Source organism: Phalacrocorax carbo, chromosome 28 (assembly GCF_963921805.1).
Source record: "Phalacrocorax carbo chromosome 28, bPhaCar2.1, whole genome shotgun sequence".
Lineage (NCBI taxonomy): Eukaryota > Metazoa > Chordata > Aves > Suliformes > Phalacrocoracidae > Phalacrocorax > Phalacrocorax carbo.
The window spans coordinates 5,376-126,656 of record NC_087540.1 but is presented as its reverse complement, the minus strand read 5'-3'; the positions used below and the strand labels follow the sequence as shown (position 1 = coordinate 126,656).

At 57.8% G+C, this 121,281-nt stretch overlaps 8 protein-coding genes and 2 non-coding genes across 23 annotated transcripts; 6 read left to right on the top strand and 4 right to left on the bottom strand.

Annotated features, from left to right (window-relative positions):
* Positions 1-996: 996 nt before the first annotated feature.
* On the bottom strand, positions 997-9,186 carry LOC135317954 (voltage-dependent L-type calcium channel subunit alpha-1S-like). Its single transcript, XM_064474689.1, is given in 15 exon segments — positions 997-1,147; positions 1,398-1,450; positions 2,298-2,405; positions 2,669-2,756; positions 3,188-3,294; positions 3,915-3,942; positions 3,944-3,972; positions 4,717-4,846; positions 5,120-5,252; positions 5,490-5,552; positions 6,322-6,425; positions 6,551-6,665; positions 7,156-7,224; positions 7,227-7,277; positions 9,018-9,186. Coding segments are annotated over 15 exon segments (1,398 nt in total).
* LOC135318008 (sperm-associated antigen 4 protein-like) lies at positions 9,047-19,810 on the top strand. Of its 2 annotated transcripts, XM_064474796.1 has the most exons (12): positions 9,047-9,460; positions 11,205-11,311; positions 11,558-11,642; positions 12,391-12,458; positions 13,042-13,103; positions 13,270-13,310; positions 13,567-13,660; positions 14,247-14,331; positions 14,904-15,016; positions 15,610-15,777; positions 16,138-16,227; positions 16,890-19,810. In XM_064474796.1, the coding sequence occupies exons 4-12, from the start codon at positions 12,398-12,400 to the stop codon at positions 17,019-17,021; spliced, it is 846 nt and encodes a 281-aa protein (XP_064330866.1). In that variant the 5' UTR covers positions 9,047-9,460; positions 11,205-11,311; positions 11,558-11,642; positions 12,391-12,397; the 3' UTR covers positions 17,022-19,810. The 2 variants fall into 2 exon arrangements, with proteins under 2 accessions (XP_064330866.1, XP_064330865.1); XM_064474795.1 differs by lacking the exons at positions 9,047-9,460; positions 11,205-11,311; positions 11,558-11,642 and having other exon boundaries at positions 12,435-12,592.
* A 6,418-nt stretch (positions 19,811-26,228) lies between these two features.
* Positions 26,229-36,984, bottom strand: LOC135318019 (SUN domain-containing protein 5-like). 2 transcript variants are annotated; one of them, XM_064474824.1, is made up of 12 exons: positions 36,579-36,984; positions 34,728-34,834; positions 34,397-34,481; positions 33,581-33,648; positions 32,936-32,997; positions 32,729-32,769; positions 32,379-32,472; positions 31,708-31,792; positions 31,023-31,135; positions 30,262-30,429; positions 29,812-29,901; positions 26,229-29,149 (listed from the first exon to the last, which is right to left on the bottom strand). In XM_064474824.1, exons 4-12 carry the CDS (start codon positions 33,639-33,641, stop codon positions 29,018-29,020), a joined length of 846 nt encoding a protein of 281 aa, XP_064330894.1. In that variant the 5' UTR covers positions 33,642-33,648; positions 34,397-34,481; positions 34,728-34,834; positions 36,579-36,984; the 3' UTR covers positions 26,229-29,017. The 2 variants fall into 2 exon arrangements, with proteins under 2 accessions (XP_064330894.1, XP_064330893.1); XM_064474823.1 differs by lacking the exons at positions 34,397-34,481; positions 34,728-34,834; positions 36,579-36,984 and having other exon boundaries at positions 33,447-33,589.
* A 1,197-nt stretch (positions 36,985-38,181) lies between these two features.
* LOC135317963 (voltage-dependent L-type calcium channel subunit alpha-1S-like) lies at positions 38,182-90,634 on the top strand. Its single transcript, XM_064474701.1, is given in 26 exon segments — positions 38,182-38,215; positions 38,762-38,812; positions 38,815-38,883; positions 39,374-39,488; positions 39,614-39,717; positions 40,487-40,549; positions 40,787-40,919; positions 41,193-41,322; positions 42,068-42,096; positions 42,098-42,125; positions 42,746-42,852; positions 43,284-43,371; positions 43,635-43,742; positions 44,590-44,642; positions 44,893-45,039; positions 46,627-46,733; positions 46,980-47,064; positions 83,214-83,281; positions 83,865-83,926; positions 84,093-84,133; positions 84,390-84,483; positions 85,070-85,154; positions 85,727-85,839; positions 86,433-86,600; positions 86,961-87,050; positions 87,713-90,634. Coding segments are annotated over 26 exon segments (2,304 nt in total). The 3' UTR covers positions 87,845-90,634.
* LOC135318238 (sperm-associated antigen 4 protein-like) lies at positions 48,753-53,505 on the top strand. Its single transcript, XM_064475356.1, has 6 exons — positions 48,753-49,082; positions 49,669-49,753; positions 50,325-50,437; positions 51,031-51,198; positions 51,559-51,648; positions 52,311-53,505. Exons 1-6 carry the CDS (start codon positions 48,948-48,950, stop codon positions 52,440-52,442), a joined length of 723 nt encoding a protein of 240 aa, XP_064331426.1. The 5' UTR covers positions 48,753-48,947; the 3' UTR covers positions 52,443-53,505.
* Positions 61,638-71,407, bottom strand: LOC135318033 (SUN domain-containing protein 5-like). Its single transcript, XM_064474852.1, has 12 exons — positions 70,925-71,407; positions 70,134-70,240; positions 69,807-69,891; positions 68,991-69,058; positions 68,346-68,407; positions 68,139-68,179; positions 67,789-67,882; positions 67,118-67,202; positions 66,433-66,545; positions 65,672-65,839; positions 65,222-65,311; positions 61,638-64,559 (listed from the first exon to the last, which is right to left on the bottom strand). The coding sequence occupies exons 1-12, from the start codon at positions 71,044-71,046 to the stop codon at positions 64,428-64,430; spliced, it is 1,167 nt and encodes a 388-aa protein (XP_064330922.1). The 5' UTR covers positions 71,047-71,407; the 3' UTR covers positions 61,638-64,427.
* LOC135318173 (voltage-dependent L-type calcium channel subunit alpha-1S-like) lies at positions 71,830-80,014 on the bottom strand. The gene is given in 15 exon segments (XM_064475069.1): positions 71,830-71,980; positions 72,231-72,283; positions 73,131-73,238; positions 73,502-73,589; positions 74,021-74,127; positions 74,744-74,771; positions 74,773-74,801; positions 75,546-75,675; positions 75,949-76,081; positions 76,319-76,381; positions 77,151-77,254; positions 77,380-77,494; positions 77,985-78,053; positions 78,056-78,106; positions 79,846-80,014. Coding segments are annotated over 15 exon segments (1,398 nt in total).
* A 15,602-nt stretch (positions 90,635-106,236) lies between the features above and the next one.
* Positions 106,237-119,520, top strand: LOC135317953 (SUN domain-containing protein 5-like). Of its 12 annotated transcripts, XM_064474682.1 has the most exons (15): positions 106,298-107,571; positions 108,444-108,515; positions 109,410-109,655; positions 110,423-110,624; positions 112,502-112,608; positions 112,851-112,935; positions 113,684-113,751; positions 114,335-114,396; positions 114,563-114,603; positions 114,860-114,953; positions 115,540-115,624; positions 116,197-116,309; positions 116,903-117,070; positions 117,431-117,520; positions 118,181-119,520. In XM_064474682.1, exons 7-15 carry the CDS (start codon positions 113,691-113,693, stop codon positions 118,310-118,312), a joined length of 846 nt encoding a protein of 281 aa, XP_064330752.1. In that variant the 5' UTR covers positions 106,298-107,571; positions 108,444-108,515; positions 109,410-109,655; positions 110,423-110,624; positions 112,502-112,608; positions 112,851-112,935; positions 113,684-113,690; the 3' UTR covers positions 118,313-119,520. The 12 variants fall into 12 exon arrangements, with proteins under 12 accessions (XP_064330748.1, XP_064330755.1, XP_064330758.1 ...); XM_064474678.1 differs by lacking the exons at positions 108,444-108,515; positions 109,410-109,655 and adding an exon at positions 106,237-106,291 and having other exon boundaries at positions 107,376-107,571; XM_064474680.1 differs by lacking the exons at positions 108,444-108,515; positions 109,410-109,655 and adding an exon at positions 106,265-106,291 and having other exon boundaries at positions 107,426-107,571.
* Positions 106,443-106,525, top strand: LOC135318252 (small nucleolar RNA SNORD45). Its single transcript, XR_010376571.1, has one exon. It is a non-coding gene; the product is annotated as a small nucleolar RNA SNORD45 (small nucleolar RNA).
* Positions 108,515-108,599, top strand: LOC135318251 (small nucleolar RNA SNORD45). Its single transcript, XR_010376570.1, has one exon. It is a non-coding gene; the product is annotated as a small nucleolar RNA SNORD45 (small nucleolar RNA).
* Positions 119,521-121,281: the final 1,761 nt, after the last annotated feature.

Genomic DNA, 121,281 nt, shown 5'->3' with positions numbered 1-121,281 from the left:
CATGCTGCTCCACACCCCAGTGACCGTGTTAGGCCATGTCCTTGCTACCCCCCGAACCTGACGCCCCAGGCAGGAGCAGCCCACTTCGTACCCGCTGGCCTGGCAGCAGCTCGGCCCCGCTGCCTCCCCTGCCAGCTCTTGTCTGGCATTAATCCCAACGGAGCCTTTGGAGGCCCCTTGGTGTCTTCCCTGGGGGGCCTTTCTCCTCGCCATCTCTGGGCCAAGGCAGGCTCCCCGCTCAGCTCTTCCCCCTCAGCCCCAGCAAGCGTGGCCTGCCCAGGCAAAACCAGCTCCAGCAGCAGCCACGCGCCGCCTCTCAGCAGGAGCGCACCTGCCCGGGCAACAGCCACACGCATCTGTGGGCTCCTGCCCCACGCGCCACAGGGCTGTGCGGGTGGCCAGCTCTGAGCTCACAGTGGCGGCTCTGACGTCACACTGGGGCTCCCCAGGGCTGAGCCGGGAGGGGCAGAGCGGCTGCTGCCGTCCCAGGCGCTGGGAGCCCGTGCCTGCGGGCGCGCTGAACCCTGCCACGCTCCCGTGCCAGGCGGCTGCCTGGCCTGGCCTGGCCTGCCGGGCAGGGTTCCATCTCTCCTGGGCACCCCCGGGAAACCAGGAAGGGTGCTGGAAAGGGGGCTTTGCTCTTGCCCCACGAGACAGCCGCTTCCAGCAGCGGTTCTCCTCTCGGAACCCTTTTGTGGGCCAAGAAGAAAAAGGGCCAGTAGACCAGAATGTGCTGTCAGGCGCCCAGCGGTACATCTGGTTAACAAGGGCTGTTTGTTTCCTTGCCCCTGCTGGTTCTGCCTGGGACATCCCAAATCCAACAAAAGTGGGACAAGGCTGCTGATGACCTTGTCAGCTCCACAGCCACTGCCAGGATGTCTAGCCCTGCTCCTCAGCCATGGGCAGCTCTTCCGTCTTTACCATGGTAAAGGCCTGTGGCAGTGACCTGCTCCCAGCACTGACCAGTCCCTCAGCAGGCCCCGTGCTCCACCAGACTCACTCTGGCCAGCCCTCGAAGGTGGAGACGGTGAAAAGCCACATCATGGCTGAGAAGACGTTGTCAAAGTGGAAGTTGCTGTGCAACCAGACACGCTTCTCTAGCTCAATCCGTGTGGGGTCCCCGTCCACGTAGTTGACGAAATAACCCCTGCGGCAGAAGGGTTGCAGCGGTCACCAGGCAGGGCCACTGTCAGCCCACCCGCTGCAGCACTGGCCCAGGGCTCCTTGGTCCCTGGGAGTGGGAGATTGCCCTGTGCTTGTTTCTGATTTGGTGAGGGAGAACAGCATGAGGCCTCAGCTCCACTTTTTGGATGCAGCATCCCCATGCAGGAACACAAATGGCCCCCTCCCATCCCTGGCCCCTGCTCTGCTGGGGCTGAGCTGCAGACAGCTCTTACCTGCACTCCTTCTCCGTCACCTTGGATGGATCTGTGCATCTATAGAACTTGCCCTGCATTTTCCAGAGATCAGAAGAGGCTACGATTTTGCTGTGACTTGAGAAGCCCTGGGGAGTTCTGACTTTTTCACAGCCCACAGTCAGTCCCTACGCTGCCTCTGTGCTAACTCTGGCCCCTGCCTCTCACCACCGCTGGCTTCCCTGCTTTGCATGCCAATGCAACCCAGTTCACAGGGTGTTGCAGGAGCCATGGCAGACCTTGGGGTCAATCCCAGGCTGAGACAAGTAAATGTTGCCTAGTGTTGGGAACAAATCTTCCAGAGCCCTGAGCTGAGACCTACCTAGTTCATCCTATCTGGGAGCCAACTATTTGGAAAATAGGGAAGAAAGCGGTAACCCTAGAATTAACTAAAAATTAAGGTATGCTGACAAGTCTGCTCAGCCTGCAGGGTGTCCTGAAAGCTCTCCCCATGCCAGCCGGGAATTTAAGCTCAATTATTAGAACAAAGCTGAGCTCAGCCAGAGCCAGCTCTGCCTTGGAACAGCCAAGGCCCCGAGAGCAAGAGCGGTGCTGTGAAAAAAGGAAACAGTTTGCATCCAAAGCGCAGGGGAAGTCAGAAGCACTTGCTGCCTTCAAAAGGGGAAACTGAGGCACTAAGTGGGCTGAGGCAGCCAGACCCCTTACATGTGCTGTCTGGACCTGACAGTATCCTGGGTGTTTCCGGCCCTCCTCCCACTGCAGGGTCTTCTGCCAGGAGGTCTAGTGCAGGCAGGTCTTCTTGCGGAGCACAGATAGTACAGCCTGTGCTGACCTCAACACTGGGAGACACCATCCCCAAGGGCTATGTCTAGGATACACCTGAGCAGAACATCTCTCCTGCCCTCCTTAGACACGTCTCACCTTGAAGAGCTGGACCCCGATGCAGGCAAACATGAACTGCAGCAACGTTGTGATGACCACAACGTTACCGATAGTCTTGATGGCCACGAACACGCACTGGACCACGTGCTGCAGGGGTCGATGATAGTGCACACATGAGCATGCCTGCTGCAAGCCCCTGCTGCGTGTCCCACACCCTATCACCGCACAGATGGGCCCCAGGAAGAGCGGAAGCCTGCTGCGAGCAGTGGGATGGGGCGGACCCCTTCCACGGATGGGGAGTGGGAACTGGTTTCCTGGCACCGCAAACCCCACAGGGCATGATTCATGCCACATAACCTCTCATGAGGACTCCCACGGACCAAGCACCCCAGCCTCAGGCTCCCTCTTACCTTCAGCCCCTTTGCCCTGTTAATGGCTCGCAGAGGCCTCAGTACCCTCAGCACCCGGAGAATCTTCACCACTGAGATGGCACTGGACCTGAGGAGGAAGGCAGAGCTGCGATGGGGCGATCCCCCTGCCCAGGCCAGCCTGGCACAGCCCCACCAAGCAGCCATGGAGGCCAGGCTGGGACCGGGGGTGAGGCGCAAGGGATGGCCGAGACACGCATAAATCACTAAGCCACCACCCCACATAAGGCCAAGAGACACAGGCAGCTGGAGAAAGCAGCTCCAAGTTGAATTCCTACCCAGATCTTCCCTTTTGACACTCAAGAAGTTTGCCTCCCTGCCTCCCAGTTGTCTGTGCCCTGTCCCCCTAAGCATGACTTCATGGACACTAACACATGGGCTAATGTCCAGCCCGTGGGCTGGCTGCTCCTTCTCTATCCAGCACAGAGAGCTGCAGCACCCCATCTGCCCTGCCAGGCTAAACAGACCAGTGCCCACCCTGCGAAGTGTGGAGGTGCTTACTCGATTCCCATGGAGATGAGGGAGACAGCGACCACCAGTAAATCAAGGATATTGAAAGAGTTCCTGCAGAAGGAGCCTTTGTGCAGGAAAGCACCATAGGCTGTCATCTGGGGAGCAGAAGGAGTTAGGAGAGAGGCCAGGCAGGGCTTTGGGGACATGGTCCCTCCACAGCCCTGGGGCAGACAAGGCATGAGGGGCTTCTCACAGCTCCATGGCCTGAGCACCCTATCCTGCTCAGGCCTCTGCCTCTGCGGCCAGGCAGGAAGCTGAATCCTCTATACCGTACTGGCTGGAGACAAAACACTTCCCAGTCATTCAGAGTCATTCATAAAGAGGAGAAGAGTAAAGAGCCTTGGAGTGGGAGCAACATGCAGCAGCTGCTTGAATTACTGTTTTACTCCACAGACTTCCATTGCTTCCTCTTTCTCAAAGTTTTTGTTAAGGGCATGTCAGAACTGAAATGCTGGTGCCATGGCCCATCTGTCCCTGTGCCACAGCACAGCTGACTTGGCTGCCTGACCTCACTGGAGGGGACACGTGGCCGCTGGGGCAGGTGATGCACCACCTAGACTGCATGAACTCTGGGGACACGAGGATCAGCCAGCACGTTCGCCTCACTGGGACCTCAAGCTTGTGCTGAAAGAGCATGAATGCCCATGGCCAGACCAGTCTATACCCATGTGCTGGGTCACGCACACAGCCAGGACCACGGGGCAGAGGGACTCACCTTCAAGATTATTTCAACTGTGAAGACAGGTGAAACCAATGTCAAAGTATCCAAGAATCTGGGGACAGAAGCACCAGAGCCAGATGAGATTTGGGTGACATGAAATGCTCCAGTGTGTTCAAACAACCTGGCACTGTGGTTTTGCCCCCCACTCTGTGGACTGGGGAGCCCATCTAGCTCAACAGAGCCTGCAAACCCAGTGCCAAGAAGAATCCTGAACTTTCCTCAGCTTTGCTGATTCTCCCCAGTGCCTGACCCAGCCTGCAGCCTGGGACCACGCTCTCCGTTTCCAAGTGAGCGAGGTTTGACCTGATTCACTCGAAAGCATCTGATGCCCCAAAACACTGAGTGCCCTGGGAAGACCCCCCAGTCCCTGCCAGACACTGCACGGGTGCAGAACCATTTGTGCCTTGTGTGGCTAGACCTGTGGCTCCCACTGCTCCATGCCAGCAGCATTTCAGGGTGCTGCACACACCAGCGGTCCAGACTGGAGTCTCACAGGACATCGCTATCCCCAGTAAGCCTTGAACCAAGGTAATCTCGCACTCCCTGTCAGGTGGATCTCTTCACCCAGAAGTAAACTGAGACATGGAGGAGTAAAAACTTGTCCCAGCTGTGCCCTGAACGGACAACAGAACCAGGCTCTCCTCCCAGAGTGTATTGCCCTTGCAGAGACAGGCATGAAATCACAGCTACCTGCCTAGGCAAGACATCTGGCAAGCGGATCTCTGCCTACCTGGGAGCTGGGTGTCTCCATGAGGTCTCCCCCACCCATCCCAACCCTTCACAGCTACTTGGTCACCTGGTTGCGGAAGGACTCGGCCCGGATGGGATCCTCAGCTGCCAGCGAGATGCTGCTGAGCAGAATGAAGAGCAGAATGAAGTTGGTGAACCAGGTGGCATTGACAATTCTGTGGCACAGCATCCGAAACCTGCCAGGGACAGAAATGGCATGAGAGGCTGTGAGGGGCCAGAGGGCCATGGTAGCCTGCAAGAGGGTTATGGCTAAACCTTGAGGACAGGAAGGCCCAAGGCATGAAGGGATGTCTGTGCCAGCCCTTCCACAGAGAAGACCTTTCCCAGTGAGCTGGCTCCCTTCAGAGCCAGCTGTTACACACCAGCAGGACCCCACTGGGAAGGGTCAGTGCCAGAAGTACCTGGGCCAGGCCTGGCTCCACAAGGCAGGGAGAAGGGTCAGTGCCTACTTATTGGTTGGGCTGAAGATGAAGAAGGAGCTGGCTTCAGGCATGGGCACGGCCTTCTCTTTCAGCTGTAGTTCTGCGAGTGGATGTGGCCGAGGACTCAGGGGGATTTCAGGCTCATCTTCCTCATCATCACCTGCAGGGTGGCCACGAGGAGGGAAAAGGAAAGAATCCCCCAGAGACAGAGAGGGAATGTGACCTTATGGACAATCCTCTGATCCTGTGATCCTTATTTGGCATCTGTGCCAGAAGGACCTCAGTACTCCAAGGCAGGCAGAGGGTCACCACATCCTTTGCTCCTCACACAGCCAGGGTGCTGGAACCGTCCCTCCCTAGTGCCTCCCCAGCTTTCCCTGACAGGGACATGTCTTACCTGGGAAGTCTGCAGAAGGGTAGGGGTCTTTGATCTCATTGACATGGGATTCAAATTCGTCCACTTTCAAATGAAACAAGGGAGAGACGGAGAGGAGGACATGCAACCGCCTGTGCCAGTATTGCTGCCAAATGTTGCATGTTGGCCAGACCCTGTCATCTTGGAATTCCGTCATGTGGGCAAGCAGCGTCTCTGCATTTGCCCTGTACAGCACCCAGCACATGGAGTCCTGGCAGGGTGAGGGGAAACACCTCAGGGATGCTGCAGTCTGAGCAAAGAGCAATACCGAGAGGATGGGACAGGGGAACGTGTGCTGGCCAAGAACCTGGGGCCAGGCACCTATACCATGGGTGGAATAAGACATGGGGTGACTCCTGGGTGAGTTCCCATGGGCATCTCTGGAAAATGAACAGGGAAGTAGCTGCTGGCCAGATGCTTATAAGAGGCAGCTCGGCACACAGTCAGCACAGCTGTATAGAGGGTTTTGCATTCAGGGGCTGCTGGTGTGGACGTAACGGAGGTATGGAGTGCTGCTGACCTGCTCTGCTCCCCTCCACACTGGTGTGCACCAGTGCCCATCTCAACCACTGACAACTGGCTGTGGCAAAGGAAATGAATCAGAGGAAGAGAATCCCCAGCAATGGACCTTTTTCACCAGGCAACATGTCCTGCCTGGGCCCAGAGAACCCCCATCACCAGAGGATGCTACAGTGAGGAGCGATTCTGGCCCAGAAGAGTCCAGATGCAGGCTGGCTCCAGGACTTTGTCAGTTCTGGATAGTGGGAGGAGAAGCCTGGTCCCCCACCAGGAGCTCCCCAAGGCTCAGCCCCACCAGCACTGACCTTGGCTGTTGTGGGAATCCCTTCTCCCTTCATTTTCTGCTCAAGCTTCTTTGCCAGCATCTGCTTGCCATCTTCAGATTTCTCTGGGTAACCTCTGAATGGAGAAGAGGGGAGAGCAGGAACTGAACTCTGGGCAGGGTCACGGGTAATGCTGTTCTGTGCCCTTGCACCAAAGCACCTGATCTGGGAGCTCCTGCTGCCAGGGATGGCAGCACTCACCTGGACATCTTCCGCCGCTTGCGTTCCTCTGCTTTGGCCTTCTGGGCTAAGGTCAGGCTCTCGGCCTCAGCCAGGTTATCAACTGCAATGGCCAGGAAGACATTGAGGAGGATATCTGGAGGGACAGCGCTAAGGGCATTAACTCGGTTCATGTTTGGAGGATGTGGCCAGAGCTGCCCATGGTCTCCAGGGTGCCCTGAGAAACCTTCCTGGAGTTGAGCCCTTGAGACAACCCTGGCTGGTGATCCCTAACCCTGCACCCATCCTTGCGAGTACTGAGCTCTGGGCTGGCCGCCCTCTCTCTGCCTTAGCTCAGTCCATCCAGCTCAGTCCCGTTACTGCATCGACCGATGGCTGAATCTATGCCTGCCGGTCATCCAGACCTGCCCCGTGGGGTGCTTTCCTCCAGACCCCGGACCTCAGCCACTACCAGTGCCAGCCCTGAAGCCTGTGGTATGTTCCCCTGCTGTTCAGGACTGAAAAGCTTAAGGCAAGCACTGAAAAGCTTAAGGAGGCTCCCCTTCCCCCCCTGCATAGCCCCGTTTAGCTGATGCTATGGGGCTGGGTACAGGGAGCCTGGGCCTGGCTTCGCAGGCAGAGGATACAGTTCCCACAAACAAAGAGGATGATAAAGTAGATGCAGACCAGCATGCCAGGAAAGGATGGGCCCCACAGCCCATGGTCCCATCGTACATGATTGAATTCCAGTCCTCTCCAGACAGGATCTCTGAGCAGAGCACAAACAGGACTCCAGACCCAGAGCGGGTACTGTGACTGCATGTATAAATACGTGTGGCTGTACTGCGTGAGTGCAGGCAATGTGCGTTTGTGTGTACTATGCACGTACAGGTGTAAATGTACACGCTTGTGCTGGTTCTGGCTGAGAAGGGGTTAATTCTCCTCACCGGGGGGGGCGGCTGCCTTTCCGGCTTCCCGCGCTCTGCCGCGTAGGGGGGGGCTGGGAGGGGCGGGGCCGTGGTGGGGGCGGCTGACCCCGACTGGCCAATGGCAGGTTCATTCCATACCATGTGACACCATGACCAATATATTGAGGTGGGGGCAGTTGCAGCGCCAGCGCGGAGGCGGCGCGGCGTCGGGTCGGCGGGCGGCGCGCGGCTGCGGCGCGGGCAGTTTGTTCTGGCGGTTCGTTCCCCCTCTCCCCTCCCTTTCCCCCCCCTCCCCCGGGGCTTTGTGCCTCTCGTTGTTCTCCTTTACATTGCATTTCTGTTGTTGTTTCTTTTAATTTTAATTGTTAAACTGTTCTTATCCCAACCCTCGAGCGTTACCCTTGTGATTCTCTGCCCCATCTACCGGTGGGGGAGTGAGCGAGCGACTGTGTGGGGCTGAGCTGCCGCTAAACCACGACAGACTTGAATTTTAGCTGGCGACTGTAAGATTCCAGCTGACTGTAGGGACGGAAAGTTAAAGTTGTTAGCGTTTTTCAGGGTTGGCCCGAGAATATTCCTTCATTTCAGCTGTTTCTTCTATTATGCTCTTTATAATAAATTCTCAGCTCCTGTTTTTACAGGTGACATGAGCTAGGAGTCAAAACATAAAGCCAGCTGGGGCCCAAGACCAGCACTGTTGTGTTCATATGACATTGTGTCCCAGGAGCGAACTGGCTCACGTCAGTGCTACCTCAGAAATCTTTGTATTCGCTACTCAGACCTCGGTTTTTCCTCACTGTGCAGTTTGCGTCTAATCGCAGAATGTCCTGAGCTGGAAGAGACCCACAAGGACCGTCAAGTCCAGCTCCCGTCCCGGCACAGGACAAGCCCAAATTCGCACCGTGCCTCTGAGGGCGTTGTCCAAGTGCTGCTTGAATATCGCCAGGCTTGGTGCCGTGACGGCCTCCCTGGGCAGCCTGTTCCAGGGCTCCACCACCCTCTGGGGGAAGAACCAGTTCTTCTCCTTACCTATACACTTTATTGCCCAGTTCTCAGCGGCTTCTGAGGTGGGATGTTTGCTTTGATCAGTCTCTCAGCTCTCCTCAAGGAAATAGTGGTAAAACAAGTGCTTCTCTATCTCTCAGTTCCCGACTCTGGCCATCAAATTCTGTTTTGCCAAGCTCACGTAGTTCGTTCTTGTGGCTCAGCGGAGAATTCCAAAAGGAGCATTTTCTTCAGGATATCACTGCATTGATGTTAAGGAGTTTTGTTCCTGATTTCGGTGACACTGCGGCAGCCGGGCAGATGGCAGGCCCGGGTTGCGGGTCGAGCAACAAGCCTTGGGCCAGCTCTTCGGGGCTCCCAGGCTTCGGAGCTCCTCCCTTACTGTCCCGGTAGTGGGGCCGCAGGGGCGGAGGGAACAATTTGGCCTAGCACCTTCCCGGCACCCAGGCTGTTGCCAAGTTTCTGTCGAACGGGTGTCGAGAGCCTGTCGGAAACCCCGTTCCTCCGCCCGTGCGCGTCCCCGTTCTAGATCTCGCTGCTCTCTGTTGGGGGTCCTTCTGTGTCACATCGGTTACTGTCGGCGGGGAATTTTTGAGCGTTTCGCCCCTGGTTGTTCTGTTCTGCCCTTGCCAATTTGAGCTCCCTGACCCGTGTTCCCTTCTGACGGACCACCGCCTCTGGGCTTCCCAGAAAGGCTGTCTGGTTCCACAGCCCTTGGGGTGCTGCCGTCATGGGCTCCACCATCTAACGCTAAGGCCAGGCTCTTCGCTCCCACAGGCGCTGCATTTTGCAAGCCTTTGTTTCTCCGTCCTGCAGTTGCTGTCATGGACATGGCGTCCTGGGGTATAGCGCCTTCTCCATCAAGGACGTCCCAGGCAGCCACGTTCTCTGTTGACTCGGAAAGCCCGTCTGGAGCATTCCAGGGACAGGAACCGCTCCCACAGGAACCCCCTTCCAGAGCTGGATGAGGGAAGCCCGTCCCTACCCAGAGGATCACGCCCAAATGCCGCCCTGACCCGTGAGTGCGAGAGCTGCCCAGCCTGCCGCAAGCCCCTCAGGCACCCTTTGCTGCCAGGGCCCTCCTGCCATCAACGGCACTGGCAGCTCTGCTGCCTGGACGGCCCGCTGCGCTGGCGGGTCCATGGGCCCAGGCAAGCCTGGGGCTGCCCAGGGGGAAGCGGGCGCCTTGTGCTCCCCTGCTAAAGCGGCTGGCATGGCTGTGTAGCTGGAGCCCCGCACTGCCCCAGCACGGCTTGGCCCTGCACCGGCGTGGGGCTCCCAGCGGGCAGTGAGGAGGGACTTGGCGGGGCCGTGCTCCGTACAGCCTGTGACCCCGTGCTGCCAGGCTGGGAGCCTGGTAGGGGCCGTGCTGCCCAGAGCCCTCAGCGCAGCCTGTGCCCCCCTGCTCCTGGGCCCTCCAGGCCACTGCAAGACAAGGAAGGAGCACGCTCACGCTGCCATTTCAAATGAGGGATGTCCCAGGCAGAACCAGCAGGGGCAAGGAAACAAACAGCCCTTGTTAACCAGATGTACCGCTGGGCGCCTGACAGCACATTCTGGTCTACTGGCCCTTTTTCTTCTTGGCCCACAAAAGGGTTCCGAGAGGAGAACCGCTGCTGGAAGCGGCTGTCTCGTGGGGCAAGAGCAAAGCCCCCTTTCCAGCACCCTTCCTGGTTTCCCGGGGGTGCCCAGGAGAGATGGAACCCTGCCCGGCAGGCCAGGCCAGGCCAGGCAGCCGCCTGGCACGGGAGCGTGGCAGGGTTCAGCGCGCCCGCAGGCACGGGCTCCCAGCGCCTGGGACGGCAGCAGCCGCTCTGCCCCTCCCGGCTCAGCCCTGGGGAGCCCCAGTGTGACGTCAGAGCCACCACTGTGAGCTCAGAGCTGGCCACCCGCACAGCCCTGTGGCGCGTGGGGCAGGAGCCCACAGATGCGTGTGGCTGTTGCCCGGGCAGGTGCGCTCCTGCTGAGAGGCGGCGCGTGGCTGCTGCTGGAGCTGGTTTTGCCTGGGCAGGCCACGCTTGCTGGGGCTGAGGGGGAAGAGCTGAGCGGGGAGCCTGCCTTGGCCCAGAGATGGCGAGGAGAAAGGCCCCCCAGGGAAGACACCAAGGGGCCTCCAAAGGCTCCGTTGGGATTAATGCCAGACAAGAGCGGGCAGGGGAGGCAGCGGGGCCGAGCTGCTGCCAGGCCAGCGGGTACGAAGTGGGCTGCTCCTGCCTGGGGCGTCAGGTTGTGGGGGGTAGCAGGGCAGTGGCCCAATATAGTCAGTGGCGTCAGAAGCCAGTGTGCAGCAGGGGCCTTTGGGGAGGGGGTAGCCTTGTGCTGCAGGGGTCAGAGCCCACCCTGATGCGCAGGGAGATTTTGCTGCACAGGGAGACCATCCCCTGGGACCTGACACTGCCCCCTCTGGGGATGCTGAGGCGGGGTCCTGCCTAGCTGTGGTGGGGCAGCTGTGCGGGGAGGAGAGGGGTCGGGAGAACACCAGTGACCAGGGAGGAGGGGGGTGGCCCACGATGGGGGACAGCAGCCTGTGCCCCCATTGGCACAGGCTCTAGGTGGCCCAGACAGCCACCGAGAGGTGTCTGCGAAGGGGCAGTTGGTGGCAGGGAGCAGGGAGTGACGGGCTCAGAATAGGGCTGTGCTGCCGGGTGGGCTGGGACAGCCTGTCCTCTGTCAAGGGCCTCTGCTCAGGCTGCTCCTGCCCGCCTCGGCTCCCGTGGCGTGGGGATGGTGGGCAACCGGCATTTGTCTTTTTCTTCCCACAGGAACCTATGCGTGGAGGTGGAGCTGGTGACGGTCCCTTCCACCTCGGCTCCCTGCTCTGCCACGCAAGGGCCTGCCAAGTGGCGCAGCAAGGCCACAGGAATTGCAAGTAAGCTCAGCACTGCTGCTTGCTGTGACGTCCCCTGGGGTGAACTTGGAGAGCTGCGCTGTGCCAGAGCTCTGGCCAAATGTCACGAGGGGCAGGACAAGTGCAGGCTGCCCCAGGGAGGGAGGGAGGGAGTGCGTAGGACTGGGTGCCCCCCTTCCCGCAGGGAGCTCAAACACGTGTGGCTGGGCATCCTAGAGAAGAGACCTCAAGAGACAGACCTAACTTTTCTCTGGCTTTTTTGCCCAGGGGCGGTCCTCAGCCTGGCTTGGCATCTGGCAGGTGCCCTTGTCTCCCTGTGGAGACATCTGCTGAGCACACGCGTCTTTGCCAGGTACGTACTACCTGTTTCTGCCGTGGTGGGGGGCGGGGGGAGAAGGGGGATGTCCCTTCCCCCAAGCAAGGGGGAGAGCAGAGGGTGTTCCCCAGCCAGCAGCCCGGGGCTCCCGCTCGTGCGCCAAAGCTTGTGCGGTGCCCGTTCTCGGGGAGAGCCAAGAGCAAAGCCCCTTGGCAGCCCCACTCCCACACATTTGGCGGCGCCCCAAAACCCTCCCGGAGATGTAGTAGGACAAACGGCCGTGTAGCCAGAAGCTCGGGAGCAGAGCCGAGCCTCCGCAGGGCAAGGGTCTTCCCCAGCTCTGGCAAGAGACCACACAGGTCTGGAAGGAAAGCCAGACAAGGCCCCTGCGCTTCCCAGCTGCGCGGAGAAACACCCCTAAGAGCAATCTGTGTGACTGCAAGTGAGAACCGGCCTGCTCTCTCAGCCAAAGAGAGGGAGCAAGGTCCACCCCAGAAGGACTACTGAAAAGCAGTCCTCATTTGCTCAACCTCTCTACTTCCCTGCATGATTTTCATTCCCTTTTGGAAGGTGCTCCTGGAGCCCTTCGTTTGGGGAAGATCTGCCGGCAGCGTTGAACGGCGTGGACAGAAATCGTGGTCGTGCTGGGCGCCAATCTGTCAGCTCTCTGTCAGCAGCAGGCTTGCGAAGCAATGGCTTTAGGGCCTGAAGAGGGAAATCCACGGGTGAGGGGGTTTGCCCAAGACTTGCAGCACTGACAGCCACAGGACTCCCTCTTTTCCAGGCAAAAGATGGCCCCGCGGAGCAAGAGGTTGCTGAAAGTCTTCTTCCTGTGCCTCCCAGTGGCTCTGGGTGAGTTTTCATGAGCAAACACAGCCTGGCTGTGCTGGATGCCAGCTTTCCTTTTGGGCCAGTATGTGTGAAACGCCCGTGGTGCGGGTGCGTCCTGAGGAGGTCCTTGACTGGCACTGGCGTTTGGACTACCGGTAAGACTGGTAGCCTCCCAGCCGTGCTGCTGCTCTGGCCACTGGGCCAAATGGCTTGCTTAGTCTGCAAGTCTGCGAGAGAAGGGCGTAGCTCTTTGCAAGCCTGAGCTGGGGATTCCCAGACGGGAGGGGCCGTGCAGGGGGACCCATGGAGAGGTACCTCTCCTAGCCCATGCAGCCCAGCCTCGGTGCTCACCGAAGCAGTGAGGGGAAATGGGGAGTAGCTCTGGGGCACCGAGCACACCTGAAGGCCACGGCTACGCAGTCCCCTCCAGCCTGGGCTGATGGCTCCCGGTCAGAGGCGCGTCCTCTCTCTGCACCCCACGTTCCCCACCTCCTCGGCTCACCTGCTGCCCAGCCCCAGGGCACCAGGCAGGCGACAACGCAGCTGCAGGGGGATGGCTAGCAACTCCGCTAAAATAGCCATCTCTCGGTGATGTGAATTGCAGCTGGTGCTTACTGCGCGACCTCGCTGCCGGTGTGGACAACGCAGGCAAAGGGACTGATAGAGGTCAGTGACGCGTTGCTGGCAGTGGCTGGAGGAATCACAGGCTGTGCTGCTGCCACGCAGGCTGACCCAAAGAAGCGGCAGCTTGTGCCTTCCTGGGGAAGCCTCTCCTGGGAAGCCCCGGCAACTCTGGTAGCGAATGCCGTAATGGAGCATTTTTCCCTCCCAGGAGCTGACACGCGTGTCGTCGGCAAACCTGAAGATGCTTTGGTAAGAGAGGTTTCCTGAGCTGGAACTGGTTCTGTGCAGAAGCATCAGCCGACCTCGTGCTACCTGCGCTCACTTTCCTAACAGCCAGGGCTCCCGTACTTCCCTCCTGCCTTTGCCTTTTGCTCAGCCTGGTGCGGAAGGGAAGCACTGGCAAAGCAGGGGAAGCACACGTGTCTCTCTCTCCTCTTGCTGAGCTCAGACGCTCCCCAGAGGCGATGGGCCGCTCTCTGACTGGATCGGCTTTCCTGTCGTGCAGGAACTTGCCCGTTTTGGTGGTGGAGGAGACCCAAAAGACACGCTTTCTGCTGGAGGAGGTGGCTCAGCTGAGGGCACAGATCCGCAGTTTGAAGGTGATCCTGCATTTTGGGGAAGGAGGCTTGGCTGGGCAGAACCCCTGAGAACATTTTCTTCAGGATTCTGGGTGGGGTCAGACTGCTGACTGCAGCAACCCAGCCTTTGCCCCAGGGGCTTGCTGGGTGAGCTTCTGCACTGCACAGGCCCCTCTCCAGCCCCAGTGTAACAAGGCCGCTTCAGGCAGCAGAGGACTCCTGAGAGCCTTTCCTAGGCGCGCCGGTGCCTCTGGCTCCTCTGAGCAGGCTCCTGAGGCAGTGGTGGGACCCAGGCACACATACAGCGCCAGCCATGGCTTACAGGGCCTGAGCCTCTCTCCCAGCTGACATGGAGAGCACAGCGGGTGTGGACGGTGGTGTGGGGACCCACATCAACACGCCTTGGGGTCATGGCCATGGCCGTGGCCACAGATAAACTTCCTAGTCCTCACGGCTCATGCCGGCAGGAGAATCTTGCAGCTCTGTGGACAAGGCTTGCCTTGCCTTGCCTTCCTGACACTGACCCTTTGCCTCTGCGGGCGCTAGGAGCCACGCTGCACTGCCTGCTGACGTGGTCCTTTTCTGTGTTGATTTCTGGCGTTCCCAGGAAGCTCAGGAAGTGAACCAGGCAGCGTCCAAGAAGGCTTTGGGTGCCTACGTCGAGATGTCTGACTGGGCCCTGGAAAGCTCTGGTATGGACACAAGCCGCCCAGTCCTTGCCCTGCGCTTGCCCCTAGCACTCCCCAAAGGAGCCCGTGCTCCAGGCGCTGCTCTCCAAAATGGGGCAGCTTAAATCCTTCACGGGGTCCAAGAGCAAGGCTGTGGCAGAGTGGGTCGCTCAGGCTCCCTCCCAGTCAAGCCCTCGGCCTCCACACAGGTGCCCCTGGCGCTGCCCCCGCACGTCTTCCTGTGCTGATGGAGGGGCTCTGCTCCTCTGCGCTGCATTTGCAAAGGGAATGGCCGGGCCGTCCTTTGCTGCTCGTGCTCCGAGCCCTCAGCTTTGGTCTGCTGTCGTGCTCGTGGGCGCCTGCAGGCTCCCAGAGCCCTCAGACCTTCTCCTCGTGGTGCTGTGGGAGAAGCACTCACCAGGGATGGGGCTGCCGTCATTGCTCTGTGCAGCTGGGCACCCCCCCGCCCCCAGCGTGGTGATGAGGACAGGACTGACAGACGTGGAGCTGGACGGCGGCGTCACAAATACTGCCTGAGCACCAGCTCCCTCCTAGTCTGCGGCCTCTAGCAGTCATCTGCTCTCCCTTCCTTACAGGTGCCACCATTGACACGCAGAGAACTTCCGAGACCTACGACTGCCAAGAGAATTGGAGCTGCTGGGCTTTACGGTTCTTCCGCGCTGCCAAGCCTCCTGAGACTATTTTGCAGGTATCGTAGCAGAAATCTTCAGGGAAGGTGTCCTTCCTTCCCGAGAAGTTGGGGACTGACCTCAGGGGCTCTCCCCTCAGGCCAGTGGTACTGGTCAAGCCCACCGTGCTGCTCAGGTTCTGGAAACCAAAGCTCTCACACAGGGCTGGGCTTGCTAGAGATCCGTGGGTGCCCTGGGGAGGTGAACAGAGGTGAACTGCTGCATCTTGCCCACAGTCCTCTGCCACAGCTGGGTGAAAGCCTTCCTCCCTGGCGACCCTGGTTCCACACTCACCCCTAACGGTGCCTTTTTGCGGGCGGGAGGCAGGAGGTGGCGGGTGCCCTGCAGAGCCGCTGGGCAGGGACGTGTTTCTGCGAGGGCCTGACTAGGATGCTTTTGTAACCGCTCTTCTCCTCTGCTCCCTAATACCGAGACCCCCTTTGTCAGGCAGGGCAGGGGGCCTCCTGCTTCTGTGCACTTCCTCACAGGCGCCTCATTTTCAAGCTGAAATAGGCCCCACAGACACGCCGGCGCCTATGCTTCGAGCTACGCGGGCAGTGGTGTTGGCCCCAGTGCTCTCTCACACTTCATTGCTGTCGCGTTCTGGTTGCAGGCGGATGTTTCCCCAGGAAACTGCTGGCCTTTCCAAGGGCATCAGGGCCAGGTGGTCATCAGGTTGCCAGCACGAGTCCATCTGACTGCCATCACTGTGCAGCACATCTCCAAAGACGTGTCTCCATCTGGGACCGTCCTCAGCGCCCCCAGAGACGTCGCTGTCTTTGTAAGTCTCTGCTGGGCGCTTCTGGCGGGCATCTGGCCCTGGGGCAAAGCCAGGACAGGGCCCTGCTTGCTTTTGTGCATCTTCTGGGGCTTGTGTCCTGATCTCTCGCGAGCACTGCAGTGCCCTCGCGGGACGCTTCAGGGGCTCGAGAGGTTTCATCCCTCTTAAGGTTTGTTCTGGCCAAGCACCTCTGGGTTCTTGACCAAATCTCAAAGCGGAGACTGAGCTCCGCCATAGCCGGTGCTAGGCTGCTGCTCGAGCCCCAGGAGAGGGTGGGTGGATAACAGGGCTGAGCCAGCGCGTACCTTGCCTCTCTGTCGGGATGACTCTGAGCGGCTCTCCTTGTGCTTTGCCCCTGAGGGAGTGGATGCGGACGGAGAAGAGGAAACTCTCCTTGGGACGTTCACGTACAACGTGGCGAAAGAGTCTATTCAGACCTTCCCTCTGAAGGTACGCTCCACGCACGGGGACGAGATGCCGGGGAGCACAGCAGGTTTGCCTGCAAGTCCATGGAGGAAGGGCGCGCATGCTTTCTCCCTGGGCAGAGGGGCCCGGGCCACCGTCATGAGAGAGAGACCTGCGGGCTTGGGAGGGCTGAGGAGCACGCGGTGGTGGTAGCAAGAGGGTAGCAAGGGCAGGGTCAGGCCCGTAGGAGCACGAGTCCCGAGAGATCCCTGGCTGCGCCCGGTGCCTTCAGCAGAGGCAGCTGCACACGCGCCCACTCCACGCAAGCAGCGTCTTTGTGCCGTGGAGAAACAGGGCGGCCTGGTGGCGAGAGGCGTCGGGCAGCAGCGTCGCTCCATGCTGCGGCCTGCTGGCAGGCTGGACAGTGTCCTCTCCTCCCACCACAGCACGGCCCTTCTCCCGCGGCGCTCTCACGCCTGCCAGGGGGAGAGCAGGCACAGCAGGCAGCGGCAGCTCGGCGGGGTTGCACACCAGGTGCCCCACGCGCAGGGGCGCCTCCCCGGCCTCACTGTCAGCACAGAGCAAGGGGCAGCGGGAAGGGGCGGAGGGAAGGGAGACCGAGCCCCAGCCGGGCCGGCGTGCAAAGACGGGGTGATGGCACTGCCGCTCTTAACACCCCCGTTTCCTTTTCCCACTCTTCTTCACAGAACGCGCCGCTTCCCAGAGCCTTTCCGTCTGTCAAACTTCTTGTGGAGAGCAACTGGGGAAACCCAGCGTACACCTGCGTTTATCGAGTGCAGGTTCATGGGAAGATGGCGCAACCAGAGAGCCCCAGGTGAAACCAGAGAGGAAAAATGTCAAACGTGAGAAAGAAGAAGAAGGGGAGGAAGAACAAATAAATCTAAAAGATGTGGCAATTGAGATGGCTGTAGAACTGTAGAAGATTTGTCTCCAAAGCGGGGTGCTCAAGACGTTCCACACTGCGGGAGGGGAATTCGGGAGCGTGTGGAAAATGTTAGAGCTTGTATGCAATTTTTTTCTTAAAAACGAGGAAGATGGGAAGCATTGCCAAGACTGAACCTAGAGAGGGGAGGCCCAGCCTGTCAGCGCTCCTCCCGCCGCCCCCGGAGGCTCCGCAAGCGGCCCCAGCCCAGGGCAGGCCGAAGGGCCCGGCTTCAGTTCACAAGAGGGAGGCTGGCCCCGCCCGCCGGCCCGCGCGGGCTCTGCAGGAGCTCCCCCAGGCGCCCGCCCACCCTCTTCCCGGCTTCTCAGCCAATGGCGCCCGCCAGGCGGGGACAGGCAGGGCCCCCCGCCAACCACCGCAGCGCCCCTTCTCTGGCCCCGCCCCGCTGCGGCCGCGTGCCAGCGGACGAGCACGTTGCTACGGGCGCGCCCGGAGCGCCAGCCAGGGCCGCGGGTTCGAGTCCCACCGCTGGCTTCGAGGCCCGGCGAGGTCAAGGAATGAGGCGCTTGCTGGCGTGAATGCCTCACGTACCAGCCACAGGGCTGCCCGCGCAGGAGGGGAAAGGTGGTTTAATGGGAAATTGTAGTGATAATTGGGTTTGAAGTACGGGTGCTTGTCATAGCTCTTTTGGTCAGTTATTAAGAGAAAAAGAATTTTGCCAAGGATGTTTTCTTGTTGGGGGGGTCCGAGTCCCCTGCCCGGTTTGGAAAGGGCTTCGAGTCCCCGAAGTTGACCAGGCGGGTTAGAGTCCCACTGAATGGGGTTTGAGTCCCCAGTTTGGCCACTTGTCTTGACTGGTCTCTGAATTTTGGCGTGGTTGTCAGAATATGGATTTATTTTTGCATGTTCGGATCAGATAGTTGTTTTGGAAGTCACATTTAATATGGGTGGGGAATCGTCTAAAGACACCGTCTTAAAGAAGTCACCTCTAGGGCGTTGACTGAGGCATTGGAAGGGGGCTGGGGGTGGGTTCGATCCCCTCACAAGGAAGCAGTTAACTGAGCATTGTAATCATTGGTCGCCGATCTATACTTTGAAATATAATACTATAATACTACTATATTAAAATAATATGTATTATAATGCAATAATACCATAGTGCGGTTGATGATGTTTTGCAAAAGAGAAGGAAAATGGGATGAGATCCCATACGCGGGTTGGTTTTTCACGTTGCAGAGCAGCGGTTGGAAAAGGGGAAAAGATCACGGATCGATTACTAAGGATGCAAATGTTTTGGCCTTAGAACAATGTTGGGACAAACCACCCACCCGCGTGATGTTGTTCTGCATGTAGTATTGGTAAAAGGAGGTGTAAAATACAAGGAGCTGGTGGAAGAGGAAGATGATGTAGGATGACTAGTGGCTCCGGCACAGGGAAGTCTACAGGGAGGTAACGATCAGTGTGGAAACAGGGAAGTTGGACAAGTGGATATGGGGGTGTAAATGGTGGTGCTGAATCACAGAATCACTAAGGTTGGAAAAGACCTCTAGGATCATCAAGTCCAAGCCCCGACCCAACACCACCATGTCTCCTAAACCATGCCCTGAAGGGCCACATCTGCACGTCTTTTAAATACCTCCAGGGATGGTGACTCCACCACCTCTCTGAGCAGCCTGTTCCAATGCCTGGCCGCTCTTGCAGTAAAGAAGCAGTTCCTAATCTCCGATCTAAACCTCCCCCGATGCAGCGTGAAGCCATCTCCCCTCGTTCTATCGCTAGCAATAGAAAGTGAAGGGGGGCCGGAACGTCAGTGCTGTAGCAGGAAGAACTAGGAGACGGGGGGCAGTGCTACAAGCACCCTTAAGGCAGGCCGTGGGTCCGCCAGGAGGGTGGGTGCGGGTTCAAGTACCCTTCTCAGTAGCAGGCTTATGGGCTTGGAAGGAGATGGCTCGAATGTATGGGGAAGACGCGGCAAAGGTGGCGAAGGTATTGGAAACTGTTGTGGAGAATCATGACCCGGAGTGGAAGGAGATACAGGTGGTCTTGAATATGTTGTTGAGAGATGAGGAGCAGAGGCTGTTGCGGTTGAGGCTGGGGAAGAAGCAGAGAGGGTTCACGCTCAGGATGCACAGGCAGGAAGGCTGGAGGGTCATTCTTGCCACCACCGATCTGAATCGGCACCTGAGCAGTCAGGCACAAAGGTTATTGTGAACTGAATAGCAGAGGTTGATATTGTGAGGGGCCTCTAGGCAAGAATGCACTCAAGGACGTAATCTCTGCGAGCGTGACGGGGATGCAAACGACCTAGCAGCTGGCGCCAGTCGAAACCAAGGCAGAAGGAACTATGGACACCTCCATCTAGATAAGAGTCACAACACCCGGTGAAACCGACACACCTTGCCACACGCTGTGACAAGATTACTTGATGGGCCACCTCATGACCATATGTGGAAGAAGGACTCAGAGTTCATGGAAAGGACAGAAAAAACACCCTTCAGCAAAGCACTAGGGACCACCCGATACCTCTTGGGGGGCTTCTGAGGGACTTAAAACGCACGGGTAATTAGGAAGCAAGTGTTAGAATTAGTTCCAGGAAAGCTAATGCATATGTATATAACCGAGCAAGCTAAGCTTTGTCTATCCCGCCTTGCGGTATGCACGCTAGGAGGAATTATCCCCTGTGCGTCTGGCACCGTAATAAAGAATGCCCGCTTCGTAATACTACACTGGTGTTACGGAGTTTTATTCCCGATTTCGGTCACAGCACGGCAGCCGGGCAGACTGCAGGGCGGGTTGTGGGGCGAGCAATAAGCCCTGGGCCAGCTCTTCGGGGCTCCCAGGGCCAGGCCTTGGGAGCCCTGCTTTCCTGGAAGTGGCTAAGGGGAAGTAGTGTATTAATTCCTTGTTTTGCTTTGCCTGTGAGCACAGCTTTGGCCTTACCTGTTATGCTGTCTTGATCTCAACGCACAAGTTTTCTCACTCTTACTCTTCCAAGCCTCTTCCCCATCCCTCCAGGGCAGAGAGGTCGAGCAACTTAGCAGCCTACTGGTGTTAAACCACAACATCCATACGAGGTAACTACAGCCTTTGATCCATGAAGTATCCCTAACCTCAAACACCGAGCTGGTGATCGGCTCAAGATTTGGTAACTATGGTATCCTAAAATCGATGCATGTGTAGCCAAAGCCTCATTTAGAGCAGCCTGGGGTGGCCTCATTTCTTGCGATTACCCAGAAATGGCCCCTATAGCAAACCTACCCTCAAATCAGAGGAAGATTCTGAACTGCATCAACAGAATCAACCTAAGGCTGGTCCTAACCCATTGTGACGGATGTGCTCGACCCCTTGACCAGACTGGTGGTGTGTGGAATAATGGCTGGAGGTGACTTAGACACTGAGCTTATGTTTTTAGAGAAGGCACAGCGCTGAAGAAGCTTTCAGGGTGAAATGCAGCTGACGTGCGAGGAAGCCGTTCCGTGAAAGTTCCCTGGTAAGCTTAGATGTCAGCAATGCCAGGAGAACTTGGCGTACTGACTCTGAGAGGAGTTGTCCGGAGGGCGGAGTGGTGTGGGGGCATCGCGGCCGGGCTCTGTGATAAACGGGAACTCCAGGTACCATGGAGCTGGTACGCCGCACATTTGCGACCCTGGGCCAACGGTCCGTCACGCTTTTGACTAAATGCTGTCCTTTTGGTGAACTTTGCTCACTATAATATCATTCTAATACCAAAACACACCTCCATCCCAAAAGTTACCCGCCTCTAAGGTGCCCCCAGAGCAGGGGCACAGGGCCGCGTCCAGGCGGGGGGTGAATGTCCCCAGGGAAGGGACCCCACAGCCTCTCTGGGCAGCCTGTGCCCCTGCTCTGGCACCCGCACAGGGCAGGGGTTTGTCCTCATGTTCAGGTGGAACTTCCCATGTTCCAACTTGTGCCCGTTGCCCCTTGGCCTGTCGTTGGGCACCACTGAAAAGAGCCCGGCCCATCCCCCTGACACCCACCCTTCAGATATTCATAAGCATTGATGAGATCCCCCCTCAGCCTTCTCTTCTCCAGGCTGAACAAACCCCGGTCTCTCAGCCTTTCCTCACCAGGGAGATGCTCCAGCCCCTGATCATCTTGGTAGCCTTGACCCTTTCATCCCATGCTGAGGAGGGGGAGTGATAGAGCAGCTTGGTGGGCACCTGGTGGCCATCCAAGGTCAACCTACCACAGCTGTCCACCTGGCAAATCCTTCCACAGGTGTCTCTTGGGTGCCCAGAGTGATGCCTGTGACTGATGGGTGGGGAAAACTCCCCCTGGCACGGTCCCCATGACAGACCTTGATTCCCCATCATCCCACAGCCCTCCTGCCTTGGCACCCCTGCCAGCACATGGCCCCTTACCAGCCCTGGCTGTATCCCATGCAAGGCTTCACAGGGAGCCCTGCTCTGGGGTCTGCTGGGGTCTGGGCATGTGTAAGCCCAGACTGGCTTGGGGAGGGGGCCCATGTGAACCTCACAAAGTTCAACAAGGCCAAGTGCAAGGTCCTGCACCTGGATCAGGGCAATCCCCAGTATCGCCACTATCAATAAAAACTGAGACATGAACGGATGGAGAGAAGCCCTGAGACGAAGGACCTGGGGATATTGGTGGATGGAAAAAGTTGCTCTCCTGGGGAGCCCCCACCTCCTCCCAGGCCACCCTGGGGCGGCTGGGGGATCTCTCCAGCATCCTGCAAATGGAGGAGAGTGGAAGGGGACAGGGGGGCAGCTTAAGGGAAACGGCTCGGTGCCGCAGGGCTGCCAGGGGCAGCAGGGAGAGGCGTGGGCTGCGCTCGGGGCCTCCTCGCCAGCTCCGCTGTAATGGTTTTATCTGGGGTAATTTTCTTCACTGCAGCTGGCACAGTGCTGTGCTTTGGGCTCAGTATGAAAACAACGTTGATAACACACTGATGCTTTAGTTGTTGCCGGGTGCACGGGAAGCCGGGAGGGGAGGGGGCACAGCCAAGAGAGCAGATTCAAACTGGCCAAAGGGCTATTCCTTTTCACATAACATCATGCCCAGAGTGTTAACTGGGAGGAGCTGGCCGGGGGAGAGAGGCAGCAATAGCGGCTCAGAGTCGGGCAGCATCAGTTTATAGGTATTACATGAACGTATAGCCTTCCCTAAGGTGCAAGAAGACAAGTATCTGCGTCATCAGTGCTACAGGTTTCTTTGAGGCGCAGAGATAAACGCCCCGAATGAAAACTTCTGTCTGCTGGACCCAGGTGATTAAGACGGTTAAGCCACAGAAAAGAAGCCCTGTTATGACATAATAATGACAGTAATGTTAATATAATAAAAGGGAAAAGGAAGGAAAGGGAAAACAGGGAAAAAACGCAGAAACACGACCGATACAACCGCTCACCACCCGCCGACCGACGCTGCCCGTCCCCGAGCCGCGATTGCTCCCTCCCTCCCCCGGCCAGCCCCTCCCAGGTAGCATACTGGGCATGACGTTACATGAGATGGAATATCCCTTTGGTCAGTTTGAATCCGCTCCCTTAGCTGTGCCCCCTCCCCTCCCAGCTTCTTGTGCACCCAGCAGAGCATGGGAGGCTAGACATGTCCTTGACTAGTATCAGCGCTGCCCAGCAACAGCCTAAACATCTGTGTGTTATCTCAACAGGTTTTTTTCCATGCTAATTTCAAAGCACAGCACTACACCAGCTAGAGTGAAGAAAATTAACTCTATCCCAGCTGAAACCATGACAACTCCACACCCCCTCACTCCTCACCATTGGTGATCCGGAGGAAAGAGCTGCTGCTTCTGGAGTGATTTAGCAACCCTTGACACCGGCACTCGGGTCTTTGCCCTTGCAATTGACTCTCCAGCCATACCTGGAAAGGCAATACATGATGTCACTTCAGGAGTTAGAGAATGATTGAAATGGTTATAAACCCAAACTTGGTTAGTCTTTGAGAGCCCTGCGTGAAGAAAGCTGGGCACGAAAGAGACGGATCAATGACAATTCTGATGAGCTCGGTCTAGGGAGCTGTGGGAAGGGGAAGGAAACAAAGGGAGAGCTATGGGAGGGGAGGGGAATTTAGGGAGTTAGAGCAGGTGCTGGGAGCCAGGACTCCTCAGTTCTCCTTTCAGCTCTAGGACTGTGCTAAACTTTGCCAAATACAGTTCCTTACCCATTGTTCCCCACCTCTGTCAATAAGGACGTGGGCCAAAAGGCAAAGAGAGTTCCTAGAGGATGCCAGTACCTATTTCACCAGCCCTGCAAGGCTGGGGCACGTGCATGCCACAGACAATCCGGCAAACCCCAGCTCAATAGTCCAAAGGTCAGAAGTCAGGGACAGAGTTGCTGCAGGACAGAAATTTAGCAATAGCATGGAGATTGTGGTTATGGTGGCCATAGGACTTGAGCTGGGATTTGCGTATGAGTAAAGGCTGTAAAAACCCCAAGAGCCACATTTACGGTAACATAAAAGACTGAGTTTATAATTAAAAGAGAGTTACCTATGGGCGTTGTGAATGGAGTTTTTTAGATGGCTTAAAGAATCACCGTCAAAGGTATTAGCAAAATTGGTTTGAAGAAGATGTTGTAAAAGTGCGACGTCTCAAAGTTCGATGGCAAGTTCACTCTATTAATTACTGCATGGAAGAAACATATAAAGGAAACCTGAGTTACGCTGGAGTTAAAATGATTCACAGAGAGACCATGGCTGCAAAAGGGCAAGGAAGACCCTCCCATTGAGTCACGAGGTTCAGAGCAGAACCCCTTGCTGTCTAAACTCCTGATGGAGCTTAGGTGTGGCCTAGGTCCAATCTTAGTCTCAGACTTGGACAACGTTTTATGTCTAAGGGATTGTACATGCAAAGTTTACGTAACGTTTCATTAGCATCAATTCAACACACAATCAAAGTTACCAGGACAAAATCAAAGTCATCATACTACAAGGTTTTGTGCGATATCAGCTGCTTTCCAAATCTCTGCCCTTGGTGAAAGGTCTCTCTGCCTTGAGGGGCAACCCTGAGAGGTGTCCCAGCTCACGGGGAGATCACCACCACACAGCCACGCTGCCTAACCAGGAGAGCTCAAAGGCGGCTCACTCAGGCTGTCATATTCATGGGATAAAGTGGTTGGCTCGTAGCCAAATCGCGTGCGATGGACAAGGTATGCGTGAGGCTCCTTGTACCCACAGCTTTCTTCCTGATAAATGATAAATGATCCTTAGGCAAGGCACCTGCTCTTGATGTGTCAATGACGTGATGGCTGTTCCAAGCTCATTTGCACTGATGCCCTACGGTGGCAGTCTGCTGCTTCGTGGGTTTTTAGAGAACAGATTGAAACTAGAGGGGTTGGTGGGCCCGGCTACGGCTCAGGCCTTTACCTTCTCCGCAGCCTGCACCAAACCACCACTGTTGCATTAACAGTAGGAGCCTGAGGAGTGGCAGGGTTCAGACAGGACCCCCTTGCGTTCTAAACTCCTCCTGCGAGAGGAGTCTAGGTGCGGCTAGGTCCAGTCTTAGTCTCAGACGGTTTATTTTCTAAGGGTTGTAGAAGCAACCACTCATCAGAGTATTTGTTGTCAGTAACTAATCTGGCAGATGCCCGGCCTGCTCACGTTCAGTGAGAACCATCACGGCTAGATCAATGAATAGTGCGATTTATTAAAGCGGCAGATACACAGGTTCTTTGGGTCACCGGTGATAAGATTGCTGGTTACAAGACGCACATAAATGCCGAGGATATGAGTACACTGCTGGGCTACAAGTATGCTAAACAAATATGAAGCAACTCTACTATGAAGCAAAGCAACTCTAATACGTTAGAGATTTAAAGTGACTCTGCAGAGGTTTCCAATCTTACCCAAAGGCATCCCACCGCGGGCTAAGAGAGGCTCAGCCCATCGACTGGTCCCAGAAGTCAGAGTGGTACGCGATGGTATCTTCCCTGACACCCTCTTTCTCTTCACAAATTTCATACTATTCTTTATCTTTCAGGTGGAGCTTGAGTGACTCTAGTCATACATCCCTTTATTATGGCTGGCGTAAAATTTCCTCGCTTTGCTTTTAAAGATGTAGGCTAGAAAAATTCAAAGCGCGTGCCCAGTGAGGGGTGGCCGCACCTGAGAGGCGGGTAACTTTTGGGATGGAGGTGTGTTTTGGTATTAGAATGATATTATAGTGAGCAAAGTTCACCAAAAGGACAGCATTTAGTCAAAAGCGTGATGGACCGTTGGCCCAGGGTCGCAAATGTGCGGCGTACCAGCTCCATGGTACCTGGAGTTCCCGTTTATCACAGAGCCCGGCCGCGATGCCCCCACACCGCTCCGCCCTCCGGACAACTCCTCTCAGAGTCAGTACGCCAAGTTCTCCTGGCATTGCTGAACATCTAAGCTTACCAGGGAACTTTCACGGAACGGCTTCCTCGCACGTCAGCTGCATTTCACCCTGAAAGCTTCTTCAGCGCTGTGCCTTCTCTAAAAACATAAGCTCAGTGTCTAAGTCACCGCCAGCCATTATTCCACACACCACCAGTCTGGTCAAGGGGTCGAGCACATCCGTCACAATGGGTTAGGACCAGCCTTAGGCTGATTCTGTTGATGCAGTTCAGAATCTTCCTCTGATTTGAGGGTAGGTTTGCTATAGGGGCCATTTCTGGGTAATCGCAAGAAATGAGGCCACCCCAGGCTGCTCTAAATGAGGCTTTGGCTACACATGCATCGATTTTAGGATACCATAGTTACCAAATCTTGAGCCGATCACCAGCTCGGTGTTTGAGGTTAGGGATACTTCATGGATCAAAGGCTGTAGTTACCTCGTATGGATGTTGTGGTTTAACACCAGTAGGCTGCTAAGTTGCTCGACCTCTCTGCCCTGGAGGGATGGGGGAGAGGCTTGGAAGAGTAAGAGTGAGAAAACTTGTGCGTTGAGATCAAGACAGCATAACAGGTAAGGCCAAAGCTGTGCTCACAGGCAAAGCAAAACAAGGAATTAATACACTACTTCCCCTTAGCCACTTCCAGGAAAGCAGGGCTCCCAAGGCCTGGCCCTGGGAGCCCCGAAGAGCTGGCCCAGGGCTTATTGCTCGCCCCACAACCCGCCCTGCAGTCTGCCCGGCTGCCGTGCTGTGACCGAAATCGGGAATAAAACTCCGTAACACCAGTGTAGTATTACGAAGCGGGCATTCTTTATTACGGTGCCAGACGCACAGGGGATAATTCCTCCTAGCGTGCATACCGCAAGGCGGGATAGACAAAGCTTAGCTTGCTCGGTTATATACATATGCATTAGCTTTCCTGGAACTAATTCTAACACTTGCTTCCTAATTACCCGTGCGTTTTAAGCCCCTCAGAAGCCCCCCAAGAGGTATCGGGTGGTCCCTAGTGCTTTGCTGAAGGGGTGTTTTTTCTGTCCTTTCCATGAACTCTGAGTCCTTCTTCCACATATGGTCATGAGGTGGCCCATCAAGTAATCTTGTCACAGCGTGGGGCAAGGTGTGTCGGTTTCACCGGGTGTTGTGACTCTTATCTAGATGGAGGTGTCCATAGTTCCTTCTGCCTTGGTTTCGACTGGCGCCAGCTGCTAGGTCGTTTGCATCCCCGTCACGCTCGCAGAGATTACGTCCTTGAGTGCATTCTTGCCTAGAGGCCCCTCACAATATCAACCTCTGCTATTCAGTTCACAATAACCTTTGTGCCTGACTGATCAGGTGCCGATTCAGATCGGTGGTGGCAAGAATGACCCTCCAGCCTTCCTGCCTGTGCATCCTGAGCGTGAACCCTCTCTGCTTCTTCCCCAGCCTCAACCGCAACAGCCTCTGCTCCTCATCTCTCAACAACATATTCAAGACCACCTGTACCTCCTTCCACTCCGGGTCCTGATTCTCCACAACAGTTTCCAATACCTTCGCCACCTTTGCCGCGTCTTCCCCATACATTCGAGCCATCTCCTTCCAAGCCCATAAGCCTGCTACTGAGAAGGGTACTTGAACCCGCACCCACCCTCCTGGCGGACCCACGGCCTGCCTTAAGGGTGCTTGTAGCACTGCCCCCCGTCTCCTAGTTCTTCCTGCTACAGCACTGACGTTCCGGCCCCCCTTCACTTTCTATTGCTAGCGATAGAACGAGGGGAGATGGCTTCACGCTGCATCGGGGGAGGTTTAGATCGGAGATTAGGAACTGCTTCTTTACTGCAAGAGCGGCCAGGCATTGGAACAGGCTGCTCAGAGAGGTGGTGGAGTCACCATCCCTGGAGGTATTTAAAAGACGTGCAGATGTGGCCCTTCAGGGCATGGTTTAGGAGACATGGTGGTGTTGGGTCGGGGCTTGGACTTGATGATCCTAGAGGTCTTTTCCAACCTTAGTGATTCTGTGATTCAGCACCACCATTTACACCCCCATATCCACTTGTCCAACTTCCCTGTTTCCACACTGATCGTTACCTCCCTGTAGACTTCCCTGTGCCGGAGCCACTAGTCATCCTACATCATCTTCCTCTTCCACCAGCTCCTTGTATTTTACACCTCCTTTTACCAATACTACATGCAGAACAACATCACGCGGGTGGGTGGTTTGTCCCAACATTGTTCTAAGGCCAAAACATTTGCATCCTTACTAATCGATCCGTGATCTTTTCCCCTTTTCCAACCGCTGCTCTGCAACGTGAAAAACCAACCCGCGTATGGGATCTCATCCCATTTTCCTTCTCTTTTGCAAAACATCATCAACCGCACTATGGTATTATTGCATTATAATACATATTATTTTAATATAGTAGTATTATAGTATTATATTTCAAAGTATAGATCGGCGACCAATGATTACAATGCTCAGTTAACTGCTTCCTTGTGAGGGGATCGAACCCACCCCCAGCCCCCTTCCAATGCCTCAGTCAACGCCCTAGAGGTGACTTCTTTAAGACGGTGCCTTTAGACGATTCCCCACCCATATTAAATGTGACTTCCAAAACAACTATCTGATCCGAACATGCAAAAATAAATCCATATTCTGACAACCACGCCAAAATTCAGAGACCAGTCAAGACAAGTGGCCAAAGTGGGGACTCAAACCCCATTCAGTGGGACTCTAACCCGCTTGGTCAACTTCGGGGACTCGAAGCCCTTTCCAAACCGGGCAGGGGACTCGGACCCCCCCAACAAGAAAACATCCTTGGCAAAATTCTTTTTCTCTTAATAACTGACCAAAAGAGCTATGACAAGCACCCGTACTTCAAACCCAATTATCACTACAATTTCCCATTAAACCACCTTTCCCCTCCTGCGCGGGCAGCCCTGTGGCTGGTACGTGAGGCATTCACGCCAGCAAGCGCCTCATTCCTTGACCTCGCCGGGCCTCGAAGCCAGCGGCGGGACTCGAACCCGCGGCCCTGGCTGGCGCTCCGGGCGCGCCCGTAGCAACGTGCTCGTCCGCTGGCACGCGGCCGCAGCGGGGCGGGGCCAGAGAAGGGGCGCTGCGGTGGTTGGCGGGGGGCCCTGCCTGTCCCCGCCTGGCGGGCGCCATTGGCTGAGAAGCCGGGAAGAGGGTGGGCGGGCGCCTGGGGGAGCTCCTGCAGAGCCCGCGCGGGCCGGCGGGCGGGGCCAGCCTCCCTCTTGTGAACTGAAGCCGGGCCCTTCGGCCTGCCCTGGGCTGGGGCCGCTTGCGGAGCCTCCGGGGGCGGCGGGAGGAGCGCTGACAGGCTGGGCCTCCCCTCTCTAGGTTCAGTCTTGGCAATGCTTCCCATCTTCCTCGTTTTTAAGAAAAAAATTGCATACAAGCTCTAACATTTTCCACACGCTCCCGAATTCCCCTCCCGCAGTGTGGAACGTCTTGAGCACCCCGCTTTGGAGACAAATCTTCTACAGTTCTACAGCCATCTCAATTGCCACATCTTTTAGATTTATTTGTTCTTCCTCCCCTTCTTCTTCTTTCTCACGTTTGACATTTTCCTCTCTGGTTTCACCTGGGGCTCTCTGGTTGCGCCATCTTCCCATGAACCTGCACTCGATAAACGCAGGTGTACGCTGGGTTTCCCCAGTTGCTCTCCACAAGAAGTTTGACAGACGGAAAGGCTCTGGGAAGCGGCGCGTTCTGTGAAGAAGAGTGGGAAAAGGAAACGGGGGTGTTAAGAGCGGCAGTGCCATCACCCCGTCTTTGCACGCCGGCCCGGCTGGGGCTCGGTCTCCCTTCCCTCCGCCCCTTCCCGCTGCCCCTTGCTCTGTGCTGACAGTGAGGCCGGGGAGGCGCCCCTGCGCGTGGGGCACCTGGTGTGCAACCCCGCCGAGCTGCCGCTGCCTGCTGTGCCTGCTCTCCCCCTGGCAGGCGTGAGAGCGCCGCGGGAGAAGGGCCGTGCTGTGGTGGGAGGAGAGGACACTGTCCAGCCTGCCAGCAGGCCGCAGCATGGAGCGACGCTGCTGCCCGACGCCTCTCGCCACCAGGCCGCCCTGTTTCTCCACGGCACAAAGACCCTGCTTGCGTGGAGTGGGCGCGTGTGCAGCTGCCTCTGCTGAAGGCACCGGGCGCAGCCAGGGATCTCTCGGGACTCGTGCTCCTACGGGCCTGACCCTGCCCTTGCTACCCTCTTGCTACTACCACCGCGTGCTACTCAGCCCTCCCAAGCCCGCAGGTCTCTCTCTCGTGACGGTGGCCCGGGCCCCTCTGCCCAGGGAGAAAGCATGCGTGCCCTTCCTCCATGGACTTGCAGGCAAACCTGCTGTGCTCCCCGGCATCTCGTCCCCGTGCGTGGAGCGTACCTTCAGAGGGAAGGTCTGAATGGCCTCTTTCGCCACGTTGTACGTGAACGTCCCAAGGAGAGTTTCCTCTTCTCCGTCCGCATCCACTCCCTCAGGGGCAAAGCACAAGGAGAGCCGCTCAGAGTCATCCCGACAGAGAGGCAAGGTACGCGCTGGCTCAGCCCTGTTATCCACCCACCCTCTCCTGGGGCTCGAGCAGCAGCCTAGCACCGGCTATGGCGGAGCTCAGTCTCCGCTTTGAGATTTGGTCAAGAACCCAGAGGTGCTTGGCCAGAACAAACCTTAAGAGGGATGAAACCTCTCGAGCCCCTGAAGCGTCCCGCGAGGGCACTGCAGTGCTCGCGAGAGATCAGGACACAAGCCCCAGAAGATGCACAAAAGCAAGCAGGGCCCTGTCCTGGCTTTGCCCCAGGGCCAGATGCCCGCCAGAAGCGCCCAGCAGAGACTTACAAAGACAGCGACGTCTCTGGGGGCGCTGAGGACGGTCCCAGATGGAGACACGTCTTTGGAGATGTGCTGCACAGTGACGGCAGTCAGATGGACTCGTGCTGGCAACCTGATGACCACCTGGCCCTGATGCCCTTGGAAAGGCCAGCAGTTTCCTGGGGAAACATCCGCCTGCAACCAGAACGCGACAGCAATGAAGTGTGAGAGAGCACTGGGGCCAACACCACTGCCCGCGTAGCTCGAAGCACAGGCACCGGCGTGTCTGTGGGGCCTATTTCAGCTTGAAAATGAGGCGCCTGTGAGGAAGTGCACAGAAGCAGGAGGCCCCCTGCCCTGCCTGACAAAGGGGGTCTCGGTATTAGGGAGCAGAGGAGAAGAGCGGTTACGAAAGCATCCTAGTCAGGCCCTCGCAGAAACACGTCCCTGCCCAGCGGCTCTGCAGGGCACCCGCCACCTCCCGCCTCCCGCCCGCAAAAAGGCACCGTTAGGGGTGAGTGTGGAACCAGGGTCGCCAGGGAGGAAGGCTTTCACCCAGCTGTGGCAGAGGACTGTGGGCAAGATGCAGCAGTTCACCTCTGTTCACCTCCCCAGGGCACCCACGGATCTCTAGCAAGCCCAGCCCTGTGTGAGAGCTTTGGTTTCCAGAACCTGAGCAGCACGGTGGGCTTGACCAGTACCACTGGCCTGAGGGGAGAGCCCCTGAGGTCAGTCCCCAACTTCTCGGGAAGGAAGGACACCTTCCCTGAAGATTTCTGCTACGATACCTGCAAAATAGTCTCAGGAGGCTTGGCAGCGCGGAAGAACCGTAAAGCCCAGCAGCTCCAATTCTCTTGGCAGTCGTAGGTCTCGGAAGTTCTCTGCGTGTCAATGGTGGCACCTGTAAGGAAGGGAGAGCAGATGACTGCTAGAGGCCGCAGACTAGGAGGGAGCTGGTGCTCAGGCAGTATTTGTGACGCCGCCGTCCAGCTCCACGTCTGTCAGTCCTGTCCTCATCACCACGCTGGGGGCGGGGGGGTGCCCGGCTGCACAGAGCAATGACGGCAGCCCCATCCCTGGTGAGTGCTTCTCCCACAGCACCACGAGGAGAAGGTGGGAGGGCTCTGGGAGCCTGCAGGCGCCCACGAGCACGACAGCAGACCAAAGCTGAGGGCTTGGAGCACGAGCAGCAAAGGACGGCCCGGCCATTCCCTTTGCAAATGCAGCGCAGAGGAGCAGAGCCCCTCCATCAGCACAGGAAGACGTGCGGGGGCAGCGCCAGGGGCACCTGTGTGGAGGCCGAGGGCTTGACTGGGAGGGAGCCTGAGCGACCCACTCTGCCACAGCCTTGCTCTTGGACCCCGTGAAGGATTTAAGCTGCCCCATTTTGGAGAGCAGCGCCTGGAGCACGGGCTCCTTTGGGGAGTGCTAGGGGCAAGCGCAGGGCAAGGACTGGGCGGCTTGTGTCCATACCAGAGCTTTCCAGGGCCCAGTCAGACATCTCGACGTAGGCACCCAAAGCCTTCTTGGACGCTGCCTGGTTCACTTCCTGAGCTTCCTGGGAACGCCAGAAATCAACACAGAAAAGGACCACGTCAGCAGGCAGTGCAGCGTGGCTCCTAGCGCCCGCAGAGGCAAAGGGTCAGTGTCAGGAAGGCAAGGCAAGGCAAGCCTTGTCCACAGAGCTGCAAGATTCTCCTGCCGGCATGAGCCGTGAGGACTAGGAAGTTTATCTGTGGCCACGGCCATGGCCATGACCCCAAGGCGTGTTGATGTGGGTCCCCACACCACCGTCCACACCCGCTGTGCTCTCCATGTCAGCTGGGAGAGAGGCTCAGGCCCTGTAAGCCATGGCTGGCGCTGTATGTGTGCCTGGGTCCCACCACTGCCTCAGGAGCCTGCTCAGAGGAGCCAGAGGCACCGGCGCGCCTAGGAAAGGCTCTCAGGAGTCCTCTGCTGCCTGAAGCGGCCTTGTTACACTGGGGCTGGAGAGGGGCCTGTGCAGTGCAGAAGCTCACCCAGCAAGCCCCTGGGGCAAAGGCTGGGTTGCTGCAGTCAGCAGTCTGACCCCACCCAGAATCCTGAAGAAAATGTTCTCAGGGGTTCTGCCCAGCCAAGCCTCCCTCCCCAAAATGCAGGATCACCTTCAAACTGCGGATCTGTGCCCTCAGCTGAGCCACCTCCTCCAGCAGAAAGCGTGTCTTTTGGGTCTCCTCCACCACCAAAACGGGCAAGTTCCTGCACGACAGGAAAGCCGATCCAGTCAGAGAGCGGCCCATCGCCTCTGGGGAGCGTCTGAGCTCAGCAAGAGGAGAGAGAGACACGTGTGCTTCCCCTGCTTTGCCAGTGCTTCCCTTCCGCACCAGGCTGAGCAAAAGGCAAAGGCAGGAGGGAAGTACGGGAGCCCTGGCTGTTAGGAAAGCGAGCGCAGGTAGCACGAGGTCGGCTGACGCTTCTGCACAGAACCAGTTCCAGCTCAGGAAACCTCTCTTACCAAAGCATCTTCAGGTTTGCCGACGACACGCGTGTCAGCTCCTGGGAGGGAAAAATGCTCCATTACGGCATTCGCTACCAGAGTTGCCGGGGCTTCCCAGGAGAGGCTTCCCCAGGAAGGCACAAGCTGCCGCTTCTTTGGGTCAGCCTGCGTGGCAGCAGCACAGCCTGTGATTCCTCCAGCCACTGCCAGCAACGCGTCACTGACCTCTATCAGTCCCTTTGCCTGCGTTGTCCACACCGGCAGCGAGGTCGCGCAGTAAGCACCAGCTGCAATTCACATCACCGAGAGATGGCTATTTTAGCGGAGTTGCTAGCCATCCCCCTGCAGCTGCGTTGTCGCCTGCCTGGTGCCCTGGGGCTGGGCAGCAGGTGAGCCGAGGAGGTGGGGAACGTGGGGTGCAGAGAGAGGACGCGCCTCTGACCGGGAGCCATCAGCCCAGGCTGGAGGGGACTGCGTAGCCGTGGCCTTCAGGTGTGCTCGGTGCCCCAGAGCTACTCCCCATTTCCCCTCACTGCTTCGGTGAGCACCGAGGCTGGGCTGCATGGGCTAGGAGAGGTACCTCTCCATGGGTCCCCCTGCACGGCCCCTCCCGTCTGGGAATCCCCAGCTCAGGCTTGCAAAGAGCTACGCCCTTCTCTCGCAGACTTGCAGACTAAGCAAGCCATTTGGCCCAGTGGCCAGAGCAGCAGCACGGCTGGGAGGCTACCAGTCTTACCGGTAGTCCAAACGCCAGTGCCAGTCAAGGACCTCCTCAGGACGCACCCGCACCACGGGCGTTTCACACATACTGGCCCAAAAGGAAAGCTGGCATCCAGCACAGCCAGGCTGTGTTTGCTCATGAAAACTCACCCAGAGCCACTGGGAGGCACAGGAAGAAGACTTTCAGCAACCTCTTGCTCCGCGGGGCCATCTTTTGCCTGGAAAAGAGGGAGTCCTGTGGCTGTCAGTGCTGCAAGTCTTGGGCAAACCCCCTCACCCGTGGATTTCCCTCTTCAGGCCCTAAAGCCATTGCTTCGCAAGCCTGCTGCTGACAGAGAGCTGACAGATTGGCGCCCAGCACGACCACGATTTCTGTCCACGCCGTTCAACGCTGCCGGCAGATCTTCCCCAAACGAAGGGCTCCAGGAGCACCTTCCAAAAGGGAATGAAAATCATGCAGGGAAGTAGAGAGGTTGAGCAAATGAAGACTGCTTTTCAGTAGTCCTTCTGGGGTGGACCTTGCTCCCTCTCTTTGGCTGAGAGAGCAGGCCGGTTCTCACTTGCAGTCACACAGATTGCTCTTAGGGGTGTTTCTCCGCGCAGCTGGGAAGCGCAGGGGCCTTGTCTGGCTTTCCTTCCAGACCTGTGTGGTCTCTTGCCAGAGCTGGGGAAGACCCTTGCCCTGCGGAGGCTCGGCTCTGCTCCCGAGCTTCTGGCTACACGGCCGTTTGTCCTACTACATCTCCGGGAGGGTTTTGGGGCGCCGCCAAATGTGTGGGAGTGGGGCTGCCAAGGGGCTTTGCTCTTGGCTCTCCCCGAGAACGGGCACCGCACAAGCTTTGGCGCACGAGCGGGAGCCCCGGGCTGCTGGCTGGGGAACACCCTCTGCTCTCCCCCTTGCTTGGGGGAAGGGACATCCCCCTTCTCCCCCCGCCCCCCACCACGGCAGAAACAGGTAGTACGTACCTGGCAAAGACGCGTGTGCTCAGCAGATGTCTCCACAGGGAGACAAGGGCACCTGCCAGATGCCAAGCCAGGCTGAGGACCGCCCCTGGGCAAAAAAGCCAGAGAAAAGTTAGGTCTGTCTCTTGAGGTCTCTTCTCTAGGATGCCCAGCCACACGTGTTTGAGCTCCCTGCGGGAAGGCGGGCACCCAGTCCTACGCACTCCCTCCCTCCCTCCCTGGGGCAGCCTGCACTTGTCCTGCCCCTCGTGACATTTGGCCAGAGCTCTGGCACAGCGCAGCTCTCCAAGTTCACCCCAGGGGACGTCACAGCAAGCAGCAGTGCTGAGCTTACTTGCAATTCCTGTGGCCTTGCTGCGCCACTTGGCAGGCCCTTGCGTGGCAGAGCAGGGAGCCGAGGTGGAAGGGACCGTCACCAGCTCCACCTCCACGCATAGGTTCCTGTGGGAAGAAAAAGACAAATGCCGGTTGCCCACCATCCCCACGCCACGGGAGCCGAGGCGGGCAGGAGCAGCCTGAGCAGAGGCCCTTGACAGAGGACAGGCTGTCCCAGCCCACCCGGCAGCACAGCCCTATTCTGAGCCCGTCACTCCCTGCTCCCTGCCACCAACTGCCCCTTCGCAGACACCTCTCGGTGGCTGTCTGGGCCACCTAGAGCCTGTGCCAATGGGGGCACAGGCTGCTGTCCCCCATCGTGGGCCACCCCCCTCCTCCCTGGTCACTGGTGTTCTCCCGACCCCTCTCCTCCCCGCACAGCTGCCCCACCACAGCTAGGCAGGACCCCGCCTCAGCATCCCCAGAGGGGGCAGTGTCAGGTCCCAGGGGATGGTCTCCCTGTGCAGCAAAATCTCCCTGCGCATCAGGGTGGGCTCTGACCCCTGCAGCACAAGGCTACCCCCTCCCCAAAGGCCCCTGCTGCACACTGGCTTCTGACGCCACTGACTATATTGGGCCACTGCCCTGCTACCCCCCACAACCTGACGCCCCAGGCAGGAGCAGCCCACTTCGTACCCGCTGGCCTGGCAGCAGCTCGGCCCCGCTGCCTCCCCTGCCCGCTCTTGTCTGGCATTAATCCCAACGGAGCCTTTGGAGGCCCCTTGGTGTCTTCCCTGGGGGGCCTTTCTCCTCGCCATCTCTGGGCCAAGGCAGGCTCCCCGCTCAGCTCTTCCCCCTCAGCCCCAGCAAGCGTGGCCTGCCCAGGCAAAACCAGCTCCAGCAGCAGCCACGCGCCGCCTCTCAGCAGGAGCGCACCTGCCCGGGCAACAGCCACACGCATCTGTGGGCTCCTGCCCCACGCGCCACAGGGCTGTGCGGGTGGCCAGCTCTGAGCTCACAGTGGTGGCTCTGACGTCACACTGGGGCTCCCCAGGGCTGAGCCGGGAGGGGCAGAGCGGCTGCTGCCGTCCCAGGCGCTGGGAGCCCGTGCCTGCGGGCGCGCTGAACCCTGCCACGCTCCCGTGCCAGGCGGCTGCCTGGCCTGGCCTGGCCTGCCGGGCAGGGTTCCATCTCTCCTGGGCACCCCCGGGAAACCAGGAAGGGTGCTGGAAAGGGGGCTTTGCTCTTGCCCCACGAGACAGCCGCTTCCAGCAGCGGTTCTCCTCTTGGAACCCTTTTGTGGGCCAAGAAGAAAAAGGGCCAGTAGACCAGAATGTGCTGTCAGGCGCCCAGCGGTACATCTGGTTAACAAGGACTGTTTGTTTCCTTGCCCCTGCTGGTTCTGCCTGGGACATCCCTCATTTGAAATGGCAGCGTGAGCGTGCTCCTTCCTTGTCTTGCAGTGGCCTGGAGGGCGCAGGAGCAGGGGGGCACAGGCTGCGCTCAGGGCTCTGGGCAGCACGGCCCCTACCAGGCTCCCAGCCTGGCAGCACGGGGTCACAGGCTGTACGGAGCACGGCCCCGCCAAGTCCCTCCTCACTGCCCGCTGGGAGCCCCACGCCGGTGCAGGGCCAAGCCGTGCTGGGGCAGTGCGGGGCTCCAGCTACACAGCCATGCCAGCCGCTTTAGCAGGGGAGCACAAGGCGCCCGCTTCCCCCTGGGCAGCCCCAGGCTTGCCTGGGCCCATGGACCCGCCAGCGCAGCGGGCCGTCCAGGCAGCAGAGCTGCCAGTGCCGTTGATGGCAGGAGGGCCCTGGCAGCAAAGGGTGCCTGAGGGGCTTGCGGCAGGCTGGGCAGCTCTCGCACTCACGGGTCAGGGCGGCATTTGGGCGTGATCCTCTGGGTAGGGACGGGCTTCCCTCATCCAGCTCTGGAAGGGGGTTCCTGTGGGAGCGGTTCCTGTCCCTGGAATGCTCCAGACGGGCTTTCCGAGTCAACAGAGAACGTGGCTGCCTGGGACGTCCTTGATGGAGAAGGCGCTATACCCCAGGACGCCATGTCCATGACAGCAACTGCAGGACGGAGAAACAAAGGCTTGCAAAATGCAGCGCCTGTGGGAGCGAAGAGCCTGGCCTTAGCGTTAGATGGTGGAGCCCATGACGGCAGCACCCCAAGGGCTGTGGAACCAGACAGCCTTTCTGGGAAGCCCAGAGGCGGTGGTCCGTCAGAAGGGAACACGGGTCAGGGAGCTCAAATTGGCAAGGGCAGAACAGAACAACCAGGGGCGAAACGCTCAAAAATTCCCCGCCGACAGTAACCGATGTGACACAGAAGGACCCCCAACAGAGAGCAGCGAGATCTAGAACGGGGACGCGCACGGGCGGAGGAACGGGGTTTCCGACAGGCTCTCGACACCCGTTCGACAGAAACTTGGCAACAGCCTGGGTGCCGGGAAGGTGCTAGGCCAAATTGTTCCCTCCGCCCCTGCGGCCCCACTACCGGGACAGTAAGGGAGGAGCTCCGAAGCCTGGGAGCCCCGAAGAGCTGGCCCAAGGCTTGTTGCTCGACCCGCAACCCGGGCCTGCCATCTGCCCGGCTGCCGCAGTGTCACCGAAATCAGGAACAAAACTCCTTAACATCAATGCAGTGATATCCTGAAGAAAATGCTCCTTTTGGAATTCTCCGCTGAGCCACAAGAACGAACTACGTGAGCTTGGCAAAACAGAATTTGATGGCCAGAGTCGGGAACTGAGAGATAGAGAAGCACTTGTTTTACCACTATTTCCTTGAGGAGAGCTGAGAGACTGATCAAAGCAAACATCCCACCTCAGAAGCCGCTGAGAACTGGGCAATAAAGTGTATAGGTAAGGAGAAGAACTGGTTCTTCCCCCAGAGGGTGGTGGAGCCCTGGAACAGGCTGCCCAGGGAGGCCGTCACGGCACCAAGCCTGGCGATATTCAAGCAGCACTTGGACAACGCCCTCAGAGGCACGGTGCGAATTTGGGCTTGTCCTGTGCCGGGACGGGAGCTGGACTTGACGGTCCTTGTGGGTCTCTTCCAGCTCAGGACATTCTGCGATTAGACGCAAACTGCACAGTGAGGAAAAACCGAGGTCTGAGTAGCGAATACAAAGATTTCTGAGGTAGCACTGACGTGAGCCAGTTCGCTCCTGGGACACAATGTCATATGAACACAACAGTGCTGGTCTTGGGCCCCAGCTGGCTTTATGTTTTGACTCCTAGCTCATGTCACCTGTAAAAACAGGAGCTGAGAATTTATTATAAAGAGCATAATAGAAGAAACAGCTGAAATGAAGGAATATTCTCGGGCCAACCCTGAAAAACGCTAACAACTTTAACTTTCCGTCCCTACAGTCAGCTGGAATCTTACAGTCGCCAGCTAAAATTCAAGTCTGTCGTGGTTTAGCGGCAGCTCAGCCCCACACAGTCGCTCGCTCACTCCCCCACCGGTAGATGGGGCAGAGAATCACAAGGGTAACGCTCGAGGGTTGGGATAAGAACAGTTTAACAATTAAAATTAAAAGAAACAACAACAGAAATGCAATGTAAAGGAGAACAACGAGAGGCACAAAGCCCCGGGGGAGGGGGGGGAAAGGGAGGGGAGAGGGGGAACGAACCGCCAGAACAAACTGCCCGCGCCGCAGCCGCGCGCCGCCCGCCGACCCGACGCCGCGCCGCCTCCGCGCTGGCGCTGCAACTGCCCCCACCTCAATATATTGGTCATGGTGTCACATGGTATGGAATGAACCTGCCATTGGCCAGTCGGGGTCAGCCGCCCCCACCACGGCCCCGCCCCTCCCAGCCCCCCCCTACGCGGCAGAGCGCGGGAAGCCGGAAAGGCAGCCGCCCCCCCCGGTGAGGAGAATTAACCCCTTCTCAGCCAGAACCAGCACAAGCGTGTACATTTACACCTGTACGTGCATAGTACACACAAACGCACATTGCCTGCACTCACGCAGTACAGCCACACGTATTTATACATGCAGTCACAGTACCCGCTCTGGGTCTGGAGTCCTGTTTGTGCTCTGCTCAGAGATCCTGTCTGGAGAGGACTGGAATTCAATCATGTACGATGGGACCATGGGCTGTGGGGCCCATCCTTTCCTGGCATGCTGGTCTGCATCTACTTTATCATCCTCTTTGTTTGTGGGAACTGTATCCTCTGCCTGCGAAGCCAGGCCCAGGCTCCCTGTACCCAGCCCCATAGCATCAGCTAAACGGGGCTATGCAGGGGGGGAAGGGGAGCCTCCTTAAGCTTTTCAGTGCTTGCCTTAAGCTTTTCAGTCCTGAACAGCAGGGGAACATACCACAGGCTTCAGGGCTGGCACTGGTAGTGGCTGAGGTCCGGGGTCTGGAGGAAAGCACCCCACGGGGCAGGTCTGGATGACCGGCAGGCATAGATTCAGCCATCGGTCGATGCAGTAACGGGACTGAGCTGGATGGACTGAGCTAAGGCAGAGAGAGGGCGGCCAGCCCAGAGCTCAGTACTCGCAAGGATGGGTGCAGGGTTAGGGATCACCAGCCAGGGTTGTCTCAAGGGCTCAACTCCAGGAAGGTTTCTCAGGGCACCCTGGAGACCATGGGCAGCTCTGGCCACATCCTCCAAACATGAACCGAGTTAATGCCCTTAGCGCTGTCCCTCCAGATATCCTCCTCAATGTCTTCCTGGCCATTGCAGTTGATAACCTGGCTGAGGCCGAGAGCCTGACCTTAGCCCAGAAGGCCAAAGCAGAGGAACGCAAGCGGCGGAAGATGTCCAGGTGAGTGCTGCCATCCCTGGCAGCAGGAGCTCCCAGATCAGGTGCTTTGGTGCAAGGGCACAGAACAGCATTACCCGTGACCCTGCCCAGAGTTCAGTTCCTGCTCTCCCCTCTTCTCCATTCAGAGGTTACCCAGAGAAATCTGAAGATGGCAAGCAGATGCTGGCAAAGAAGCTTGAGCAGAAAATGAAGGGAGAAGGGATTCCCACAACAGCCAAGGTCAGTGCTGGTGGGGCTGAGCCTTGGGGAGCTCCTGGTGGGGGACCAGGCTTCTCCTCCCACTATCCAGAACTGACAAAGTCCTGGAGCCAGCCTGCATCTGGACTCTTCTGGGCCAGAATCGCTCCTCACTGTAGCATCCTCTGGTGATGGGGGTTCTCTGGGCCCAGGCAGGACATGTTGCCTGGTGAAAAAGGTCCATTGCTGGGGATTCTCTTCCTCTGATTCATTTCCTTTGCCACAGCCAGTTGTCAGTGGTTGAGATGGGCACTGGTGCACACCAGTGTGGAGGGGAGCAGAGCAGGTCAGCAGCACTCCATACCTCCGTTACGTCCACACCAGCAGCCCCTGAATGCAAAACCCTCTATACAGCTGTGCTGACTGTGTGCCGAGCTGCCTCTTATAAGCATCTGGCCAGCAGCTACTTCCCTGTTCATTTTCCAGAGATGCCCATGGGAACTCACCCAGGAGTCACCCCATGTCTTATTCCACCCATGGTATAGGTGCCTGGCCCCAGGTTCTTGGCCAGCACACGTTCCCCTGTCCCATCCTCTCGGTATTGCTCTTTGCTCAGACTGCAGCATCCCTGAGGTGTTTCCCCTCACCCTGCCAGGACTCCATGTGCTGGGTGCTGTACAGGGCAAATGCAGAGACGCTGCTTGCCCACATGACGGAATTCCAAGATGACAGGGTCTGGCCAACATGCAACATTTGGCAGCAATACTGGCACAGGCGGTTGCATGTCCTCCTCTCCGTCTCTCCCTTGTTTCATTTGAAAGTGGACGAATTTGAATCCCATGTCAATGAGATCAAAGACCCCTACCCTTCTGCAGACTTCCCAGGTAAGACATGTCCCTGTCAGGGAAAGCTGGGGAGGCACTAGGGAGGGACGGTTCCAGCACCCTGGCTGTGTGAGGAGCAAAGGATGTGGTGACCCTCTGCCTGCCTTGGAGTACTGAGGTCCTTCTGGCACAGATGCCAAATAAGGATCACAGGATCAGAGGATTGTCCATAAGGTCACATTCCCTCTCTGTCTCTGGGGGATTCTTTCCTTTTCCCTCCTCGTGGCCACCCTGCAGGTGATGATGAGGAAGATGAGCCTGAAATCCCCCTGAGTCCTCGGCCACATCCACTCGCAGAACTACAGCTGAAAGAGAAGGCCGTGCCCATGCCTGAAGCCAGCTCCTTCTTCATCTTCAGCCCAACCAATAAGTAGGCACTGACCCTTCTCCCTGCCTTGTGGAGCCAGGCCTGGCCCAGGTACTTCTGGCACTGACCCTTCCCAGTGGGGTCCTGCTGGTGTGTAACAGCTGGCTCTGAAGGGAGCCAGCTCACTGGGAAAGGTCTTCTCTGTGGAAGGGCTGGCACAGACATCCCTTCATGCCTTGGGCCTTCCTGTCCTCAAGGTTTAGCCATAACCCTCTTGCAGGCTACCATGGCCCTCTGGCCCCTCACAGCCTCTCATGCCATTTCTGTCCCTGGCAGGTTTCGGATGCTGTGCCACAGAATTGTCAATGCCACCTGGTTCACCAACTTCATTCTGCTCTTCATTCTGCTCAGCAGCATCTCGCTGGCAGCTGAGGATCCCATCCGGGCCGAGTCCTTCCGCAACCAGGTGACCAAGTAGCTGTGAAGGGTTGGGATGGGTGGGGGAGACCTCATGGAGACACCCAGCTCCCAGGTAGGCAGAGATCCGCTTGCCAGATGTCTTGCCTAGGCAGGTAGCTGTGATTTCATGCCTGTCTCTGCAAGGGCAATACACTCTGGGAGGAGAGCCTGGTTCTGTTGTCCGTTCAGGGCACAGCTGGGACAAGTTTTTACTCCTCCATGTCTCAGTTTACTTCTGGGTGAAGAGATCCACCTGACAGGGAGTGCGAGATTACCTTGGTTCAAGGCTTACTGGGGATAGCGATGTCCTGTGAGACTCCAGTCTGGACCGCTGGTGTGTGCAGCACCCTGAAATGCTGCTGGCATGGAGCAGTGGGAGCCACAGGTCTAGCCACACAAGGCACAAATGGTTCTGCACCCGTGCAGTGTCTGGCAGGGACTGGGGGGTCTTCCCAGGGCACTCAGTGTTCTTGGGGCATCAGATGCTTTCGAGTGAATCAGGTCAAACCTCGCTCACTTGGAAACGGAGAGCGTGGTCCCAGGCTGCAGGCTGGGTCAGGCACTGGGGAGAATCAGCAAAGCTGAGGAAAGTTCAGGATTCTTCTTGGCACTGGGTTTGCAGGCTCTGTTGAGCTAGATGGGCTCCCCAGTCCACAGAGTGGGGGGCAAAACCACAGTGCCAGGTTGTTTGAACACACTGGAGCATTTCATGTCACCCAAATCTCATCTGGCTCTGGTGCTTCTGTCCCCAGATTCTTGGATACTTTGACATTGGTTTCACCTGTCTTCACAGTTGAAATAATCTTGAAGGTGAGTCCCTCTGCCCCGTGGTCCTGGCTGTGTGCGTGACCCAGCACATGGGTATAGACTGGTCTGGCCATGGGCATTCATGCTCTTTCAGCACAAGCTTGAGGTCCCAGTGAGGCGAACGTGCTGGCTGATCCTCGTGTCCCCAGAGTTCATGCAGTCTAGGTGGTGCATCACCTGCCCCAGCGGCCACGTGTCCCCTCCAGTGAGGTCAGGCAGCCAAGTCAGCTGTGCTGTGGCACAGGGACAGATGGGCCATGGCACCAGCATTTCAGTTCTGACATGCCCTTAACAAAAACTTTGAGAAAGAGGAAGCAATGGAAGTCTGTGGAGTAAAACAGTAATTCAAGCAGCTGCTGCATGTTGCTCCCACTCCAAGGCTCTTTACTCTTCTCCTCTTTATGAATGACTCTGAATGACTGGGAAGTGTTTTGTCTCCAGCCAGTACGGTATAGAGGATTCAGCTTCCTGCCTGGCCGCAGAGGCAGAGGCCTGAGCAGGATAGGGTGCTCAGGCCATGGAGCTGTGAGAAGCCCCTCATGCCTTGTCTGCCCCAGGGCTGTGGAGGGACCATGTCCCCAAAGCCCTGCCTGGCCTCTCTCCTAACTCCTTCTGCTCCCCAGATGACAGCCTATGGTGCTTTCCTGCACAAAGGCTCCTTCTGCAGGAACTCTTTCAATATCCTTGATTTACTGGTGGTCGCTGTCTCCCTCATCTCCATGGGAATCGAGTAAGCACCTCCACACTTCGCAGGGTGGGCACTGGTCTGTTTAGCCTGGCAGGGCAGATGGGGTGCTGCAGCTCTCTGTGCTGGATAGAGAAGGAGCAGCCAGCCCACGGGCTGGACATTAGCCCATGTGTTAGTGTCCATGAAGTCATGCTTAGGGGGACAGGGCACAGACAACTGGGAGGCAGGGAGGCAAACTTCTTGAGTGTCAAAAGGGAAGATCTGGGTAGGAATTCAACTTGGAGCTGCTTTCTCCAGCTGCCTGTGTCTCTTGGCCTTATGTGGGGTGGTGGCTTAGTGATTTATGCGTGTCTCGGCCATCCCTTGCGCCTCACCCCCGGTCCCAGCCTGGCCTCCATGGCTGCTTGGTGGGGCTGTGCCAGGCTGGCCTGGGCAGGGGGATCGCCCCATCGCAGCTCTGCCTTCCTCCTCAGGTCCAGTGCCATCTCAGTGGTGAAGATTCTCCGGGTGCTGAGGGTACTGAGGCCTCTGCGAGCCATTAACAGGGCAAAGGGGCTGAAGGTAAGAGGGAGCCTGAGGCTGGGGTGCTTGGTCCGTGGGAGTCCTCATGAGAGGTTATGTGGCATGAATCATGCCCTGTGGGGTTTGCGGTGCCAGGAAACCAGTTCCCACTCCCCATCCGTGGAAGGGGTCCGCCCCATCCCACTGCTCGCAGCAGGCTTCCGCTCTTCCTGGGGCCCATCTGTGCGGTGATAGGGTGTGGGACACGCAGCAGGGGCTTGCAGCAGGCATGCTCATGTGTGCACTATCATCGACCCCTGCAGCACGTGGTCCAGTGCGTGTTCGTGGCCATCAAGACTATCGGTAACGTTGTGGTCATCACAACGTTGCTGCAGTTCATGTTTGCCTGCATCGGGGTCCAGCTCTTCAAGGTGAGACGTGTCTAAGGAGGGCAGGAGAGATGTTCTGCTCAGGTGTATCCTAGACATAGCCCTTGGGGATGGTGTCTCCCAGTGTTGAGGTCAGCACAGGCTGTACTATCTGTGCTCCGCAAGAAGACCTGCCTGCACTAGACCTCCTGGCAGAAGACCCTGCAGTGGGAGGAGGGCCGGAAACACCCAGGATACTGTCAGGTCCAGACAGCACATGTAAGGGGTCTGGCTGCCTCAGCCCACTTAGTGCCTCAGTTTCCCCTTTTGAAGGCAGCAAGTGCTTCTGACTTCCCCTGCGCTTTGGATGCAAACTGTTTCCTTTTTTCACAGCACCGCTCTTGCTCTCGGGGCCTTGGCTGTTCCAAGGCAGAGCTGGCTCTGGCTGAGCTCAGCTTTGTTCTAATAATTGAGCTTAAATTCCCGGCTGGCATGGGGAGAGCTTTCAGGACACCCTGCAGGCTGAGCAGACTTGTCAGCATACCTTAATTTTTAGTTAATTCTAGGGTTACCGCTTTCTTCCCTATTTTCCAAATAGTTGGCTCCCAGATAGGATGAACTAGGTAGGTCTCAGCTCAGGGCTCTGGAAGATTTGTTCCCAACACTAGGCAACATTTACTTGTCTCAGCCTGGGATTGACCCCAAGGTCTGCCATGGCTCCTGCAACACCCTGTGAACTGGGTTGCATTGGCATGCAAAGCAGGGAAGCCAGCGGTGGTGAGAGGCAGGGGCCAGAGTTAGCACAGAGGCAGCGTAGGGACTGACTGTGGGCTGTGAAAAAGTCAGAACTCCCCAGGGCTTCTCAAGTCACAGCAAAATCGTAGCCTCTTCTGATCTCTGGAAAATGCAGGGCAAGTTCTATAGATGCACAGATCCATCCAAGGTGACGGAGAAGGAGTGCAGGTAAGAGCTGTCTGCAGCTCAGCCCCAGCAGAGCAGGGGCCAGGGATGGGAGGGGGCCATTTGTGTTCCTGCATGGGGATGCTGCATCCAAAAAGTGGAGCTGAGGCCTCATGCTGTTCTCCCTCACCAAATCAGAAACAAGCACAGGGCAATCTCCCACTCCCAGGGACCAAGGAGCCCTGGGCCAGTGCTGCAGCGGGTGGGCTGACAGTGGCCCTGCCTGGTGACCGCTGCAACCCTTCTGCCGCAGGGGTTATTTCGTCAACTACGTGGACGGGGACCCCACACGGATTGAGCTAGAGAAGCGTGTCTGGTTGCACAGCAACTTCCACTTCGACAGCGTCTTCTCAGCCATGATGTCGCTTTTCACTGTCTCCACCTTCGAGGGCTGGCCAGAGTGAGTCTGGTGGAGCACGGGGCCTGCTGAGGGACTGGTCAGTGCTGGGAGCAGGTCACTGCCACAGGCCTTTACCATGGTAAAGACGGAAGAGCTGCCCATGGCTGAGGAGCAGGGCTAGACATCCTGGCAGTGGCTGTGGAGCTGACAAGGTCATCAGCAGCCTTGTCCCACTTTTGTTGGATTTGGGATGTCCCAGGCAGAACCAGCAGGGGCAAGGAAACAAACAGCCCTTGTTAACCAGATGTACCGCTGGGCGCCTGACAGCACATTCTGGTCTACTGGCCCTTTTTCTTCTTGGCCCACAAAAGGGTTCCGAGAGGAGAACCGCTGCTGGAAGCGGCTGTCTCGTGGGGCAAGAGCAAAGCCCCCTTTCCAGCACCCTTCCTGGTTTCCCGGGGGTGCCCAGGAGAGATGGAACCCTGCCCGGCAGGCCAGGCCAGGCAGCCGCCTGGCACGGGAGCGTGGCAGGGTTCAGCGCGCCCGCAGGCACGGGCTCCCAGCGCCTGGGACGGCAGCAGCCGCTCTGCCCCTCCCGGCTCAGCCCTGGGGAGCCCCAGTGTGACGTCAGAGCCGCCACTGTGAGCTCAGAGCTGGCCACCCGCACAGCCCTGTGGCGCGTGGGGCAGGAGCCCACAGATGCGTGTGGCTGTTGCCCGGGCAGGTGCGCTCCTGCTGAGAGGCGGCGCGTGGCTGCTGCTGGAGCTGGTTTTGCCTGGGCAGGCCACGCTTGCTGGGGCTGAGGGGGAAGAGCTGAGCGGGGAGCCTGCCTTGGCCCAGAGATGGCGAGGAGAAAGGCCCCCCAGGGAAGACACCAAGGGGCCTCCAAAGGCTCCGTTGGGATTAATGCCAGACAAGAGCTGGCAGGGGAGGCAGCGGGGCCGAGCTGCTGCCAGGCCAGCGGGTACGAAGTGGGCTGCTCCTGCCTGGGGCGTCAGGTTCGGGGGGTAGCAAGGACATGGCCTAACACGGTCACTGGGGTGTGGAGCAGCATGGGGACGCCGACAGAGGTTTTCTGAAGAGGAGCCCTGTGGCTTGCAAAGCCCCCCTCCTGCGGGGATGGGTCTTGGCTGAAAGGCTGGCTCTCCCTCCCGGCCAAAATCCAGTGTGCAGCAGGGGCCTTTGGGGAGGGGGTAGCCTCATGCTGCAGGGTCCAGAGCCCAGCCCTGCTGCGCAGGCAGATGTTGCTGCGCAGGCAGATGTTGCTGCGCAGGGAGGCCAAGGCCCTGGGACCTGACGCTGCTCCCCCTGGGGATGCTGAGGCGGGGTCCTGCGTGGCTGAGGTGGGGCAGCTGTGTGGGGAGGAGAGGGGTCGGGAGAACGCCAGTGACCAGGGAGGAGGTGGGGGTCCACAGTGGGGGGCAGCAGCCTGTGCCCTCTCCCCAAACGGCCACCGAGAGGTGTCTGCGAAGGGGCAGGTGGTGGCAGGGAGCAGGGAGTGACGGGCTCAGAATAGGGCTGTGCTGCCGGGTGGGCTGGGACAGCCTGTCCTCTGTCAAGGGCCTCTGCTCAGGCTGCTCCTGCCCGCCTCGGCTCCCGTGGCGTGGGGATGGTGGGCAACCGGCATTTGTCTTTTTCCTCCCACAGGAACCTATGCGTGGAGGTGGAGCTGGTGACGGTCCCTTCCACCTCGGCTCCCTGCTCTGCCACGCAAGGGCCTGCCAAGTGGCGCAGCAAGGCCACAGGAATTGCAAGTAAGCTCAGCACTGCTGCTTGCTGTGAAGTCCCCTGGGGTGAACTTGGAGAGCTGCGCTGTGCCAGAGCTCTGGCCAAATGTCACGAGGGGCAGGAGAAGTGCAGGCTGCCCCAGGGAGGGAGGGAGGGAGTGCGTAGGACTGGGTGCCCCCCTTCCCGCAGGGAGCTCAAACACGTGTGGCTGGGCATCCTAGAGAAGAGACCTCAAGAGACAGGCCTAACTTTTCCCTGGCTTTTTTGCCCAGGGGCGGTCCTCAGCCTGGCTTGGCATCTGGCAGGTGCCCTTGTCTCCCTGTGGAGACATCTGCTGAGCACACGCATCTTTGCCAGGTACGTACTACCTGTTTCTGCCGTGGTGGGGGGCGGGGGGAGAAGGGGGATGTCCCTTCCCCCAAGCAAGGGGGAGAGCAGAGGGTGTTCCCCAGCCAGCAGCCCGGGGCTCCCGCTCGTGCGCCAAAGCTTGTGCGGTGCCCGTTCTCGGGGAGAGCCAAGAGCAAAGCCCCTCGGCAGCCCCACTCCCACGCATTTGCCGGCGCCCCAAAACCCTCCCGGAGATGTAGTAGGACAAACGGCCGTGTAGCCAGAAGCTCAGGAGCAGAGCCGAGCCTCCGCAGGGCAAGGGTCTTCCCCAGCTCTGGCAAGAGACCACACAGGTCTGGAAGGAAAGCCAGACCAGGCCCCTGCGCTTCCCAGCTGCGCGGAGAAACACCCCTAAGAGCAATCTGTGTGCCTGCAAGTGAGAACAGGCCTGCTCTCTCAGCCAAAGAGAGGGAGCAAGGTCCACCCCAGAAGGACTACTGAAAAGCAGTCCTCATTTGCTCAACCTCTCTACTTCCCTGCATGATTTTCATTCCCTTTCGGAAGGTGCTCCTGGAGCCCTTCGTTTGGGGAAGATCTGCCGGCAGCGCTGAACGGCGTGGACAGAAATCGTGTTCGTGCTGGGCGCCAATCTGTCAGCTCTCTGTCAGCAGCAGGCTTGCGAAGCAATGGCTTTAGGGCCTGAAGAGGGAAATCCACGGGTGAGGGGGTTTGCCCAAGACTTGCAGCACTGACAGCCACAGGACTCCCTCTTTTCCAGGCAAAAGATGGCCCCGCGGAGCAAGAGGTTGCTGAAAGTCTTCTTCCTGTGCCTCCCAGTGGCTCTGGGTGAGTTTTCATGAGCAAACACAGCCTGGCTGTGCTGGATGCCAGCTTTCCTTTTGGGCCAGTATGTGTGAAACGCCCGTGGTGCGGGTGCGTCCTGAGGAGGTCCTTGACTGGCACTGGCGTTTGGACTACCGGTAAGACTGGTAGCCTCCCAGCCGTGCTGCTGCTCTGGCCACTGGGCCAAATGGCTTGCTTAGTCTGCAAGTCTGCGAGAGAAGGGCGTAGCTCTTTCCAAGCCTGAGCTGGGGATTCCCAGACGGGAGGGGCCGTGCAGGGGGACCCATGGAGAGGTACCTCTCCTAGCCCATGCAGCCCAGCCTCGGTGCTCACCGAAGCAGTGAGGGGAAATGGGGAGTAGCTCTGGGGCACCGAGCACACCTGAAGGCCACGGCTACGCAGCCCCCTCCAGCCTGGGCTGATGGCTCCCGGTCAGAGGCGCGTCCTCTCTCTGCACCCCACGTTCCCCACCTCCTCGGCTCACCTGCTGCCCAGCCCCAGGGCACCAGGCAGGCGACAACGCAGCTGCAGGGGGATGGCTAGCAACTCCGCTAAAATAGCTGTCTCTCGGTGATGTGAATTGCAGCTGGTGCTTACTGCGCGACCTCGCTGCCGGTGTGGACAACGCAGGCAAAGGGACTGATAGAGGTCAGTGACGCGTTGCTGGCAGTGGCTGGAGGAATCACAGGCTGTGCTGCTGCCACGCAGGCTGACCCAAAGAAGCGGCAGCTTGTGCCTTCCTGGGGAAGCCTCTCCTGGGAAGCCCCGGCAACTCTGGTAGTGAATGCCGTAACGGAGCATTTTTCCCTCCCAGGAGCTGACACGCGTGTCGTCGGCAAACCTGAAGATGCTTTGGTAAGAGAGGTTTCCTGAGCTGGAACTGGTTCTGTGCAGAAGCATCAGCCGACCTCGTGCTACCTGCGCTCACTTTCCTAACAGCCAGGGCTCCCGTACTTCCCTCCTGCCTTTGCCTTTTGCTCAGCCTGGTGCGGAAGGGAAGCACTGGCAAAGCAGGGGAAGCACACGTGTCTCTCTCTCCTCTTGCTGAGCTCAGACGCTCCCCAGAGGCGATGGGCCGCTCTCTGACCGGATCGGCTTTCCTGTCGTGCAGGAACTTGCCCGTTTTGGTGGTGGAGGAGACCCAAAAGACACGCTTTCTGCTGGAGGAGGTGGCTCAGCTGAGGGCACAGATCCGCAGTTTGAAGGTGATCCTGCATTTTGGGGAAGGAGGCTTGGCTGGGCAGAACCCCTGAGAACATTTTCTTCAGGATTCTTGGTGGGGTCAGACTGCTGACTGCAGCAACCCAGCCTTTGCCCCAGGGGCTTGCTGGGTGAGCTTCTGCACTGCACAGGCCCCTCTCCAGCCCCAGTGTAACAAGGTCGCTTCAGGCAGCAGAGGACTCCTGAGAGCCTTTCCTAGGCGCGCCGGTGCCTCTGGCTCCTCTGAGCAGGCTCCTGAGGCGGTGGTGGGACCCAGGCACACGTACAGCGCCAGCCATGGCTTACAGGGCCTGAGCCTCTCTCCCAGCTGACATGGAGAGCACAGCGGGTGTGGACGGTGGTGTGGGGACCCACATCAACACGCCTTGGGGTCATGGCCATGGCCATGGCCACAGATAAACTTCCTAGTCCTCACGGCTCATGCCGGCAGGAGAATCTTGCAGCTCTGTGGACAAGGCTTGCCTTGCCTTGCCTTCCTGACACTGACCCTTTGCCTCTGCGGGCGCTAGGAGCCACGCTGCACTGCCTGCTGACGTGGTCCTTTTCTGTGTTGATTTCTGGCGTTCCCAGGAAGCTCAGGAAGTGAACCAGGCAGCGTCCAAGAAGGCTTTGGGTGCCTACGTCGAGATGTCTGACTGGGCCCTGGAAAGCTCTGGTATGGACACAAGCCGCCCAGTCCTTGCCCTGCGCTTGCCCCTAGCACTCCCCAAAGGAGCCCGTGCTCCAGGCGCTGCTCTCCAAAATGGGGCAGCTTAAATCCTTCACGGGGTCCAAGAGCAAGGCTGTGGCAGAGTGGGTCGCTCAGGCTCCCTCCCAGTCAAGCCCTCGGCCTCCACACAGGTGCCCCTGGCGCTGCCCCCGCACGTCTTCCTGTGCTGATGGAGGGGCTCTGCTCCTCTGCGCTGCATTTGCAAAGGGAATGGCCGGGCCGTCCTTTGCTGCTCGTGCTCCAAGCCCTCAGCTTTGGTCTGCTGTCGTGCTCGTGGGCGCCTGCAGGCTCCCAGAGCCCTCCCACCTTCTCCTCGTGGTGCTGTGGGAGAAGCACTCACCAGGGATGGGGCTGCCGTCATTGCTCTGTGCAGCCGGGCACCCCCCCGCCCCCAGCGTGGTGATGAGGACAGGACTGACAGACGTGGAGCTGGACGGCGGCGTCACAAATACTGCCTGAGCACCAGCTCCCTCCTAGTCTGCGCCTCTAGCAGTCATCTGCTCTCCCTTCCTTACAGGTGCCACCATTGACACGCAGAGAACTTCCGAGACCTACGACTGCCAAGAGAATTGGAGCTGCTGGGCTTTACGGTTCTTCCGCGCTGCCAAGCCTCCTGAGACTATTTTGCAGGTATCGTAGCAGAAATCTTCAGGGAAGGTGTCCTTCCTTCCCGAGAAGTTGGGGACTGACCTCAGGGGCTCTCCCCTCAGGCCAGTGGTACTGGTCAAGCCCACCGTGCTGCTCAGGTTCTGGAAACCAAAGCTCTCACACAGGGCTGGGCTTGCTAGAGATCCGTGGGTGCCCTGGGGAGGTGAACAGAGGTGAACTGCTGCATCTTGCCCACAGTCCTCTGCCACAGCTGGGTGAAAGCCTTCCTCCCTGGCGACCCTGGTTCCACACTCACCCCTAACGGTGCCTTTTTGCGGGCGGGAGGCAGGAGGTGGCGGGTGCCCTGCAGAGCCGCTGGGCAGGGACGTGTTTCTGCGAGGGCCTGACTAGGATGCTTTTGTAACCGCTCTTCTCCTCTGCTCCCTAATACCGAGACCCCCTTTGTCAGGCAGGGCAGGGGGCCTCCTGCTTCTGTGCACTTCCTCACAGGCGCCTCATTTTCAAGCTGAAATAGGCCCCACAGACACGCCGGCGCCTATGCTTCGAGCTACGCGGGCAGTGGTGTTGGCCCCAGTGCTCTCTCACACTTCATTGCTGTCGCGTTCTGGTTGCAGGCGGATGTTTCCCCAGGAAACTGCTGGCCTTTCCAAGGGCATCAGGGCCAGGTGGTCATCAGGTTGCCAGCACGAGTCCATCTGACTGCCATCACTGTGCAGCACATCTCCAAAGACGTGTCTCCATCTGGGACCGTCCTCAGCGCCCCCAGAGACGTCGCTGTCTTTGTAAGTCTCTGCTGGGCGCTTCTGGCGGGCATCTGGCCCTGGGGCAAAGCCAGGACAGGGCCCTGCTTGCTTTTGTGCATCTTCTGGGGCTTGTGTCCTGATCTCTCGCGAGCACTGCAGTGCCCTCGCGGGACGCTTCAGGGGCTCGAGAGGTTTCATCCCTCTTAAGGTTTGTTCTGGCCAAGCACCTCTGGGTTCTTCACCAAATCTCAAAGCGGAGACTGAGCTCCGCCATAGCCGGTGCTAGGCTGCTGCTCGAGCCCCAGGAGAGGGTGGGTGGATAACAGGGCTGAGCCAGCGCGTACCTTGCCTCTCTGTCGGGATGACTCTGAGCGGCTCTCCTTGTGCTTTGCCCCTGAGGGAGTGGATGCGGACGGAGAAGAGGAAACTCTCCTTGGGACGTTCACGTACGACGTGGCAAAAGAGGCCATTCAGACCTTCCCTCTGAAGGTACGCTCCACGCACGGGGACGAGATGCCGGGGAGCACAGCAGGTTTGCCTGCAAGTCCATGGAGGAAGGGCGCGCATGCTTTCTCCCTGGGCAGAGGGGCCCGGGCCACCGTCATGAGAGAGAGACCTGCGGGCTTGGGAGGGCTGAGGAGCACGCGGTGGTGGTAGCAAGAGGGTAGCAAGGGCAGGGTCAGGCCCGTAGGAGCACGAGTCCCGAGAGATCCCTGGCTGCGCCCGGTGCCTTCAGCAGAGGCAGCTGCACACGCGCCCACTCCACGCAAGCAGCGTCTTTGTGCCGTGGAGAAACAGGGCGGCCTGGTGGCGAGAGGCGTCGGGCAGCAGCGTCGCTCCATGCTGCGGCCTGCTGGCAGGCTGGACAGTGTCCTCTCCTCCCACCACAGCACGGCCCTTCTCCCGCGGCGCTCTCACGCCTGCCAGGGGGAGAGCAGGCACAGCAGGCAGCGGCAGCTCGGCGGGGTTGCACACCAGGTGCCCCACGCGCAGGGGCGCCTCCCCGGCCTCACTGTCAGCACAGAGCAAGGGGCAGCGGGAAGGGGCAGAGGGAAGGGAGACCGAGCCCCAGCCGGGCCGGCGTGCAAAGACGGGGTGATGGCACTGCCGCTCTTAACACCCCCGTTTCCTTTTCCCACTCTTCTTCACAGAACGCGCCGCTTCCCAGAGCCTTTCCGTCTGTCAGACTTCTTGTGGAGAGCAACTGGGGAAACCCAGCGTACACCTGCATTTATCGAGTGCAGGTTCATGGGAAGATGGCGCAACCAGAGAGCCCCAGGTGAAACCAGAGAGGAAAATGTCAAACGTGAGAAAGAAGAAGAAGGGGAGGAAGAACAAATAAATCTAAAAGATGTGGCAATTGAGATGGCTGTAGAACTGTAGAAGATTTGTCTCCAAAGCGGGGTGCTCAAGACGTTCCACACTGCGGGAGGGGAATTCGGGAGCGTGTGGAAAATGTTAGAGCTTGTATGCAATTTTTTTCTTAAAAACGAGGAAGATGGGAAGCATTGCCAAGACTGAACCTAGAGAGGGGAGGCCCAGCCTGTCAGCGCTCCTCCCGCCGCCCCCGGAGGCTCCGCAAGCGGCCCCAGCCCAGGGCAGGCCGAAGGGCCCGGCTTCAGTTCACAAGAGGGAGGCTGGCCCCGCCCGCCGGCCCGCGCGGGCTCTGCAGGAGCTCCCCCAGGCTCCCGCCCACCCTCTTCCCAGCTTCTCAGCCAATGGCGCCCGCCAGGCGGGGACAGGCAGGGCCCCCCGCCAACCACCGCAGCGCCCCTTCTCTGGCCCCGCCCCGCTGCGGCCGCGTGCCAGCGGACGAGCACGTGGCTACGGGCGCGCCCGGAGCGCCAGCCAGGGCCGCGGGTTCGAGTCCCGCCACTGGCTTCGAGGCCCGGCGAGGTCAAGGAATGAGGCGCTTGCTGGCGTGAATGCCTCACGTACCAGCCACAGGGCTGCCTGCGCAGGAGGGGAAAGGTGGTTTAATGGGAAATTGTAGTGGTAATTGGGTTTGAAGTACGGGTGCTTGTCATAGCTCTTTTGGTCAGTTACTAAGAGAAAAAGAATTTTGCCAAGGATGTTTTCTTGTTGGGGGGTCCGAGTCCCCTGCCCGGTTTGGAAAGGGCTTCGAGTCCCCGAAGTTGACCAAGCGGGTTAGAGTCCCACTGAATGGGGTTTGAGTCCCCACTTTGGCCACTTGTCTTGACTGGTCTCTGAATTTTGGCGTGGTTATCAGAATATGGATTTATTTTTGCATGTTCGGATCAGATAGTTGTTTTGGAAGTCACATTTAATATGGGTGGGGAATCGCCTAAAGGCACCATCTTAAAGAAGTCACCTCTAGGGCGTTGACTGAGGCATTGGAAGGGGGCTGGGGGTGGGTTCGATCCCCTCACAAGGATGTAGTTAACTGAGTATTGTAATCATTGGTCGCCGATCTATACTTTGAAATATAATACTATAATACTACTATATTAAAATAATATGTATTATAATGCAATAATACCATAGTGCGGTTGATGATGTTTTGCAAAAGAGGAGGAAAATGGGATGAGATCCCATACGCGGGTTGGTTTTTCACGTTGCAGAGCAGCGGTTGGAAAAGGGGAAAAGATCGCGGATCGATTACTAAGGATGCAAATGTTTTGGCCTTAGAACAATGTTGGGACAAACCACCCACCCGCGTGATGTTGTTCTGCATGTAGTATTGGTAAAAGGAGGTGTAAAATACAAGGAGCTGGTGGAAGAGGAAGATGATGTAGGATGACTAGTGGCTCCGGCACAGGGAAGTCTACAGGGAGGTAACGATCAGTGTGGAAACAGGGAAGTTGGACAAGTGGATATGGGGGTGTAAATGGTGGTGCTGAATCACAGAATCACTAAGGTTGGAAAAGACCTCTAGGATCATCAAGTCCAAGCCCCGACCCAACACCACCATGTCTCCTAAACCATGCCCTGAAGGGCCACATCTGCACGTCTTTTAAATACCTCCAGGGATGGTGACTCCACCACCTCTCTGAGCAGCCTGTTCCAATGCCTGGCCGCTCTTGCAGTAAAGAAGCAGTTCCTAATCTCCGATCTAAACCTCCCCCGATGCAGCGTGAAGCCACCTCCCCTCGTTCTATCGCTAGCAATAGAAAGTGAAGGGGGGCCGGAACGTCAGTGCTGTAGCAGGAAGAACTAGGAGACGGGGGGCAGTGCTACAAGCACCCTTAAGGCAGGCCGTGGGTCCGCCAGGAGGGTGGGTGCGGGTTCAAGTACCCTTCTCAGTAGCAGGCTTATGGGCTTGGAAGGAGATGGCTCGAATGTATGGGGAAGACGCGGCAAAGGTGGCGAAGGTATTGGAAACTGTTGTGGAGAATCAGGACCCGGAGTGGAAGGAGATACAGGTGGTCTTGAATATGTTGTTGAGAGATGAGGAGCAGAGGCTGTTGCGGTTGAGGCTGGGGAAGAAGCAGAGAGGGTTCACGCTCAGGATGCACAGGCAGGAAGGCTGGAGGGTCATTCTTGCCACCACCGATCTGAATCGGCACCTGAGCAGTCAGGCACAAAGGTTATTGTGAACTGAATAGCAGAGGTTGATATTGTGAGGGGCCTCTAGGCAAGAATGCACTCAAGGACGTAATCTCTGCGAGCGTGACGGGGATGCAAACGACCTAGCAGCTGGCGCCAGTCGAAACCAAGGCAGAAGGAACTATGGACACCTCCATCTAGATAAGAGTCACAACACCCGGTGAAACCGACACACCTTGCCCCACGCTGTGACAAGATTACTTGATGGGCCACCTCATGACCATATGTGGAAGAAGGACTCAGAGTTCATGGAAAGGACAGAAAAAACACCCCTTCAGCAAAGCACTAGGGACCACCCGATACCTCTTGGGGGGCTTCTGAGGGGCTTAAAACGCACGGGTAATTAGGAAGCAAGTGTTAGAATTAGTTCCAGGAAAGCTAATGCATATGTATATAACCGAGCAAGCTAAGCTTTGTCTATCCCGCCTTGCGGTATGCACGCTAGGAGGAATTATCCCCTGTGCGTCTGGCACCGTAATAAAGAATGCCCGCTTCGTAATACTACACTGGTGTTACGGAGTTTTATTCCCGATTTCGGTCACAGCACGGCAGCCGGGCAGACTGCAGGGCAGGCTGTGGGGCGAGCAATAAGCCCTGGGCCAGCTCTTCGGGGCTCCCAGGGCCAGGCCTTGGGAGCCCTGCTTTCCTGGAAGTGGCTAAGGGGAAGTAGTGTATTAATTCCTTGTTTTGCTTTGCCTGTGAGCACAGCTTTGGCCTTACCTGTTATGCTGTCTTGATCTCAACGCACAAGTTTTCTCACTCTTACTCTTCCAAGCCTCTCCCCCATCCCTCCAGGGCAGAGAGGTCGAGCAACTTAGCAGCCTACTGGTGTTAAACCACAACATCCATACGAGGTAACTACAGCCTTTGATCCATGAAGTATCCCTAACCTCAAACACCGAGCTGGTGATCGGCTCAAGATTTGGTAACTATGGTATCCTAAAATCGATGCATGTGTAGCCAAAGCCTCATTTAGAGCAGCCTGGGGTGGCCTCATTTCTTGCGATTACCCAGAAATGGCCCCTATAGCAAACCTACCCTCAAATCAGAGGAAGATTCTGAACTGCATCAACAGAATCAGCCTAAGGCTGGTCCTAACCCATTGTGACGGATGTGCTCGACCCCTTGACCAGACTGGTGGTGTGTGGAATAATGGCTGGAGGTGACTTAGACACTGAGCTTATGTTTTTAGAGAAGGCACAGCGCTGAAGAAGCTTTCAGGGTGAAATGCAGCTGACGTGCGAGGAAGCCGTTCCGTGAAAGTTCCCTGGTAAGCTTAGATGTCAGCAATGCCAGGAGAACTTGGCGTACTGACTCTGAGAGGAGTTGTCCGGAGGGCGGAGCGGTGTGGGGGCATCGCGGCCGGGCTCTGTGATAAACGGGAACTCCAGGTACCATGGAGCTGGTACGCCGCACATTTGCGACCCTGGGCCAACGGTCCGTCACGCTTTTGACTAAATGCTGTCCTTTTGGTGAACTTTGCTCACTATAATATCATTCTAATACCAAAACACACCTCCATCCCAAAAGTTACCCGCCTCTCAGGTGCGGCCACCCCTCACTGGGCACGCGCTTTGAATTTTTCTAGCCTACATCTTTAAAAGCAAAGCGAGGAAATTTTACGCCAGCCATAATAAAGGGATGTATGACTAGAGTCACTCAAGCTCCACCTGAAAGATAAAGAATAGTATGAAATTTGTGAAGAGAAAGAGGGTGTCAGGGAAGATACCATCGCGTACCACTCTGACTTCTGGGACCAGTCGATGGGCTGAGCCTCTCTTAGCCCGCGGTGGGATGCCTTTGGGTAAGATTGGAAACCTCTGCAGAGTCACTTTAAATCTCTAACGTATTAGAGTTGCTTTGCTTCATAGTAGAGTTGCTTCATATTTGTTTAGCATACTTGTAGCCCAGCAGTGTACTCATATCCTCGGCATTTATGTGCGTCTTGTAACCAGCAATCTTATCACCGGTGACCCAAAGAACCTGTGTATCTGCCGCTTTAATAAATCGCACTATTCATTGATCTAGCCGTGACGGTTCTCACTGAACGTGAGCAGGCCGGGCATCTGCCAGATTAGTTACTGACAACAAATACTCTGATGAGTGGTTGCTTCTACAACCCTTAGAAAATAAACCGTCTGAGACTAAGACTGGACCTAGCCGCACCTAGACTCCTCTCGCAGGAGGAGTTTAGAACGCAAGGGGGCCCTGTCTGAACCCTGCCACTCCTCAGGCTCCTACTGTTAATGCAACAGTGGTGGTTTGGTGCAGGCTGCGGAGAAGGTAAAGGCCTGAGCCGTAGCCGGGCCCACCAACCCCTCTAGTTTCAATCTGTTCTCTAAAAACCCACGAAGCAGCAGACTGCCACCGTAGGGCATCAGTGCAAATGAGCTTGGAACAGCCATCACGTCACTGACACATCAAGAGCAGGTGCCTTGCCTAAGGATCATTTATCATTTATCAGGAAGAAAGCTGTGGGTACAAGGAGCCTCACGCATACCTTGTCCATCGCACGCGATTTGGCTACGAGCCAACCACTTTATCCCATGAATATGACAGCCTGAGTGAGCCGCCTTTGAGCTCTCCTGGTTAGGCAGCGTGGCTGTGTGGTGGTGATCTCCCCGTGAGCTGGGACACCTCTCAGGGTTGCCCCTCAAGGCAGAGAGACCTTTCACCAAGGGCAGAGATTTGGAAAGCAGCTGATATCGCACAAAACCTTGTAGTATGATGACTTTGATTTTGTCCTGGTAACTTTGACTGTGTGTTGAATTGATGCTAATGAAACGTTACGTAAACTTTGCATGTACAATCCCTTAGACATAAAACGTTGTCCAAGTCTGAGACTAAGATTGGACCTAGGCCACACCTAAGCTCCATCAGGAGTTTAGACAGCAAGGGGTTCTGCTCTGAACCTCGTGACTCAATGGGAGGGTCTTCCTTGCCCTTTTGCAGCCATGGTCTCTCTGTGAATCATTTTAACTCCAGCGTAACTCAGGTTTCCTTTATATGTTTCTTCCATGCAGTAATTAATAGAGTGAACTTGCCATCGAACTTTGAGAAGTCGCACTTTTACAACATCTTCTTCAAACCAATTTTGCTAATACCTTTGACGGTGATTCTTTAAGTCATCTAAAAACTCCATTCACAACGCCCATAGGGAACTCTCTTTTAATTATAAACTCAGTCTTTTATGTTACCGTAAATGTGGCTCTTGGGGTTTTTACAGCCTTTACTCATACGCAAATCCCAGCTCAAGTCCTATGGCCACCATAACCACAATCTCCATGCTATTGCTAAATTTCTGTCCTGCAGCAACTCTGTCCCTGACTTCTGACCTTTGGACTATTGAGCTGGGGTTTGCCGGATTGTCTGTGGCATGCACGTGCCCCAGCCTTGCAGGGCTGGTGAAATAGGTACTGGCATCCTCTAGGAACTCTCTTTGCCTTTTGGCCCACGGCCTTATTGACAGAGGTGGGGAACAATGGGTAAGGAACTGTATTTGGCAAAGTTTAGCACAGTCCTAGAGCTGAAAGGAGAACTGAGGAGTCCTGGCTCCCAGCACCTGCTCTAACTCCCTAAATTCCCCTCCCCTCCCATAGCTCTCCCTTTGTTTCCTTCCCCTTCCCACAGCTCCCCAGACCGAGCTCATCAGAATTGTCATTGATCCGTCTCTTTCGTGCCCAGCTTTCTTCACGCAGGGCTCTCAAAGACTAACCAAGTTTGGGTTTATAACCATTTCAATCATTCTCTAACTCCTGAAGCGACATCATGTATTGCCTTTCCAGGTATGGCTGGAGAGTCAATTGCAAGGGCAAAGACCCGAGTGCCGGTGTCAAGGGTTGCTAAATCACTCCAGAAGCAGCAGCTCTTTCCTCCGGATCACCAATGGTGAGGAGTGAGGGGGTGTGGAGTTGTCATGGTTTCAGCTGGGATAGAGTTAATTTTCTTCACTCTAGCTGGTATAGTGCTGTGCTTTGAAATTAGCATGGAAAAAAACCTGTTGAGATAACACACAGATGTTTAGGCTGTTGCTGGGCAGCGCTTATACTAGTCAAGGACATGTCTAGCCTCCCATGCTCTGCTGGGTGCAGAAGAAGCTGGGAGGGGAGGGGGCACAGCTAAGAGAGCGGATTCAAACTGACCAAAGGGATATTCCATCTCATGTAACGTCATGCCCAGTATGCTACCTGGGAGGGGCTGGCCAGGGGCGGGAGGGAGCAATCGCGGCTCGGGGACGGGCAGCGTCGGTCGGCGGGTGGTGAGCGGTTGTGTCGTTCGTGTTTCTGCGTTTTTTCCCTTTCCTTCCTTTTCCCTTTTATTATATTAACATTACTGTCATTATTATGTCATAACAGGGCTTCTTTTCTGTGGCTTAACCGTCTTAATCACCTGGGTCCAGCAGACAGAAGTTTTCATTCGGGGCATTTATCTCTGTGCCTCAAAGAAACCTGTAGCACTGATGACGCAGATACTTGTCTTCTTGCACCTTAGGGAAGGCTATACGTTCATGTAATACCTATAAACTGATGCTGCCCGACTCTGAGCCGCTATTGCTGCCTCTCTCCCCCGGCCAGCTCCTCCCAGTTAACACTCTGGGCATGATGTTGTGTGAAAAGGAATAGCCCTTTGGCCAGTTTGAATCTGCTCTCTTGGCTGTGCCCCCTCCCCTCCCGGCTTCCCGTGCACCCGGCAACAACTAAAGCATCAGTGTGTTATCAACGTTGTTTTCATACTGAGCCCAAAGCACAGCACTGTGCCAGCTGCAGTGAAGAAAATTACCCCAGATAAAACCATTACAGCGGAGCTGGCGAGGAGGCCCCGAGCGCAGCCCACGCCTCTCCCTGCTGCCCCTGGCAGCCCTGCGGCACCGAGCCGTTTCCCTTAAGCTGCCCCCCTGTCCCCTTCCACTCTCCTCCATTTGCAGGATGCTGGAGAGATCCCCCAGCCGCCCCAGGGTGGCCTGGGAGGAGGTGGGGGCTCCCCAGGAGAGCAACTTTTTCCATCCACCAATATCCCCAGGTCCTTCGTCTCAGGGCTTCTCTCCATCCGTTCATGTCTCAGTTTTTATTGATAGTGGGGATACTGGGGATTGCCCTGATCCAGGTGCAGGACCTTGCACTTGGCCTTGTTGAACTTTGTGAGGTTCACATGGGCCCCCTCCCCAAGCCAGTCTGGGCTTACACATGCCCAGACCCCAGCAGACCCCAGAGCAGGGCTCCCTGTGAAGCCTTGCATGGGATACAGCCAGGGCTGGTAAGGGGCCATGTGCTGGCAGGGGTGCCAAGGCAGGAGGGCTGTGGGATGATGGGGAATCAAGGTCTGTCATGGGGACCGTGCCAGGGGGAGTTTTCCCCACCCATCAGTCACAGGCATCACTCTGGGCACCCAAGAGACACCTGTGGAAGGATTTGCCAGGTGGACAGCTGTGGTAGGTTGACCTTGGATGGCCACCAGGTGCCCACCAAGCTGCTCTATCACTCCCCCTCCTCAGCATGGGATGAAAGGGTCAAGGCTACCAAGATGATCAGGGGCTGGAGCATCTCCCTTATGAGGAAAGGCTGAGAGACCGGGGTTTGTTCAGCCTGGAGAAGAGAAGGCTGAGGGGGGATCTCATCAATGCTTATGAATATCTGAAGGGTGGGTGTCAGGGGGATGGGCCGGGCTCTTTTCAGTGGTGCCCAACGACAGGCCAAGGGGCAACGGGCACAAGTTGGAACATGGGAAGTTCCACCTGAACATGAGGACAAACCCCTGCCCTGTGCGGGTGCCCGAGCAGGGGCACAGGCTGCCCAGAGAGGCTGTGGGGTCCCTTCCCTGGAGACATTCACCCCCCGCCTGGACGCGGCCCTGTGCCCCTGCTCTGGGGGCACCTTAGAGGCGGGTAACTTTTGGGATGGAGGTGTGTTTTGGTATTAGAATGATATTATAGTGAGCAAAGTTCACCAAAAGGACAGCATTTAGTCAAAAGCGTGACGGACCGTTGGCCCAGGGTCACAAATGTGCGGCGTACCAGCTCCATGGTACCTGGAGTTCCCGTTTATCACAGAGCCCGGCCGCGATGCCCCCACACCGCTCCGCCCTCCGGACAACTCCTCTCAGAGTCAGTACGCCAAGTTCTCCTGGCATTGCTGACATCTAAGCTTACCAGGGAACTTTCACGGAACGGCTTCCTCGCACGTCAGCTGCATTTCACCCTGAAAGCTTCTTCAGCGCTGTGCCTTCTCTAAAAACATAAGCTCAGTGTCTAAGTCACCTCCAGCCATTATTCCACACACCACCAGTCTGGTCAAGGGGTCGAGCACATCCGTCACAATGGGTTAGGACCAGCCTTAGGTTGATTCTGTTGATGCAGTTCAGAATCTTCCTATGATTTGAGGGTAGGTTTGCTATAGGGGCCATTTCTGGGTAATCGCAAGAAATGAGGCCACCCCAGGCTGCTCTAAATGAGGCTTTGGCTACACATGCATCGATTTTAGGATACCATAGTTACCAAATCTTGAGCCGATCACCAGCTCGGTGTTTGAGGTTAGGGATACTTCATGGATCAAAGGCTGTAGTTACCTCGTATGGATGTTGTGGTTTAACACCAGTAGGCTGCTAAGTTGCTCGACCTCTCTGCCCTGGAGGGATGGGGGAGAGGCTTGGAAGAGTAAGAGTGAGAAAACTTGTGCGTTGAGATCAAGACAGCATAACAGGTAAGGCCAAAGCTGTGCTCACAGGCAAAGCAAAACAAGGAATTAATACACTACTTCCCCTTAGCCACTTCCAGGAAAGCAGGGCTCCCAAGGCCTGGCCCTGGGAGCCCCGAAGAGCTGGCCCAGGGCTTATTGCTCGCCCCACAACCCGCCCTGCAGTCTGCCCGGCTGCCGTGGTGTGACCGAAATCGGGAATAAAACTCCGTAACACCAGTGTAGTATTACGAAGCGGGCATTCTTTATTACGGTGCCAGACGCACAGGGGATAATTCCTCCTAGCGTGCATACCGCAAGGCGGGATAGACAAAGCTTAGCTTGCTCGGTTATATACATATGCATTAGCTTTCCTGGAACTAATTCTAACACTTGCTTCCTAATTACCCGTGCGTTTTAAGCCCCTCAGAAGCCCCCCAAGAGGTATCGGGTGGTCCCTAGTGCTTTGCTGAAGGGGTGTTTTTTCTGTCCTTTCCATGAACTCTGAGTCCTTCTTCCACATATGGTCATGAGGTGGCCCATCAAGTAATCTTGTCACAGCGTGGGGCAAGGTGTGTCGGTTTCACCGGGTGTTGTGACTCTTATCTAGATGGAGGTGTCCATAGTTCCTTCTGCCTTGGTTTCGACTGGCGCCAGCTGCTAGGTCGTTTGCATCCCCGTCACGCTCGCAGAGATTACGTCCTTGAGTGCATTCTTGCCTAGAGGCCCCTCACAATATCAACCTCTGCTATTCAGTTCACAATAACCTTTGTGCCTGACTGCTCAGGTGCCGATTCAGATCGGTGGTGGCAAGAATGACCCTCCAGCCTTCCTGCCTGTGCATCCTGAGCGTGAACCCTCTCTGCTTCTTCCCCAGCCTCAACCGCAACAGCCTCTGCTCCTCATCTCTCAACAACATATTCAAGACCACCTGTATCTCCTTCCACTCCGGGTCATGATTCTCCACAACAGTTTCCAATACCTTCGCCACCTTTGCCGCGTCTTCCCCATACATTCGAGCCATCTCCTTCCAAGCCCATAAGCCTGCTACTGAGAAGGGTACTTGAACCCGCACCCACCCTCCTGGCGGACCCACGGCCTGCCTTAAGGGTGCTTGTAGCACTGCCCCCCGTCTCCTAGTTCTTCCTGCTACAGCACTGACGTTCCGGCCCCCCTTCACTTTCTATTGCTAGCGATAGAACGAGGGGAGATGGCTTCACGCTGCATCGGGGGAGGTTTAGATCGGAGATTAGGAACTGCTTCTTTACTGCAAGAGCGGCCAGGCATTGGAACAGGCTGCTCAGAGAGGTGGTGGAGTCACCATCCCTGGAGGTGTTTAAAAGACGTGCAGATGTGGCCCTTCAGGGCATGGTTTAGGAGACATGGTGGTGTTGGGTCGGGGCTTGGACTTGATGATCCTAGAGGTCTTTTCCAACCTTAGTGATTCTGTGATTCAGCACCACCATTTACACCCCCATATCCACTTGTCCAACTTCCCTGTTTCCACACTGATCGTTACCTCCCTGTAGACTTCCCTGTGCCGGAGCCACTAGTCATCCTACATCATCTTCCTCTTCCACCAGCTCCTTGTATTTTACACCTCCTTTTACCAATACTACATGCAGAACAACATCACGCGGGTGGGTGGTTTGTCCCAACATTGTTCTAAGGCCAAAACATTTGCATCCTTGGTAATCGATCCGCGATCTTTTCCCCTTTTCCAACCGCTGCTCTGCAACGTGAAAAACCAACCCGCGTATGGGATCTCATCCCATTTTCCTTCTCTTTTGCAAAACATCATCAACCGCACTATGGTATTATTGCATTATAATACATATTATTTTAATATAGTAGTATTATAGTATTATATTTCAAAGTATAGATCGGCGACCAATGATTACAATACTCAGTTAACTGCTTCCTTGTGAGGGGATCGAACCCACCCCCAGCCCCCTTCCAATGCCTCAGTCAACGCCCTAGAGGTGACTTCTTTAAGACGGTGCCTTTAGACGATTCCCCACCCATATTAAATGTGACTTCCAAAACAACTATCTGATCCGAACATGCAAAAATAAATCCATATTCTGATAACCACGCCAAAATTCAGAGACCAGTCAAGACAAGTGGCCAAAGTGGGGACTCAAACCCCATTCAGTGGGACTCTAACCCGCTTGGTCAACTTCGGGGACTCGAAGCTCTTTCCAAACCGGGCAGGGGACTCGGACCCCCCCAACAAGAAAACATCCTTGGCAAAATTCTTTTTCTCTTAATAACTGACCAAAACAGCTATTCCAAGCACCCGTACTTCAAACCCAATTATCACTACAATTTCCCATTAAACCACCTTTCCCCTCCTGCGCGGGCAGCCCTGTGGCTGGTACGTGAGGCATTCACGCCAGCAAGCGCCTCATTCCCTGACCTCGCCGGGCCTCGAAGCCAGCGGCGGGACTCGAACCCGCGGCCCTGGCTGGCGCTCCGGGCGCGCCCGTAGCAACGTGCTCGTCCGCTGGCACGCGGCCGCAGCGGGGCGGGGCCAGAGAAGGGGCGCTGCGGTGGTTGGCGGGGGGCCCTGCCTGTCCCCGCCTGGCGGGCGCCATTGGCTGAGAAGCCGGGAAGAGGGTGGGCGGGCGCCTGGGGGAGCTCCTGCAGAGCCCGCGCGGGCCGGCGGGCGGGGCCAGCCTCCCTCTTGTGAACTGAAGCCGGGCCCTTCGGCCTGCCCTGGGCTGGGGCCGCTTGCGGAGCCTCCGGGGGCGGCGGGAGGAGCGCTGACAGGCTGGGCCTCCCCTCTCTAGGTTCAGTCTTGGCAATGCTTCCCATCTTCCTCGTTTTTAAGAAAAAAATTGCATACAAGCTCTAACATTTTCCACACGCTCCCGAATTCCCCTCCCGCAGTGTGGAACGTCTTGAGCACCCCGCTTTGGAGACAAATCTTCTACAGTTCTACAGCCATCTCAATTGCCACATCTTTTAGATTTATTTGGTCTTCCTCCCCTTCTTCTTCTTTCTCACGTTTGACATTTTTCCTCTCTGGTTTCACCTGGGGCTCTCTGGTTGCGCCATCTTCCCATGAACCTGCACTCGATAAACGCAGGTGTACGCTGGGTTTCCCCAGTTGCTCTCCACAAGAAGTTTGACAGACGGAAAGGCTCTGGGAAGCGGCGCGTTCTGTGAAGAAGAGTGGGAAAAGGAAACGGGGGTGTTAAGAGCGGCAGTGCCATCACCCCGTCTTTGCACGCCGGCCCGGCTGGGGCTCGGTCTCCCTTCCCTCCGCCCCTTCCCGCTGCCCCTTGCTCTGTGCTGACAGTGAGGCCGGGGAGGCGCCCCTGCGCGTGGGGCACCTGGTGTGCAACCCCGCCGAGCTGCCGCTGCCTGCTGTGCCTGCTCTCCCCCTGGCAGGCGTGAGAGCGCCGCGGGAGAAGGGCCGTGCTGTGGTGGGAGGAGAGGACACTGTCCAGCCTGCCAGCAGGCCGCAGCATGGAGCGACGCTGCTGCCCGACGCCTCTCGCCACCAGGCCGCCCTGTTTCTCCACGGCACAAAGACCCTGTTTGCGTGGAGTGGGCGCGTGTGCAGCTGCCTCTGCTGAAGGCACCGGGCGCAGCCAGGGATCTCTCGGGACTCGTGCTCCTACGGGCCTGACCCTGCCCTTGCTACCCTCTTGCTACCACCACCGCGTGCTCCTCAGCCCTCCCAAGCCCGCAGGTCTCTCTATCGTTATGGTGGCCCGGGCCCCTCTGCCCAGGGAGAAAGCATGCGCGCCCTTCCTCCATGGACTTGCAGGCAAACCTGCTGTGCTCCCCGGCATCTCGTCCCCGTGCGTGGAGCGTACCTTCAGAGGGAAGGTCTGAATGGCCTCTTTCGCCACGTTGTACGTGAACGTCCCAAGGAGAGTTTCCTCTTCTCCGTCCGCATCCACTCCCTCAGGGGCAAAGCACAAGGAGAGCCGCTCAGAGTCATCCCGACAGAGAGGCAAGGTACGCGCTGGCTCAGCCCTGTTATCCACCCACCCTCTCCTGGGGCTCGAGCAGCAGCCTAGCACCGGCTATGGCGGAGCTCAGTCTCCGCTTTGAGATTTGGTCAAGAACCCAGAGGTGCTTGGCCAGAACAAACCTTAAGAGGGATGAAACCTCTTGAGCCCCTGAAGCGTCCCGCGAGGGCACTGCAGTGCTCGCGAGAGATCAGGACACAAGCCCCAGAAGATGCACAAAAGCAAGCAGGGCCCTGTCCTGGCTTTGCCCCAGGGCCAGATGCCCGCCAGAAGCGCCCAGCAGAGACTTACAAAGACAGCGACATCTCTGGGGGCGCTGATGACGGTCCCAGATGGAGACACGTCTTTGGAGATGTGCTGCACAGTGATGGCAGTCAGATGGACTCGTGCTGGCAACCTGATGACCACCTGGCCCTGATGCCCTTGGAAAGGCCAGCAGTTTCCTGGGGAAACATCCGCCTGCAACCAGAACGCGACAGCAATGAAGTGTGAGAGAGCACTGGGGCCAACACCACTGCCCGCGTAGCTCGAAGCATAGGCGCCGGCGTGTCTGTGGGGCCTATTTCAGCTTGAAAATGAGGCGCCTGTGAGGAAGTGCACAGAAGCAGGAGGCCCCCTGCCCTGCCTGACAAAGGGGGTCTCGGTATTAGGGAGCAGAGGAGAAGAGCGGTTACGAAAGCATCCTAGTCAGGCCCTCGCAGAAACACGTCCCTGCCCAGCGGCTCTGCAGGGCACCCGCCACCTCCCGCCTCCCGCCCGCAAAAAGGCACCGTTAGGGGTGAGTGTGGAACCAGGGTCGCCAGGGAGGAAGGCTTTCACCCAGCTGTGGCAGAGGACTGTGGGCAAGATGCAGCAGTTCACCGCTGTTCACCTCCCCAGGGCACCCACGGATCTCTAGCAAGCCCAGCCCTGTGTGAGAGCTTTGGTTTCCAGAACCTGAGCAGCACGGTGGGCTTGACCAGTACCACTGGCCTGAGGGGAGAGCCCCTGAGGTCAGTCCCCAACTTCTCGGGAAGGAAGGACACCTTCCCTGAAGATTTCTGCTACGATACCTGCAAAATAGTCTCAGGAGGCTTGGCAGCGCGGAAGAACCGTAAAGCCCAGCAGCTCCAATTCTCTTGGCAGTCGTAGGTCTCGGAAGTTCTCTGCGTGTCAATGGTGGCACCTGTAAGGAAGGGAGAGCAGATGACTGCTAGAGGCCGCAGACTAGGAGGGAGCTGGTGCTCAGGCAGTATTTGTGACGCCGCCGTCCATCTCCACGTCTGTCAGTCCTGTCCTCATCACCACGCTGGGGGCGGGGGGGTGCCCAGCTGCACAGAGCAATGACGGCAGCCCCATCCCTGGTGAGTGCTTCTCCCACAGCACCACGAGGAGAAGGTGGGAGGGCTCTGGGAGCCTGCAGGCGCCCACGAGCACGACAGCAGACCAAAGCTGAGGGCTTGGAGCACGAGCAGCAAAGGACAGCCCAGCCATTCCCTTTGCAAATGCAGCGCAGAGGAGCAGAGCCCCTCCATCAGCACAGGAAGACGTGCGGGGGCAGCGCCAGGGGCACCTGTGTGGAGGCCGAGGGCTTGACTGGGAGGGAGCCTGAGCGACCCACTCTGCCACAGCCTTGCTCTTGGACCCCGTGAAGGATTTAAGCTGCCCCATTTTGGAGAGCAGCGCCTGGAGCACGGGCTCCTTTGGGGAGTGCTAGGGGCAAGCGCAGGGCAAGGACTGGGCTGCTTGTGTCCATACCAGAGCTTTCCAGGGCCCAGTCAGACATCTCGACGTAGGCACCCAAAGCCTTCTTGGACGCTGCCTGGTTCACTTCCTGAGCTTCCTGGGAACGCCAGAAATCAACACAGAAAAGGACCACGTCAGCAGGCAGTGCAGCGTGGCTCCTAGCGCCCGCAGAGGCAAAGGGTCAGTGTCAGGAAGGCAAGGCAAGGCAAGCCTTGTCCACAGAGCTGCAAGATTCTCCTGCCGGCATGAGCCGTGAGGACTAGGAAGTTTATCTGTGGCCATGGCCATGGCCATGACCCCAAGGCGTGTTGATGTGGGTCCCCACACCACCGTCCACACCCGCTGTGCTCTCCATGTCAGCTGGGAGAGAGGCTCAGGCCCTGTAAGCCATGGCTGGTGCTGTACGTGTGCCTGGGTCCCACCACCGCCTCAGGAGCCTGCTCAGAGGAGCCAGAGGCACCGGCGCGCCTAGGAAAGGCTCTCAGGAGTCCTCTGCTGCCTGAAGCGGCCTTGTTACACTGGGGCTGGAGAGGGGCCTGTGCAGTGCAGAAGCTCACCCAGCAAGCCCCTGGGGCAAAGGCTGGGTTGCTGCAGTCAGCAGTCTGACCCCACCAAGAATCCTGAAGAAAATGTTCTCAGGGGTTCTGCCCAGCCAAGCCTCCTTCCCCAAAATGCAGGATCACCTTCAAACTGCGGATCTGTGCCCTCAGCTGAGCCACCTCCTCCAGCAGAAAGCGTGTCTTTTGGGTCTCCTCCACCACCAAAACGGGCAAGTTCCTGCACGACAGGAAAGCCGATCTGGTCAGAGAGCGGCCCATCGCCTCTGGGGAGCGTCTGAGCTCAGCAAGAGGAGAGAGAGACACGTGTGCTTCCCCTGCTTTGCCAGTGCTTCCCTTCCGCACCAGGCTGAGCAAAAGGCAAAGGCAGGAGGGAAGTACGGGAGCCCTGGCTGTTAGGAAAGCGAGCGCAGGTAGCACGAGGTCGGCTGATGCTTCTGCACAGAACCAGTTCCAGCTCAGGAAACCTCTCTTACCACAGCATCTTCAGGTTTGCCGACGACACGCGTGTCAGCTCCTGGGAGGGAAAAATGCTCCATTACGGCATTCGCTACCAGAGTTGCCGGGGCTTCCCAGGAGAGGCTTCCCCAGGAAGGCACAAGCTGCCGCTTCTTTGGGTCAGCCTGCGTGGCAGCAGCACAGCCTGTGATTCCTCCAGCCGCTGCCAGCAACGCGTCACTGACCTCTATCAGTCCCTTTGCCTGCGTTGTCCACACCGGCAGCGAGGTCGCGCAGTAAGCACCAGCTGCAATTCACATCACCGAGAGACGGCTATTTTAGCGGAGTTGCTAGCCATCCCCCTGCAGCTGCGTTGTCGCCTGCCTGGTGCCCTGGGGCTGGGCAGCAGGTGAGCCGAGGAGGTGGGGAACGTGGGGTGCAGAGAGAGGACGCGCCTCTGACCGGGAGCCATCAGCCCAGGCTGGAGGGGACTGCGTAGCCGTGGCCTTCAGGTGTGCTCGGTGCCCCAGAGCTACTCCCCATTTCCCCTCACTGCTTCGGCGAGCACCGAGGCTGGGCTGCATGGGCTAGGAGAGGTACCTCTCCATGGGTCCCCCTGCACGGCCCCTCCCGTCTGGGAATCCCCAGCTCAGGCTTGGAAAGAGCTACGCCCTTCTCTCGCAGACTTGCAGACTAAGCAAGCCATTTGGCCCAGTGGCCAGAGCAGCAGCACGGCTGGGAGGCTACCAGTCTTACCGGTAGTCCAAACGCCAGTGCCAGTCAAGGACCTCCTCAGGACGCACCCGCACCACGGGCGTTTCACACACACTGGCCCAAAAGGAAAGCTGGCATCCAGCACAGCCAGGCTGTGTTTGCTCATGAAAACTCACCCAGAGCCACTGGGAGCCACAGGAAGAAGACTTTCAGCAACCTCTTGCTCCGCGGGGCCATCTTTTGCCTGGAAAAGAGGGAGTCCTGTGGCTGTCAGTGCTGCAAGTCTTGGGCAAACCCCCTCACCCGTGGATTTCCCTCTTCAGGCCCTAAAGCCATTGCTTCGCAAGCCTGCTGCTGACAGAGAGCTGACAGATTGGCGCCCAGCACGACCACGATTTCTGTCCACGCCGTTCAACGCTGCCGGCAGATCTTCCCCAAACGAAGGGCTCCAGGAGCACCTTCCGAAAGGGAATGAAAATCATGCAGGGAAGTAGAGAGGTTGAGCAAATGAAGACTGCTTTTCAGTAGTCCTTCTGGGGTGGACCTTGCTCCCTCTCTTTGGCTGAGAGAGCAGGCCGGTTCTCACTTGCAGTCACACAGATTGCTCTTAGGGGTGTTTCTCCACGCAGCTGGGAAGCGCAGGGGCCTGGTCTGGCTTTCCTTCCAGACCTGTGTGGTCTCTTGCCAGAGCTGGGGAAGACCCTTGCCCTGCGGAGGCTCGGCTCTGCTCCCGAGCTTCTGGCTACACGGCCGTTTGTCCTACTACATCTCCGGGAGGGTTTTGGGGCGCCGCCAAATGTGTGGGAGTGGGGCTGCCGAGGGGCTTTGCTCTTGGCTCTCCCCGAGAACGGGCACCGCACAAGCTTTGGCGCCCGAGCGGGAGCCCCGGGCTGCTGGCTGGGGAACACCCTCTGCTCTCCCCCTTGCTTGGGGGAAGGGACATCCCCCTTCTCCCCCCGCCCCCCACCACGGCAGAAACAGGTAGTACGTACCTGGCAAAGATGCGTGTGCTCAGCAGGTGTCTCCACAGGGAGACAAGGGCACCTGCCAGATGCCAAGCCAGGCTGAGGACCGCCCCTGGGCAAAAAAGCCAGAGAAAAGTTAGGCCTGTCTCTTGAGGTCTCTTCTCTAGGATGCCCAGCCACACGTGTTTGAGCTCCCTGCGGGAAGGCGGGCACCCAGTCCTACGCACTCCCTCCCTCCCTGGGGCAGCCTGCACTTCTCCTGCCCCTCGTGACATTTGGCCAGAGCTCTGGCACAGCGCAGCTCTCCAAGTTCACCCCAGGGGACGTCACAGCAAGCAGCAGTGCTGAGCTTACTTGCAATTCCTGTGGCCTTGCTGCACCACTTGGCAGGCCCTTGCGTGGCAGAGCAGGGAGCCGAGGTGGAAGGGACCGTCACCAGCTCCACCTCCACGCACAGGTTCCTGTGGGAAGAAAAAGACAAATGCCGGTTGCCCACCATCCCCACGCCACGGGAGCCGAGGCGGGCAGGAGCAGCCTGAGGAGAGGCCCTTGACAGAGGACGGGCTGTCCCAGCCCACCCGGCAGCACAGCACTATTCTGAGCCCGTCACTCCCTGCTCCCTGCCACCAACTGCCCCTTCGCAGACACCTCTCGGTGGCCGTTTGGGGAGAGGGCACAGGCTGCTGCCCCCCACCGTGGAACCCCCCCTCCTCCCTGGTCACTGGCGTTCTCCCGACCCCTCTCCTCCCCGCACAGCTGCCCCACCTCAGCCACGCAGGACCCAGCCTCAGCATCCAGAGGGGGAGCAGCGTCAGGTCCCAGGGCCTTGGCCTCCCTGCGCAGCAACATCTGCCTGCGCAGCAACATCTGCCTGCGCAGCAGGGCTGGGCTCTGGATCCTGCAGCATGAGGCTACCCCCTCCCCAAAGGCCCCTGCTGCACACTGGATTTTGGCCGGGAGGGAGAGCCAGCCTTTCAGCCAAGACCCATCCCCGCAGGAGGGGGGCTTTGCAAGCCACAGGGCTCCTCTTCAGAAAACCTCTGTCGGCGTCCCCATGCTGCTCCACACCCCAGTGACCGTGTTAGGCCATGTCCTTGCTACCCCCCACAACCTGACGCCCCAGGCAGGAGCAGCCCACTTCGTACCCGCTGGCCTGGCAGCAGCTCGGCCCCGCTGCCTCCCCTGCCAGCTCTTGTCTGGCATTAATCCCAACGGAGCCTTTGGAGGCCCCTTGGTGTCTTCCCTGGGGGGCCTTTCTCCTCGCCATCTCTGGGCCAAGGCAGGCTCCCCGCTCAGCTCTTCCCCCTCAGCCCCAGCAAGCGTGGCCTGCCCAGGCAAAACCAGCTCCAGCAGCAGCCACGCGCCGCCTCTCAGCAGGAGCGCACCTGCCCGGGCAACAGCCACACGCATCTGTGGGCTCCTGCCCCACGCGCCACAGGGCTGTGCGGGTGGCCAGCTCTGAGCTCACAGTGGCGGCTCTGACGTCACACTGGGGCTCCCCAGGGCTGAGCCGGGAGGGGCAGAGCGGCTGCTGCCGTCCCAGGCGCTGGGAGCCCGTGCCTGCGGGCGCGCTGAACCCTGCCACGCTCCCGTGCCAGGCGGCTGCCTGGCCTGGCCTGGCCTGCCGGGCAGGGTTCCATCTCTCCTGGGCACCCCCGGGAAACCGGGAAGGGTGCTGGAAAGGGGGCTTTGCTCTTGCCCCACGAGACAGCCGCTTCCAGCAGCGGTTCTCCTCTCGGAACCCTTTTGTGGGCCAAGAAGAAAAAGGGCCAGTAGACCAGAATGTGCTGTCAGGCGCCCAGCGGTACATCTGGTTAACAAGGGCTGTTTGTTTCCTTGCCCCTGCTGGTTCTGCCTGGGACATCCCAAATCCAACAAAAGTGGGACAAGGCTGCTGATGACCTTGTCAGCTCCACAGCCACTGCCAGGATGGCTAGCCCTGCTCCTCAGCCATGGGCAGCTCTTCCGTCTTTACCATGGTAAAGGCCTGTGGCAGTGACCTGCTCCCAGCACTGACCAGTCCCTCAGCAGGCCCCGTGCTCCACCAGACTCACTCTGGCCAGCCCTCGAAGGTGGAGACGGTGAAAAGCCACATCATGGCTGAGAAGACGTTGTCAAAGTGGAAGTTGCTGTGCAACCAGACACGCTTCTCTAGCTCAATCCGTGTGGGGTCCCCGTCCACGTAGTTGACGAAATAACCCCTGCGGCAGAAGGGTTGCAGCGGTCACCAGGCAGGGCCACTGTCAGCCCACCCGCTGCAGCACTGGCCCAGGGCTCCTTGGTCCCTGGGAGTGGGAGATTGCCCTGTGCTTGTTTCTGATTTGGTGAGGGAGAACAGCATGAGACCTCAGCTCCACTTTTTGGATGCAGCATCCCCATGCAGGAACACAAATGGCCCCCTCCCATCCCTGGCCCCTGCTCTGCTGGGGCTGAGCTGCAGACAGCTCTTACCTGCACTCCTTCTCCGTCACCTTGGATGGATCTGTGCATCTATAGAACTTGCCCTGCATTTTCCAGAGATCAGAAGAGGCTACGATTTTGCTGTGACTTGAGAAGCCCTGGGGAGTTCTGACTTTTTCACAGCCCACAGTCAGTCCCTACGCTGCCTCTGTGCTAACTCTGGCCCCTGCCTCTCACCACCGCTGGCTTCCCTGCTTTGCATGCCAATGCAACCCAGTTCACAGGGTGTTGCAGGAGCCATGGCAGACCTTGGGGTCAATCCCAGGCTGAGACAAGTAAATGTTGCCTAGTGTTGGGAACAAATCTTCCAGAGCCCTGAGCTGAGACCTACCTAGTTCATCCTATCTGGGAGCCAACTATTTGGAAAATAGGGAAGAAAGCGGTAACCCTAGAATTAACTAAAAATTAAGGTATGCTGACAAGTCTGCTCAGCCTGCAGGGTGTCCTGAAAGCTCTCCCCATGCCAGCCGGGAATTTAAGCTCAATTATTAGAACAAAGCTGAGCTCAGCCAGAGCCAGCTCTGCCTTGGAACAGCCAAGGCCCCAAGAGCAAGAGCGGTGCTGTGAAAAAAGGAAACAGTTTGCATCCAAAGCGCAGGGGAAGTCAGAAGCACTTGCTGCCTTCAAAAGGGGAAACTGAGGCACTAAGTGGGGTGAGGCAGCCAGACCCCTTACATGTGCTGTCTGGACCTGACAGTATCCTGGGTGTTTCCTGCCCTCCTCCCACTGCAGGGTCTTCTGCCAGGAGGTCTAGTGCAGGCAGGTCTTCTTGCGGAGCACAGATAGTACAGCCTGTGCTGACCTCAACACTGGGAGACACCATCCCCAAGGGCTATGTCTAGGATACACCTGAGCAGAACATCTCTCCTGCCCTCCTTAGACACGCCTCACCTTGAAGAGCTGGACCCCGATGCAGGCAAACATGAACTGCAGCAACGTTGTGATGACCACAACGTTACCGATAGTCTTGATGGCCATGAACACGCACTGGACCACGTGCTGCAGAGGTCGATGATAGTGCACACATGAGCATGCCTGCTGCAAGCCCCTGCTGCGTGTCCCACACCCTATCACCGCACAGATGGGCCCCAGGAAGAGCGGAAGCCTGCTGCGAGCAGTGGGATGGGGCGGACCCCTTCCACGGATGGGGAGTGGGAACTGGTTTCCTGGCACCGCAAACCCCACAGGGCATGATTCATGCCACATAACCTCTCATGAGGACTCCCACGGACCAAGCACCCCAGCCTCAGGCTCCCTCTTACCTTCAGCCCCTTTGCCCTGTTAATGGCTCGCAGAGGCCTCAGTACCCTCAGCACCCGGAGAATCTTCACCACTGAGATGGCACTGGACCTGAGGAGGAAGGCAGAGCTGCGATGGGGCGATCCCCCTGCCCAGGCCAGCCTGGCACAGCCCCACCAAGCAGCCATGGAGGCCAGGCTGGGACCGGGGGTGAGGCGCAAGGGATGGCCGAGACACGCATAAATCACTAAGCCACCACCCCACATAAGGCCAAGAGACACAGGCAGCTGGAGAAAGCAGCTCCAAGTTGAATTCCTACCCAGATCTTCCCTTTTGACACTCAAGAAGTTTGCCTCCCTGCATCCCAGTTGTCTGTGCCCTGTCCCCCTAAGCATGACTTCATGGACACTAACACATGGGCTAATGTCCAGCCCGTGGGCTGGCTGCTCCTTCTCTATCCAGCACAGAGAGCTGCAGCACCCCATCTGCCCTGCCAGGCTAAACAGACCAGTGCCCACCCTGCGAAGTGTGGAGGTGCTTACTCGATTCCCATGGAGATGAGGGAGACAGCGACCACCAGCAAATCGAGGATATTGAAAGAGTTCCTGCAGAAGGAGCCTTTGTGCAGGAAAGCACCATAGGCTGTCATCTGGGGAGCAGAAGGAGTTAGGAGAGAGGCCAGGCAGGGCTTGGGGACATGGTCCCTCCACAGCCCTGGGGCGGACAAGGCATGAGGGGCTTCTCACAGCTCCATGGCCTGGGCGCCCTATCCTGCTCAGGCCTCTGCCTCTGCGGCCAGGCAGGAAGCTGAATCCTCTATACCGTACTGGCCGGAGACAAAACACTTCCCAGTCATTCAGAGGTCATAAAGAGGAGAAGAGTAAAGAGCCTTGGAGCGGGAGCAACATGCAGCAGCTGCTTGAATTACTGTTTTACTCCACAGACTTCCATTGCTTCCTCTTTCTCAAAGTTTTTGTTAAGGGCATGTCAGAACTGAAATGCTGGTGCCATGGCCCATCTGTCCCTGTGCCACAGCACAGCTGACTTGGCTGCCTGACCTCACTGGAGGGGACACGTGGCCGCTGGGGCAGGTGATGCACCACCTAGACTGCATGAACTCTGGGGACACGAGGATCAGCCAGCACGTTCGCCTCACTGGGACCTCAAGCTTGTGCTGAAAGAGCATGAATGCCCATGGCCAGACCAGTCTATACCCATGTGCTGGGTCACGCACACAGCCAGGACCACGGGGCAGAGGGACTCACCTTCAAGATTATTTCAACTGTGAAGACAGGTGAAACCAATGTCAAAGTATCCAAGAATCTGGGGACAGAAGCACCAGAGCCAGATGAGATTTGGGTGACATGAAATGCTCCAGTGTGTTCAAACAACCTGGCACTGTGGTTTTGCCCCCCACTCTGTGGACTGGGGAGCCCATCTAGCTCAACAGAGCCTGCAAACCCAGTGCCAAGAAGAATCCTGAACTTTCCTCAGCTTTGCTGATTCTCCCCAGTGCCTGACCCAGCCTGCAGCCTGGGACCACGCTCTCCGTTTCCAAGTGAGCGAGGTTTGACCTGATTCACTCGAAAGCATCTGATGCCCCAAAACACTGAGTGCCCTGGGAAGACCCCCCAGTCCCTGCCAGACACTGCACGGGTGCAGAACCATTTGTGCCTTGTGTGGCTAGACCTGTGGCTCCCACTGCTCCATGCCAGCAGCATTTCAGGGTGCTGCACACACCAGAGGTCCAGACTGGAGTCTCACAGGACATCGCTATCCCCAGTAAGCCTTGAACCAAGGTAATCTCGCACTCCCTGTCAGGTGGATCTCTTCACCCAGAAGTAAACTGAGACATGGAGGAGTAAAAACTTGTCCCAGCTGTGCCCTGAACGGACAACAGAACCAGGCTCTCCTCCCAGAGTGTATTGCCCTTGCAGAGACAGGCGTGAAATCACAGCTACCTGCCTAGGCAAGATATCTGGCAAGCGGATCTCTGCCTACCTGGGAGCTGGGTGTCTCCATGAGGTCTCCCCCACCCATCCCAACCCTTCACAGCTACTTGGTCACCTGGTTGCGGAAGGACTCGGCCCGGATGGGATCCTCAGCTGCCAGCGAGATGCTGCTGAGCAGAATGAAGAGCAGAATGAAGTTGGTGAACCAGGTGGCATTGACAATTCTGTGGCACAGCATCCGAAACCTGCCAGGGACAGAAATGGCATGAGAGGCTGTGAGGGGCCAGAGGGCCATGGTAGCCTGCAAGAGGGTTATGGCTAAACCTTGAGGACAGGAAGGCCCAAGGCATGAAGGGATGTCTGTGCCAGCCCTTCCACAGAGAAGACCTTTCCCAGTGAGCTGGCTCCCTTCAGAGCCAGCTGTTACACACCAGCAGGACCCCACTGGGAAGGGTCAGTGCCAGAAGTACCTGGGCCAGGCCTGGCTCCACAAGGCAGGGAGAAGGGTCAGTGCCTACTTATTGGTTGGGCTGAAGATGAAGAAGGAGCTGGCTTCAGGCATGGGCACGGCCTTCTCTTTCAGCTGTAGTTCTGCGAGTGGATGTGGCCGAGGACTCAGGGGGATTTCAGGCTCATCTTCCTCATCATCACCTGCAGGGTGGCCACGAGGAGGGAAAAGGAAAGAATCCCCCAGAGACAGAGAGGGAATGTGACCTTATGGACAATCCTCTGATCCTGTGATCCTTATTTGGCATCTGTGCCAGAAGGACCTCAGTACTCCGAGGCAGGCAGAGGGTCACCACATCCTTTGCTCCTCACACAGCCAGGGTGCTGGAACCGTCCCTCCCTAGTGCCTCCCCAGCTTTCCCTGACAGGGACATGTCTTACCTGGGAAGTCTGCAGAAGGGTAGGGGTCTTTGATCTCATTGACATGGGATTCAAATTCGTCCACTTTCAAATGAAACAAGGGAGAGACGGAGAGGAGGACATGCAACCGCCTGTGCCAGTATTGCTGCCAAATGTTGCATGTTGGCCAGACCCTGTCATCTTGGAATTCCGTCATGTGGGCAAGCAGCGTCTCTGCATTTGCCCTGTACAGCACCCAGCACATGGAGTCCTGGCAGGGTGAGGGGAAACACCTCAGGGATGCTGCAGTCTGAGCAAAGAGCAATACCGAGAGGATGGGACAGGGGAACGTGTGCTGGCCAAGAACCTGGGGCCAGGCACCTATACCATGGGTGGAATAAGACATGGGGTGACTCCTGGGTGAGTTCCCATGGGCATCTCTGGAAAATGAACAGGGAAGTAGCTGCTGGCCAGATGCTTATAAGAGGCAGCTCGGCACACAGTCAGCACAGCTGTATAGAGGGTTTTGCATTCAGGGGCTGCTGGTGTGGACGTAACGGAGGTATGGAGTGCTGCTGACCTGCTCTGCTCCCCTCCACACTGGTGTGCACCAGTGCCCATCTCAACCACTGACAACTGGCTGTGGCAAAGGAAATGAATCAGAGGAAGAGAATCCCCAGCAATGGACCTTTTTCACCAGGCAACATGTCCTGCCTGGGCCCAGAGAACCCCCATCACCAGAGGATGCTACAGTGAGGAGCGATTCTGGCCCAGAAGAGTCCAGATGCAGGCTGGCTCCAGGACTTTGTCAGTTCTGGATAGTGGGAGGAGAAGCCTGGTCCCCCACCAGGAGCTCCCCAAGGCTCAGCCCCACCAGCACTGACCTTGGCTGTTGTGGGAATCCCTTCTCCCTTCATTTTCTGCTCAAGCTTCTTTGCCAGCATCTGCTTGCCATCTTCAGATTTCTCTGGGTAACCTCTGAATGGAGAAGAGGGGAGAGCAGGAACTGAACTCTGGGCAGGGTCACGGGTAATGCTGTTCTGTGCCCTTGCACCAAAGCACCTGATCTGGGAGCTCCTGCTGCCAGGGACGGCAGCACTCACCTGGACATCTTCCGCCGCTTGCGTTCCTCTGCTTTGGCCTTCTGGGCTAAGGTCAGGCTCTCGGCCTCAGCCAGGTTATCAACTGCAATGGCCAGGAAGACATTGAGGAGGATATCTGGAGGGACAGCGCTAAGGGCATTAACTCGGTTCATGTTTGGAGGATGTGGCCAGAGCTGCCCATGGTCTCCAGGGTGCCCTGAGAAACCTTCCTGGAGTTGAGCCCTTGAGACAACCCTGGCTGGTGATCCCTAACCCTGCACCCATCCTTGCGAGTACTGAGCTCTGGGCTGGCCGCCCTCTCTCTGCCTTAGCTCAGTCCATCCAGCTCAGTCCCGTTACTGCATCGACCGATGGCTGAATCTATGCCTGCCGGTCATCCAGACCTGCCCCGTGGGGTGCTTTCCTCCAGACCCCGGACCTCAGCCACTACCAGTGCCAGCCCTGAAGCCTGTGGTATGTTCCCCTGCTGTTCAGGACTGAAAAGCTTAAGGCAAGCACTGAAAAGCTTAAGGAGGCTCCCCTTCCCCCCCTGCATAGCCCCGTTTAGCTGATGCTATGGGGCTGGGTACAGGGAGCCTGGGCCTGGCTTCGCAGGCAGAGGATACAGTTCCCACAAACAAAGAGGATGATAAAGTAGATGCAGACCAGCATGCCAGGAAAGGATGGGCCCCACAGCCCATGGTCCCATCGTACATGATTGAATTCCAGTCCTCTCCAGACAGGATCTCTGAGCAGAGCACAAACAGGACTCCAGACCCAGAGCGGGTACTGTGACTGCATGTATAAATACGTGTGGCTGTACTGCGTGAGTGCAGGCAATGTGCGTTTGTGTGTACTATGCACGTACAGGTGTAAATGTACACGCTTGTGCTGGTTCTGGCTGAGAAGGGGTTAATTCTCCTCACCGGGGGGGGCGGCTGCCTTTCCGGCTTCCCGCGCTCTGCCGCGTAGCGGGGGGCTGGGAGGGGCGGGGCCGTGGTGGGGGCGGCTGACCCCGACTGGCCAATGGCAGGTTCATTCCATACCATGTGACACCATGACCAATATATTGAGGTGGGGGCAGTTGCAGTGCCAGCGCGGAGGCGGCGCGGCGTCGGGTCGGCGGGCGGCGCGCGGCTGCGGCGCGGGCAGTTTGTTCTGGCGGTTCGTTCCCCCTCTCCCCTCCCTTTCCCCCCCCTCCCCCGGGGCTTTGTGCCTCTCGTTGTTCTCCTTTACATTGCATTTCTGTTGTTGTTTCTTTTAATTTTAATTGTTAAACTGTTCTTATCCCAACCCTCGAGCGTTACCCTTGTGATTCTCTGCCCCATCTACCGGTGGGGGAGTGAGCGAGCGACTGTGTGGGGCTGAGCTGCCGCTAAACCACGACAGACTTGAATTTTAGCTGGCGACTGTAAGATTCCAGCTGACTGTAGGGACGGAAAGTTAAAGTTGTTAGCGTTTTTCAGGGTTGGCCCGAGAATATTCCTTCATTTCAGCTGTTTCTTCTATTATGCTCTTTATAATAAATTCTCAGCTCCTGTTTTTACAGGTGACATGAGCTAGGAGTCAAAACATAAAGCCAGCTGGGGCCCAAGACCAGCACTGTTGTGTTCATATGACATTGTGTCCCAGGAGCGAACTGGCTCACGTCAGTGCTACCTCAGAAATCTTTGTATTCGCTACTCAGACCTCGGTTTTTCCTCACTGTGCAGTTTGCGTCTAATCGCAGAATGTCCTGAGCTGGAAGAGACGCACAAGGACCGTCAAGTCCAGCTCCCGTCCCGGCACAGGACAAGCCCAAATTCGCACCGTGCCTCTGAGGGCGTTGTCCAAGTGCTGCTTGAATATCGCCAGGCTGGTGCCGTGACGGCCTCCCTGGGCAGCCTGTTCCAGGGCTCCACCACCCTCTGGGGGAAGAACCAGTTCTTCTCCTTACCTATACACTTTATTGCCCAGTTCTCAGCGGCTTCTGAGGTGGGATGTTTGCTTTGATCAGTCTCTCAGCTCTCCTCAAGGAAATAGTGGTAAAACAAGTGCTTCTCTATCTCTCAGTTCCCGACTCTGGCCATCAAATTCTGTTTTGCCAAGCTCACGTAGTTCGTTCTTGTGGCTCAGCGGAGAATTCCAAAAGGAGCATTTTCTTCAGGATATCACTGCATTGATGTTAAGGAGTTTTGTTCCTGATTTCGGTGACACTGCGGCAGCCGGGCAGATGGCAGGCCCGGGTTGCGGGTCGAGCAACAAGCCTTGGGCCAGCTCTTCGGGGCTCCCAGGCTTCGGAGCTCCTCCCTTACTGTCCCGGTAGTGGGGCCGCAGGGGCGGAGGGAACAATTTGGCCTAGCACCTTCCCGGCACCCAGGCTGTTGCCAAGTTTCTGTCGAACGGGTGTCGAGAGCCTGTCGGAAACCCCGTTCCTCCGCCCGTGCGCGTCCCCGTTCTAGATCTCGCTGCTCTCTGTTGGGGGTCCTTCTGTGTCACATCGGTTACTGTCGGCGGGGAATTTTTGAGCGTTTCGCCCCTGGTTGTTCTGTTCTGCCCTTGCCAATTTGAGCTCCCTGACCCGTGTTCCCTTCTGACGGACCACCGCCTCTGGGCTTCCCAGAAAGGCTGTCTGGTTCCACAGCCCTTGGGGTGCTGCCGTCATGGGCTCCACCATCTAACGCTAAGGCCAGGCTCTTCGCTCCCACAGGCGCTGCATTTTGCAAGCCTTTGTTTCTCCGTCCTGCAGTTGCTGTCATGGACATGGCGTCCTGGGGTATAGCGCCTTCTCCATCAAGGACGTCCCAGGCAGCCACGTTCTCTGTTGACTCGGAAAGCCCGTCTGGAGCATTCCAGGGACAGGAACCGCTCCCACAGGAACCCCCTTCCAGAGCTGGATGAGGGAAGCCCGTCCCTACCCAGAGGATCACGCCCAAATGCCGCCCTGACCCGTGAGTGCGAGAGCTGCCCAGCCTGCCGCCAGCCCCTCAGGCACCCTTTGCTGCCAGGGCCCTCCTGCCATCAACGGCACTGGCAGCTCTGCTGCCTGGACGGCCCGCTGCGCTGGCGGGTCCATGGGCCCAGGCAAGCCTGGGGCTGCCCAGGGGGAAGCGGGCGCCTTGTGCTCCCCTGCTAAAGCGGCTGGCATGGCTGTGTAGCTGGAGCCCCGCACTGCCCCAGCACGGCTTGGCCCTGCACCGGCGTGGGGCTCCCAGCGGGCAGTGAGGAGGGACTTGGCGGGGCCGTGCTCCGTACAGCCTGTGACCCCGTGCTGCCAGGCTGGGAGCCTGGTAGGGGCCGTGCTGCCCAGAGCCCTCAGCGCAGCCTGTGCCCCCCTGCTCCTGGGCCCTCCAGGCCACTGCAAGACAAGGAAGGAGCACGCTCACGCTGCCATTTCAAATGAGGGATGTCCCAGGCAGAACCAGCAGGGGCAAGGAAACAAACAGTCCTTGTTAACCAGATGTACCGCTGGGCGCCTGACAGCACATTCTGGTCTACTGGCCCTTTTTCTTCTTGGCCCACAAAAGGGTTCCGAGAGGAGAACCGCTGCTGGAAGCGGCTGTCTCGTGGGGCAAGAGCAAAGCCCCCTTTCCAGCACCCTTTCTGGTTTCCCGGGGGTGCCCAGGAGAGATGGAACCCTGCCCGGCAGGCCAGGCCAGGCAGCCGCCTGGCACGGGAGCATGGCAGGGTTCAGCGCGCCCGCAGGCACGGGCTCCCAGCGCCTGGGACGGCAGCAGCCGCTCTGCCCCTCCCGGCTCAGCCCTGGGGAGCCCCAGTGTGACGTCAGAGCCACCACTGTGAGCTCAGAGCTGGCCACCCGCACAGCCCTGTGGCGCGTGGGGCAGGAGCCCACAGATGCGTGTGGCTGTTGCCCGGGCAGGTGCGCTCCTGCTGAGAGGCGGCGCGTGGCTGCTGCTGGAGCTGGTTTTGCCTGGGCAGGCCACGCTTGCTGGGGCTGAGGGGGAAGAGCTGAGCGGGGAGCCTGCCTTGGCCCAGAGATGGCGAGGAGAAAGGCCCCCCAGGGAAGACACCAAGGGGCCTCCAAAGGCTCCGTTGGGATTAATGCCAGACAAGAGCTGGCAGGGGAGGCAGCGGGGCCGAGCTGCTGCCAGGCCAGCGGGTACGAAGTGGGCTGCTCCTGCCTGGGGCGTCAGGTTGTGGGGGGTAGCAGGGCAGTGGCCCAATATAGTCAGTGGCGTCAGAAGCCAGTGTGCAGCAGGGGCCTTTGGGGAGGGGGTAGCCTTGTGCTGCAGGGGTCAGAGCCCACCCTGATGCGCAGGGAGATTTTGCTGCACAGGGAGACCATCCCCTGGGACCTGACACTGCCCCCTCTGGGGATGCTGAGGCGGGGTCCTGCCTAGCTGTGGTGGGGCAGCTGTGCGGGGAGGAGAGGGGTCGGGAGAACACCAGTGACCAGGGAGGAGGGGGGTGGCCCACGATGGGGGACAGCAGCCTGTGCCCCCATTGGCACAGGCTCTAGGTGGCCCAGACAGCCACCGAGAGGTGTCTGCGAAGGGGCAGGTGGTGGCAGGGAGCAGGGAGTGACGGGCTCAGAATAGGGCTGTGCTGCCGGGTGGGCTGGGACAGCCTGTCCTCTGTCAAGGGCCGCTGCTCAGGCTGCTCCTGCCCGCCTCGGCTCCCGTGGCGTGGGGATGGTGGGCAACCGGCATTTGTCTTTTTCTTCCCACAGGAACCTATGCGTGGAGGTGGAGCTGGTGACGGTCCCTTCCACCTCGGCTCCCTGCTCTGCCACGCAAGGGCCTGCCAAGTGGCGCAACAAGGCCACAGGAATTGCAAGTAAGCTCAGCACTGCTGCTTGCTGTGACGTCCCCTGGGGTGAACTTGGAGAGCTGCGCTGTGCCAGAGCTCTGGCCAAATGTCACGAGGGGCAGGACAAGTGCAGGCTGCCCCAGGGAGGGAGGGAGGGAGTGCGTAGGACTGGGTGCCCCCCTTCCCGCAGGGAGCTCAAACACGTGTGGCTGGGCATCCTAGAGAAGAGACCTCAAGAGACAGGCCTAACTTTTCTCTGGCTTTTTTGCCCAGGGGCGGTCCTCAGCCTGGCTTGGCATCTGGCAGGTGCCCTTGTCTCCCTGTGGAGACATCTGCTGAGCACACGCGTCTTTGCCAGGTACGTACTACCTGTTTCTGCCGTGGTGGGGGGCGGGGGGAGAAGGGGGATGTCCCTTCCCCCAAGCAAGGGGGAGAGCAGAGGGTGTTCCCCAGCCAGCAGCCCGGGGCTCCCGCTCGGGCGCCAAAGCTTGTGCGGTGCCCGTTCTCGGGGAGAGCCAAGAGCAAAGCCCCTTGGCAGCCCCACTCCCACGCATTTGCCGGCGCCCCAAAACCCTCCCGGAGATGTAGTAGGACAAACAGCCGTGTAGCCAGAAGCTCGGGAGCAGAGCCGAGCCTCCGCAGGGCAAGGGTCTTCCCCAGCTCTGGCAAGAGACCACACAGGTCTGGAAGGAAAGCCAGACAAGGCCCCTGCGCTTCCCAGCTGCGCGGAGAAACACCCCTAAGAGCAATTTGTGTGACTGCAAGTGAGAACCGGCCTGCTCTCTCAGCCAAAGAGAGGGAGCAAGGTCCACCCCAGAAGGACTACTGAAAAGCAGTCCTCATTTGCTCAACCTCTCTACTTCCCTGCATGATTTTCATTCCCTTTCGGAAGGTGCTCCTGGAGCCCTTCGTTTGGGGAAGATCTGCCGGCAGCGCTGAACGGCGTGGACAGAAATCGTGTTTGTGCTGGGCGCCAATCTGTCAGCTCTCTGTCAGCAGCAGGCTTGCGAAGCAATGGCTTTAGGGCCTGAAGAGGGAAATCCACGGGTGAGGGGGTTTGCCCAAGACTTGCAGCACTGACAGCCACAGGACTCCCTCTTTTCCAGGCAAAAGATGGCCCCGCGGAGCAAGAGGTTGCTGAAAGTCTTCTTCCTGTGGCTCCCAGTGGCTCTGGGTGAGTTTTCATGAGCAAACACAGCCTGGCTGTGCTGGATGCCAGCTTTCCTTTTGGGCCAGTATGTGTGAAACGCCCGTGGTGCGGGTGCGTCCTGAGGAGGTCCTTGACTGGCACTGGCGTTTGGACTACCGGTAAGACTGGTAGCCTCCCAGCCGTGCTGCTGCTCTGGCCACTGGGCCAAATGGCTTGCTTAGTCTGCAAGTCTGCGAGAGAAGGGCGTAGCTCTTTCCAAGCCTGAGCTGGGGATTCCCAGACGGGAGGGGCCGTGCAGGGGGACCCATGGAGAGGTACCTCTCCTAGCCCATGCAGCCCAGCCTCGGTGCTCACCGAAGCAGTGAGGGGAAATGGGGAGTAGCTCTGGGGCACCGAGCACACCTGAAGGCCACGGCTACGCAGCCCCCTCAAGCCTGGGCTGATGGCTCCCGGTCAGAGGCGCGTCCTCTCTCTGCACCCCACGTTCCCCACCTCCTCGGCTCACCTGCTGCCCAGCCCCAGGGCACCAGGCAGGCGACAACGCAGCTGCAGGGGGATGGCTAGCAACTCCGCTAAAATAGCCGTCTCTCGGTGATGTGAATTGCAGCTGGTGCTTACTGCGCGACCTCGCTGCCGGTGTGGACAACGCAGGCAAAGGGACTGATAGAGGTCAGTGACGCGTTGCTGGCAGTGGCTGGAGGAATCACAGGCTGTGCTGCTGCCACGCAGGCTGACCCAAAGAAGCGGCAGCTTGTGCCTTCCTGGGGAAGCCTCTCCTGGGAAGCCCCGGCAACTCTGGTAGCGAATGCCGTAATGGAGCATTTTTCCCTCCCAGGAGCTGACACGCGTGTCGTCGGCAAACCTGAAGATGCTTTGGTAAGAGAGGTTTCCTGAGCTGGAACTGGTTCTGTGCAGAAGCGTCAGCCGACCTCGTGCTACCTGCGCTCGCTTTCCTAACAGCCAGGGCTCCCGTACTTCCCTCCTGCCTTTGCCTTTTGCTCAGCCTGGTGCGGAAGGGAAGCACTGGCAAAGCAGGGGAAGCACACGTGTCTCTCTCTCCTCTTGCTGAGCTCAGACGCTCCCCAGAGGCGATGGGCCGCTCTCTGACCGGATCGGCTTTCCTGTCGTGCAGGAACTTGCCCGTTTTGGTGGTGGAGGAGACCCAAAAGACACGCTTTCTGCTGGAGGAGGTGGCTCAGCTGAGGGCACAGATCCGCAGTTTGAAGGTGATCCTGCATTTTGGGGAGGGAGGCTTGGCTGGGCAGAACCCCTGAGAACATTTTCTTCAGGATTCTGGGTGGGGTCAGACTGCTGACTGCAGCAACCCAGCCTTTGCCCCAGGGGCTTGCTGGGTGAGCTTCTGCACTGCACAGGCCCCTCTCCAGCCCCAGTGTAACAAGGCCGCTTCAGGCAGCAGAGGACTCCTGAGAGCCTTTCCTAGGCGCGCCGGTGCCTCTGGCTCCTCTGAGCAGGCTCCTGAGGCAGTGGTGGGACCCAGGCACACATACAGCGCCAGCCATGGCTTACAGGGCCTGAGCCTCTCTCCCAGCTGACATGGAGAGCACAGCGGGTGTGGACGGTGGTGTGGGGACCCACATCAACACGCCTTGGGGTCATGGCCATGGCCGTGGCCACAGATAAACTTCCTAGTCCTCACGGCTCATGCCGGCAGGAGAATCTTGCAGCTCTGTGGACAAGGCTTGCCTTGCCTTGCCTTCCTGACACTGACCCTTTGCCTCTGCGGGCGCTAGGAGCCACGCTGCACTGCCTGCTGACGTGGTCCTTTTCTGTGTTGATTTCTGGCGTTCCCAGGAAGCTCAGGAAGTGAACCAGGCAGCGTCCAAGAAGGCTTTGGGTGCCTACGTCGAGATGTCTGACTGGGCCCTGGAAAGCTCTGGTATGGACACAAGCCGCCCAGTCCTTGCCCTGCGCTTGCCCCTAGCACTCCCCAAAGGAGCCCGTGCTCCAGGCGCTGCTCTCCAAAATGGGGCAGCTTAAATCCTTCACGGGGTCCAAGAGCAAGGCTGTGGCAGAGTGGGTCGCTCAGGCTCCCTCCCAGTCAAGCCCTCGGCCTCCACACAGGTGCCCCTGGCGCTGCCCCCGCACGTCTTCCTGTGCTGATGGAGGGGCTCTGCTCCTCTGCGCTGCATTTGCAAAGGGAATGGCTGGGCCGTCCTTTGCTGCTCGTGCTCCAAGCCCTCAGCTTTGGTCTGCTGTCGTGCTCGTGGGCGCCTGCAGGCTCCCAGAGCCCTCCCACCTTCTCCTCGTGGTGCTGTGGGAGAAGCACTCACCAGGGATGGGGCTGCCGTCATTGCTCTGTGCAGCCGGGCACCCCCCCGCCCCCAGCGTGGTGATGAGGACAGGACTGACAGACGTGGAGCTGGACGGCGGCGTCACAAATACTGCCTGAGCACCAGCTCCCTCCTAGTCTGCGGCCTCTAGCAGTCATCTGCTCTCCCTTCCTTACAGGTGCCACCATTGACACGCAGAGAACTTCCGAGACCTACGACTGCCAAGAGAATTGGAGCTGCTGGGCTTTACGGTTCTTCCGCGCTGCCAAGCCTCCTGAGACTATTTTGCAGGTATCGTAGCAGAAATCTTCAGGGAAGGTGTCCTTCCTTCCCGAGAAGTTGGGGACTGACCTCAGGGGCTCTCCCCTCAGGCCAGTGGTACTGGTCAAGCCCACCGTGCTGCTCAGGTTCTGGAAACCAAAGCTCTCACACAGGGCTGGGCTTGCTAGAGATCCGTGGGTGCCCTGGGGAGGTGAACAGCGGTGAACTGCTGCATCTTGCCCACAGTCCTCTGCCACAGCTGGGTGAAAGCCTTCCTCCCTGGCGACCCTGGTTCCACACTCACCCCTAACGGTGCCTTTTTGCGGGCGGGAGGCAGGAGGTGGCGGGTGCCCTGCAGAGCCGCTGGGCAGGGACGTGTTTCTGCGAGGGCCTGACTAGGATGCTTTCGTAACCGCTCTTCTCCTCTGCTCCCTAATACCGAGACCCCCTTTGTCAGGCAGGGCAGGGGGCCTCCTGCTTCTGTGCACTTCCTCACAGGCGCCTCATTTTCAAGCTGAAATAGGCCCCACAGACACGCCGGCGCCTATGCTTCGAGCTACGCGGGCAGTGGTGTTGGCCCCAGTGCTCTCTCACACTTCATTGCTGTCGTGTTCTGGTTGCAGGCGGATGTTTCCCCAGGAAACTGCTGGCCTTTCCAAGGGCATCAGGGCCAGGTGGTCATCAGGTTGCCAGCACGAGTCCATCTGACTGCCATCACTGTGCAGCACATCTCCAAAGACGTGTCTCCATCTGGGACCGTCCTCAGCGCCCCCAGAGACGTCGCTGTCTTTGTAAGTCTCTGCTGGGCGCTTCTGGCGGGCATCTGGCCCTGGGGCAAAGCCAGGACAGGGCCCTGCTTGCTTTTGTGCATCTTCTGGGGCTTGTGTCCTGATCTCTCGCGAGCACTGCAGTGCCCTCGCGGGACGCTTCAGGGGCTCGAGAGGTTTCATCCCTCTTAAGGTTTGTTCTGGCCAAGCACCTCTGGGTTCTTGACCAAATCTCAAAGCGGAGACTGAGCTCCGCCATAGCCGGTGCTAGGCTGCTGCTCGAGCCCCAGGAGAGGGTGGGTGGATAACAGGGCTGAGCCAGCGCGTACCTCGCCTCTCTGTCGGGATGACTCTGAGCGGCTCTCCTTGTGCTTTGCCCCTGAGGGAGTGGATGCGGACGGAGAAGAGGAAACTCTCCTTGGGACGTTCACGTACAACGTGGCGAAAGAGGCCATTCAGACCTTCCCTCTGAAGGTACGCTCCACGCACGGGGACGAGATGCCGGGGAGCACAGCAGGTTTGCCTGCAAGTCCATGGAGGAAGGGCGCGCATGCTTTCTCCCTGGGCAGAGGGGCCCGGGCCACCGTCATGAGAGAGAGACCTGCGGGCTTGGGAGGGCTGAGGAGCACGCGGTGGTGGTAGCAAGAGGGTAGCAAGGGCAGGGTCAGGCCCGTAGGAGCACGAGTCCCGAGAGATCCCTGGCTGCGCCCGGTGCCTTCAGCAGAGGCAGCTGCACACGCGCCCACTCCACGCAAGCAGGGTCTTTGTGCCGTGGAGAAACAGGGCGGCCTGGTGGCGAGAGGCGTCGGGCAGCAGCGTCGCTCCATGCTGCGGCCTGCTGGCAGGCTGGACAGTGTCCTCTCCTCCCACCACAGCACGGCCCTTCTCCCGCGGCGCTCTCACGCCTGCCAGGGGGAGAGCAGGCACAGCAGGCAGCGGCAGCTCGGCGGGGTTGCACACCAGGTGCCCCACGCGCAGGAGCGCCTCCCCGGCCTCACTGTCAGCACAGAGCAAGGGGCAGCGGGAAGGGGCGGAGGGAAGGGAGACCGAGCCCCAGCCGGGCCGGCGTGCAAAGGCGGGGTGATGGCACTGCCGCTCTTAACACCCCCGTTTCCTTTTCCCACTCTTCTTCACAGAACGCGCCGCTTCCCAGAGCCTTTCCGTCTGTCAAACTTCTTGTGGAGAGCAACTGGGGAAACCCAGCGTACACCTGCGTTTATCGAGTGCAGGTTCATGGGAAGATGGCGCAACCAGAGAGCCCCAGGTGAAACCAGAGAGGAAAAAAAGTCCAACGTGAGAAAGAAGAAGAAGGGGAGGAAGAACAAATAAATCTAGAAGATGTGGCAATTGAGATGGCTGTAGAACTGTAGAAGATTTGTCTCCAAAGCGGGGTGCTCAAGACGTTCCACACTGCGGGAGGGGAATTCGGGAGCGTGTGGAAAATGTTAGAGCTTGTATGCAATTTTTTTCTTAAAAACGAGGAAGATGGGAAGCATTGCCAAGACTGAACCTAGAGAGGGGAGGCCCAGCCTGTCAGCGCTCCTCCCGCCGCCCCCGGAGGCTCCGCAAGCGGCCCCAGCCCAGGGCAGGCCGAAGGGCCCGGCTTCAATTCACAAGAGGGAGGCTGGCCCCGCCCGCCGGCCCGCGCGGGCTCTGCAGGAGCTCCCCCAGGCGCCCGCCCACCCTCTTCCCGGCTTCTCAGCCAATGGCGCCCGCCAGGCGGGGACAGGCAGGGCCCCCCGCCAACCACCGCAGCGCCCCTTCTCTGGCCCCGCCCCGCTGCGGCCGCGTGCCAGCGGACGAGCACGTTGCTACGGGCGCGCCCGGAGCGCCAGCCAGGGCCGCGGGTTCGAGTCCCGCCGCTGGGTTCGAGGCCCGGCGAGGTCAAGGAATGAGGCGCTTGCTGGCGTGAATGCCTCACGTACCAGCCACAGGGCTGCCCGCGCAGGAGGGGAAAGGTGGTTTAATGGGAAATTGTAGTGGTAATTGGGTTTGAAGTACGGGTGCTTGTCATAGCTCTTTTGGTCAGTTACTAAGAGAAAAAGAATTTTGCCAAGGATGTTTTCTTGTTGGGGGGGTCCGAGTCCCCTGCCCGGTTTGGAAAGGGCTTCGAGTCCCCGAAGTTGACCAGGCGGGTTAGAGTCCCACTGAATGGGGTTTGAGTCCCCAGTTTGGCCACTTGTCTTGACTGGTCTCTGAATTTTGGCGTGGTTGTCAGAATATGGATTTATTTTTGCATGTTCGGATCAGATAGTTGTTTTGGAAGTCACATTTAATATGGGTGGGGAATCGTCTAAAGGCACCGTCTTAAAGAAGTCACCTCTAGGGCGTTGACTGAGGCATTGGAAGGGGGCTGGGGGTGGGTTCGATCCCCTCACAAGGAAGCAGTTAACTGAGCATTGTAATCATTGGTCGCCGATCTATACTTTGAAAAATAATACTATAATACTACTATATTAAAATAATATGTATTATAATGCAATAATACCATAGTGCGGTTGATGATGTTTTGCAAAAGAGAAGGAAAATGGGATGAGATCCCATACGTGGGTTGGTTTTTCACGTTGCAGAGCAGTGGTTGGAAAAGGGGAAAAGATCGCGGATCGATTACTAAGGATGCAAATGTTTTGGCCTTAGAACAATGTTGGGACAAACCACCCACCCGCATGATGTTGTTCTGCATGTAGTATTGGTAAAAGGAGGTGTAAAATACAAGGAGCTGGTGGAAGAGGAAGATGATGTAGGATGACTAGTGTCTCCGGCACAGGGAAGTCTACAGGGAGGTAACGATCAGTGTGGAAACAGGGAAGTTGGACAAGTGGATATGGGGGTGTAAATGGTGGTGCTGAATCACAGAATCACTAAGGTTGGAAAAGACCTCTAGGATCATCAAGTCCAAGCCCCGACCCAACACCACCATGTCTCCTAAACCATGCCCTGAAGGGCCACATCTGCACGTCTTTTAAACACCTCCAGGGATGGTGACTCCACCACCTCTCTGAGCAGCCTGTTCCAATGCCTGACCGCTCTTGCAGTAAAGAAGCAGTTCCTAATCTCCGATCTAAACCTCCCCCGATGCAGCGTGAAGCCATCTCCCCTCGTTCTATCGCTAGTAATAGAAAGTGAAGGGGGGCCGGAACGTCAGTGCTGTAGCAGGAAGAACTAGGAGACGGGGGGCAGTGCTACAAGCACCCTTAAGGCAGGCCGTGGGTCCGCCAGGAGGGTGGGTGCGGGTTCAAGTACCCTTCTCAGTAGCAGGCTTATGGGCTTGGAAGGAGATGGCTCGAATGTATGGGGAAGACGCGGCAAAGGTGGCGAAGGTATTGGAAACTGTTGTGGAGAATCATGACCCGGAGTGGAAGGAGATACAGGTGGTCTTGAATATGTTGTTGAGAGATGAGGAGCAGAGGCTGTTGCGGTTGAGGCTGGGGAAGAAGCAGAGAGGGTTCACGCTCAGGATGCACAGGCAGGAAGGCTGGAGGGTCATTCTTGCCACCACCGACCTGAATCGGCACCTGAGCAGTCAGGCACAAAGGTTATTGTGAACTGAATAGCAGAGGTTGATATTGTGAGGGGCCTCTAGGCAAGAATGCACTCAAGGACGTAATCTCTGCGAGCGTGACGGGGATGCAAACGACCTAGCAGCTGGCGCCAGTCGAAACCAAGGCAGAAGGAACTATGGACGTCTCCATCTAGATAAGAGTCACAACACCCGGTGAAACCGACACACCTTGCCACACGCTGTGACAAGATTACTTGATGGGCCACCTCATGACCATATGTGGAAGAAGGACTCAGAGTTCATGGAAAGGACAGAAAAAACACCCTTCAGCAAAGCACTAGGGACCACCCGATACCTCTTGGGGGGCTTCTGAGGGGCTTAAAACGCACGGGTAATTAGGAAGCAAGTGTTAGAATTAGTTCCAGGAAAGCTAATGCATATGTATATAACCGAGCAAGCTAAGCTTTGTCTATCCCGCCTTGCGGTATGCACGCTAGGAGGAATTATCCCCTGTGCGTCTGGCACCGTAATAAAGAATGCCCGCTTCGTAATACTACACTGGTGTTACGGAGTTTTATTCCCGATTTCGGTCACAGCACGGCAGCCGGGCAGACTGCAGGGCGGGCTGTGGGGCGAGCAATAAGCCCTGGGCCAGCTCTTCGGGGCTCCCAGGGCCAGGCCTTGGGAGCCCTGCTTTCCTGGAAGTGGCTAAGGGGAAGTAGTGTATTAATTCCTTGTTTTGCTTTGCCTGTGAGCACAGCTTTGGCCTTACCTGTTATGCTGTCTTGATCTCAACGCACAAGTTTTCTCACTCTTACTCTTCCAAGCCTCTCCCCCATCCCCCCAGGGCAGAGAGGTCGAGCAACTTAGCAGCCTACTGGTGTTAAACCACAACATCCATACGAGGTAACTACAGCCTTTGATCCATGAAGTATCCCTAACCTCAAACACCGAGCTGGTGATCGGCTCAAGATTTGGTAACTATGGTATCCTAAAATCGATGCATGTGTAGCCAAAGCCTCATTTAGAGCAGCCTGGGGTGGCCTCATTTCTTGCGATTACCCAGAAATGGCCCCTATAACAAACCTACCCTCAAATCAGAGGAAGATTCTGAACTGCATCAACAGAATCAGCCTAAGGCTGGTCCTAACCCATTGTGACGGATGTGCTCGACCCCTTGACCAGACTGGTGGTGTGTGGAATAATGGCTGGAGGTGACTTAGACACTGAGCTTATGTTTTTAGAGAAGGCACAGCGCTGAAGAAGCTTTCAGGGTGAAATGCAGCTGACGTGCGAGGAAGCCGTTCCGTGAAAGTTCCCTGGTAAGCTTAGATGTCAGCAATGCCAGGAGAACTTGGCGTACTGACTCTGAGAGGAGTTGTCCGGAGGGCGGAGCGGTGTGGGGGCATCGCGGCCGGGCTCTGTGATAAACGGGAACTCCAGGTACCATGGAGCTGGTACGCCGCACATTTGCGACCCTGGGCCAACGGTCCGTCATGCTTTTGACTAAATGCTGTCCTTTTGGTGAACTTTGCTCACTATAATATCATTCTAATACCAAAGCACACCTCCATCCCAAAAGTTACCCGCCTCTAAGGTGCGGCCACCCCTCACTGGGCACGCGCTTTGAATTTTTCTAGCCTACATCTTTAAAAGCAAAGCGAGGAAATTTTACGCCAGCCATAATAAAGGGATGTATGACTAGAGTCACTCAAGCTCCACCTGAAAGATAAAGAATAGTATGAAATTTGTGAAGAGAAAGAGGGTGTCAGGGAAGATACCATCGCGTACCACTCTGACTTCTGGGACCAGTCGATGGGCTGAGCCTCTCTTAGCCCGCGGTGGGATGCCTTTGGGTAAGATTGGAAACCTCTGCAGAGTCACTTTAAATCTCTAACGTATTAGAGTTGCTTTGCTTCATAGTAGAGTTGCTTCATATTTGTTTAGCATACTTGTAGCCCAGCAGTGTACTCATATCCTCGGCATTTATGTGCGTCTTGTAACCAGCAATCTTATCACCGGTGACCCAAAGAGCCTGTGTATCTGCCGCTTTAATAAATCGCACTATTCATTGATCTAGCCGTGATGGTTCTCACTGAACGTGAGCAGGCCGGGCATCTGCCAGATTAGTTACTGACAACAAATACTCTGATGAGTGGTTGCTTCTACAACCCTTAGAAAATAAACCGTCTGAGACTAAGACTGGACCTAGCCGCACCTAGACTCCTCTCGCAGGAGGAGTTTAGAACGCAAGGGGGCCCTGTCTGAACCCTGCCACTCCTCAGGCTCCTACTGTTAATGCAACAGTGGTGGTTTGGTGCAGGCTGCGGAGAAGGTAAAGGCCTGAGCCGTAGCCGGGCCCACCAACCCCTCTAGTTTCAATCTGTTCTCTAAAAACCCACGAAGCAGCAGACTGCCTCCGTAGGGCATCAGTGCAAATGAGCTTGGAACAGCCATCACGTCACTGACACATCAAGAGCAGGTGCCTTGCCTAAGGATCATTTATCATTTATCAGGAAGAAAGCTGTGGGTACAAGGAGCCTCACGCATACCTTGTCCATTGCACGCGATTTGGCTACGAGCCAACCACTTTATCCCATGAATATGACAGCCTGAGTGAGCCGCCTTTGAGCTCTCCTGGTTAGGCAGCGTGGCTGTGTGGTGGTGATCTCCCCGTGAGCTGGGACACCTCTCAGGGTTGCCCCTCAAGGCAGAGAGACCTTTCACCAAGGGCAGAGATTTGGAAAGCAGCTGATATCGCACAAAACCTTGTAGTATGATGACTTTGATTTTGTCCTGGTAACTTTGATTGTGTGTTGAATTGATGCTAATGAAATGTTACGTAAACTTTGCATGTACAATCCCTTAGACATAAAACGTTGTCCAAGTCTGAGACTAAGATTGGACCTAGGCCACACCTAAGCTCCATCAGGAGTTTAGACAGCAAGGGGTTCTGCTCTGAACCTCGTGACTCAATGGGAGGGTCTTCCTTGCCCTTTTGCAGCCATGGTCTCTCTGTGAATCATTTTAACTCCAGCGTAACTCAGGTTTCCTTTATATGTTTCTTCCATGCAGTAATTAATAGAGTGAACTTGCCATCGAACTTTGAGAAGTCGCACTTTTACAACATCTTCTTCAAACCAATTTTGCTAATACCTTTGACGGTGATTCTTTAAGTCATCTAAAAAACTCCATTCACAACGCCCATAGGGAACTCTCTTTTAATTATAAACTCAGTCTTTTATGTTACCGTAAATGTGGCTCTTGGGGTTTTTACAGCCTTTACTCATACGCAAATCCCAGCTCAAGTCCTATGGCCACCATAACCACAATCTCCATGCTATTGCTAAATTTCTGTCCTGCAGCAACTCTGTCCCTGACTTCTGACCTTTGGACTATTGAGCTGGGGTTTGCCGGATTGTCTGTGGCATGCACGTGCCCCAGCCTTGCAGGGCTGGTGAAATAGGTACTGGCATCCTCTAGGAACTCTCTTTGCCTTTTGGCCCACGGCCTTATTGACAGAGGTGGGGAACAATGGGTAAGGAACTGTATTTGGCAAAGTTTAGCACAGTCCTAGAGCTGAAAGGAGAACTGAGGAGTCCTGGCTCCCAGCACCTGCTCTAACTCCCTAAATTCCCCTCCCCTCCCATAGCTCTCCCTTTGTTTCCTTCCCCTTCCCACAGCTCCCTAGACCGAGCTCATCAGAATTGTCATTGATCCGTCTCTTTCGTGCCCAGCTTTCTTCACGCAGGGCTCTCAAAGACTAACCAAGTTTGGGTTTATAACCATTTCAATCATTCTCTAACTCCTGAAGCGACATCATGTATTGCCTTTCCAGGTATGGCTGGAGAGTCAATTGCAAGGGCAAAGACCCGAGTGCTGGTGTCAAGGGTTGCTAAATCACTCCAGAAGCAGCAGCTCTTTCCTCCGGATCACCAATGGTGAGGAGTGAGGGGGTGTGGAGTTGTCATGGTTTCAGCTGGGATAGAGTTAATTTTCTTCACTCTAGCTGGTATAGTGCTGTGCTTTGAAATTAGCATGGAAAAAAACCTGTTGAGATAACACACAGATGTTTAGGCTGTTGCTGGGCAGCGCTGATACTAGTCAAGGACATGTCTAGCCTCCCATGCTCTGCTGGGTGCACAAGAAGCTGGGAGGGGAGGGGGCACAGCTAAGGGAGCGGATTCAAACTGACCAAAGGGATATTCCATCTCATGTAACGTCATGCCCAGTATGCTACCTGGGAGGGGCTGGCCGGGGGAGGGAGGGAGCAATCGCGGCTCGGGGACGGGCAGCGTCGGTCGGCGGGTGGTGAGCGGTTGTGTCGTTCGTGTTTCTGCGTTTTTTCCCTGTTTTCCCTTTCCTTCCTTTTCCCTTTTATTATATTAACATTACTGTCATTATTATGTCATAACAGGGCTTCTTTTCTGTGGCTTAACCGTCTTAATCACCTGGGTCCAGCAGACAGAAGTTTTCATTCGGGGCATTTATCTCTGCGCCTCAAAGAAACCTGTAGCACTGATGACGCAGATACTTGTCTTCTTGCACCTTAGGGAAGGCTATACGTTCATGTAATACCTATAAACTGATGCTGCCCGTCTCTGAGCCGCTATTGCTGCCTCTCTCCCCCGGCCAGCTCCTCCCAGTTAACACTCTGGGCATGATGTTATATGAAAAGGAATAGCCCTTTGGCCAGTTTGAATCTGCTCTCTTGGCTGTGCCCCCTCCCCTCCCGGCTTCCCGTGCACCCGGCAACAACTAAAGCATCAGTGTGTTATCAACGTTGTTTTCATACTGAGCCCAAAGCACAGCACTGTGCCAGCTGCAGTGAAGAAAATTACCCCAGATAAAACCATTACAGCGGAGCTGGCGAGGAGGCCCCGAGCGCAGCCCACGCCTCTCCCTGCTGCCCCTGGCAGCCCTGCGGCACCGAGCCGTTTCCCTTAAGCTGCCCCCCTGTCCCCTTCCACTCTCCTCCATTTGCAGGATGCTGGAGAGATCCCCCAGCCGCCCCAGGGTGGCCTGGGAGGAGGTGGGGGCTCCCCAGGAGAGCAACTTTTTCCATCCACCAATATCCCCAGGTCCTTCGTCTCAGGGCTTCTCTCCATCCGTTCATGTCTCAGTTTTTATTGATAGTGGGGATACTGGGGATTGCCCTGATCCAGGTGCAGGACCTTGCACTTGGCCTTGTTGAACTTTGTGAGGTTCACATGGGCCCCCTCCCCAAGCCAGTCTGGGCTTACACATGCCCAGACCCCAGCAGACCCCAGAGCAGGGCTCCCTGTGAAGCCTTGCATGGGATACAGCCAGGGCTGGTAAGGGGCCATGTGCTGGCAGGGGTGCCAAGGCAGGAGGGCTGTGGGATGATGGGGAATCAAGGTCTGTCATGGGGACCGTGCCAGGGGGAGTTTTCCCCACCCATCAGTCACAGGCATCACTCTGGGCACCCAAGAGACACCTGTGGAAGGATTTGCCAGGTGGACAGCTGTGGTAGGTTGACCTTGGATGGCCACCAGGTGCCCACCAAGCTGCTCTATCACTCCCCCTCCTCAGCATGTGATGAAAGGGTCAAGGCTACCAAGATGATCAGGGGCTGGAGCATCTCCCTTATGAGGAAAGGCTGAGAGACCGGGGTTTGTTCAGCCTGGAGAAGAGAAGGCTGAGGGGGGATCTCATCAATGCTTATGAATATCTGAAGGGTGGGTGTCAGGAGGATGGGCCAGGCTCTTTTCAGTGGTGCCCAACACCAGGCCAAGGGGCCATGGGCACAAGCTGGAACACGGGAAGCTCCCCCTGAACATGAGGACAAACCCCTGCCCTGTGCGGGTGCCAGAGCAGGGGCACAGGCTGCCCAGAGAGGCTGTGGGGTCCCTTCCCTGGAGACATTCACCCCCCGCCTGGACGCGGCCCTGTGCCCCTGCTCTGGGGGTGCCTGCTCCAGCAGGGGGTGGGACGGGATGATCGCCAGAGGTCCCTTCCAGCCCCCGCCATTCTGGGATTCTGTGGGCTGAGCTAAGGACAGGGAGATCAGTCAGCAATTACCTTCATGGGCAAAGCAGACTCGTCATGGAGAAATGAATTTATTGACTTTGACAATCAAATCAAAGTAGGATAATGAGCCATAAGAAGAAACATAAAAACATCTTAGCCCCAACCCTCCCTTCTACCCAAACTCAACTTCACTCACAAGTTCCCCACCTCCTACCCCTGAGCAGCGCAGGGGTACAGGGAATGGGGGTTGTAGCCAATTCATCACATGGCCTCTCTGCCGCTCCTTCCTCCTCACTCTCTTCCCCCGCTCCAGCACGGGGTCTCTCCCACGGGCGACAGTCCTCCATGAACTTCTCCAACTTGGGCCCTTCCCACAGACTGCCGTTCCTCACGTACTGCTCTAGCATGGGTGCCTTCCACGGGGTGCAGGCCTTCAGGAACAGACTGCTCCAGCGTGGGTCCTCGACGGGGTCACAAGTCCTTCCAGAAAAGTTACTTCAGTGTGGGCTGCTCTCCATGGGTCCACAGGTGCTGCCAGAGCCTGCTCCAGCGTGGGCTTTCCATGGGATCACAGCCCCTTTTGGGTGCATCCACCTGCTCCAGCATGGGGTCCTCCAGGGGCTGCAGGTGTATACCTGCGCCACCGTTACCTCCACGGCGGCGGGACAGCCAGCCTCACCATGGTCTTCACCACAGGCTGCAGAGCCTGGGGCAACTCCTCCCCCTCCTTCTTCACTAATGTTGGTGCCTGCTGAGTTGTTTCTCTCACATAGCCTCAATCCTCTCTCCCAGCTGCTGTTGCACAGCAGTTTCTACCCCTTCTATCTATGTTATCCCAGAGGCACTACCACCATTGCTGATGGGCTCGGTCTTGGGCAGCGACAGATCCATCTTGGAGCTGGCTGCTATTGGCTCTGCTGGACAAGGGCCCAGCTTCTGTCACCTCCTCACAGAAGCCACCCGTGTAGCCCCCACTGCTACCAAAACCTTGCCACGCTGGAGCTGGTGAGCAAAAGCCATGCACGCAAGTAAAACAAAGCCAGAAATCCATTCATTGCTTTCCATCGCGCGGTAGGTGTTCAGCCATCTCCAGGAAAGCAGGGCTCCATCATGCATAACGGTGACTTGGGAAGACAAACGCCACCGCTCTGAACATCCCCCCCTTCCTTCTTCTTCCCCCAGCTTTATCGACTGAGCGTGACGTCATACGGTGTGGAATATCTCTTGGGTCAGTATGGGTCAGCTGTCCCAGCTTTGCCCCCTCCCAACCCCTTGTGCGCCCCAAGCCCACTCGCAGAAAAGGTCCTGACTCTGGGTAAGCCCTGCTCAGCAATACGAAAACCTCCCTCGGGTATCAACACGCTTTTCAGCACAAATCCAAACTATGCCCTATCCTAGCTACTGTGAGGATCGGGCATACTTATTATTAACTCTATTAACTCTACCCCAGCCAAAACCAGCACACCGCGGTGCCCCGTTGCTGACGCTGGGAGCGCTCCTGCTCCGCCTGACAGCAGCAGCCAGTCAGGCACCGTCGGTACAGTCAGGGCAACAGGTTTCTTGTCCTGCTGCAGGCTGCACGGAGCGGGTACGGGGCTGCTGGACTGGGACCGCCAGACATCCCTGGCTCATTCTCAGCTGCACCTCCTAGTCCCTCTTTTCCCCTTTTATCCTGATGCTCTACTTGACAATCTTTTGGCTGGCATGTTTCCCCTCTGTGGTCTCACCAATTTCACCCCAGGCCAACTAGTCTGCCAACTAGTCTGCCACCTCCAACAGTCTCCCACTCTCTAAAGCGGTGAGTTGCACCTCGAGCCAGGGTTGCTGAAGACAGTGGTGAATGAAAGCTTCTGTAATCAGCGAGACAGCAGACACCATCAAAACATGTCCATCCTCGCCACTGCCCACCTTAGAAATCTCGAGACATCTCTAAAGGCACAAATAAGGAGCAGCTTAGAAGCTGTCCAGGTCAGTTGGCGTTGGTTTGGATCCCAGAGAGATCCATGTGTTTGGAGAAGGCTTTTCAGAATGACTCCTCAAGTCCTCTGTCTCTTAGGCTGCAGGTGAGGGCCTTGATTAAAGATGTTTAGGCAGTGCAGAAGACAGAGATTCTCTCTTCTGGGTTTCCTATTCTGACAGCATCTGGTAAGCGATCCACACTGTAAGAGTCCCATCGACAGCTGCAGCCCCAAACACCGATCGGAGCAGAGGAGCCGATGTAAACATCTTTTGCTTCCTGGTGCTGAGAGGGATTTTCGGAGTCGAGGAAAGGATGTAGATGTGAGATGCCAGGAAGTGGAGAGACGTGAAGGGAGCACGACACGGAGGGGGAGAAGCAGGGGTCTCTCAGGGAAGTCCCTGCCGGGGTGTGTGAATGCAGGGCCCTGGGACGAGCCGGAGGGCACAGGAAGGTTCTGAGGGGACGTAAGGTCAGACTGGGGACCAGGGGGCACCCTGAGAGAACCCACGGGCCAACGCTGAGCTGGATCCCGACGCCCTGCTGTCGGCGCCCCGCCCCTCCCGGTCCGGGCAGCGGGTCACAATGGGGCCCTTTGTCACCCCCCTCTGACACCCCACGGCACCATATATAGTCAGCGTGGCTGTGGCCCCGCAGTGTCTGACAAGACAGCGACGGGACAGGGCAGGAGCGCGGAGCTGGCGAGGAGGCCCCGAGCGCAGCCCACGCCTCTCCCTGCTGCCCCTGGCAGCCCTGCGGCACCGAGCCGTTTCCCTTAAGCTGCCCCCCTGTCCCCTTCCACTCTCCTCCATTTGCAGGATGCTGGAGAGATCCCCCAGCTGCCCCAGGGTGGCCGGGGAGGAGGTGGGGGCTCCCCAGGAGAGCAGCTCTGCATCAGAGCCCTATGAGGTGTGCATGGTCCAGTCGCTGCACAGCGGTGAGTGAGGGGCCCCCCCGGACTGGCAGGGTCGGGGCCAGCGAGCACAACCAGCTCGATGCTGGGATCCCGCTTCCTTGGCACATTGGCAGCAGGGGTCCCATGGGCAGGGGGCACAGCGGTGCCTGAGTGCCAGGGCTGCTCGGGGCTGGGATCTGGCCCCAGTGCAGCCCCCCTCCTCAGCCGTGCCAAGCTTCAAGCCTGTTTCCCCCACTGGCAAGCTCATTGGCAAAGATGCTGTGTCCTACTGACTCCTCGGTGTTTCTCCTCCACGTAGGCGAGACACTGCCAGAGGATAACCCCGAGGATCCAGAGCTCCAACTGGGATGGGATTCTGAGAGCACCTGGTTGCTTTCATCGCTCGACAGCAGCGACATGACCACGGTAATGAGCTCCCCCCTTGCTTGGACTCTTGCCTGTGCCATTGGCAGGAGGTTTGTGTGAGCAAAGGGAACCAGAATCAGTGGGGCTGGCACACTGCTGACCCCAGGCAGGGACTAGCCGAGGGCGGCACTGCAGCCCTCCTGGCCACCAGTGAGCCCTGGTTCTCTGCAGGGCCAACACACGGCAGCCATGACCCCAGCCCTCCTCCGTCACCCTGGGGACCCTCAGCTCTCATCCTTTCCCCTGCAGAGAATGCAATCCCTGCTTCCAGCTGTCCCGCGCCACTGCTGCCAGCACTGCCGGGCATCTCTTGCCAGAGCTGCTCGCGGTGCTCAGCCAAGCAAGACCACCCAGGTGCTCGGCGTGACGTGTCTTCCCTCCCTTCCTTCCTCCCTCCCATAGTTGTTTGGAGAATACCTCCAGCCTTCTCAGAAGACAGAGGTTCTCCTCGTGGCCATTGAGGCCTTGACAGCAGACGACAGCTATGACAGGGAGCTGGGCAGCGAAGTCCTGGACACGGCTGTGAGAGACCCTGCCTCCTGGCTGACGGATGTAAGTGCCCTGTGGCTGGCTTGCCCTGCCCACGAGCCCTGTCAGGCCTTGTTCTTCCCTTCCTCCCTAACCCAGCTCTCTCGCGCACCTGAAGCCCCTTCAAGGCAGCAGAGAGGGATGGGGAAGGCAGCAGTTTCACTGGCAGCTTGCAAAACGGCTGCACTCCACTGGTAGCACCACCCTGACCTGTGTCCCCACCAGGTGCCAAAGATCATGAGGTACATCCACAAAAACGTGGAGTGCATCCGCAGGGAGCCAGCCCAGCACAGCCTGCACTCACTCCTTCTCCTGCTGGCCAAGTGGTGCCCCAGGGACGTGGTCAGGAGCCTGCTGATGATCTCTCCAACATGTGACAGGTACTGGCCCCGACAGCCTGGAGGGCTTGTTCCCTGCGGGGAGAGGGGCCCAGAGACCCTCTGGCTGCCAGACCCAGGGAAAACGGCAGGACATCCGCAAGGAGCAGGGCCCTCCATCCCACCACCCTTCCCAGCCCCAGTGGGTCAGCCAGGCCCGCAGCAGCCAAAGCTGGCCAAGCCAGAGCCCCGCCACCACGCTCCTCCCTGCCCCGCCCCACGGGGAACACCACCTCAGCCCCGTCCTGCGGGCACGGGCAGGGCCCCCGGGCACCCCACGCGAGGGGGGTGGGCAGAGCCAGGGCTGCAGCGCAGCCTGGGGCCGGAGAGGCTGGCCCGGGCACGGTGCAGTGGCTGAGGCAGCCCTGCTGACCGAGCACTCTGGGTCTGCAGCGCTGCCCTGGCCATGTGGGAGGTGATGGCCTCCGTGCCTTGGGCTTTGTGGAATGTCTTGACGGAGCTGCTCAGCGTGCTCCAGGACCAGCGGCTGTGCAAGGTGTTCAGCTGTGCTGCAGAGGACGCCTTCTTCTGCCCCTTGGCTGTGAGTGGCTTCAAGTCTGGGGAGAGGAGACACTTGCCGCCGCCCGCGTGTCCTGCCTCGGTGGAGGCGGAGGGAGCCCGGTGGGCTCTGCTCGTCTCTCACTGCTGCCTTCGTTCTAGCTGCTGGTCCGCGCTGACATCGAAACAGGGGAGTTTGCTGCCCTGTACAAAGCCCAGAGGTACCTGAGGCATGCAAGCCTGGCGATGCTCCCGCTGGTGCTCAGGGGCCTCATCACGCTCTCGGAGACTCCGGAGACGGTGAGCAGGGTATAGTCGAGCAGAGCCATGTTGGCAGCGGGTAACGCGGTGGCCTGGCCTTGGCTGTGAGTCACAACGTGGGGTGAGGGCTACAGTCACCCTCCCTGCTATGGAGGGGGCTGGTGGGTGCCTGGGGAGCCGTCCAGGCACAGAGGGTTACCAATCCACCTGCCCCTTCTGGATGGTCGGAAACGGGGGTGGCTGAGCAGGGGACACTGCTCTCCTGCCCTCGCTGCCCTTCCTCGGGCTCTCCCCACGTCCCCATCAGTGGCCACTGCCTGCCAGGAGGCTGCTGCAGTGACTCCTGTGCCACCTGCCGGGAAGCCGGACGGGAGCCTGGTGCTCACCGACCGCTGCATTCATGCCAGGGTGGTCTTTCGCTGCTTCAGCGTAAGGAAACTGTGTCTTTCATACAGGCAAGAAAAATACAGGTCCTGCTGCCAGACGTGATGGAGACCCTGCAGGATGCCAACACTCACGTCAGGGTGAAGGCCCTGGTGTTCGTCAGGAACATGATGGGTCACATGAAGAGGGAGGAGGCCAGCCTGATGGCTCCGCAGCTGGTGGAGAAGCTCCAGCCCCTCTTTGATGATGTAAGGCTGCCGCGGGAGCCTGAGCCCTACAGAGGGGCACTCTGCAAAGAGTGCTGCCCCTCAGCCCAGCCCCGTGGGCAGCACTTGGCCAGGGCTCCCCTCCCCTCTTCACTCCTGTTGCCTGCCCTTTCAGGGCTCTGGGGCCATTGAGCTGCCGCTGCACATGTGGCCCACAGCCCCCGTGTTCAGGATCCGGCCTCAGAGCATCTCCCCTCACATCAGCCACGCTGACGCCCTTGCTCACCACGGGCAAGGAGCGGCTGTTGCTGAAGTCCCCCGTCCTCCTCCCTACCAGGAGTGCAGCCAGGTGCGTGAGCTCTCCATCAGCCTCTTCAAGGACGTGATGAAGAGTGTGGTGGGGAGAAACAAGAAGATGATGAAGAAGAAAGTGCAGAAGGTCCTGCTCCCGCTCTTCTTCCATATGAGCGACCAGATCAGGAGCGTGGCCCAGGTGCAGTGACCAGCAACCAGTGTTGAGGGGAGGGGTGTGCTGACACCACGGGGGTGGCCTGGGCATAAGGGGCAAGGGCTGCTCGATGTCAGAGTCTGGGAAAGCGTGTCACCTCAGGGTCCCACTGCTCCCCTCCTTCCCTGCCCTGCTCCCACCACTGCCTTCCTCCTGCCCCCCTGCTGCCTGCTGCAGAGGTGGATGGGGAGCTGGGGTCCCCCCAGACCCGCTCTCCCCATTCAGCCCTCCTCCAGCACGGCCCTGCAGACCCAGTACGAGCTGGGCCAGAGAACCTGGCACAGGCATTTCCCCGACCTGCCCTGCCTGCTCCAGCAAGGCTCAGCAGCAGCCCATGGCCACCAAGCACACGAGTCCCTACAGGCTTCCCAGCTGTCCCCGCAGGTGTGGGAGGCCTGGGCTTTGAGCCCCAACCCCTGTCCCCCAGGGCTGCGCCCAAGAGACCCCCAGCTGTTTGGGCCAGGGCGTGTCCCAGCTCCCTGAGAGCAGGAGCGCTGCAGAAACAAAGCCCTGCTCACGCAGGTGCCCTCACCTAGGGCTGGTGAACTTGGCCTCTGCAGAGAGGTGCAGCACTCCCAAGGGGTGGAGAGCCAGCTTGTTCCCCAGCCTGGGGCAGGGAGAGCAGTGGGAAAGAAGATGCAGCCAGAAGGGGCCTGGCACTGCATCGTGGGATCAAAGCTCTGCCTGTCCGGAGCCTGGGCGTGAAGGAGCTGGGGCAGCCCCAGCTGGGCAGCCAAGCGTCCTGCTGGAGGATGCCCATGGGGAGGTGCTGCTGGCTCCGTCCTGCCCCAGGGGCTCTGGGACTCCAGCCCTCGCTGCCTACAGCCGTGGGCGCACTCCTCCCTTGCCCTTCAGTCTGCCCCATCCCTGGCAGGAGCTCGGCAGCTCTTGAGGATCTCTGTTCTGCTGGCCGGCAGCGTGAGATACCTGAGGCGGTGCCCGCCCCGTGTCCCTGCCCTCAGCACTGAACCCGGTTCAGTCTCTGTCCCCCACTGCCTCTTCCCGTAAGGGGCTGGGAAGGGCTCGGAGCCTGGCCAAGCGGAGGAGGATGCCAGGTCTCGTCCCTGAGCTGTGGTGCCATCTCCCAGCCTCTGCTTCTCTGCAGGCCTCTAGGGACACCCTCCTCACCTGTGCAGAGTTCCTGGCGTGGAGGAAGCTCAGCGACCTGGCCGAGACATATCAGAGAGACCTGATTGGAAAGTGCTTGGTGAGGACAAGCCCCAGGCCCCAGGGCCGGGCTGGATGAGGGCCGCCCCTCGTACCCCTGGGGAGGGCTGCGCAGCTGTGCCTCATCTCCCCTGCTCCAGCCCGGAGCCCACAGCCTGCAGCTGCATTTGCCTTCCCTGCCCTCAAGCTCGGAGGCCCCAAGGGCTCCTCTCCAGGCCCCTCTCCCCTCCCTGCCTCCAGGGTGCCAAACAAGACCCAGGCCCGTGCAAGCCCTGGCAGTGGGACAGAGCATTCTCATCGACCCCTACTCCCCTGTGCCTGTGGCACTCTCGGAACCTCAGCCCCACAGGGCTGCTGGCTGAGAGGGAAGGAGGGCACTGGGAGGAGGAGGGACTGGTCTGGATTGCTGGGGAGGGTCTGTATCAGCCCCGTGCCCTTCTGCTCTCTCCAGCTGGAGCACAACAGGCACAGGGTAGAAGAATATGTGCGTCAGAGCCTGCTGTACCTGAATGACCCTCAGGCCACCTTGCGAGAGGCAGCCGTGAGGTTCATCGGTGAGCCACAGCCCCCGCGGACCCTCTTCTGGCAGCCTGGCCCCTGTCCCCTCCACTGCACCAGCAGCAAGGGGCAGCCCCGTGGCTGCCAGAGCCCCGGCTGCCCCGTGCAGGGCCCACCACGCGCGTGGGCTGCTGGGAGCCTTGCTCAGTCCCACCGCCCTCGGGTAGCGTCCTTCCCTGGGGCCGGCGCTGCTGAGGGGGAGGAGGGTGTGTGGCTGAGCTGGCAGGGCCGGGGCCGTGCTGCTGGGAGCGTGCTGGGGAGCAGAGGTCTGACAGGAGCTCTGTGCCTAGGGCTTGCTGCACGGCGCCTGAGGAACTGGAGCAAAGACAGCCTGTATGAGATCTGCAACGGTGAGCAGGGGCAGTGCTGTGCCGCCACGGGCTGGAGGGGCAGGGCACAGAGCCTGGGCAGGGTGCTGCCGTGCCTGGCCCTGCCCCAGGGAAATGCTTCAGGGGCAGAGGAGCATGCCTGGGGCACATGGGGCATTCCTGAGAGCAGCTTGCAGCTGGTCTGTTTGTCTCACCTGCTCCTCCTGGCCAGGGAAATAGAGATGGGTGGGGCTGGCATGGTCTGGAGGGGGGTCCTGGGAGTCTCTGCAGGCAGTGGGTGTTCACATCTGCTCTGCTTCCTTCTCTTGCAGCCCTCCTGCCCTTGGGGGGAGATCCTGAACAGTCGGTCAGGTCCCTGGCAGCTCAGGCAATCTTTGTCCTGACAAAAGAGATGCCAGCATCAGGGTGGAGCCTGCGGTCACTGTGCTGCTGGCTCTGCTGAGCCCCGGAGACATTAAACTCTATGGAAAATGGCTGTAGTTGTCTTTTTTTTTTTTTTTTTTTTAATCTAGTAAAGCTGGAACAAGAAGCCCAGTCCCATGGTGTCCTTCCCATGGGGAGCACCCTGAGCGTGCCGAGCAGACAGTGTCATTCCTGGCCTCTGCCGCTGCCCGCAGGACGGCACACCCAGACCCAGGGTGTCCTTGCAACAAAGCCCCAGCTGCCCCGCTGCACCACAGCACCCGCAGGGGAGGAGGAGAGAGGCTTTAGCCCAACCTGCCCCTGCTGAGACATCTCAGGGCACAAAGCACAGGAAAAGGCACCCAGCTGTGCCAAGCTGGCGAGTCATCACTCGTCCCGGCAAAGTCCCCTCTTGTGCTGGGGAGCTGTGCTGCTCTTGGCTGGGATAGAGTTAAATCACAACAGTCCTTTCTCCACCCCTTCTTCCATACCATTACCGCCAGGCTCAGGTCCCCCACTACCCAATACAACCTCGTGAACCACCACCCCCGTTCCCATCCTTTGACCGAACACACAGATAGCACTCCCTCAGTCTATGGACCAGCGCTGTGAAACGCCCATGAAATATCCACACAACGTCCATTGAGTTCGTTGGGTCCGCGACTGTGGGCTCCATCTGTTGTGGTGGTCCCTCAGGGCAGGAGAGGTGGTCTGTTGCCAGGGGTTATTGGGCACCAAGGCCAGCTCCGGTCAGATCCAAGAGGTTGCCCTCGTTTTCAGGCTCCGGAGCGCCATTTGCAACACCGAGCCCATCCTTGCAGTGCCCAAAGCCGCCTCTGTGGGGCTGAAACCCTCATTTTCAGGGTCACAACCTGTCTGTTACGACCCAGAGCCTTTTCTCAGGGCCCACAGTTTCACCCGGAGGGTCTAAACCCTGAGGGCGGAGCCAGTCGCCCACAACACCCACCCAGAGGGGAGTCAGCTGGCCCAGGACAGCCAATCGCCTTTGAGGAGGCGGGGCCAGGCAAGTGACTGACGTGTGGCCAGCCACGAGGTCCCTTCCAGCCTGAAGGATGCTGTCCTCCCTCCCTCTCCCTGCTGCCGGCGTTGGGGTGAGCAGTCAGGGTCACCCCGACCACGGAAGTGATTCACATCAGGGCAGGGCTGCTGGACAGGTACCCTGAAAGAGCCCTGATCTCATCCTTTGCTCACCTCGGGCTTCCATTTTTCTTTTCCACCCCACCTCAACTTCTAGTCTTTTACCACCCCTAGCCTCTCCAAAAAGAGCCGCCCACCCTGTTCACCCTGTCCACACTGGCCGTGTTTTTCTTTTCTTTTACCCTCCTTTGGGGTTTCGGAGATGGTTGCTGTGGTATTTTCTACCTCGGGCAGCGATTCCTGTAAAAGTGTGCCCCATGTCAGAGAAGAGTGTACCCCGTGACTGAGAAGAGCCAGGGGCTGCTGATGGATGAGGAACCAACAGGAAAACACCTGGGCAATGCCTTAAAGGAATTTGGGTGTGCTCCTCTGAAAAGGTGGCATGGCCGATAACCCAACTGGGTTACAGGGTCCCTACTACAAATGAGACACAGCAACTCACCTCAAATAAGCTCATCCCCAGAGAAGGAGGAGGAGGACAAGGAGGAGGAAGAAGAGGAGAAAGACGACTCCTCTGGTAAAAAGAGAGACCTCTGCAGCTTTGTGTGGGACACTGAAAGGCAGTTGTGTGAGTATGAGCTGATTTCAGCACAGCTGTGCTTTTGTTAGGTGTGACAACCCTTATTCCCATGTTGAGTGTTAGGGCGTGGGTGCGAGCTCCCCAGCTGCTCCTCTCTTGCCCTGCCATCCCCCGTGACGTACAAAGGTTAGTTCCCCATGGTCCGTGATGGGTCTTGGCATGTATTATCTGAGCATAAACCTGAAGACGGTCAGTTTAGCTCTAGAATTACTCTGAGACCTGGGAACAAACTACCTCTTGCTTCTCTGTCTGCAAGGAGGCTGCAGCTGCATTTCCACGTGTCTCCCTTGAAGGCCACTGTCCTGAGTCTGGGCGCAGCGCTGCCCTGTTCTTCTTTGGGTTGATGAACACGGCAACTAGCAGCATCAGGCGGAGGCAGAGGTTACCAGACGTAGCCCCCAGTAATTGCACTGCAGTTCCGGGAGGCAGAAAGCGTCAATAACTGCTTACGTCTGGAGGGGGGAAAAGCTGGCAGTCGTGTTTAGTGCCCGCGAGGCAGCTGGAGGCACTATTGCTTACGATTGTTGTTGCCGTGCGGAAAAGACGTGGCTTAAAGTGCTGCATCGAGAAAGTAATGCTTACGGGTAGCAGAGGTAAACAATAGAAGAAGGGGAGATAGATATAGACGCGTATGAGAATTGCCTTCCTGGTGCAGCTGCTGGTGGTGGCAGCTTTGGCCCTTGCCGGTAAGTTTCGTGAAATGTTAGAGCTGTTACTTTTGAGACTCGTGGGGATTTGAGCGTTTGTCTGGGCGCTAAGGTAATAGCCGCTGATCTGGAGTGAATTGGTGCCTTACTACTTGCACACGTTTACCTTGGCATTGAGCTTGGTACTTTTAGAGCAGAAAATAGAGGGGAGGAGGGAAGTGTAGTAGCGTAGGTGTGCGCGTGCGTGTGTACAGGCGTGTGCACTGCAGGTCGTGTCCGTGCGTGGTTCGCACATCCCGAGTGGTTGATGGGTTGGGAAGCATGTGATGCCCTGCAGGCTTTGTAAGGGTTAGCTAAGGCATTTTCCGTGCTCTGGTTTGATGCTGCGCTTACCTGATGAAGGACTAAAATAATGCCCCGCTTAGGGACGCAGTCTGTTGGAGCCTTTGAGGGCAAGCAGTGTTTCCTGGGGCAGACAGCAGTGGATCTCGTGGGGTGGCTGCACCGAACGGAGATGGACGAAGTTCTGGCATTCCTCAAACCCTGACAGCGCGAATGTGGTGGAATAAGTGCCGGCGCAGGTCCTGATCCTCATCTTCTGTCGACCCTCAGCACGTCCAGGTAAAGGTAACAGGGTGGTTGTTGAGGCAGCGCCTTTGAGTCAGTGATTGTGATGACTGCGGGCTTAGGAACCAGGTGCTGTTGGATACCAACGGCAAAAACGATTTCGCTGCGTTAGCGAGGAAAAAAAACATAATGCAACGGGCAAAGGTTTACGGATCCTCTTCTCAAGAAGTTGTCAGATTTGGGAACGTCGCGCTTTTTCAGTTGCTTGACTGGTGACGTTGTCTGTATTCTTCACGAACTTTGCACAGTCTTCTCAAAATATGTCCTAGCTGCAGGCTTTACTGGAATTTGTAGGTAGTCACGTTTGGAGTTTACGAATGCTTCTTGGTGTATGTTGAGGTGAAAGATGCGTACGGCCAGAGGATGAGTAAAGGTTTGGATTTTATAGGTACTGGTACGGACAGAAATAATATTAGGGAGTATTAAAGTAACTGTGTAATGACGACATGACCTATACGTTCACGTAATACCTATAGTTTTTGTGTGTAGTGTGTTTACACTTTAGTACTACACAAAAGAAAGGTTGTAGTCGGGTCTTATGTTGTTCCTCACGTCTGCTTTTTTTTTTTTGCCTCCGTATCACTCACAAATTATACCAGCCTGAGCACTGTGTTTATTTGGTGCGTACTTTCCCGCTGAGCAGCAGCACTTAGTCTCAATCTTATTGTTCACCACAGCTATCTCCAGGGTAGCTGAAATTTCTCAGCATCTGTTCTGTCTGTTATATTTCTTCTCGAGCAAACTGCGGTGAAAAACAGTACCCGAAAGGCTCCAGTGCTTCCAGACAAGTGCTTGGTTGCTCGCGTAATGTGTTTCTAGTCCCATCTCAAGTAATGCCTTAACGGTGTTCTCTTATTTATTTGTAGCGTCCCGTTTTCGGAAGAAAGTGTGTTGGATTTCAAACCCTTGGGCAGGACAGGAGGAGGCGGCCTTCTCGGGTCAGTGATGAGTGTTGGCATGTATTATCTGATCTAAAGGTGATGTCTGTCACCGCTTTAGCTCTAGGATTACTCGGAGACCTGGGAAAATCCAGTTTCCTTAGACTGTGACCGTGGCGCTTTTTCAACCTGGAGTCAAATGCCTGTCACGTTCTAAGGCAGCGTAAGGAGAAGGGGGCGCAATCTGAGCTTCCTTCCGTTTACGCGCTAGGGAGGTATAGTTGTTAGTTTAATACTTGGATGTTACTAGGAGGTGCTCTCACGTTAACTGATCGCAGCTCTGGGTACTCAAAGCTGAACAGTGTTGGCAAATGCTGACGTAGAGGTTTGGTGGTAAATGTAACCCGCCTGTCTTAATGAGCATGCATTTTCTTAATTCACAAACGCGGTTTAGTCCCACCTACGCATCCAGAATGTTTGAAGGGTCATGTCACAGCTTCCTTTGATCGCAGTCAACAGTCACGTGTTCAGACTTGTTTTTTGAGGGGGCAAAAAAAAGGTAGATAATATATTTGTGTGTTGGGCTTGTAGGTTCCATTTTGCATTTTTGTAAGACTTGAATTTTAGCTGGCGACTGTAAGATTCCAGCTGACTGTAGGGACGGAAAGTTAAAGTTGTTAGCGTTTTTCAGGGTTGGCCCGAGAGTATTCCTTCATTTCAGCTGTTTCTTCTATTATGCTCTTTCTAATAAATTCTCAGCTACTGTTTTTACAGGTGACATGAGCTAGGAGTCAAAACATAAAGCCAGCTGGGGCCCAAGACCAGCACTGTTGTGTTCATATGACATTGTGTCCCAGGAGCGAACTGGCTCACGTCAGTGCTACCTCAGAAATCTTTGTATTCGCTACTCAGACCTCGATTTTTCCTCACTGTGCAGTTTGCGTCTAATCGCAGAATGTCCTGAGCTGGAAGAGACGCACAAGGACCGTCAAGTCCAGCTCCCGTCCCTGCACAGGACAAGCCCAAATTCACACCGTGCCTCTGAGGGCGTTGTCCAAGTGCTGCTTGAATATCGCCAGGCTTGGTGCCGTGACGGCCTCCCTGGGGACCCTGTTCCAGGGCTCCACCACCCTCTGGGGGAAGAACCAGTTCTTCTCCTTAACTATACACTTTATTGCCCAGTTCTCAGTGGCTTCTGAGGTGGGATGTTTGCTTTGATCAGTCTCTCAGCTCTCCTCAAGGAAATAGTGGTAAAACAAGTGCTTCTCTATCTCTCAGTTCCCGACTCTGGCCATCAAATTCTGTTTTGCCAAGCTCACGTAGTTCGTTCTTGTGGCTCAGCGGAGAATTCCAAAAGGAGCATTTTCTTCAGGATATCACTGCATTGATGTTAAGGAGTTTTGTTCCTGATTTCGGTGACACTGCGGCAGCCGGGCAGATGGCAGGCCCGGGTTGCGGGTCGAGCAACAAGCCTTGGGCCAGCTCTTCGGGGCTCCCAGGCTTCGGAGCTCCTCCCTTACTGTCCCAGTAGTGGGGCCGGAGGGGCGGAGGGAACAATTTGGCCTAGCACCTTCCTGGCACCCAGGCTGTTGCCAAGTTTCTGTCGAACGGGTGTCGAGAGCCTGTGTGACTGGCCTGTCGGAAACCCCGTTCCTCCGCCCCTGCGCGTCCCCGTTCTAGATCTCGCTGCTCTCTGTTGGGGGTCCTTCTGTGTCACATTGGTTACTGTCGACAGGGAATTTTTGAGCGTTTCGCCCCTCGTTATTCTGTTCTGCCCTTGCCAATTTGAGCTCCCTGACCCGTGTTCCCTTCTGACGGACCACCGCCTCTGGGCTTCCCAGAAAGGCTGTCTGGTTCCGCAGCCCTTGGGGTGCTGCCGTCATGGGCTCCACCATCTAACGCTAAGGCCAGGCTCTTCGCTCCCACAGGCGCTGCATTTTGCAAGCCTTTGTTTCTCCGTCCTGCAGTTGCTGTCATGGACATGGCGTCCTGGGGTATAGCGCCTTCTCCATCAAGGACGTCCCAGGCAGCCACGTTCTCTGTTGACTCGGAAAGCCCGTCTGGAGCATTCCAGGGACAGGCACCGCTCCCACAGGAACCCCCTTCCAGAGCTGGATGAGGGAAGCCCGTCCCTACCCAGAGGATCACGCCCAAATGCCGCCCTGACCCGTGAGTGCGAGAGCTGCCCAGCCTGCCGCAAGCCCCTCAGGCACCCTTTGCTGCCAGGGCCCTCCTGCCATCAACGGCACTGGCAGCTCTGCTGCCTGGACGGCCCGCTGCGCTGGCGGGTCCATGGGCCCAGGCAAGCCTGGGGCTGCCCGGGGGAAGCGGGCGCCTTGTGCTCCCCTGCTAAAGCGGCTGGCATGGCTGTGTAGCTGGAGCCCCGCACTGCCCCAGCACGGCTTGGCCCTGCACCGGCGTGGGGCTCCCAGCGGGCAGTGAGGAGGGACTTGGCGGGGCCGTGCTCCATACAGCCTGTGACCCCGTGCTGCCAGGCTGGGAGCCTGGTAGGGGCCGTGCTGCCCAGAGCCCTGAGCGCAGCCTGTGCCCCCCTGCTCCTGGGCCCTCCAGGCCACTGCAAGACAAGGAAGGAGCACGCTCACGCTGCCATTTCAAATGAGGGATGTCCCAGGCAGAACCAGCAGGGGCAAGGAAACAAACAGTCCTTGTTAACCAGATGTACCGCTGGGCGCCTGACAGCACATTCTGGTCTACTGGCCCTTTTTCTTCTTGGCCCACAAAAGGGTTCCGAGAGGAGAACCGCTGCTGGAAGCGGCTGTCTCGTGGGGCAAGAGCAAAGCCCCCTTTCCAGCACCCTTTCTGGTTTCCCGGGGGTGCCCAGGAGAGATGGAACCCTGCCCGGCAGGCCAGGCCAGGCCAGGCAGCCGCCTGGCACGGGAGCGTGGCAGGGTTCAGCGCGCCCGCAGGCACGGGCTCCCAGCGCCTGGGACGGCAGCAGCCGCTCTGCCCCTCCCGGCTCAGCCCTGGGGAGCCCCAGTGTGACGTCAGAGCCGCCACTGTGAGCTCAGAGCTGGCCACCCGCACAGCCCTGTGGCGCGTGGGGCAGGAGCCCACAGATGCGTGTGGCTGTTGCCCGGGCAGGTGCGCTCCTGCTGAGAGGCGGCGCGTGGCTGCTGCTGGAGCTGGTTTTGCCTGGGCAGGCCACGCTTGCTGGGGCTGAGGGGGAAGAGCTGAGCGGGGAGCCTGCCTTGGCCCAGAGATGGCGAGGAGAAAGGCCCCCCCGGGAAGACACCAAGGGGCCTCCAAAGGCTCCGTTGGGATTAATGCCAGACAAGAGCTGGCAGGGGAGGCAGCGGGGCCGAGCTGCTGCCAGGCCAGCGGGTACGAAGTGGGCTGCTCCTGCCTGGGGCGTCAGGTTGTGGGGGGTAGCAGGGCAGTGGCCCAATATAGTCAGTGGCGTCAGAAGCCAGTGTGCAGCAGGGGCCTTTGGGGAGGGGGTAGCCTCATGCTGCAGGGTCCAGAGCCCAGCCCTGCTGCGCAGGGAGATTTTGCTGCACAGGGAGACCATCCCCTGGGACCTGACACTGCCCCCTCTGGGGATGCTGAGGCGGGGTCCTGCATGGCTGAGGTGGGGCAGCTGTGCGGGGAGGAGAGGGGTCGGGAGAACACCAGTGACCAGGGAGGAGGGGGGTGGCCCATGATGGGGGACAGCAGCCTGTGCCCCCATTGGCACAGGCTCTAGGTGGCCCAGACAGCCACCGAGAGGTGTCTGCGAAGGGGCAGTTGGTGGCAGGGAGCAGGGAGTGACGGGCTCAGAATAGGGTTGTGCTGCCGGGTGGGCGTCCCGAGGCGGGGACTGCTGCAGCCAGCTTGCTTCCTCTTCTCCCACTGCAGGACTGTAAAGCAAAGGATGGGGAAAGGAGAGGGACGAGGGCCTGGAAGTAGCCCGGCTGTGCTGCCCTCTCTCGCTGCTGCTGGGACAGCCCGTCCTCTGTCAAGGGCCTCTCCTCAGGCTGCTCCTGCCCGCCTCGGCTCCCGTGGCGTGGGGATGGTGGGCAACCGGCATTTGTCTTTTCCTCCCACAGGAACCTATGCGTGGAGGTGGAGCTGGTGACGGTCCCTTCCACCTCGGCTCCCTGCTCTGCCACGCAAGGGCCTGCCAAGTGGCGCAGCAAGGCCACAGGAATTGCAAGTAAGCTCAGCACTGCTGCTTGCTGTGAAGTCCCCTGGGATGAACTTGGAGAGCTGCGCTGTGCCAGAGCTCTGGCCAAATGTCACGAGGGGCAGGAGAAGTGCAGGCTGCCCCAGGGAGGGTGGGAGTGCGTAGGACTGGGTGCCCGCCTTCCCGCAGGGAGCTCAAACACGTGTGGCTGGGCATCCTAGAGAAGAGACCTCAAGAGACAGGCCTAACTTTTCTCTGGCTTTTTTGCCCAGGGGCGGTCCTCAGCCTGGCTTGGCATCTGGCAGGTGCCCTTGTCTCCCTGTGGAGACACCTGCTGAGCACACGCGTCTTTGCCAGGTACGTACTACCTGTTTCTGCCGTGGTGGGGGGCGGGGGGAGAAGGGGGATGTCCCTTCCCCCAAGCAAGGGGGAGAGCAGAGGGTGTTCCCCAGCCAGCAGCCCGGGGCTCCCGCTCGGGCGCCAAAGCTTGTGCGGTGCCCGTTCTCGGGGAGAGCCAAGAGCAAAGCCCCTCGGCAGCCCCACTCCCACGCATTTGCCGGCGCCCCAAAACCCTCCCGGAGATGTAGTAGGACAAACGGCCGTGTAGCCAGAAGCTCAGGAGCAGAGCCGAGCCTCCGCAGGGCAAGGGTCTTCCCCAGCTCTGGCAAGAGACCACACAGGTCTGGAAGGAAAGCCAGACAAGGCCCCTGCGCTTCCCAGCTGCGCGGAGAAACACCCCTAAGAGCAATCTGTGTGCCTGCAAGTGAGAACCGGCCTGCTCTCTCAGCCAAAGAGAGGGAGCAAGGTCCACCCCAGAAGGACTACTGAAAAGCAGTCTTCATTTGCTCAACCTCTCTACTTCCCTGCATGATTTTCATTCCCTTTCGGAAGGTGCTCCTGGAGCCCTTCGTTTGGGGAAGATCTGCCGGCAGCGTTGAACGGCGTGGACAGAAATCATGTTCGTGCTGGGCGCCAATCTGTCAGCTCTCTGTCAGCAGCAGGCTTACGAAGCAATGGCTTTAGGGCCTGAAGAGGGAAATCCACGGGTGAGGGGGTTTGCCCAAGACTTGCAGCACTGACACCCACAGGACTCCCTCTTTTCCAGGCAAAAGATGGCCCCGCGGAGCAAGAGGTTGCTGAAAGTCTTCTTCCTGTGGCTCCCAGTGGCTCTGGGTGAGTTTTCATGAGCAAACACAGCCTGGCTGTGCTGGATGCCAGCTTTCCTTTTGGGCCAGTGTGTGTGAAACGCCCGTGGTGCGGGTGCGTCCTGAGGAGGTCCTTGACTGGCACTGGCGTTTGGACTACCGGTAAGACTGGTAGCCTCCCAGCCGTGCTGCTGCTCTGGCCACTGGGCCAAATGGCTTGCTTAGTCTGCAAGTCTGCGAGAGAAGGGCGTAGCTCTTTCCAAGCCTGAGCTGGGGATTCCCAGACGGGAGGGGCCGTGCAGGGGGACCCATGGAGAGGTACCTCTCCTAGCCCATGCAGCCCAGCCTCGGTGCTCGCCGAAGCAGTGAGGGGAAATGGGGAGTAGCTCTGGGGCACCGAGCACACCTGAAGGCCACGGCTACGCAGCCCCCTCCAGCCTGGGCTGATGGCTCCCGGTCAGAGGCGCGTCCTCTCTCTGCACCCCACGTTCCCCACCTCCTCGGCTCACCTGCTGCCCAGCCCCAGGGCACCAGGCAGGCGACAACGCAGCTGCAGGGGGATGGCTAGCAACTCCGCTAAAATAGCCATCTCTCGGTGATGTGAATTGCAGCTGGTGCTTACTGCGCGACCTCGCTGCCGGTGTGGACAACGCAGGCAAAGGGACTGATAGAGGTCAGTGACGCGTTGCTGGCAGCGGCTGCAGGAATCACAGGCTGTGCTGCTGCCACGCAGGCTGACCCAAAGAAGCGGCAGCTTGTGCCTTCCTAGGGAAGCCTCTCCTGGGAAGCCCCGGCAACTCTGGTAGCGAATACCGTAATGGAGCATTTTTCCCTCCCAGGAGCTGACACGCGTGTCGTCGGCAAACCTGAAGATGCTGTGGTAAGAGAGGTTTCCTGAGCTGGAACTGGTTCTGTGCAGAAGCGTCAGCCGACCTCGTGCTACCTGCGCTCACTTTCCTAACAGCCAGGGCTCCCGTACTTCCCTCCTGCCTTTGCCTTTTGCTCAGCCTGGTGCGGAAGGGAAGCACTGGCAAAGCAGGGGAAGCACACGTGTCTCTCTCTCCTCTTGCTGAGCTCAGACGCTCCCCAGAGGCGATGGGCCGCTCTCTGACCGGATCGGCTTTCCTGTCGTGCAGGAACTTGCCCGTTTTGGTGGTGGAGGAGACCCAAAAGACACGCCTTCTGCTGGAGGAGGTGGCTCAGCTGAGGGCACAGATCCGCAGTTTGAAGGTGATCCTGCATTTTGGGGAGGGAGGCTTGGCTGGGCAGAACCCCTGAGAACATTTTCTTCAGGATTCTTGGTGGGGTCAGACTGCTGACTGCAGCAACCCAGCCTTTGCCCCAGGGGCTTGCTGGGTGAGCTTCTGCACTGCACAGGCCCCTCTCCAGCCCCAGTGTAACAAGGCCGCTTCAGGCAGCAGAGGACTCCTGAGAGCCTTTCCTAGGCGCGCCGGTGCCTCTGGCTCCTCTGAGCAGGCTCCTGAGGCGGTGGTGGGACCCAGGCACACGTACAGCGCCAGCCATGGCTTACAGGGCCTGAGCCTCTCTCCCAGCTGACATGGAGAGCACAGCGGGTGTGGACGGTGGTGTGGGGACCCACATCAACACGCCTTGGGGTCATGGCCATGGCCATGGCCACAGATAAACTTCCTAGTCCTCACGGCTCATGCCGGCAGGAGAATCTTGCAGCTCTGTGGACAAGGCTTGCCTTGCCTTGCCTTCCTGACACTGACCCTTTGCCTCTGCGGGCGCTAGGAGCCACGCTGCACTGCCTGCTGACGTGGTCCTTTTCTGTGTTGATTTCTGGCATTCCCAGGAAGCTCAGGAAGTGAACCAGGCAGCGTCCAAGAAGGCTTTGGGTGCCTACGTCGAGATGTCTGACTGGGCCCTGGAAAGCTCTGGTATGGACACAAGCCGCCCAGTCCTTGCCCTGCGCTTGCCCCTAGCACTCCCCAAAGGAGCCCGTGCTCCAGGCGCTGCTCTCCAAAATGGGGCAGCTTAAATCCTTCACGGGGTCCAAGAGCAAGGCTGTGGCAGAGTGGGTCGCTCAGGCTCCCTCCCAGTCAAGCCCTCGGCCTCCACACAGGTGCCCCTGGCGCTGCCCCCGCACGTCTTCCTGTGCTGATGGAGGGGCTCTGCTCCTCTGCGCTGCATTTGCAAAGGGAATGGCCGGGCCGTCCTTTGCTGCTCGTGCTCCAAGCCCTCAGCTTTGGTCTGCTGTCGTGCTCGTGGGCGCCTGCAGGCTCCCAGAGCCCTCCCACCTTCTCCTCGTGGTGCTGTGGGAGAAGCACTCACCAGGGATGGGGCTGCCGTCATTGCTCTGTGCAGCCGGGCACCCCCCCGCCCCCAGCGTGGTGATGAGGACAGGACTGACAGACGTGGAGCTGGACGGCGGCGTCACAAATACTGCCTGAGCACCAGCTCCCTCCTAGTCTGCGGCCTCTAGCAGTCATCTGCTCTCCCTTCCTTACAGGTGCCACCATTGACACGCAGAGAACTTCCGAGACCTACGACTGCCAAGAGAATTGGAGCTGCTGGGCTTTACGGTTCTTCCGCGCTGCCAAGCCTCCTGAGACTATTTTGCAGGTATCGTAGCAGAAATCTTCAGGGAAGGTGTCCTTCCTTCCCAAGAAGTTGGGGACTGACCTCAGGGGCTCTCCCCTCAGGCCAGTGGTACTGGTCAAGCCCACCGTGCTGCTCAGGTTCTGGAAACCAAAGCTCTCACACAGGGCTGGGCTTGCTAGAGATCCGTGGGTGCCCTGGGGAGGTGAACAGCGGTGAACTGCTGCATCTTGCCCACAGTCCTCTGCCACAGCTGGGTGAAAGCCTTCCTCCCTGGCGACCCTGGTTCCACACTCACCCCTAACGGTGCCTTTTTGCGGGCGGGAGGCGGGAGGTGGCGGGTGCCCTGCAGAGCCGCTGGGCAGGGACGTGTTTCTGCGAGGGCCTGACTAGGATGCTTTCGTAACCGCTCTTCTCCTCTGCTCCCTAATACCGAGACCCCCTTTGTCAGGCAGGGCAGGGGGCCTCCTGCTTCTGTGCACTTCCTCACAGGCGCCTCATTTTCAAGCTGAAATAGGCCCCACAGACACGCCGGCGCCTATGCTTCGAGCTACGCGGGCAGTGGTGTTGGCCCCAGTGCTCTCTCACACTTCATTGCTGTCGCGTTCTGGTTGCAGGCGGATGTTTCCCCAGGAAACTGCTGGCCTTTCCAAGGGCATCAGGGCCAGGTGGTCATCAGGTTGCCAGCACGAGTCCATCTGACTGCCATCACTGTGCAGCACATCTCCAAAGACGTGTCTCCATCTGGGACCGTCCTCAGCGCCCCCAGAGACGTCGCTGTCTTTGTAAGTCTCTGCTGGGCGCTTCTGGCGGGCATCTGGCCCTGGGGCAAAGCCAGGACAGGGCCCTGCTTGCTTTTGTGCATCTTCTGGGGCTTGTGTCCTGATCTCTCGCGAGCACTGCAGTGCCCTCGCGGGACGCTTCAGGGGCTCGAGAGGTTTCATCCCTCTTAAGGTTTGTTCTGGCCAAGCACCTCTGGGTTCTTGACCAAATCTCAAAGCGGAGACTGAGCTCCGCCATAGCCGGTGCTAGGCTGCTGCTCGAGCCCCAGGAGAGGGTGGGTGGATAACAGGGCTGAGCCAGCGCGTACCTTGCCTCTCTGTCGGGATGACTCTGAGCGGCTCTCCTTGTGCTTTGCCCCTGAGGGAGTGGATGCGGACGGAGAAGAGGAAACTCTCCTTGGGACGTTCACGTACAACGTGGCGAAAGAGGCCATTCAGACCTTCCCTCTGAAGGTACGCTCCACGCACGGGGACGAGATGCCGGGGAGCACAGCAGGTTTGCCTGGAGGTCCATGGAGGAAGGGCACGTGCTTTCTCCCTGGGCAGAGGGGCCCGGGCCACCGTCACGAGAGAGAGACCTGCGGGCTTGGGAGGGCTGAGGAGCACGCGGTGGTGGTAGCAAGAGGGTAGCAAGGGCAGGGTCAGGCCCGTAGGAGCACGAGTCCCGAGAGATCCCTGGCTGCGCCCGGTGCCTTCAGCAGAGGCAGCTGCACACGCGCCCACTCCACGCAAACAGGGTCTTTGTGCCGTGGAGAAACAGGGCGGCCTGGTGGCGAGAGGCGTCGGGCAGCAGCGTCGCTCCATGCTGCGGCCTGCTGGCAGGCTGGACAGTGTCCTCTCCTCCCACCACAGCACGGCCCTTCTCCCGCGGCGCTCTCACGCCTGCCAGGGGGAGAGCAGGCACAGCAGGCAGCGGCAGCTCGGCGGGGTTGCACACCAGGTGCCCCACGCGCAGGGGCGCCTCCCCGGCCTCACTGTCAGCACAGAGCAAGGGGCAGCGGGAAGGGGCAGAGGGAAGGGAGACCGAGCCCCAGCCGGGCCGGCGTGCAAAGACGGGGTGATGGCACTGCCGCTCTTAACACCCCCGTTTCCTTTTCCCACTCTTCTTCACAGAACGCGCCGCTTCCCAGAGCCTTTCCGTCTGTCAAACTTCTTGTGGAGAGCAACTGGGGAAACCCAGCGTACACCTGCATTTATCGAGTGCAGGTTCATGGGAAGATGGCGCAACCAGAGAGCCCCAGGTGAAACCAGAGAGGAAAAATGTCAAACGTGAGAAAGAAGAAGAAGGGGAGGAAGAACAAATAAATCTAAAAGATGTGGCAATTGAGATGGCTGTAGAACTGTAGAAGATTTGTCTCCAAAGCGGGGTGCTCAAGACGTTCCACACTGCGGGAGGGGAATTCGGGAGCGTGTGGAAAATGTTAGAACTTGTATGCAATTTTTTTCTTAAAAACGAGGAAGATGGGAAGCATTGCCAAGACTGAACCTAGAGAGGGGAGGCCCAGCCTGTCAGCGCTCCTCCCGCCGCCCCCGGAGGCTCCGCAAGCGGCCCCAGCCCAGGGCAGGCCGAAGGGCCCGGCTTCAGTTCACAAGAGGGAGGCTGGCCCCGCCCGCCGGCCCGCGCGGGCTCTGCAGGAGCTCCCCCAGGCGCCCGCCCACCCTCTTCCCGGCTTCTCAGCCAATGGCGCCCGCCAGGCGGGGACAGGCAGGGCCCCCCGCCAACCACCGCAGCGCCCCTTCTCTGGCCCCGCCCCGCTGCGGCCGCGTGCCAGCGGACGAGCACGTTGCTACGGGCGCGCCCGGAGCGCCAGCCAGGGCCGCGGGTTCGAGTCCCACCGCTGGCTTCGAGGCCCGGCGAGGTCAAGGAATGAGGCGCTTGCTGGCGTGAATGCCTCACGTACCAGCCACAGGGCTGCCCGCGCAGGAGGGGAAAGCTGGTTTAATGGGAAATTGTAGTGATAATTGGGTTTGAAGTACGGGTGCTTGTCATAGCTCTTTTGGTCAGTTATTAAGAGAAAAAGAATTTTGCCAAGGATGTTTTCTTGTTGGGGGGGTCCGAGTCCCCTGCCCGGTTTGGAAAGGGCTTCGAGTCCCCGAAGTTGACCAGGCGGGTTAGAGTCCCACTGAATGGGGTTTGAGTCCCCAGTTTGGCCACTTGTCTTGACTGGTCTCTGAATTTTGGCGTGGTTGTCAGAATATGGATTTATTTTTGCATGTTCGGATCAGATAGTTGTTTTGGAAGTCACATTTAATATGGGTGGGGAATTGTCTAAAGACACCGTCTTAAAGAAGTCACCTCTAGGGCGTTGACTGAGGCATTGGAAGGGGGCTGGGGGTGGGTTCGATCCCCTCACAAGGAAGCAGTTAACTGAGCATTGTAATCATTGGTCGCCGATCTATACTTTGAAATATAATACTATAATACTACTATATTAAAATAATATGTATTATAATGCAATAATACCATAGTGCGGTTGATGATGTTTTGCAAAAGAGAAGGAAAATGGGATGAGATCCCATACGCGGGTTGGTTTTTCACGTTGCAGAGCAGCGGTTGGAAAAGGGGAAAAGATCACGGATCGATTACTAAGGATGCAAATGTTTTGGCCTTAGAACAATGTTGGGACAAACCACCCACCCGCGTGATGTTGTTCTGCATGTAGTATTGGTAAAAGGAGGTGTAAAATACAAGGAGCTGGTGGAAGAGGAAGATGATGTAGGATGACTAGTGGCTCCGGCACAGGGAAGTCTACAGGGAGGTAACGATCAGTGTGGAAACAGGGAAGTTGGACAAGTGGATATGGGGGTGTAAATGGTGGTGCTGAATCACAGAATCACTAAGGTTGGAAAAGACCTCTAGGATCATCAAGTCCAAGCCCCGACCCAACACCACCATGTCTCCTAAACCATGCCCTGAAGGGCCACATCTGCACGTCTTTTAAATACCTCCAGGGATGGTGACTCCACCACCTCTCTGAGCAGCCTGTTCCAATGCCTGGCCGCTCTTGCAGTAAAGAAGCAGTTCCTAATCTCCGATCTAAACCTCCCCTGATGCAGCGTGAAGCCATCTCCCCTCGTTCTATCGCTAGCAATAGAAAGTGAAGGGGGGCCGGAACGTCAGTGCTGTAGCAGGAAGAACTAGGAGACGGGGGGCAGTGCTACAAGCACCCTTAAGGCAGGCCGTGGGTCCGCCAGGAGGGTGGGTGCGGGTTCAAGTACCCTTCTCAGTAGCAGGCTTATGGGCTTGGAAGGAGATGGCTCGAATGTATGGGGAAGACGCGGCAAAGGTGGCGAAGGTATTGGAAACTGTTGTGGAGAATCAGGACCCGGAGTGGAAGGAGATACAGGTGGTCTTGAATATGTTGTTGAGAGATGAGGAGCAGAGGCTGTTGCGGTTGAGGCTGGGGAAGAAGCAGAGAGGGTTCACGCTCAGGATGCACAGGCAGGAAGGCTGGAGGGTCATTCTTGCCACCACCGATCTGAATCGGCACCTGAGCAGTCAGGCACAAAGGTTATTGTGAACTGAATAGCAGAGGTTGATATTGTGAGGGGCCTCTAGGCAAGAATGCACTCAAGGACGTAATCTCTGCGAGCGTGACGGGGATGCAAACGACCTAGCAGCTGGCGTCAGTCGAAACCAAGGCAGAAGGAACTATGGACACCTCCATCTAGATAAGAGTCACAACACCCGGTGAAACCGACACACCTTGCCCCACGCTGTGACAAGATTACTTGATGGGCCACCTCATGACCATATGTGGAAGAAGGACTCAGAGTTCATGGAAAGGACAGAAAAAACACCCCTTCAGCAAAGCACTAGGGACCACCCGATACCTCTTGGGGGGCTTCTGAGGAACTTAAAACGCACGGGTAATTAGGAAGCAAGTGTTAGAATTAGTTCCAGGAAAGCTAATGCATATGTATATAACCGAGCAAGCTAAGCTTTGTCTATCCCGCCTTGCGGTATGCACGCTAGGAGGAATTATCCCCTGTGCGTCTGGCACCGTAATAAAGAATGCCCGCTTCGTAATACTACACTGGTGTTACGGAGTTTTATTCCCGATTTCGGTCACAGCACGGCAGCCGGGCAGACTGCAGGGCGGGTTGTGGGGCGAGCAATAAGCCCTGGGCCAGCTCTTCGGGGCTCCCAGGGCCAGGCCTTGGGAGCCCTGCTTTCCTGGAAGTGGCTAAGGGGAAGTAGTGTATTAATTCCT

Coding starts and splice junctions, on each gene's coding strand:
- LOC135318008 (XM_064474795.1), top strand. CDS start 12,469: ATGAGCAAACACAGCCTGGCTGTGCTGGATGCCAGCTTTCCTTTTGGG. Junction 12,593..13,041: donor CACTGGCGTTTGGACTACCG/GTAAGACTGGTA, acceptor TGTGAATTGCAG/CTGGTGCTTACTGCGCGACC. Junction 14,332..14,903: donor CTGGGCCCTGGAAAGCTCTG/GTATGGACACAA, acceptor CCTTCCTTACAG/GTGCCACCATTGACACGCAG.
- LOC135318019 (XM_064474823.1), bottom strand. CDS start 33,570: ATGAGCAAACACAGCCTGGCTGTGCTGGATGCCAGCTTTCCTTTTGGG. Junction 32,770..32,935: donor AGGCAAAGGGACTGATAGAG/GTCAGTGACGCG, acceptor TTTCCCTCCCAG/GAGCTGACACGCGTGTCGTC. Junction 29,902..30,261: donor CCAGAGACGTCGCTGTCTTT/GTAAGTCTCTGC, acceptor TTTGCCCCTGAG/GGAGTGGATGCGGACGGAGA.
- LOC135318238 (XM_064475356.1), top strand. CDS start 48,948: ATGGGCCGCTCTCTGACCGGATCGGCTTTCCTGTCGTGCAGGAACTTG. Junction 49,754..50,324: donor CTGGGCCCTGGAAAGCTCTG/GTATGGACACAA, acceptor CCTTCCTTACAG/GTGCCACCATTGACACGCAG. Junction 51,199..51,558: donor CCAGAGACGTCGCTGTCTTT/GTAAGTCTCTGC, acceptor TTTGCCCCTGAG/GGAGTGGATGCGGACGGAGA.
- LOC135318033 (XM_064474852.1), bottom strand. CDS start 71,046: ATGGCGAGGAGAAAGGCCCCCCAGGGAAGACACCAAGGGGCCTCCAAA. Junction 67,203..67,788: donor CACAGATCCGCAGTTTGAAG/GTGATCCTGCAT, acceptor TGGCGTTCCCAG/GAAGCTCAGGAAGTGAACCA. Junction 65,840..66,432: donor CTCCTGAGACTATTTTGCAG/GTATCGTAGCAG, acceptor TTCTGGTTGCAG/GCGGATGTTTCCCCAGGAAA.
- LOC135317953 (XM_064474676.1), top strand. CDS start 113,762: ATGAGCAAACACAGCCTGGCTGTGCTGGATGCCAGCTTTCCTTTTGGG. Junction 114,954..115,539: donor CACAGATCCGCAGTTTGAAG/GTGATCCTGCAT, acceptor TGGCATTCCCAG/GAAGCTCAGGAAGTGAACCA. Junction 117,521..118,180: donor TTCAGACCTTCCCTCTGAAG/GTACGCTCCACG, acceptor TCTTCTTCACAG/AACGCGCCGCTTCCCAGAGC.